General features: G+C 37.7%; 2 protein-coding genes and 2 pseudogenes across 4 annotated transcripts; 2 read left to right on the top strand and 2 right to left on the bottom strand.

Annotated features, from left to right (window-relative positions):
* Window positions 1-11,992: 11,992 nt before the first annotated feature.
* LOC107512670 lies at window positions 11,993-22,758 on the top strand (annotated as a pseudogene).
* Window positions 22,759-27,555: 4,797 nt separating this feature from the next.
* Window positions 27,556-47,325, top strand: MDM2 (MDM2 proto-oncogene). 2 transcript variants are annotated; one of them, XM_016148462.2, is made up of 11 exons: window positions 27,556-27,690; window positions 28,534-28,618; window positions 30,872-30,946; window positions 33,612-33,745; window positions 35,512-35,561; window positions 38,116-38,183; window positions 38,320-38,416; window positions 39,374-39,534; window positions 42,824-42,979; window positions 43,615-43,692; window positions 45,064-47,197. In XM_016148462.2, exons 2-11 carry the CDS (start codon window positions 28,538-28,540, stop codon window positions 45,640-45,642), a joined length of 1,479 nt encoding a protein of 492 aa, XP_016003948.1. In that variant the 5' UTR covers window positions 27,556-27,690; window positions 28,534-28,537; the 3' UTR covers window positions 45,643-47,197. The 2 variants fall into 2 exon arrangements, with proteins under 2 accessions (XP_016003948.1, XP_016003949.1); XM_016148463.2 differs by lacking the exon at window positions 27,556-27,690 and adding an exon at window positions 28,126-28,385 and having other exon boundaries at window positions 45,064-47,325.
* A 3,651-nt stretch (window positions 47,326-50,976) lies between these two features.
* Window positions 50,977-116,258, bottom strand: CPM (carboxypeptidase M). Of its 2 annotated transcripts, none has more exons than XM_016148464.2 (9): window positions 116,224-116,258; window positions 115,706-115,868; window positions 79,060-79,157; window positions 71,087-71,259; window positions 69,473-69,657; window positions 68,596-68,763; window positions 65,696-65,848; window positions 56,979-57,127; window positions 50,977-55,009 (listed from the first exon to the last, which is right to left on the bottom strand). In XM_016148464.2, exons 2-9 carry the CDS (start codon window positions 115,863-115,865, stop codon window positions 54,767-54,769), a joined length of 1,329 nt encoding a protein of 442 aa, XP_016003950.2. In that variant the 5' UTR covers window positions 115,866-115,868; window positions 116,224-116,258; the 3' UTR covers window positions 50,977-54,766. The 2 variants fall into 2 exon arrangements, with proteins under 2 accessions (XP_016003950.2, XP_036093874.1); XM_036237981.1 differs by lacking the exon at window positions 116,224-116,258 and adding an exon at window positions 116,029-116,058.
* Window positions 116,259-135,077: 18,819 nt separating this feature from the next.
* On the bottom strand, window positions 135,078-135,196 carry LOC118614678 (annotated as a pseudogene).
* Window positions 135,197-140,822: the final 5,626 nt, after the last annotated feature.

Here is a 140,822-nt window from a genome sequence, read left to right as displayed (position 1 = left end):
AAAAGAAAAAGAAACCTGTCAAGGAAAAGGCTAGAATGAGTCTGGAAGCTACTGTGGTGCAGTGGGATTGGGCTAGCCTGGATGTTAGGACGGGGGCTTCCTGTCCAGACTTTGCCATTTACTAGGATAGCTTTGGCTTTAGGCAAGGCACTTAACCCACTGTTCTCAGTTTATTTGTCTATAAAATGAGAGCTTGAATCCAGATGATTTTTGAGAGGCCGTCCAGATCTAAAAACCCCTGTTTCTACTTTCTTAGATTATAATTTCTCATTTGTCGATATTGGAAGCAGATTTCATTAAATTTACGAGAAAGTTTGACTCTTATAAGAACTGTTTTCTTGTTCATGTGTGTTTCTTTACTCACGAATTCTGTTTTTAGAAACTATGTGCTAAACATTAAATGATTTATTTTCATATTTGTTAAAAGCCATGATTTGATTCACTTGATTTTAAAAAGCTTCATATGTCATATGAAATCCTTGGGAGGTGAATTATGGTCAATACAACTAATGATTTATGTCTGTTTGGGGGATATTTTTTGCTGTGCTGTTTTTAATGTGGAAAACAGCACCTTAACCAAACCATAGTAATTCACATTTTTCTATTTAACTAAAAATATCTCATAAATACTATGTATGCCACAAGAACCAGCCAGCATATTTATTTAACTAGCCAGGGCTATGCATTTTTTAAGGACTTTAGTTTTTAAGAGCAGTTTTAGGTTCATATGCATTTCTAAAAATTTTGATTATTTTCATTACCCATAAGAGATTATTTTTTCTTTTAAAAACATATCATCTGTATCAACCAAATGTCACCATTTTCCTTTTCCTGTTTGTTCTTAACACTCGCCAAAAAGTCAGTTTCCTGTTTTCTTAATTCCTCTTTTCTCAATTTAAAATTAGAACTGGCTGTTTGGTGTAGGAGAGTGGGCCTTAACCGAGGAGGTGGGAAGTTCAAAAAAATTAGTCTGCCAAGGAGATCTGGGAGCTGTAAAACGAGGTGGCTACAAGAATGATCAGACTCTCCAGATATTTCTCTGTTTGAAGTTTAGAAGTAAGAGGAACCTCTTTGGAGTCCTTAGAGAATCATGGAGTGCCTTCCTGGCCATATTTAGTAGAATTAGAATGTGCCATATACTTTACCAAAAACTTACACAGAAAAAAAAAGGACAGCAATGCTGTGGAAGACACATCTGGTTCCCTAACCAAACACCCATTCCTGTTCTTTGTTCACATTCCCTTTAAAGGCTGAAAATGCTAAATTTTCTTTTTCACTGTATTGCTTTGTTGTTAGGAGTAGTCATGTGAGATCTCACCAATGAAAAAAATTTGAAGTCTGCTGCAGATTTCTGAGGAAGCTTTTGCTTTTCTGATAAAAGAGATGGATGTGCTTGGTACTGCCTATTCCTGCCTTCTTTCTGCTTCAGATGTAACTGGCTAATTGTTAACTAGATGTGGAGAGAACCAGATCTGGAAGTGCTGAACTGCTAAATCAATGCCATCACGTGCCTATTTCTTGTTCTAGATGAAAAGCAAACTCTGATTTGTTTAAGTAAATTTTTAATTGCTCCTTGCAGCTGAAAGCATGCCAATGAGCATTTGCGTGTAAAAAGGAACAAGAATGGAGGGCTTGCTCTGTTGAAACCCAGAAAGCAACATGTAGGTATAGCTGGTTAAAACAAAAATGGAGTAGTGGCTACCCTCACCTAGCCATCCTTACATCAAACCCCAGGGGGTGAGGTGAATAGGAGGGAGGAAGTGATTTGGTGGATATGCGAACTCACAGATGGAGTCTGAACCTTGAGCTGTTGCTGGCTTGGGGTGAGTGAACCAGTTTCAACCAGGAGCAGACTTCCCAACCTGATGGGCGGTGGCCTCCACCATCCTCTTTATGTTCCCTGATTTTGATCGATTACCCAGTACTCTCCTTGCCCCAGCCACAGCCTTACACCTGTTCAAACACCACCTCATCTCCAGTACTTCCCCCAATTCTGCTTCAAGTTGAGTCAGTAGAAGAAGAAACAGTATCACCTATGACTACAGGGTCATGCTTAGGTCTTGGAACTGGGAATCAATGTGAAGTTTCTACAGATATTCAATAAGGACTTCCATAAAACTATAGGAGACTTGAGCTTCACTGGAGGGCCTCCCAGTGTCCCCCCAACACACACACAGAGGACTATAGACACTGGTGAGAACCTTTGTGCTGGGAGAAAATGTCTGCTTATTATCGTGGAATGATTGTCATGGAGAAGTCAGCCAAATTCAGGACCATTCTTCTGAAATCAGAGAATATCCTGAGCACATCCAGTACCCGCACTCAAATAACATTTCTCAAGAGTTGTCAACCAATGAATCTCTCTGACCTCCAAAAAGCTCAATGCTGTCCTGAAACTGAGGCATTTTGCCAAGGAAACCATGAGCTACAACTTCTGTTCACTCCCCACCCTGACTGCACTGTTTAGCTCCAGAGAGGTACGACAAGGCCTGTCATCATGAGTTCTTGAATGTTGTCGTGTTTATCTCTGTTGTCTTTGGCCTCATCCTCTTTCCTGGCGTGAAGACGCACATCCAAGAGGGACAACCTGAATTTCCCCACTGCAAGAGGTCAGGGAAATCAGAGGAACCTGCCGGAAATAGAGTTTACTCAAAGAATGACCACCACAGGGTTGATGCAGTAAAGTACAGAACTTGAGATTAAGTATTGAGAAACTTTTATAACAGTTTGACATCGCTATTACAGCCAAGCACATGATTTTGTATTTTACAGAAGTATCACTGCAGTGAATTGAAAGTCAGAAACTGGTCTCCCAATAGTTGGAGGACTACCTTAAGCCATGTGGGGAGAATGAGAAAGAAATGGCCAGAGTTTTGTCCACAAAGTGAGTTGATTACAAGGAGCTTTGTAGTTGAGTCAGCCTGGCTCTCTTGGTTACTTGGATTAAGGCAGGTCATGTTAGGGGCTTCGAATTCCCAGACCTCCTCAGCCCACTAGTGTTTAGTGGAGGAGCAAGAAGAGTGTGTGGGGCAGTAAGCCTGGGGCATCTCATATACATCTCATGAATCTAGTGGCCTACTCAACATCCCCATTAGGAAGGCTTATAGACAGCTCGAACTGAACATGCCCCAAACTGAGCTGTTCTTCCCTCACCCCCAAACCCATTTGCTCAGATGAAAAATCTTGAACTTATTTTTGACATATCTCTTCTCACCTTATCCAGCCTGACAGGCTGGCTGGCTCTATCTTCCAATCGTATCCAGAATCCAACCTCTACATACCATTTCTACTACTATTGCAACAGCCTTCTAAAGGCTCTCCCCACAGTCTGATCTCAGTGTAGCAGACAGAGTGGTCCTGTCATGTCACCCCTCTGGGCAAAACCCTGCAACGCGCTGTTTTACTCAAAAGCCGAATCGTCACAGCAGCCTCTGGGCCACGTAGTATATGACTTCATCTCCTCTCACCCTTTACCTCCTCCTCAGCCCCTGCTACCTGGCCTTCATGCTGTCCCTGCACACTCCAGCACACTTCCACCTCGGGGGTGTTTGCGCAAGTTCTGCCCGGAAGGTTCTTCTGACGCTGTGTGGCAAACTCTCACTTCCCTCTAGTCTTTCCTCCAAACCTCACATCTGGTGAGGCCCATCTTGATCCTGTTACTGCAGCCTACCTCAACCTCGCTCCCAGCACTCCGGAATCTCCTTACCCCACCATGCTTTTCCTTTTATCCTTAGAACTCAAGTTTATACCGTCTCCCATACCAGAATGTCAGCTTCATGAAGCTAGGGATCTGTCTTATTTATTGATATATAGATATAGATTAGATATTGATATATATATATCAATATATATATAGATATGTATATATCTATATATATACATATCAATATATCTATCTATCTATCTATCTATCTATCTATCTATATATAAAGCCAGTCATTAAATACTTGACAAATAAATGAGTGTATCTCTCTATAGCCGTTCTTATTAGTTCCCTAATGAATCCTCCCTGAAACTTGCTGTTGCCATAGGGGAAGAAAAGCAGAGAGAGAGGAGGAATAAAAGAACTATCATTAAAAATAAGGGCTGAATTATCCACTAGAACCTGCAAGAATCTTCTGCTCTGACATCAGCCTCCCATTCTCACTCTTTTATTCCTCCTGTCTTTCATGCTTCCATTCCGGATGGGCCAGAAACACAGAGGTGACAGGTGAGGGATCAGAATTTATCTACTGACTAACTTCTGGACATCACGTAGGAAAAGTGGGGGTGCGCAGGGGAGTGCACTTAAGTGGCTAAATCTACTTCTCCACTTTTAAATGTATATTTGTGCTGGGAATTACTGTGTTGTTTTTTCCCCCCCATCAGAGTAGGAGTTTGGAACAAGGCATTGAGATCCTCCCTTGCATCTCTTCAACAGAGAGTTGTAAAGGAGGAAAAAAGAATCAAAGGAAGAGTTTAACAGAGAGAAAACAAGATGACGTAACTGCATTCAAATATATCAGTAATCATAACTATTATATTTAAATTAACCTATTTAAAGACAGACTTTAGATAAACAAAATCTAACTATATGCTTTCTGTAAGAGACTTTCCTAAAAGGAAGAAGAAAATCTAGAGTAGTAATATCAATATCAGACACTAGAATTTAAGACAAAAATATTAACAGGTTCAAAGTCCTTTTTTTTTTTTTTTGAGGAAAATCCACCAAGAATGTAAATAATCATGAATAACATAACAAACAGTAACAAAATTAGAAGAAAAATTGAAATTTTAAACACATCTCTATTGGATACAAAGAACAAATTGATAGTCACCAAATGGGAGGGGTGTTGGGGGGCTGGGTAAAAAATGTGAAAGAGATTAAGAAGTACAAATGGCCAGTTATAAAAACAGTCACTGGAATGGAAAGTATGGCATAGAGAATATAGTCAATAATATTGATACCTTAATATGGTAATAACTATGTATAAATGAGTACTAGTCATTGGAGTGAGCACTTCCTAGTCATTGGAGTGAGCACTTCGTAAGGTATATAAATGTCTAATCACTATGATGTACACCTGAAACTAATATATTATATGTCAATTATAATTGAAAAGTAAATTTTAAAAAAAGGGAATTCTGACCCATGATACAACATGAACGAACCTTGAGGATGTTATTATGCTCAGGGAAGTAAGCCAAATAGTATGTGATTCCACTTACAGGTACCACTTATAGGTACTTAGAGTAGTCAAACTTCTAGATTACAGAAATTAGAATGGTAGTCACCAGGACCTAGGGGAAGGAAGGGTACGAGGAGCCAGTTCCATGGAAAAAGAGTTTCTGTTTTGTGAAATGAAGAGTTCTAGAGATGGGTGGTGGTGGTGGTTACACAACAATGGGAATGTGCTTACTACCACTGAACTTCGTACTTTAAAAAATGTTTATGTTATGTGCATTTCAGAATAAAAAATTTAAACAAAATATTCAATATTAGAAATTGGAGCCAGAGAAGTAGCCCAAAATGTGCTTCTTGGTCACTCCCTGTACGCTTAACAGCAACCATATTTACAGTTCACCTTTGAACAAAGTAGGGGTTAGGAGTGAGCATCCTATGTCTGTTAGCCATCTGCATGTTCCTTTTGGAGAAATGTCTGTTCAGGTCCTCTGTCCATTTTTTAATTGGATTTTTTTTTAGTGTTAAGTTGTATGAGTTCCTTATATATTTTGAATGTTAACCCTTTATCAAATATGTCATTGACGAATACCTTCCATTCGGTAGGTCGTCTTTTCATTTTATTGATTTCATTCACTGTGCAAAAGTGTTTTAGCTTTATGTAGTCCTATTTATTTATATTTTCTTTGGTTTCCCTTACCCAAGGAGACATACCCTAAAAAATATTGTTAAGGGCAATGTCAAAGAGTTTACTGCCTATGTTTTCTTATTTTATGGTTTTGGGTCTTACACTGAAGTCTTTAATCCATTTTTTGAGTTTCTTCTTGTGTATGGTGAATGAAAGTGGTTCAGTTTTGGTTTTTTGCATGTACCTGTCCAGTTTTCCCAACACCATTTATTGAAGAGACTGTCGATATCCCCATTGTATATTCTTGCCTCCTTTGTCATAGATTGACTATATAGGCATGGGTTTATAAAAGTTTCTGCTGTTCTGAGAGCCTTGCTTCTTTTTCAGTTTGAAGAACTTTCTCCCTCAGACCTAAGGTTGAAGGAATGTATTTTGCTGCCTTTAGCCTATGAAAAGGAGGCCTGTCTACTCCAGCATCTGCCTCTTAGACAGAGCATTGATTTAGAGGGAACAAACCTGGACTTTGGGTTAACCCAGAATGAACATATATTTACAACACAGAAGGGAGAATTCAGGAAAGCTTGTTTAAACTGTGGTTGCAGCGAACCTCTTTGGAGAAGAAAAATTCCCGTGTGGCTTTATTAAGAGCATTATTTTTTAAAATATAAGGTTTGTCTTTGCAATATAAACTTGAGTCACTTTAGGGATGAATACAACAATATATGTGACAGATATTATTCGCATTGTAAATTTAACAAAGTATTTGTAATTGGTGATATCCGTGATGTTGCCAGTGAATTCAGAAGGTTCTAATGCTGAAAATTCTCTGCGATGCAGTCACAAGGCCTGTGTGTTTGGCACATTAAATATTTAGTATTCAATAGATGAGAGTTTGGAATAAGGAAAGGTTTTATTTATTTAAATGATACCACAAAAGAAGATGGGAGCTCTCTAGTTTTCTCAAATCCTTCTTACGAGCACCCCAAGTTCCAGAGTTTTATATATCCAGGAAAGGAGAGAGGGCAGGGCAAGAGGTGGGATCCAGGGGAAGAACAGGAAATCACATCTCTTTGTTCTCACTCACTCACTCCAGAAGTTTCACCTTTGGCAGAGCTCCTCCAGTCAATTAGCGTATCAGTAGAAGTGCAGGCTGGAATTAAGGGAGAACCTGGGAGCAAAGCATTTCACCTTGTTACGTCTGGATGAGCAAGATTCTCTTATACTAAAGGAAAAAAGCAGGGTCCTTGAGATTTTAGTATAAGTAGAATCTAATTTTACTGAATAAATCCATTGTAGTTACAGGTATAAGTGGATTGTTTCTACATTTTGGCTTATAGACCATAACTATTCTGTTTCACTAATAATAAACCATTACTGCTTTGCAGAGATGTTTCTCTAATTAATGTCTTTCCAAAGAAGTTTCCTTTTGACCTCTCTTTCTTCTCTTAGGCCCTAGCTTCGAATGTTTAGCAAACCTCCATCCTGACCTCTATTCTTTCTTTATTCTCTTAGCAACTCCTTGAGAGCAAAAACTCGTCTTACTAGTGGGTGAAGTGTTAGGCACATACTAGACTTTATGTTTTACGATCAGCTCTAAGCTGGTAATTCTCAAAACCACATTTTTAGTTCTGTGTTCCTGTCCGTAGTTCATTGTTTTTCTTTCAAGTAAATTGATGTCCCATGAAAAAAAGCAGTTCACTCTAGCTCACAATTCAATCAGGGGAGTGTTTTTCCTTGGGAAAACCACTGTATACATTTTGGTGTGTAGCAGAGTGATTTATGTGTACTTCCAATTTTATTTATACAGAATACTGAAAGGTTGTGTACTCAAAGGTTAAGACTAAATAAAATGAATAACTTGAGTAATTTTGACTGCTTCTTAAAGGACATTCTTAAGTGACTCTTAAGGGAAGGTGGATTTTTTTTTTTTGCTGTAAGTACATAATGATGTATAATGAAATGACTGCTGGTAAAGCTGGTGCCATGTCCTTGATTCATGCCAAGGTGTCAACCATTTTACTCACCTACAGTACAAATGTCAACATGGAGAAAAAATCAAATAAAGTCTTAGTATTATTATGAAAAAGAATTTTGACTTTACAAGACCCTTACAGAGAGTCCATAGACCACACTTTGAGAACCTCTGCTCTAGGCTTTCAGGATGTTGTAATAAACAAGACAACAAAGTTGCTGCCTGGTGGAATAAGTTCCAGTGTTGGAAAACAATCAACAAATAGAAAAGTAAACAAGGTGATTTCAGAGTTAGTGAATTCCATGACAAGAATAAAAGAGGGCAATGTGATAGCTAATATCTGAGGTTGGAGGAGGGGCTGCTTTTGAGAAGGACCCTCTGAAGCTGTGACATTTGAAAGGATAGCTCAGGGATGAAAGGGGCCCACCATCACAAGACTGGGGCAAGAGGTTTCTGGAAAGATGATACAGCAAGGGCCAAAGCCCCGAGGCAGGAAAATCCTGGTACTTGAGAGATACAGGAAAGAGGGCAGTCAGGTCTGGAAAATGGCAGTATTTTTTATGACCCTTAAAATTCCTTTGTTATTATCCTGAAAAATGACAACAGTATACATATTAACTCATTTGATTCTTGCAACAATCTTGTTATTACCCCTAGTTTGAGGATGAGAAAACTGAAGCATACAGAGACTAGGAAAATTGGTGTCCCAACTAAAACAACAGGGCAGTTTGGCGACAGAACAGATGTAGGACAAGGTGACCCCCCCTGAGTGGGGATTCAAGTCCTGCCTGGAGAGAGAGGGTTCTTAACTGAGCACAGGAAAGATTTCAAGTGCATGCCAGAATTGAAAGCTTATTAGGAAAAGGGTAATGCTCCATAGACAGAGCGTGGTCTCCTCTCAGAGACAAAGTGAGAGAGCCAAGAGGGACAGACAGAGAGGACTGGTAGAAAAACAGACAGAAAGAGAGACTGGCAGACCCTGAGTGTTCATGGAATTTGAATTATATGTCATTTTTAGTTTCTGTGAATTACAGTGTAAAGACTTGGTTTACCTATTTTCCTTTGATGGTGTTGGGTATACAGTGTGAAAGATAAGGGTATATAGGGAGAAAGCCTGCTGGCAATCTCCAGCCTTTGTTCCAGAGGTTCACTGTGGGTTTTGGCCGTAGGGAAAGAAAGGTTCTGTTCATTTTGTGTAGAGTATGACTTAAAGACTGTTTTCCCTTTGACGTGTGAGTAAATAGTTTGTGAGTAATCCCAGCAAGAATCTTATTTTGTCCTGTAGGTTTCCCATGGGCTGGCAGCAGCACCTTGCAGGCTGGGAACACAACTTGATTTAACATTTAGTTCTCATGCCTCCTTCCTACATTAGAACCTACACTCATGATCTTTAGAGACTGCTTTTGAAAACACAGTCACTCAGTAGATAAAAACTTCCTTGTTAGGGCATATAAAAGTGTGTGTGTGTACATGCATGTGCGTGTGTGTGTGTCTGTGTGTGTGTGTGTGTGTGTCTGTCTGTCTCTGTCTGTCTCTGTCTCTCTCTCTGTCTCTGTCTGTTTGTGTGTGCTATATCTAATTTATCCCTCTGTACTTTGGGTCTGGGGAACTGGAGGCTCTATCACTTTGAGGAAGAAGCAGTAGCCGTAATTCAGTTTCTCTGAATAATAATTCCCCTGAAAAGTGTCTCTTTCAACTTGAGCAGTCACACATGCATTGATTCTTCATGAGGCTTTTGTCTTATTCTAAATGAGATACAAACAAAGAGCAATGAGATGTGAAGCTGACAATCTGTGACAGATTCTTCTGTATAGATTTAGTGATTTATCTAACTCCACAGTGGTCAGATGAGAGGTTACAAAATTATAATGCTCCACTGCCAAGTCCATGCAGAGAAAGGCAGAAGGTTGTAATTCCCTCTCTAGGAGCAAACCTCACCTGAGAACCCAGAGGTAAGGTGACCTGTCAGGTTTGGAAGGAAAGTACAACCTTCCCCTAAATGAGGGCAATGTCATTCTTGAGTCCAGTCCACAGGCACTGGGTAAAGAATTGCAGCTAGCTCAGAAAGTTATTACTTACTTCCTGGTTGTAGGCATTTGTCATCTGGATTGGTATAGAACTGAGACTAACCTTACTGAGACTAACCTGAGTCCAGGGTTTCACCATCTATCTGTACCTTGGCCCTGATAGTAGACTCTGGCTTCTGCTCACCAAAGAACCCTGTTCAGAACTTCAGGAAATTATGTGGGGTTACACATTTAACTCACTACAGCTCAGACAAATTAAAACCACAGCACTTTAAATTTTATTTTTTTATTTTTTAATGAATGAATTAATTTTTTTATGGTGACATTGTTTAACGAATGTTCTGGTTTTAATCGCTAGCTAGATGATGATAGAGAGAGAGAGAGAGAGAGAGAGAGAGAGAGAGAGATAAATAAGGGGACGAAAGTTTTGCCACGCTTATTCTACCTTTTAGGGATATTACTTTGAAGCCATTTATTAAGAAAGAAGACTCAGGAAGAACCTTTGACCTACCCCCCTTTCCTGCCTAAGAGGAGTCAAACAGAAAAACCTGCTTCAGAAGGGGTCTTAGGATGTTTGCCTTAGCCAAATTTGAGTTAAGTATGGTACATACTGTTTTTGAGTTTCCCAGAGAGAATTTTCCTGCCCTGTATCTTCTATTTTCCCTCAACTACCTGTAAATCGCTCATTCTCACTTCTGAAATCTAATATCTCATTCTCCCCTTTCTCATTTATCCAAAATGTCATATAAACCCAATATTGTTTCACTGTCTTTGGAATTTTCATGCATATGTGTATTCCTCATGTGCATGTATTAAAATTTTAATTTTCTCCTGTTGATCTGTCTCTGTTAATTTGATTATTAGCCCAGCCAGAAGAACTTAGAAGGTGGGAGGAAAAGCATTAATTTTTTTTAGCCCCCCAAAATAGATAGATATAGATAGATAGATAGATAGATAGATAGATAGATAGATAGATGATAGATAGATAGATATAGATAGTTGATAGGTAGATAGGAAGAAACGTTCGGCCTTTCTTTTAGTTGGTATTTGAGAACTGGGCTTGGGGTTTCCTGGCATGTGCTGTTCTGTATCAGTTCTGCTCACATCCACTGATTTCCAGCCTGCCGTTCCTGTCCACCCTGTTAATGCACACTCTGTTGGCTTCTGATGCTGCAGCCTAGAGATGAAAGTCCAGTCCCTACTAATGAAGTGTAATCTAATTCCCTTGCTCTCTGAGTCCCTTGCCTTTAGTACTTACTGCTTAGATTTGGGGTCTCCCTTTTTATTTCTGGTACAAAAGGAAATGTTTGTCAAGTTATGCTGTACATGTACATGTGTGTCCATACTTAAATTTATATTTATAAGTTTATATTAAATTTATTTGATATCTTATGCAGCATCTCTATATGTTTAAAGGGAATATACATATTTCATCTACATCCGTTACTAGCCAGAAAACTGACTTAATTTTTAAAAAATAAAATTTAAATAAGTAATGTATTAATTCTTCTTGTTAAAAAAGAGGGTAACACTATAGCTTAGGACAAATTCCCTTCAAATACCACCCCTAGCCCTGTCCCTCATCATCCCAGAGGCAATCTGGGTTGTCATTTAGATTAGCTTTCTCTCAGTTCTTTCAACATTTACACACATTTACATATTTCCTTTAGGAAATATATAATTTCATTCTGTAGTGTCCTTTATTTTCTTTTCATATAAAAAGATATGATAATATATCTATAACTTGCTTTTTTACTCAGTTGGGTGCTGTGGAGAGCTGTCCAGGTTGGCACAGACCTAACCTCATTCTTTTGACTGCCCTTTACCACTGCATACATAGTCTGAAAATACACTTTATTAGCAATTCTTCTAGTCATGGTTCATTGTTTCCAGTTTTTCTCTATGATGAACTCTGCAATGGACAGGCTTGTACATGTTTTATGCTCGAGTGCCACTGTTTTTCAAAAGTAGACACTAATATCTGAAATTGTTGGCTCATAGTGAGACAGAATAGGGAACGGGCTTGGCTCCTCTCCCTTAAATGCCAGCTTCTGCACCACCCAGATTCACTTGCTTTCCAACCACAAACTTCCCCAAGGCTGTCGATCTCCACATCCACATGGGTACACAACCCTGAGCTGACCGCAAGACGACCTCCCTGGGGTGGCAGGAGTGAGCAGCACGCCATCGTGAGCCTACCGAGCATGTGCCAGGACTCGCCTGCTCAGGCACCACAACCAGGAGGAATGGAAAGGGTCACCCGGCTGAGTTCCAGTGGCTCCCTCTCTTTGCCCTATATAATGTCCCAAGCTGCTCCCTTTGGAGAGCCAGCTCGGGAATCCCTCTTCCTGTGCTGGCTCCCTGGTGCTGGAGCCTAAATCCCAATAAACCTTGATTTTGCCTCTTGTTAATTTCTATTACATAGAGAGCCTAAGAGTTCAAGGTTGAAAACAACAGCACACATGTATTTTTATTTTACTCAATATTACCAAATTCTTCTTCAGCGTGGCCGTATCAATTTTGTATTCCCCTTAGCTGTATGTGTGTTTGTGTCTGTGCGTTTTCCCATGCTCATATCAATGTTTTATTAGTGTGTTTAATTTTTGCCAGCACAGTGGTTGCAAATTATCTCAGTGTTCTAAATATAATCAGTATTCATTGATAATTGATGAAAGTCAGCTAACTATTCGTATGTTCATTGGCCACTTGTACTTACTTTTGTATGAATAACTTATCCTATTATTTTTCCATCTTTGCATTGGTTTATTTGAATTTTCCTTTTTTTCCATAGGAGTGCTTTATAGATCCAAATGCTAATCCCTTCTGTGTTATACATATGGTGTATATCATCTCCTAATCTGTCACTTGTTTTTTAGCTTTGTGTAAACATGTACGTTATTCAGACTTATCAGTCTTGTAACTTTGCTTATGATGCCTTTTGTAGTAAAGAACTTATATGCTGTTCAAATTTATCAGTCTTGATGGGCTGAAACATCAATCTATTCTTTTATATCTTTTGCATTCAGAGTTTGGTTTAGGGTGACTTCTCAAATTCATAAGCAGTCTCCTTTATTTTTTCTGATGCATTTAGGGTTTTGTATTTTGTTCAGGTCCTTAATTCCTCTAGAATTTATTTTGTGAATGGCTTAAGTAGAGAATCTAACTTTATCAAAACAAATGATCAGTTGTCTTAATGCTGAGTTAAGCGAATTAACTGAATTGTTAATACTTCCCCCACTAAGAGGGCATTCCATCTTTATTGTACATGTATGTCTCTCTAGCTTGGGTGAACTAGCCATCTACAGAAATCACCCACACTAAGAAAAGACTTAATCATTATGCTGCTGAAATTAGACAAATACCTGAGACTTAACTAAGTGAGCAGGATGTGTCCTTAAAATGAAAACTGTAATTTAGTTATTTTAGAGCCTGTTCAAAATAATGTACAGTAAGTGAGGATTGTTTATACACAGGAAGAATGTAAAAAAGGGATTAAATAGTGAGGATTTGATCATGATTATCTTTCATGGGAATAATCAAATCACTAGAGAAATCAATAAAAATTTCCAGGCCTTTCATGGCTTGAATTAAATAGTTTTTTACATTAGCCTACTCCCTTACCTCTAATTATATGCCCATTAAAAACTTTCTACTAGTCTGTCCAGTTTCACGGTTACCTTGATACAAAAGGAGAGGATGCCCATGGAGATAAAATGAACATTTCTGATGTATTTACTGTTCAACAAAAATTTTAACTTTCACAGCTGGAAGTCTTTTTAAAAGAAAGGGTTTGTTAGGCCATTGCTCCAAAAAAAAGACAGACCAGTCTTGGGGCTTGGAGTCTAAACCACCAGCACCATGGATAGGTAGAGAAGACAACATGTCTGTCATCCGGAGTTTTGCAAATGCTTTTATACATCAAGTAGGGAGGAGAAATATGTATGCCATTCTGAAAGGATTTACATTATCTGTAGACAAAGGAGATGGGGGAAGGCGAATACAGCTAGTTCTGGGATAGGTGCAGTAGAGTCAGCAAGTAAGAAGTATCCTCTTCTAGGGCGCCTGGCTATTCTAGCAGAAATAGTTACCTGGAAATTAATCCTAAATTCCAACAGATATACAAGAATGTGAGCAGTCTTGTCAGAGCTAGTCCACAGCTATTAACAGGCTGTTAGGTCTCTTCCTCTTCCTCTCCAGCTACTGTAATTTTAATTTAGAACATCTTAGAATTTTTTTTCTTGTCGCTATCTTTCTGAATTGAGAAATTGATATTCTTGTGTACAAATTAGTCCATTAAAAGCTTTTTACTTGGCTAAAGCCATACAGTTTTCTGAATATCTAATTCCGTGGTTTTATTTTCAGTGCTTGCATAGAGTCTGGTACATAGAATGTACTTAGTACATTTATTGAATGAATGGATGGCCAAACCATCATCCTCGTTAGGTTAATATTTTAAATGCTTGAATCACGGTAATATTTTCTCCCAGAGTATTACTATGTAAACAGTTTCTTTCTGCAAAGGGATCCAGGCCTATAGCTTGAAGTAGAGCTAATCACATTCAAGGTGGATTGCAAATATCTCACTCATTTATTGCATTCATTCAGTAAAAATTTGCTAAGTACCTATTAACCATGATGCTAATACAATAAAAATTTAAAAAATTTAAAAAATTTTTGGGTGGTAGAGGGGGCTGCAATTGCAAGCAGTTGAAAGTTCCAAGCAGCAGGTCTAAAACAGAGGGAAAACCAAGCTGTTTGTACTCAGCAATGAGAGAAGACTAGCAATCATTAACTGCAGAGGTCCGTGGACCTATCCAACTGGGGCTCAGGTATCAACGACAAAGTAAAAACCCCAGTCCTTTCCAGAAGACTGAGAATTCTCATAGATTAGCGAACCAAGAACCGTTGGACATTTAGGTAATTTCCAGTTTTTACTGTTATCAATAATGCTATGTTAAACCTCTCTGGACAAAAACCCTTGTGTACATCTTCCTTAGGATTGACTCCTTCCTACAAGTAAGTATATTCTCTGGGTCAAAAAAGCCTATGCCAATTTACAGTCCTATGATCAATACAAGAGGGTACTTGTTTCCCATGCTCTTGGCTATACTACATTTGGAAAGATATGGATTTATAGGTCTCCATGAAAATTAAAACAAAATGTTTGCCAATTTTATGTTTAAAATTTCCATTTTATTTTTATTTTAGAACTTTTATTCAGTTAGAAAAAACTTGAATATTATGTTTATGGAGAAAGGAATCTGCCTTACGATATATTGCAATGACCACTGGGATCTTGTTTGTATAGTTATTCTTGTCTGGAAGCAGAAAATATTCTCCAAAGCTTTAACTGATGGGCTTAGGGTAGAGATGGGATGGAAGGGAAAAAATGGTGTCAGAAAAGGTTATGAAAAAAAGGTAATATGATAGGAAATGAAGACAAAAAGAACAAGGGTGAGAAAGGAAAATGGAGAAGCAAGAGGGCCCAGACTCCTGCCACTGCATTCTCTCTGCCTGGGCTTGTCCTCTGCTTTTCTTATGCAGTTGTCTTGTCTGATGGTTCTAGTTTAAACATTTAGCAACTGCAGCTTCCTTTCTTGTCAGAGGAGGAAGTGAAAGAGCAAGGACAATTACGGGCTAAGAAGTAATTACTGGGGTCGAAATGAGAAATCAGCACAGAATACACACACACACACACACACACACACACATATACACATACATATACACACACAGGTATATATCTATTTTGGGGGGGTGGGGAAATTCATGTGTTGGAACTTGCTAATTCACCAGGATCTTAGGGCTCGACAGTCAGACCTTAGTCATTTCTTCCTTTTAATAAAAGATTCCCTCCCTAGTTTTCTACCCGGTCATTGTCTTATTACTAAACACAGCAGTTACCTTCAGACCTCTCTGAAAAGTCTGAAAACGAATTCAAATTCTAATAAGCAGCATTCCTGAATGTTAAAATGTTAGTCAATTGATCACATATTTTACTTTTCTCTACCTCTTAGTATCTTTCCTATTTAATGGAACTCACAGAGCTAAAATTTAATTTAAATACTTTCAAGAGGCTTTTCAGATAACAGAAGAGATGTTTCTCTATAAACAAGTTTAAGATTTAGAAAACCAGCAGTGGCAATGGCTCCAAGATCAGAATATGCCACAATCTAACTGTGGTTTTGTTTTCAAGCTTAGAGGCTGTCGTCCATTTTAAAACTCATTAAGACTAAATATTTCCTCTCATCACCTAACCTAAAAAGGTCCCAATCACATTTATTTAAAGACATAAATCTAAACACACTATACTACAATAAGAACAAACATTAGTAGAGTGATTTTTAAAATCATTAAAAAAAATTATTATCTATTTTGAAAAGTAGGGCTGAGGGGAATTGGAGAGTTAGTCAAAGGGTAAAAACTCGTAGTAAGAAAATGAATAAGTTCTGGAGATCTAACATGTGGCATTGTGATTATTGCTAACAATACCATATTGTAAACTTCAAAGTTGCTATGAGATTAGATCTTAACTATTCTCACCACACAAAAAAGAAATGGTAATTATTTGAGGTGGTGGATAGCTAACACTAGGGTGGTGATCTTATTGCAATATATAAATGTATTAAATTAACATGTTGTACACCTTAAATTTACACAGCGTTACATGGAGATCATGCCTTCGTAAAAGATAAAAATGAGCGAGGAAAAAAACCTAAATATAAGAAAGACCAATGGAAATTTACTTAATATATAACGATATAATTTACTTCATTCGTGAGATGTGTTCTAAATCAGTGAATGTTTAAAGACATTTTTTTCTGCATTTTCAGCAAAGCCAGTATCGCTTGGCTTGTGGAAATAAATCACTTAATACTTAAATACCAATTTTAAAAAGTAGAGTTTTATCACAATTAAAAATACATACATACATACATTCATGAATAAGTTTTTTTTTTTTAAAAGTAAACCAGAATCTAGAATCCTGCGCCCTTTCCAGGGGGTGTGGTTTGCAAGTGGAGCGTTCACGGTTCCAGGGCGCTCACTGTGAGCATCGCAGCCTTCGTGGGCATCAGTGGGGAAGATTAGGCTGCTGAACTTCGAGCTCACCTGAAACCTAAGCGAGCTAAAACTTTAGAAGAGAATTCAGAAGGTGGACTTTATGTAGGTTTAGCTCAATTTACTGAAGCCTGTAATGTATGTCTGAAGGAAGGTGATCAAGATGTTGAACTGTGATGGGCAGCGTGGTATCCCTCCTGTTGATCTTGGAACCAGATAATCAAAAAGCTCTGATTGAAAACCTGTGTGAAAAGCTGGTCAAATTTCTATAAGATGAATGCCCATCTCTGAGACTGCAGTTGCTAAGCAACCTTTTTCATGGGATGGATAAGAATACTCCCTTAAGATGAACAGTATATTTCAGCCTCACTAAAATGGCAGCATCTTGTGAGACCATCCAGTGTATTTCAGCTGAGCTGGATCAAGTTAGAAAATGGATTTCTACTGGAATCTCACCACTGAAAAAAAAATAAAACACCCCCCTGTAAGGCTATTTTATGAAGCACTTGTGGATTGTAAGAAAAGTACTGTCACTTCGAAAATCACGGTTGAATTGCTGGAAGTTACATGAAGGACAATGCTTCCCCAGCTTGGGTTGATGCCCACAGGTGTATTGTATGAGCACTGAAAATCCAAATACGTTTCTTTTTGACCATCTTCTTGCTTTAAAACCAGTCATGTTTTTGGAAGGTGAAGTTATTCATGATATTTTAATTGTTATTGTGAGTGCTAAGTTGGCATCATATGTCAAGTTTTATCAGAATAATAAAGACTCTATAGATTCACTTAGAGACTTACATGAGATGAAACATGAAAAGGCAGTTTTTATATGACAGTTTACTTCTGTTGTCATTTTTAATTTTTCCCTGGCTTTGATAGAAGATACAAAACATAGGTAAGGATACGGGATCCAAGAGCATAGACGATTATGTTGCATGTGGTCCAAGACCATTTTTGCTGGCTATTAGCAGCATCCCTGGAACCAGAGGGAACACACAGCTATTCTTAAAATTGAAGGTTTGGTTTCAGAGGATATATTTTTACCCAGGAAAGAACAAACTTGTTTTACTACTGAAATTATTACTCATTTTCTAAACACTCATCAAAAAAAAAGTTTAAAGAGAATTCTTAAGCTTCTGCAATTATGAGCATGTGATAAAGCCACCATTGTCTTGGCTAATTCCCATTCCCGACAACTACCTTTGTAATTTTGGCACCAAAACAAAACAAAACAAAACAAGACTGTACAATGTGAATTTGTAGGCTTACGTAGTAGCTTTTCAAGATTCCTGCTATATTCTAGGAATACCACAAACATTTTCTAAAAGACCTTGAGCTTACGTTGAAAGAAAAGATATTTACACATGCAGATAAAAATATGTTTTGTCTTCTACTCCCTTCCCTTCCCAAACATGTTTATGCTTTGTATCTTCTATCAAAGCCAGGGGAACATTAAAAATGACAACAGAAGTAAACTGCCATATAAAAACTACCTTCTCATGTTTCATTTCTTGCTTCAGAAAACCATGGTTGGAGAAACAGGAAAGAGCAATGCAGTATTTGGAAGTTGGCGTGTTTCTAAGACACTGCAATTGAGTCATCCTTATAATACTGTGTTAAAAAACATTTTTCACTTTTAAGTTTTTCTGATAAAAAAATATTGTTGGAAATTTAGAAAATATAGAGAAGCGTGAAGTAAATTCACTAGTAATTCACTACCCAGCGAGACCTGTCAACATTTTGGTATTATTTGCTGCCAGTCTTCTTTTTCTATTTTTAGCATATTTGATCATTCTAGAGAATTTTGTACCTTGGTTTTCCCCTTTAATCTGTTTCCTAGGTCATTAAAATTTCTCTTAAACAATTTTCAGTGGCTGCAAAATATTCCCTTTTATGGATGTGTGATCATTTAACTATCTCTTAATTGAATGTTTGTTTTGATTTATCCCTATCAAATAAATTTGAGTTGACTAGGGGGAAAAAAAACCTTAGGTGCTCTCAGATTACCAGATAAAACCTCCTGTTAAAAGTGAATATAATATTTTAGAAATATGGAATAGAATAAGGAGTACATTAAAATTATCCAAGATACCTATAAAATTGTATTAATCAGTGTCACCCCAATAAATTTAATTTAAGAAATGATATAAAATAAAATGATTGGGAAAAAGTAACCTGAGATTCCAAACACCATTTAACATTTGATGTAAATATTCTGGTCTCTTCTGCATATATACACTTTTGAAAAATTTAAATCATATTTATGTCATTTTCTAGGCTGTGTTAAAAACATTTTTAACATTTCCCTCCATTATGAAAAGTCTGTTAAGAGCATGACTTTATTATATACCATGTTCCATAATTTTAATATATTGTTGGACTTTAAAGTTGTTGGAAAACATTTATTGTTATAAATTAGGCTATGATGAATGTCATCTGTTCATAAATCTTTGAATATTGCCTTACATTAAAATCGTTTTCCAGTTTGACTGATTAAAAAAAAATTTAGAACTTTGCCAGCATCAGTAGAAAACAGTCATTTAGCTCAATGTATAAAGTTAAATTCTGTGTGACCAGTCACATTGGGAGTTTTTTGAAGTACTACTACAGTCTTCTCAGACAGGTACCAGACTATTTTAAGCAGAATTTGGCGGTGATCCTTAATTCATATCTTTAACAAATATTTATTGGCACGGTGCAAGGCATTGGAAAGATAACCTGATTAAAACAAAAGGCTCCCCTTTTTGGAATTTGCAATGCAGTGAAGGAGAAAGACTAAAAACAAGTAAATATATACTTGCGAATTGTATTTTCAGAAGGAAATATAATTTGCATTTTTTTAGAAGGAAAAGAACTGGATTCTTAAAGGAGGGACTATGATCATGTGGATGTAGATGTAGAACAGACTTCATGAGATCTGCATGAGGGGGAGTTATCCATGTGAGGGTGGGGTGAGCTTGGCAGAAAACTCTGACAGAGACATCATGAGCAATGACCACTCAGTCACTCAGAGTGCTGCAGCGTTTGGGTTCAATTAGTGTTATTTAATATTTTCTTGTTCATGAATGTATCACTGCATAAGAGTTTAATATTTTACATATGGCTGTGTTCTCTGGACTTTAGATTGAGGACTCTGTGATAAAAGGAAATGTCTTTCATTTCTCTCTACTTTTCTAGCTTTTGTAGAGTGTGCTACATGAAGACGACCCTTAGCTCATGCTACCAACTGAATAAAGGACTATTTCTTTGAGTCTACCTAGTTGGGGATGTCCCCTTGGTTAGATTATTTCACCCAGGAATTTTGTATTCCTAGCATCTAACAGAACATCTGTCATAATTAGTGCTAAGTAAATAAATATCGATGGAATAGTGAATAAAAGACCAAGTGAATGAATAAATTTTTCACTATACTCATATGTTTATTTCCATGGTCCAGTTAAACCATGCACTGAAGCATTCAGTCATTCAACAGATAATTATTAAACATACTAGGCATTGTGCTGGTGCTGGGAATATAGAGGTGAACAGCCCCTGTGGAGTCTATCAAGTATTACAAAAGTCAGAGGTAGAAAATTGATCAAGCATATATGGTATTTTCTTTATTGTCAGGAGTACAGGGGGATCTGAACTTAGCTCAACTTCTTATGCCCCAAATTCAGCACATTCTACCAATAGACATCTGATGCCAGGAACCAATAGAGCTTTTGCTGCTAGGGTTCTATTACCAGGCAGTGGCCATCTTTAGGCTACCAGCAAAACTCCTTATACCCCTGCCATCTTCTTCAGGGACCGTTGACCTGTCGGAAACTTTGGCAACGTTTCCACACCAAAAAGGGGTGGAGTCCTACCCAACCTCACTTGTCTCTTCTGCCAGTTGAGTAGCTCAGCAACTTTCAGACAAGATATGATTATTACGGAACAGAAAAAATTCCTCCACCCAGTGCTAGCAGAGCCAAACACTAAACACCAAGAACTGCAGTAGAGAAAGATTGGCTATTTTATTATGAATGACACCACCCAGGAGAGCAGGAAGCTAATGCTCAAAAGCCCAAACTGCTTGATCCAGGGGTCAGAGACAGGTTTTTAAGGGTATAGGGGGAACATGAATGCAGAAAGGCAAAACTAGCAGGGCAAGTTTTAATTGGAGGACCTTGGAGCTTGGCTATTTATGGTAAAGAGCATCATCACAGGATCTTCCTGGACAATGGACCCTCTGCTTCCGAAAGGGTTTTGGTGTTCAAGTTCAGGTTCTATCCCAGTCATTGTTTCCATGTGTGTCGTGGGGAAGCGAAACTCTGGTTTTGGATGCACCTAGAGGCCAAAGTTTTCTCCTCTGTACATGCTTTGGCCACGTGACCTACAGTTTTTGTCTGTTGTCTCTGAAAAGCAACTCAGTATCCCTTTAAAGAGGATATGACCATTTTGAGCTAGTTCTGCAGTTACAGGATCACAAGTGTCAGATTTAGCTGGGGGGGGGGGGGTATGGAAGGTTATAAACTCTCTATTCCTCCAAAAAGGTGACATACACTGCTCCCGGTCCGCCCTTAAAACTCTCAGTAGTAAAAGTCATCCAACTGGTTGAGCCTATATTACCTTTATGGGAACCAGAGTCTCAGGTGAAAAATTTTGCCTCATTTGAACTTATTCTTGGAGAATGGAGTATCTGTTTTCGACAAGCCAATATCTCCACTGAAATCCATGAAGTATTTGTTAACCTCTAAGGATAGGATAAGATACTTATTCTGCTTCATATCATCCTATTACATTATTCTGTTAACAAGTCAATTCCTCAGTGTCTTAAAAAAAAAAAAAGACCCATATAACTAAGTAGAGTTTATTGGAGTAGATACAGGGTGATTCAATATTAGAAAATCTGTCACCGTAATATTACCATATTAACAGATTAAGAAGGAAAGCCACATGATCATCTCCAGATGCATAAAGAAGCATTAGATAAAACTGAACACTTATTAATATTAAAGTTTAAAAAAAAACAGGAATAGAAGGAAACTTATATAATATAATAAAGGACATCGACCAAAAACTTACAGCAAACATCAAACTTTGGAAGCATTTTCATTAAAGTTAGAAATATGACAAAGTCATATCACTGCACTATTCCATAAAGCAACAATTGTTCTGATGGTTATAATACAAGAAAATGAAATAAGACATAAGAAAGGAAGAGACAAATAGTCTTTTTTACAGATGATATTATTATTTACAAGGAAAGTTCAAGACCATCTACCAGCAACTGATCATATTTATAAAAGAAAATGCAGCGGTATTGCTGGCTATAAGATCAAAATACAGTAATTGTCTCATATGTTAAAAGTAACTAAATAAAAATAAAATAGAAAAAAGGATGATATAACAGCAATAAAAATTGTTAATTACCTCGTAAGAAAAACTAGGCAAAAATACAAGAGCACTAGGGAGAAAATGATAATATATTGTTAAAGGATGTAAAGAGAGACCTAAAAAAAAAAAAAAAAAAGGAGCAATATGTCATGTTCTCATCTGAGAAGAATCCAGACTGAAAAGATATCAAACTAATCTGTTACTCTAATATAATTTGAACCAAAATCCCAATAGGACAAATTAGACAAACTGTTTCTAAAGGTGGCATCCATGAAAAGCCAAAACAATACTGAAAAAAGTAAGGAGAGCTTTCCTTGTTAAAATTGAAACTTACTATAAAGCTTAATACCCTATGGCCCAGCAATTCCTCTTGTATGTGTGTAGTACTTACTGTTTATAAATTCATAAATTTATAGTCAGCGTATAAAAATGTGGACTTAATGGATATACATCAAATCGATAATTATGGTTGCCACAAGAGAGGGTGGGGAATGAGATAAAAAACAAGAACAAGAGAATTTCAACTTTTTTTTTGAGGTATATTTGACATAGAGCATTATATTAGTTTCAGATGTACAACATCATGATTCAATATTTGTATATGTTGTGAAATGATCACCACAATAAGTCTAGTTAACATCTGTCACTGTACAAAATTACAGAATTTCTTTTCTTGTATTGAGAACTTTTATGATTAACTCTCATGGCAACTTTCAAATCTGCAGTAAAGTATTATTAGCTAGTGTTGCTATGTAGTAACCTCATGACTTATTTATTTTATAACTGGGAGTTTGTACATTTTGACTCCCTTTACCTATTTTCCCCACCCACCCCACCTCTCTGGCTACCACTAATTGGTTCTTTGTATCTATGAGCTTGTTTTTTTCTTTTAAGATTCCACATATAAGCGAGATGATATGGTATTTGTCTTTGTCTGATATATTTAACTTAGCATGATGCCCTCGAGGTTCATTCAGGTCTCAAATGGCAAGATTTCATTATTTTTTATGGCTGAACAATATTCCATTATATATACTGCATTTTCTTTACCATTTATCCACTGATGGACACTTAGATTGTTTCCATATCTTGGCTATCGTGAATAACGCTGCAGTGAACATGGAAGTGTATGTAGCTATTTGAGTCAGAGTTTTTGTTTTCTTCAGATAAATACCAAGAAGTGGGATTTCTGGATCATATAATAATTCTATTTTTATTTTTTTTGAGGAACTTCCATACTATTTTCCATAGTGGCTACACCAATTTACATTCCCACCAACAGTGCACAAGGATTCTCTTTTCTCTACTTCCTAGTCAACACTTTGTTATTTTTTTGTCTTTTTGATAATAGACATTCTAACAGGTGTCAGGTGATATACAATTGTGGTTTTAATTTGCATTTCCCTGATGATTAGAAATGTTGAGCATCTTTTCTTGCAGTTGTTGGTTGTCTGTATGTCTTATTTATCAACTTTTTAAAAAAGTTCCGTTTTTAAAATGAATCTGAAGCAGAAATGACAAATGTGAATTTGTCATTGAATACAAATCATTCTATGAATGTTTCTGCATATCTTAAACTTGTCAAAATAAAAAGTCAGTTGATTATCAAAAGAGAAACAAAAACCTTGAGTTTATATTCACCATTTGCTGGCATTTTGCTTTCTAAATAGCACTATCTCCAGATGTTTAGAATTTGAAATACTTCTATAAATTTAGATGGTCTCATAAATATTGTGAATCTTTCAGCATTCTAAATATGCTAAACACTGCTTCTGAAATAAATCTCATTTATTTTTTTTTACCATTCTTTAAAGATTAGTTGTCGTTAATAATAATATACAAATATGACATGGCCCTTAGACCAGGGTAAAATTCTATTGTGGATGTATTTGTAGAGTTTAGGTTCCAAAGAATATAAGGATACTCAAGGTAGCTCCTTCTCTTGGAACAAAGGAGAGTGTCAAGAATAATACTGTTAAAAATTAAGACGTTTTCCCCAGAAAATCCTTGAGTAAGCACAGCAAGGGCAGAATGACATGGGATAACTGTGGAGTGCAGGGAAACAAGAGTAGCTGAACTGCTATTAATGTGAGCAGATCCAGTGTCTCTCTCTCTCTCTCTCTCTTCCCCTCTTCTTCCTCCCCTCCCTGCACCCCTCTCTCTTTTTACTTCCAGCAGTATTCAGTATCATAACTTGATTCTTTTGGTTTCTGAGACACCATTATATGGCCCTGTGTTGGTTGGCCTTCCGGTCATTCCTCTCATTCTTTACCGTTTCTATCCCTGCAGCCTTATCTTACTTAGTCCATTCTCTTTTCTCCTTTGAGGAATTCATCAGTTCTTAAGTGTTGAGCCAATCATCATCTGAAAAGCTCTCTCCACCCTGAGCTTCAGTTCTGCATTTTCTAGCCCCGAACTTTTCCTTATGTGGTGCATCATCCAAAACTCAAGCACCGCCCAACTTTTCATGTCTTCCAGGCTTTTCGTTAGCAGTATCATCATTCTTTTTGGGTGGAAATTCGGAGTCATCCTGCTAGGTTCTATGACAGTAGAGAGTATGACTTATTCACCTCTTGGAGCGTAGGGTAGTGCTTAGTACACGTGGTGAATATTCAATAATGCTAAAAAAAATTTTTTTTTACTTCCACAACTAAAAGTCTTTTTAAAAGAAAGGGTTTATTATGTCATTGCTAGCAAGAAAGAAAGAAAGAAAGAAAGAAAGAAAGAAAGAAAGAAAGAAAGAAAGAAAGAAAGAAAGAAAGAAAGAAAGAAAGAAAGAAAGAAAGAAAAAAAGAAAGAAAGAGTCTTGGGGGGCTCGGAGTCTAAACCACCAGCAGCTCAGCAGGACAGCTAGATAGAAAAATGTGTATGTCACCCCGGTTTTGCCAGCATTTTTATACATCAAGTAGGTGGAGGAAAATGTATGCCATTCTGAAAAGATTCACATTATCTGTAGACAGAGGAGATGGGGGAAGGTGAATAGGGCTAGTTCTGAGATAGGCTCAGCAGAGTCCACATCAGGGTCTGTAAAACTCATTGTGTAAACATGAAGCAAAAGCTCCTGGGGATCTATGGCATCTGGCTGTTTTCTCTTGTTTGGATAATCTCAGAAATAGCCACCTGAAAGTTGATTTAAAAATTCCAACATACTCTAAGGAGTTTGAGCAGTCTTTTGTTGGTTTTGCATTGCAGTTGTTAACTGATTTACCCCCTTTTTTTTTTCTCTTTCTTCCTCCCTGGCCTGCTGTAATTTAATTGACATCTCAGAATTTTCTCCTTGTCACTACCAATTCCTTGAGAGTATCCTTGCCTCATCCATTTCTGTCCCCAGACACTCAAAATATTATCACTTCTTCCTTCATTTCTGCCTTTCTTTTCTGGTTCCATTAGAAAAGGACTTATCTTATTGGTCTTGTCCTTTGTGCTCTACTAATTCTGTCAACAGAATTTTCAAAACACTAGGCCAATGAGAAGGGGCAAAATTGTTCCAGAGGGGCTGGCCAGACTATTCAGAGATTGAATTTGCTCAGTAGTCCTGTGAAAAACATATTTTGGAGAAATTCACCTGTTACAGCCTCTCAATCTGTCTACTGCTTACCTTGTCCAAAGCCCCAATTCAAATCCCTTGTTTTGAATTTTAAGAAGACTTCAAGTTCTTAAAACCGTTTTCTTTGCTTTTATGCAAGTCACACTGATTTAGTTTAGTTTCCCAAGCAGTTCTTTACATTTTTACTTGTGGACTTTTTTTGATATTTTTTTCTTGTGCCTGGTATATTCTCCTCTGTTTTAAGTCTTACCATTATCCTTCAAGGCACAAAATATGTCTGATCTTCTCTAGGGCCTTTGTGAACTGCCCTGGTATTCACTGTCTTTGAATTCTTACAGCACACATCTGTTCCTTTACTTGGCATTAATAAATACCAACATGAATAATTTAAATTTTTATGTTTTTTTCTCTTGACTTTTTTTTTGAGATTTTCTTTCATCCTGTGTCAAGTACACACTCTCACAACCAGAAATTTCACTATTTGTTGTGCTAAAGATGAGAGAATTTTATTTTAATAAATCTTTTTAAGTAACTTATTTTTCAGTTACAGTTGACATACAATATTATATTAGTTTCAAGTGTACAGCATAGTGGTTAGACATTTATATAACTTGCAAAATGATCACCCCCATAAGTCCAATACAAAGTTATTACAATAGTATTGTCTATATTCCCTACACTGTACTTTACACCCAGTTCTCCCAATCTCCTCTCCCATCTGAAGACTACCAATTTGTTCTGTATGAGTTTCTGTTTTACTTGTTTATTGTTATACTTTTATTAAAGCCAACCGCATCCCTAAATGATGTTAATTAAATCAGTTGAGGGACCACTATGTTTAGGGAAGATTCCTTTCTAGCAGGCTAGGATATGGGAAAAGGGAAAAATATAACTTTATAAAAAGGTCCAGTGTTCACAAGAAACTAAGCTCTTCCAGGCAAAAGAAGCTATTCTTTGCTAATGATGATGAATTCTGGGTCGAGCTGACTCAAATTCATATGTCCTTATTCATTTTCGAGATGCCACGTCTATGTGTCACATCCATTGCCACGTCTATGTGTCACATCCATTGCCACGTCTATGTTTCAAAAAAGGGCAAATATGTGAGACTCTCAGTATTGAGGGCCTAATACATACATATTGTCAATGGCAATACATGCATATGTTATACAAAGCCAAATATTTTAAAACCGTAAAGTGAAAAGTAACCGTTCTTCAACCTGTCTTTTATTTCTCTAACTATAACATTTGTATGCATCCGTGTACAAGCCTATATTGTGCTCTCTGAAATCGTATTCTCAAAAAAGTCTTGCTATAACTCATTTGTATACAACTTCAGCGGCTGGCGGTGTAGGTTTAATATAGCGCACAGCTGTTAATTTTGGTTTCTTTTTTTGGTAGAGGCACTTAAATACGCATTTGCCTGCAGTTTCCCCCGCGGTCGGGAGGTGTAAACACAAGAAATACAAAAATAGCACAACGAAAAAAGGAGTTCCAAGCGTCCAGCGCCAAGAGAGGCTGTGGTGAGCAGGGCATCACCCACCGCCTGCCAGGAACTCGAGCCTTGAGGGCCGGTCCTGAGCGACAAGCACTCCCGACCCTCCGCCCAGGCCGCCGAGCTCCCAGACCGCCCCCCTCGTAGAACCGGCCGGCCCAGCCCCCGGACCCAATTGGCGGAGGCAGCAGGGCCTGCGCGCGCGCGCGCGCATTCGCGCGCAAGAGCCCGGATGGGCCGCGGCTTCCGGCGCGCTCCCCTCGGGCGGTAGGGGTCGCCAGTTGGGTGCACCTCGGCCCGCGCGGCTCCTGTCGGGGCATGTGCGGGCCTGTGTATGTAGAAGAAAAATGGAGCAAGAAGCCGAGCCCGAGGGGCAGCCCTAAGTCCTTGGACCGACGTCCTTCCGCCTCCGCCGCCAGAAGTCTCCTTCTCCTGACCTAGTAAGTTCGAGCGCCCTAGTGGCCTGGGCCCCGCGAGTGGAATAATCGCCGAGGCCCAGGGTGTTGGGCTTCCGCGCGCCCGTGAAGGTGCTAGGCGACACCCACCCCACGCCAGGCGCGGAAATCCCCGCTCGGTGAGGAACATCAGTCGGCTGGGCAGCGAGTGGGCAGTTCTGGGTTTGCTCTGTGACTTGCGTCTTCCAGCTCGCTGCCCTTTCCAACTTCTCCGCTCCCAGCCTTTGTGCATTTGGGAATGGGGGGTGAGGAGCACATGGATTTGTGGAGGTTCTGTTGGAAGGGGACGAGCTTACTGCCGCCTGAGGCGAGGGCGGGGTTTCGGGCCGCGCTCGGGGTGGGCTGAGGACTCCGCTGGCGTCGTGGGGTAAAGGTCACGTGGGCGGGGGTGCTGCGTAGCCCCCCAGCTGACTTCCAAGCTGGGTGTTGGAATAATGACAGGTGCCTGTTTTGTAGCCCGTCTGAACCAGGCGCCGAGTCTGGGCGAGATTGGGCTGGTTCTGTGGGCACGTTGACTCAGCTTTTCCTCCTTGGCTGGTCAAGTTCGGACACGTTCCGAGTCTGTTGTAAAAGGAGCTAAGCCCTGACTTGTCTCCAGCTGGGACTATTTAAATCAAGCCTTTTCCCAGCTGTATTCACTGTGGTCACCGGCGTAAGGCACTCATTCTGTAGTGATCCAGGTAAGGACCCACTTGCTTATGGTTTTACTTTTTAATAAAGGCATTATTTAAAAGTATTATTTATCTCCTTGCTATGTGATTTTGTCTTTTTCACAGATGTTTCATTATTTTAAGTTTTTATCGTGTTTTATTTTTTCCCTCCTTTTAGGCAAATGTGCAATACCAGCATGTCTGTGTCTACTGATGGTGCTGTAAGCACCTCACAGATTCCAGCTTCAGAACAAGAGACCCTGGTTGGTATTTTTGTCTCAAGTGTGACTTTTAAAAATAATTTATGAGATGATCAACTAAATTCCATACACTCCCAATTATAGCATGACTGTTTAAGTGAAATTGTGTGTGCATAGGTATGGAGTAAAAGTTAGCTTTAAGAAGCAGTATTTTCTTAGCTCTTTATCATACTGGATTTAAAAGTGAGTTCCATACACTCTTAAGCATGGATACCGATGTTTATTATGTGAGTTTTTTTAATGTTTTGACTTGTTAGTATTTAACTTTTAAATGGTTTCTAAATGTCACAAAAGTAATTAATGCTTGTAAAGAGTTTAGGCATTACAGAAATGTAGAAAGTAAAAACTGAAAATTTTAGTCTTTTTTGACCATGTCTTAGATCTCTTACGTACATACCCACATATATTATGCATGTGTGAATTTTAATCTTTTACCTTCCTGTTTGTCCTACTAAAACAAGCTTACACTAGAGATGTTCTGCATGTTGCATCCATGTCAGTAAATAAAATCTACAGAGTTCTTTTTTAATGGCTGCATAGTATTTCCTAACAGTATACCATTAAAAAAAATTTGTATCTTTACTGATAGTTTTAACTGCCTTTAGTTTTCGAGTATTACAAATAGTGCTGCTTTGTATATGTATCCTAACACAACTGTTATGTATTTCTGTAAGAAAGATTTTTATCGTAGGAGAACTAATGGGTCCTAAAATATACACGTTTGATTGCTGCTGACAACTTGCTAGTTTACCAAAAGATTTCAACAGTTTTCACCTCAGTCGAATATTACCAATCTTTATTATTATTTTGACTTTTTTTTTTTTTTTTTTTTTTTTTGTAAAAGGTACTATGTCATTGTCTCAATTTGTATTTCCCCAGTCTCTGGTGAGGTTGGGCATCTTGTGGATAGTTAAATCATTTTCTTCTGGGATTTACCTGGTTTTATCTGTCCAATTTCCTTTTAGGTGTATTGCCTTTTTCATAATAATTTTTGCCTTTAACTTTATGTTGTCATTTTCCAAATGAGAATTTTATGAAGTCAAATTTGTTGACTTGTTGGCATTTGAATTTCATATCATGTTTTGGAAGAACTCCTATCGCCGAGATTATGCAAATATATTCCTGTATTTTCTTCTAGTATTTTTATTTTTAATGTAGATCTTTATCTGGAATTTATCTTTTTGTTCTTAAGTATAAGATTAAGAATGGTTTTAAAATTATTAAACAATATTCTGTTAATTAGCTGGAAATAAGCACTTTTCTTAAATCTAATTTTAAGATTTAGATCTCAAACTGGAATGCTGTCAGATTTTAAAGGTAGACAGAAGACAGGAATATATTAAAGAGGTGTGGAGGAATGAGTTTGTGTGGAGGTGGCAAGCTGTAAGCATACTTGAATTTTGAAGATTTTGATATAGCAACAGATAGGGAGAAAACATAAGCATATATCTCTGCCCCCTACCAGTTATATTTTTCAATACCACTTGTAAAGCCTCTAGATCAGAGTTAAATGAGCCATATAGCCTATGGGCTAAATTTGGCCTGCTACCTATTTTTATAAATAAAACTTTATTGAAATGCACCCACACTTGATTTAGATGATATTTATACTTCTGAGTCAGGTCATCTGTCAGGGAAGGCATAAAATATTTACTGTTTGGTCTTTACAGAAAAAAATGATCCTTGGTCTAGTTGGCTGAGTCCTTGAATACAGGTCATGTGTTTTTGTCATTTTTTTTGCAAGCTTGGGTTAGTTATTTAAGTTCTCCATTCTTCAGGAACCTAATCTGTAGAAGAGAAAAATTGGTAAAAGCCCTCACACTAAAAATTTATTCTTTTTTCTTGGGTTTTGTAACTTAGTTTACAGTAAGCTCGTTGGACTATTCCATTTATGGTTGAGTTTGTCAGGTAGTAAACAAATAACTGAAATAGCTAGAGGAAAACATAACTGGCACTGGCACTGTCATGGATACTCTTGATGGCAACTGATGATGCTTGAGGAGTCTGTGGCTGTTTGCATAATAATTAGGCCCTAGCATTTTTTTCTAGACTCTCTAGACAGTCTGATACTCAATTTAAATAGTCTATTACATTTAGTGAAAACGTTATGACCGATGTTTTGAATTCTAACCTTGTGGGATTATTAAGTGTGGTGTGTGCTACCTTTATTGAACTTCTTTATAGATGTGTTTGCTGTGGGGTTTATAGTTCTGTAATAATTTTGGAAGTATAATAGCAACTCTTTGTTCTTTATAGGTTAGACCAAAGCCATTACTTTTGAAGTTGTTGAAATCTGTTGGTGCACAAAAAGACACTTACACTATGAAAGAGGTAAGCCAAACTAAGAGTTAACATGGTAACTAATGTCTTACTATAGCCATGGAGAGAAATTAGCCAGATAGAGGGATTTTCAGTAAGCACCAGTATTCAGTATTACGACAATTTGGACTAGAATTTGAGGCTGAAAATGCTAATTACACTGAGTTTCGTTTCTCAGCTAGAAACCGAGACAAAGGGAAGCTCTGTAGGCGAACCTACTAGGCAGAAAGGTGAAGTCTTCTCAGACTGCTAATTTCTCAGAATTATGTTTTTAAATACATGAAATAAATAGGATTAGAAAAGGAACATTAAAATGCAGTTACCAAAATAGTAATTCACTTTGTAGATTTAGTAGCAGATCTAATAAAATTTTGAAGTAGTGAGGAGTATGATGGATATTTTGGAATGTTTACATCAAGCATAGTATGACGAATACTATGTCACACTTGTGATTCTTGGTGAAAAAATCACAAGTATTGCTAATACTTTGTGTTTTTTGCCTATATTAGTAATTGAAGGAGAAGCTGATTTTCAGTTCAAAATTAGTAAAAAATAAAAGATTTTTCTTTTTCATCTAAATTGTAGGGGCTAAAAATTAATACTTTTCCTTCTAAATTCTTCTAGTTAGGCTAATAATCAGATTAACAGATTAACAAGAGAAAGATCAAAATACATGCACATGGAGAATTCATACAAGCATGAGAATTCCAAAGACAGTGAAGTAAAATTGGGTACATATGCCATTGTAGACAAAGGAGAAGAGGGGGTAGGAACCTGAGATTTCAAAGGAAGTAGACAGTTGACAGGTAGTTGATAAGAAGCAGAACTTACACAGCAAGTAAATTTTTGCTAGGTAACCCAGATATAATGGGACACAGGGATCTAGTAAACAGGCTCATACTTGTAGTCTTATCTAATGCTAAGGTGATCGTGCTAAGATTCCCTTCATGAAACAGGTTTTTCCCTCTGAATCTCTTAGGCAGGAAAGGGGTGCGGGTGTGTCAAAGGTTCTTTCTGAGTCTTTATGATGTTTTTTAATAATCAATTTGAAATCAATATCTCAAACGACACAGTTTTTGGGGTGGCAAAACTTTGTTTCCCTTCAAAATTAACGGGCTTGAATTCTTTCCAAAAACTTCTTGGGCATCCCTGGATCCCAGGTTAAGAACTTCTAGACTAGAGATATATGAGTACAGTATACTATTCTTTCTGGGACAGAGGTGAACTGATTTGTGAACATATGTTTTATTTAGTGGATAGATTTCAATGTATTGTTCTCTAGCTTTAAATTTGTACACAGAAGCATGATTTTCAGTGAGAAACTGAGTCATCTTAGGCAAAATTTCAATGTGAGTGAAATGTGCCTCCTCTTTCCCACTTAGTTTACAGGGCTCAGATTGCCTAAAACACTAAAGTACCTTATCTACCTGGGGTTAGTGGAGCAGGAAGAGATTCCAGAACCTTTTCTTTTTCAGCCATACTTTTGTAAACTTCTTTATGGGATGTTTGGTAAAAAGGTATCTAGGTTCTCTTTCTTCCTCTTTTCTCATTGTCAGCCATCTCTCCAATCCATAGTCACATAGGAATTATTTAAGTCTGAAGTCTGCTCAGCTTGTTAAATCTATAGACAGTGCTTGCAGGGAAATGTCAAGGTAAATGACGTTTTCAGAGTTGTTAACCTGGGTTTGACCTTACTACCATTATGTAATCAATTAAGGAAACAAAAAAGGGACTTAATATTAGTTAAAAATAAGAACATTGATCAAGGCTGTCATAAAGACTTGGAATGCTAATGCTCAGTTATATAACAGTAATGTGTATATTGTCGGATAGAGTTTACAGTTGTAGGATCTTTGGGGACATATGGGAGAGTGATGAAAGCTGGTACGGGGTAGTAGAACATTGGACCAGGAGTCAGAAGACTGAGTCAGTTTTCTTATTTCTAATATGGTGATAACATCTCTATGAACTATTAGAAGAATGAGAGTGCTTATAAAAGTACATCATAAACTGTAAAACACCATACATATTTAGATGATTGTTATTAGATTTGTATGTGGATGTCTTAAAATGTATTGCTTACTTGTTAACAGAGCATGCAGAATGTAATTTATCTGTATGTGCATGATTCAGGGTTATTATTTTGATGATTATTGTATAGATTATATTGATATCTTCAAGGGCTTATTTTATTCACTAAATTCTCCCAAACTGTAGAAGTAATTGGTTATTTTCCTGTCTTACTTATCTGTGATGACCTCAGAAGCTATTGAGGTATATGGTGTTGAGATAATTTACTACATAACTCCAGATCGCTGCTATATTTTAGTTGATGTTTTTGTTTTTGTTTATTATTGCTATCAGTTGTTTTACGTTTTACTGCCATTTCCCTTCTTCCTAATATGTAGTACCTAGATAATTTGGGCAACGTTAAGGTCTGGGAATAAAAAAGACATTGTAAAGTTTATTTAACTAAATCAGAGAAGCAGTGGCTGCTTCCATCAGATTAAAAGGAAAAGATATAAAAGTTTTTTTTTTTAATAGTACTGAAAGGTTATACTAGATGGTCGTAAATGGCTGCTGGTTGTTTAAGCTTCCTCAAATAAATGAGATATTGAAATGTATTTGAAACTAACATTTAATTTTCTTCAAGGCTCAAATCATATTTCTTTTTCAGGTTATATTTTATCTTGGCCAGTATATTATGAATAAACGATTATATGATGAGAAGCAACAGCATATTGTATATTGTTCAAATGATCTTCTAGGGGATTTGTTTGGAGTGCCAAGCTTCTCTGTGAAAGAACACAGGTAATTCTTCAATCCATTGTAAAAAGCCAGCTGGGTAAATATTGCAGTTCACTTGCATCCTCACTCCCTTTTGTCAGAGAAAAATTGTTATAACATGTATAAAAGATGCTGAAATTTAATTTCATAGCAGTGTAGTATGTTGTTTGAGAACCTGAGTTCTAGAATATTAAAAACCTGAGTTTCATGCCTAGTTTGTATACCATTATGGTACTTATCTTAAATTTAACTCAGATAACATTTCTAGAATTATTCTACTGAGAGCTGAAGACTATTTTCAGTCATTCTCGTATTTGGAATTCCTTGTCCCACTTGGTTTAGCACAATCTTTATGGAGCCTCAGCACGTGTATCTTAATAAATTAATACTTTTCACATGAAACAACCAGATTGTATTGGTATTTAATTTCAATAATATTATAGCTAAAAAAGATGGTGATTAAGCGGGCTATGTATAAATTTATTCTAAACATTAAGACAGAAAGCTAAGATGAATAGGAAAGAAAATGACTAGTTTGTCATTGAAAGGTATTTTTTTTTTGAAAGGTATTTTTACCTGTCATTTTTATATTATGTACAGATGTGTGTTTTAACCTAGTTGTGAACATAATATATTTAATTTTGTCCTTTTTCAAAAAAAGTTTATTGGGATATCATTGATTAATAAAATTATATGTCATCCTGATTTTTAACATTATATAAGCATCTTTCCATTGACAAAACCACTTCTGTTTAATATTTATGTTACCATTTTACACTGGCCTTAGGATATAGCTTTAATTTTATAAATTGAAGAACTTTATCAGTGATTTTACACCATTTGAGTATTGAATTTTCTAATAATGTTTGAAGGTAACGGTTTCTGATATCGAAAGCATACTGGTAGAATTATCTTTGACTTGAATTCTAATATGTTGAGAGATTAACCACTGGGGAAATTGCTGACTCAGAAAAAGTATATGAATAGGAATATTGATTTTTGTGAGTTTAAGGAGGTGTACAATCAGTCCCAGGGGTGAAAAGAAATAGTTGGATTTGGCACTTAAGAATTATAAATGGTATCTCGTAACCACTAAACATTCTCAAATCATTAGTTAAAAATAAAAAAAACATACTTTCACATCATCGAATACTGGAATAAGTGAATTGCCTTCCTATTTGGATGTGAGTCCATGAGAGCAGAGATTTGGTTTTATTTTATTCTTTTCTCCAGTTTCTAGAATAGTGGCTGATAGGTAGTAGGGTAGGTTCTCAGTTCATATTTATGAAATGAATGAATACTGCTTTATTTTTAATGAATTTTAAGATCATGAAAGAAAATGAGTTAGATGATTGGTCCAAGGTCGATGAAAGTCAAAATCGTAGTCAAGTTTCTATATAGTGGGGTTTCTATAACATTACTTTTTTAGGTAGTCTGCTTCTAAGCACAGAAATAGAAAATTTCTTTTCTGTTTGAAAATAAGTACGTACATTAACCTGCCTCTTGGATTCACACCCATTCTCTGTGGCCCTTTGGTAAAATCCAAACAAGGCACATTTCAGGAAACCAATATGTCAACTCATCTAGAGACCTTATTAAAAGTAGCTGTATGTAATCATTATGCAACTTTAGGTGCTTTTTAGGGCCTAGAAGCTTGATATAATTTGAATGCAGTGATTTAGAATTTGGTTTCGGTAGAGTACATACTAATAATGCATTTAAAAGTCAGGTTAATTCTAGCTTAATACATTTTTTAAAATGTGCATTTCTTATTTTTTTCTCTCTACAAGGAAAATATATACAATGATCTACAGAAACTTGGTAGTAGTCAATCAACAGGGTAAGTTAATTTTGAATATCATAAACAAAAATATTTTAAAGATGTTTTGTGTATCTACAGTAATAGAAATAGAATAGAAATATAATTTTGTTCTCTTTAAAAGTTGCTTTGTTATATGTTGAATTATAAAAGAGTGTGATTAATAGGAAGAAATACATATGAACGAAACACAATACTAGATTCTAATGCAGTCTTATATTAGTTTTAAGCCTTATGTTATTAGAATTTGTCTTGAAAGGTAGGTCATTTCAGAAGCTCCCTACTTAGTAAAGATATGATCGAACCTTGAAACATGTATTAAAAGGTTTTGGGAAGTAATTATACCTAGGTAAGACCATTTGAAACAAGGATGGGTATTTTTTGTTTCTTTGGTTTGTATAGTAGACAAAACTCTGTTTACCAATTTGTTTAGGTAAGTGGTATTTTATTACACTTAGACTTGTTCTTAACTAGTCATTTTCGGGTCACGTATCCCTTTGATAATCTCAAAGCAGTGGATTCTCATTGAAGAAGGATATTCGTATGTAGTGGTATGCTGGTAAATGTTTAACAACGCGCTCTTCAAGGGAAAAGGCCTGATTTGTAGTGGTTGGTGATTTCCATGGTATAAATGTTCCCATCATGGCCATTTTCAGGCTATAAATAGAGAGTTGGGAAGAGATGTGCGCAGTCTGCTTTCGAGTGCTTTTGGGAGCTGGCTCCAACACATCACAGGTTTCTTAAAGCCCATCCTCAAAATACAATTAAGAACTGTTCTCAGAAGATCATTTACTTCTCTGGATGAACTGACCACTCCTCTGTGCTACCACTATTCTGTATTTAGATTTTATTGTTATAAAGCTTTGTTATACTTGTTTATACTTCTCTTTCCTATGTCCTATTCAAGTTTGCATTCTACATCACACAGTACAGTGTTTTTTATTTATATAGTGTTTAGTAAGTGTTGAATTGAATACTTGTTTTTCCAAAGTTAGGATTTAAGACCCAGAAAAGGGCATCACCATCTTGTCCCAGAATAGAAGTAATTTTTAATCTAGTGACCTGACATTTTATTGTTTTACAAAGCTCTTTATGCCTTCAGATGAAGGCAAATAAAATGACTATAGTACTGTAGTATTTTCATTGTTCTGAAGTATTATCACAGATGTATTTATTTGTTCATTTAAATAAACCTTGGTAGATTACTAGGAAAATTTTATTAATGAGATGGTAATTTATAGATTATTTATGTTATTTCCATTCTGAGCTTGTTCCAGATTTCAGATTAGTAGCATTAACTTCAGAACTTATATCAGCATTCTAAACCTTGTCACACCTAGTGCTTTTTATTACATCTGTTTTGGTAATATCTATGCTACTGTACTAAAAATATAATCTCTCTGCATGTACATTTTAAAATCAGTGTAATACCTATAAAACATTATGATGTATATAATCTTAAACTGTTAATGCTCAGTCCTAACTTCACTATTCAGATGAAAATATCTACAAAAGAATGTAAAGGGCATTTGATTATGATCGTTTGTAATTGTATATATATTCCATACCTGAAACTTTGAGTTTTGAGCTCCAGGTCTACGTATCCAACTACAAACTAAACTCACCTATCTGAATGAGTTTCATCCACATTAGTTCATTATCTTTGCATCCAAATCTGTCCATTTTCTGCAGTTTCTGTCTTGGTGAATGGTACCATCTATTTGTCCACCCAAGGTAGAATCTTGGAATCCTTGACTTCTTTTTTCCTTGCCTTGTATGTCAGACACCAGGGCTTTTACGTTTTTAATTTCTCTGGAATTGTTCCTTTTTCCATGCCTTAGTTTAGGTTTTTTTAATAAACATTATTGCAGTTACTGTCTAATACTGGTTTTCCTGCCTCTGCTCCCTTTTTCTTGTATTTTGCTAGCGTGAGTCGTCATTCTTGTGTTTAAAATGACCATTTAGAGAGGAGTTCTTTATTGCTCTCTGAATAAAATATGTGCTGTGTACTGGCAAGTCAGTTTTATCTCTTGGATTAAACTTTTTTATGGAGAGTGGCTGCAGCAGTACCCTAGGGAAGATTCCAAAGTATCAACTGAGAAGAGTGCAATGATACCTGCGAGTGCTGCTTGTTGACATTCTTGAATTTAGTAAGACACACGAGATCATTTATGATTCTGCTTACATTTGGTAATATACTACCTGTAGTTTTCTGCCTCAGGCACTGGTAGTTCACTTTTGGATATATTTTTTTTAATACAGCGATCCCTCAATCTGGAATGGTCTTTTCTAGTCCTGCTTCTGCTTTGAAATGGTTCCTGATTACTCGTTCCTCAGATACTGCTCTGTTCCTACCAAATAATTGCTCTGCTTCACCACTGATTTATCTTACACTTCTTTTATTGTGTTTATTATGCTTAATAATTACATATCAAGAATCTAGCATGGGGATGGCACTTGGGAGACACATGTTTCTTTATTGAAATGTTAAATTGTATGAGGAGTTTGTCCTGGACTGAGGGTTGAGTAGCCTTTTTTTCCTAGTTAATAACTTTTTGTTTTTATTTTCTATCAGAACCATCAGATTCAGGCATACCCGTGAGTGAAAACAGTTGTCATCTTGAAGGTGGGAGTGATGAAAAGGTAATCTTGAAACTGACTTGTTCTAGTATGATGTTTCTTACAAATTTAAAAGATTATTTAAAATAGAATTTTTTGTTTCTTGGTGTTAAAAATTAAGTTTGTGATGTGTCCCCCCTCTCCCCCCCCGAATGCTTAGGACCCTGTGCAAGAGCTACAAGAAGAAAAACCTTCATCTTCAGATTCGGTTTCTAGACCATCTCCCTCATCTAGAAGGAGAACAATTAGTGAGACAGGTAAATATGAATATTTAATTATCATTTTTAAACAGCTTTTTAGCGTTTATTCTCTAATGAAATTACTACATTTAGGCTTAATGAAATTGTGCCTTTTTTTGGTTTAGATGAATGAATTTGAGTTTCATTCTCATTTTTATGTGATTTATTTGGTTTAAAACTTGCTTTCTTAGCAACATCTGGTACAGTTTATTGTGCTCCTTGGTTTTTATAGTTAGCCAGCTCTCTATTCAAGATAATAAAGGACGAGGATTTAAACTCTGTTTTACTTACCTTAACATTTAAATGATAAAACATACCAGTGAGTTTAAAAACATAGTAAATAACATCTTAGGAACGAAGATAAGGATAAGAAAGTAGCTAAGAGTATTTTTGCAGAGGAAAGGTGGTAGAGGAGAAGGCTATTGCCTGATCAAAGTATCAACTGGGAAGAGTGCAATGATACCTGCGAGTGCTGCTTGTTGATTCAGGTGAAAAAAGATAAGTGAAATAGACTAAGTAAACCCAGACTAGAATCTTGTACATGAGGGCAGAAGGAAGTTAGGGCACTTATTTGGTTGGGAGAAATCAAATTATATTTGTAACTTATGCAAAAGTGAATTGCAAATATGTCTTCTAAGTATATTAAACATTTGGTTCTTTTCAGGGAAAAAAATCTTGTTTGTTTTTGACAGAAAAATTCTAGATTGTTTGGTCAATATAAGTTGTGGAGGGATTAAATTTATTGTGATTTAATGGAGATAAAAATCTCAAGCTTTAAAGTCTTTTAAAAATTTAGTGTTCTACTCTGTTGGACAGATCCAATGAAAGAGTGTTGACTTTTGAAATAGCACTATTTTTCTGTTTAATTTCATTGAAACTAAATTTAAGTATAAATAGGTACTCTAAGACAGCTCGGTTTATAACTAAATCATGGGATAGCAGTTTAATTAACTTGTTTTTTCTTAACATATCCAGAGGACAATTCAGATGAACTACCTGGTGAACGACAAAGAAAGCGCCACAAATCTGATAGTATTTCCTTTTCCTTTGATGAAAACCTTGCTCTTTGTGTAATAAGGGAGATACGTTGTGAAAGAAACAGTAGCAGTGAATCAACAGGGACTTCATCAAATCCGGTAATCTTCTTGTTTTAAAGAAAACAAGACTTTTTATTTTTAAAATCTAATTCTAGCAGTTCTAATAAGCATTCAAATAGAATGCACATGTATAATATGCAATTTCTGCTATACACAGTGGTAAATTTTTCTTTAAAATAAACCTGTATAGGTAGATCTTCCCCAGGTTTGGGGAGAAGGGTGGAAAATAGTGGAGTTGCACTGGGTTTGTGTTGGTAAAATTAGTACTGTTATTAATATCACCTTACATATTGGAGACTCTTTGTGGAGCCACTGCACCAATAATAAATTCAAATAAATTGGAGTATAGGGTAGGTAGTCAAAAATGAAAATTTGATTAAATGTCTTAGGATTCAAAGGCAAATTTGCCTTGAATATTTAGAATAAAAATATTATTTTTACTACAGCTATCAGCAAGTAAATCTCAGCTTCACATTTGTCATATGTCATACATCTAGACATCAGGGAAGGGTCTATTTCCTAAGGTTGTGAAACATGGGTATATTATTGCATGGTTGACAGATTATCAGTACTTTTCGATTGATATAAAATTCTAAAGTATTAGCCAGGAATAAAATTCTTAAGAGATATCACTGAAAGAAATTTTGTAAAGAAGTTTTTGCTAACAAGAATGTTTGACAAATAGAATATTTTCTTTTTTGTCATTAACATTTGTCCTTAAAATATTACTAAAATTGGAACCTTTATTTGTGATACAGATGGCAGTGCCTCATGGTCATTCTGGATATGAGTAATTATTTTATAGTTCTCTAGAATATGTAAGGGACTGAACCAATTGTGATAGTAACCTTATTCTTTTTATGTTAGGTTTTTCTCTTCCAAAGCAGTAATTTTATGAATACAAATGTGCCCTTTAACGTTCGTATTTAGTAGAGCTGTTACTTGTGTAGGCCACTAGGTGGCTTGGGGAGAGCAAGTTCTTTATTCAGTACATATTCAAGTGTGTTTTCTATGCCATCCATTTGGCACTGAGATACAGTGGTAGTCAAAGTAAATATTATCCCTGCCGTCAGGAGTTAGACCATCAACAATTAAATAATTAAACATTTAATAAATGCTATGAAAAAATACAGCTTCTTGAAAACAAATATGTATGATCTGAAAATTCCAATGAAAGAAAATTCGACATGTACACAAACTTTATATTTAGGTAATTATATTCCTTACAACGTCCCTTTAAACAGTCTTTGTTAAAGTTGTTCCAAAATTCTAGCTTCATGTTATTTAAAGTCCTTGTTCTTGCTTTCCACCTGGGACACTGCCTTGTTATCAAAGAAATGTAGAAGGGTATTACCCCTGTCCCCCACTGTTTTTCCTATCCTACACGCTCTAAAAATTCCTCTCTATTAAAAATATTATGTTTTTCAGGCCAAGTTCCTAGTTATAAAAGCTTTTGGTAGAGCCAATATTTGTTTTTCAATTTAGCTTACTTTATATAAGAATGTTATAGACCTCATTTGGTGTCATCATTCACCAGTTTGTAAAGGAGTTAAAGGAAAGAATATTTGCCTTGCCTCTTTTGAGTTTTATAAATTGAGAAACTAAGGCTATATTCTAAGCTCTATATATCAGGTAGTTTACATGGTACTTCATCATCTCAGTAGCCTCTAACTCCATTTATAGATGAGAAAATTAAGACTTTAGGGTTTCAAATAACTTTTTTAAGGTCCCATAACTAATAGCTGTCACAATTGAAATTCAGACAAAACCAGGGAATTCTGACTTCAAAACTTAAGATCTTTCCAGATCAAGCCTGTTTTCTGCTTTTAAAAAATATACAATATTTAAATGAGTCATTCTTTTTTGAACATTAGCAGAATGTGTAAAAAGAACTTTTGATATTGCTTTCTTGATAGTACTCTAGAACTGGGGTGGGCAAAATGGGATGGGATAGTAGCTATAGGATCTTTGTTGCAGCTACTCAGCTCTGTTGTTATAAGGCAAAAACAGCCATAGATGACAGGTTAACATGGGTGTTGCTGTGATCCATAAAACTTTAGGGTAGAGGCCAGTTTGCTGACTCCTGCCATGGAGGCTGCTTTCTGAGACTTAATTTTTCTTGTGATTTCCCTCTTATTCTAAACTTAGTGCACTAGTTAATTGAAATATCCAGTTTGTTAGGTTACTTTATTGAAAATAGTATTGTATTCTAGCTTGACTTGTGATTTTAACCTGATAGTAGAGCTGTTATGAATTAGAACTGCAACTTGATGAATGTTGCTTTACTACTACTGTAAAAACATCACTGTAAAAAAGTATTTTGACTTTAATGGTTATAAAATAATATACTCTTTGTATTTATAAATGGAAATTTATTTGAGATCATTTAATTCAAACTTTTTCATAGATGAAGTAGCTGTTGTCTTTACAGGTTAAATATGTTCAAGGTTAAATAGCTACTTTGTGGCAAATCTAAAATAAGAATATGTATCCTGACTCCTAGATTTATGTACTTTTTCCAGTTCTACCCTTAACCACTGACAGCACATAATTATAGGATTGAAGGTCTTATTAGGTTCCTTTACTATTAATTAGAGACCTAAAATGTAAACTACCTGATACAGAATTTTAAAAAGAAATAGAAATGTTTAAAAGCTTTTCCAAAGAAACTGTTTTCAAAGTTTATTATAAAACAAATCTCATAGTTATTGTGTGTTTTAGCTTCTAGCATTCTACTGACTGAAGATGTAAAGGTAATTAAGACAAGGTCTTAATGCTTAAAGTGTGTATAATTCAGATAAGAAACGTGCAAAATTGTTTGGGCATAATTTATGTGGAACTATACAATCAGTAATAATCATAAGTAGTAATGGTAATAAAAGGTTCAGAGGGTTCTTTTAGTTGTGGTATTAACAGTGGCTTACTTCTGTCAAAAGATGAGCAGGACTTAAAACTTGTTCTAGTTAGAGTGTGGAAGATGAAGTGCCAAATGTTGTAGGAAACAATCTAGATCTGGCTTATAGCTCATATTTATTGGGCGGGCGGGAGTGTCTAGCTGGAGATAAGCTGAAAATGTTCATATAGTCATACTGTGTGTACCTCGAATGCCAAGGGGATGTGGACTTTTTCCTTAATGTGGTGTGTTTTGAACAGGGAAAATAATAATAGTGTAGTAACGACCCAGAATGTTAAACTAGTGTCAGTGTGCAGGATAGATCTGAGGAAGATCTAGAAGCACAGGAATGAGTTTGGAAGCTGTTGCAGAGGCCAAGAAATAATGTACATTGTCATGCTTTTTTTTTTTTTTTTTTTTTTTTCCTGATTTTAGGATCTTGATGCTGGTGTAAGTGAACATTCAGGTGATTGGTTGGATCAGGATTCAGTTTCAGATCGATTCAGTGTAGAATTTGAAGTTGAGTCTTTCAATTCAGAAGATTATAACCTTAGTGAAGAAGGACAAGAACTCTCAGATGAAGATGATGAGGTAGTTTTATTTTTCTAATTATATTCTAAAGTTTTAAAATATTTTCCATATCGACTGATGAGATTGAAAGACTAATGTATTCAGATTTCACTTGAAATATTTGACTCTCAATTTGTTCAAACTGTAGTATCGTTTTCTGGACTTGAGCCTTTGTAGTTTCCTATTGTTTGATTTAAATTTTTATAAATATAATCCCAAGAAGTAGGCCTTCATGAGTATTCTTTTAGTAGTTTGCTTGTTTAAAAAATGATTTAGTTCCCTTTTTATATTAATTTACTTTTTATAAAAGTAAAGAAAGCATGTATACTGTTAAAGTCACATAGTACCTCCAGCTCTGTTGCCTACATGTCTACCTGTTTCACTGTTATTTATTACCTCCATATTAATAAAATAAAAATACCTATACCAAATATTTTTGCTTTAATTATTTTAAACATTCTGTTTGTTGACTTTTTACCATAGTATGTGAGGGTTTCACTGATCTGTTTTTCACTTTTACACTCATTCCATTTGACCTTTGTCTCAGAATTGCTCATATATAGTAGTACATGCTATTTGTTTAGGACTTAATACTAAGAAGCCTTCCTGGTTGAAGAAAAAGTGATGAATTGATGCTATTGGATTTATTTCATTAGGTATATCAAGTTACTGTGTATCAGGCAGAGGAGAGTGATACAGATTCATTTGAAGACGACCCTGAAATCTCCTTAGCTGTAAGTATACATTTACCTTTTTAAGGAATTGAAAAATAATATTGAAGTCAAGATTAGAAATATATGTCTAATCTCCTTCCTGACATGAGGTAATTTTTATAAAGTTAAAATCTTTAAAATTTTAATGATTTAAAACATTTTTGTTCTTTCGTTTGTTGTGTTGGGATATGTTGCTACAGTTTTTAGTTTTTTTCTGCTGGAATTTGAACTTTTAAAGAACTTTATTATGGACAATTTCAAGTATATAGAGCATGCAGAATAATACAGTGTATCTCCAGTATACTTATCATTAAGGTCTGATAGTTACCAACATTTTGCCAATCTCATTGAATATATTTTCATATTGATTTGTATTAGACTGTAGGGTTTGACATTAAAGAAATTAGGACTTAAACATTTCCTGCTTCCCTGGGTGCCCGAGGTATTGGAAGTTTTTTTTCAAACTGAATATTGCTTTAATTTTTATTCTTAATATTGCCTCTTTAGTTTTTTCAGTTAGAAGAAACTTACTCTGAAACTTGAAAGCACCAATGTGGGAGAATGAACAGTCTCCACCCTTTTTGCTAATGTCTTATGTCATTTGTCAGGCAATTTAAAAATGGTTACATTATTCATGTCAAGATAGGAAGGATCTCTTATGGCAAGTTTTACATGTACAATGTTCTTAGGCAAGAACCATGCTTCGGTTAAGGCAGGGAGATAAAGGTATGTTCAGTAAAAAAGCCAGGGATGTGAGGGGAGTTTATTATCCAAATTGCATGGTGGAAAGATTTGGAAGATAAATTAGGGTAAGGAAGACGCAATCAACAGTTACAGAGATGAGAACATGGGGAAGGATAGATAAGTAAGGGGCATACATTTTTGGATAGTGACAAGAGTGACAGATTTTAGCTGTCAGTGATTATTGGGGAGAATGTTTAAGCATCACCTCTGTGGGTGAAGTTAGGGAACACTCAGCTGAGCATTGAATTTAGTGCACTTCTAAGGAAGTCAGTGGCAGATTGAGTGGTGGTTTCATCTAGATTGACTGGGTGGACTCTCAGCACAGTATCCAGGATTGAGCCTTTAAGGAAGTTAAATGGGTATGAGTCTCATTACAGAGCAGAAGATAATACCATATCACTTGCTTCAACTAGATGAACCATGTGTCCTTGAACAGATAACTTTATAGGTGCATGGTTTAAGTCATGGTGAATATATTTTTTGTTTTAGTGTTCTTCAGAGTTTAGCTGAGAAATACTTAAAGGAAAGACTGGTAAATGCTGAAAATTGAGCTGTGTGATATATTTTACCTTGGACGGATTAAAGGTGCTAGCATAGATATGACTAGTTATTAAAGGGTTACAGAAACTCTGTCTTATTTCATTGAAGGACTATTGGAAGTGCACTTCATGCAGTGAAATGAATCCTCCCCTTCCACCACATTGCAACAGATGCTGGGCCCTTCGTGAGAATTGGCTTCCTGAAGACAAAGGGAAAGAAAAAGGGAAAATGGCTGAGGAAACTGAACTTGAAAACTCAGTACAAGTAGAAGAGGGCTTTGATGTCCCTGATTGTAAAAAAAATACTACAGTGTATGATTCCCGAGAATCATGTGTTGAGGAAAATGATGAAAAGATCACACAAGCCTCCCAATCCCAAGAAAGTGAAGACTATTCTCAGCCATCAACTTCTAGTAGCATTATTTATAGCAGCCAAGAAGATGTCAAAGAGTTAGAGAAGGAAGAAACACAAGACAAAGAAGAAAGTGTGGAGTCTAGTTTTCCACTTAATGCTATCGAACCTTGTGTGATTTGCCAAGGTCGACCTAAAAATGGTTGCATCGTCCATGGCAAAACAGGACATCTTATGGCATGTTTTACGTGTGCAAAGAAGCTAAAGAAAAGGAATAAGCCCTGCCCAGTGTGTAGACAACCAATTCAAATGATCGTGTTAACTTATTTCTCCTAGTTGACCTTTCTATAAAAGTAGAATTATATATTTCTAACTATACAACCCTAGAAATTTAGAAAACAGGAAATTTTATTTTTTTACTTGTATCAAAGCAAGAAGGTATCTTGATGCATGTAGATTTGTTTAGTGAAATTTACCTACTTTGAGAGAGGGAATGGTGAATATTTATTTTCTTTAATGAAAATTTCACTCCTGTTTATAGTTAGATTTTAATGTAATTTGAATTGGATATCTAGAGTTCATCCTTTACCCCTGCCTCTCATATTTTAAATAATTTTCACTTTCTCAAACAAGAAATATCTGATTTTTTAAAAAAATTACTGCAAGTGGAAAATTTAAATATAACTTATTTAGTACTTTTTATGTGAGGAGAAAAAATGCGAAAGACTTAGTATTTAAATTTTAGATATTCTTAAACCTTTGACCCATACTTCATTCTTTCAGAGACTCTTAAACTACTCTTTCCAGATAAAAAAGTAATTGGTAGTTATATTTGGTGCTGTGTAAGTGAAAATGCTCTTATTATCTAGCTTCATTGATATAGTAAAGGATAGGTGATAATGATGTCAGTTTGAGACGATTTTGAGAATAGCCATCATTTACTCATAATTTTTTTAAGACTCCCTGGTACAGCGTGGAATTGTCTAGGCATCTAATTTAGGCAGATTGTTTCATTCAAGCCCTTTTCCATACCTAATTTCAAAGTTTAATACCATCTGTTGTTTGAAGTTGAAAAATTATAAGTCACTTTGAAATGCCTTCATGGGCTAGGCTACATGTTCCTGGTAGTTACCTAGGTTTCAGACGTTTGCTTAAGGCCAGTTTTGGAAACAAGTGAATTCACAAAGACTAATTGAGAAACTTAATAAATAGACTGTTTGTTTTTAAACTAGCTGGAAATGTCATAAGTTCTTTCAGTAAAACAACTGATCACTTTCCTTTAAGACCAGTAGGGTCAAACATAGGATTATAAAATATCAAACTGAATAGATTAATTTACCGATTTATATTTAAATATAAATCTTCAGCAAAATAGTGAAAATAACCGCTTTGATTTAGAGTCCCAATATTTTTCTCCCCTGTAGGACAGTTGTACATACTCAGGTGAGTACAATAAAATCAACCGAACTATTAGTTTAGAATGGACCTGAAGGATAATTTTGCACAGCAAGTTTGTGTGCCAGTTACTAACAGTATTGTATTAAACTAAAAACAAACAACAAATGCACGCACGTGACTTACTGTGTATACATATATACGTAGGAAACAAATGCTTGAAGCAATCAGTACATTAGCCAAAGAGTGATCTTCAAATACATTAAAGCTTTAATAATTTGGGATTTATAACAACTTTAAGAAGAGTTGGTAGCAAAAATGCAATTATAAACACTACTTTCAGGATATGTTATACAGTGTTATGCTATTTACAAAACATTCATATCTGTGCAAATTGTCTCATTCACCATGCCTATCATTACTATCTTGATTGTCTAAAATTTTGGCTTTTTATACATAAATTTATTGATTTATGAATAAACGATTTATTAATTGTATAAGAATTGTTTCAAGAATTGATTATTGGATCTTTTAAACACTTAAAATTTTCCTATAACAATGTTTTGTTAAAATAGAAATTATATTTGAATATCTTATTTTGGTAATTAAAGGTATAAGTCTGAACATGCTTCTGTTTTTGGAATGGCCATGCCCACTCACTTTGGAAGTAGACATATCAATGGGCAATTTGATGCAGTTGGGAGCCTCTAAGTTATTGAGTAAAGCCAACTTGAGAAAATAATGTTACATCGTTTTGTAGGACTGTGAGATGGGTTTTCTTCCTATCCTGTTGTCTTGTGTTACTACAGGGCAAACGGCTTAAGCGGTTTCTCAAGTGATTGTGAACTGTCTGAAAGGGATATAGCTGGGACAGGGAGGGGAGTTAGGGCTAGCCACCCTGCCACTAGTCGTCATAAAAAGCCCTGTGTTAACTTCTCTGTGTCATCTATTAAACTAAATTCCATGAGGCCAAGAACCTGTTCTTGATTGTGATTCATGTATATAGGTACTCAATAAGAATTTATTGAATGAATCAAAGCACTGGGACTTGAGTCTTAAAACTGGCTTTATAACAGAAGTCTGAGGGCCCCAAAGCCAAACCAGGGTTAGCTGTTGGCATCATTTAGTTTGGATTTTTATTTTTAATAGGGATTTTAAAGCTAACTGATGAGGATGAAAGTCTGTAGCCTCGTGATGATAACTATAAGTTACACAGTATATTGTGAAAAGTTTCTAGTTGTACTTTCTGGATGTTTGGATTCTGAATTGAGTTTTAGTTTAGTTTTTTAAAGTTTTTTCAGCCTAAAATACCAATTGTTTAGAAGTTAGAAATTTGTGGCCATATTGTCTATCGTAAATCCAGCTTTCAATTATATATGATAGGGAATTTTTTTTTTTTTGACATTTACAAATGATGCTTTTAAAAGAAATATCTGAAAGCACCAACACATTAGAAGGTGTTCAGAAGTGTTGAATATGTTAATTTGTAAAAGGGGCTGTTAATAGGATTTAATAAAAACCAAGAGAAAATAGAATGAGAGCAGTATGAAGTGACAAATGAGAGCTTCTTCAAATGTTCAGTAGTTAATAGGTAATACATTTGGAATGATATATAAAGATACTGCTAGAATAATATTGTTTTGGGTAAGAGAATCATACTAGGTTGTTTTTCTGTTTTCTCCATTACTGTCATGTTAGGCGAATTTATTTCTCTGCTAAATTTTAGTATTTTTTTGTGTGTGTTTTTATTCACACATTCCCAGGCCTTCCTCCAAGAACAAAGTAACGTCTGCGTAAATTGACTTCACTGCCTTTGGTCTCCCCCATTTTTGGTTCATTTATAATTTACAGGTATCTTCATGTTGCTTCCGTCATTTAAATATTGAAAAAAAGCTAATTTTACTGCTTGTTGGGTATTATCTCAAATGTTCTGCCTAATCATTTTAGACTTTTAGAGCTCTCTCTGAAACAGGTGCTTGCTTTTCATCATTCTCTTCTCTCACCTTTTGTAGTGTAACAAAGGTCACTTGTTTTCCTGACTCTCCCATTACTTTTTATTTTCATTTCAAAATGAAGTGGGAAGGGCTAAATTCGAATAGCAGATCTAGTACTTAGTACCCTTAGAATTAGACAATAAATAAATGGAGCCAAGGATGGGATCTGGCAGGTAGTAAGGACTTCTAATAAATGACAGGCGTTTAATTATATTCTTGCATCCATCCATTCATGACCATAACCACTTCTAAAACCCAGCAGAGGTAACCTCGAATTAACCCTATCTTTATATATACATATACATATATACATATATATATTATATATGTATGTGTGTATATATATGTATATGCATGTATACACACACATATATACATGTATATGTATGGTCTCTGAGGTATTTTTCATACAAGTTCACTGACAACGTTTTGTACTCTCCACAGTAGTTGATTGTAACATCCTTTCCTGTCCCTTTCCCCCAGGTGCCTACTATAGTGCATTGTGTGCACAGTAGGGATTCAGTAAAGGATTTCAATTGGCAAGGAAAGCAAATATGCAGTTTTCCCTAATTTACAAGAGAAAAAGAGGCAGTTTTAAAAGCCATTTTGAAAATAAGGGACCAATTTTCTTTAAAAGTTGATACAATGTCAGGATCATAACAGAATTGGGAAAGCTTTTTCTTAAAAAAAAAAATCCCTCTATTAAAAAATACTTTTCTCCTTTTATCACAATCATTTGTTTTTTGGTTGGTTTTTTTGTTTGTTTGTTTTGTTTTGTTTTTTTGGTTTTTGAGGCTAGCGAAGACCAAATCTTTTAGTTAAACACTTTTTTAACCACTAGGTGGAAGCACAACATTGGTTTCTCTGAAGGCATCCACTAATGGTAAGTAGACCTATAATGCAGTGGACAGAATACTCCCAGAAGAGATTGCTGGGTTAGAATGATGAGAGATCAATGCTCAGTTAAAACACAAGTTTCATGTTTCAGTTCTGAAATCCTTCATTATTTATCCTTCAGACCATCACGAGACAAACACTATACATAAAAACATCGCTTTGGTGTAGAAGTACAGATATCTTTGCTCAATCAGAAAAAAAAAATTTATTAACTTTGACCTATGTTAATCATTTTACTATAAACTCTGGAGATCTTTAGTGAGTATGTACGATGGCGTGGCAAATTATTTGTGTAAACTAGTACTTCTAAAATTCGAGGTTCCATTCTTTAAATAAGTTGCTTTTCATTATAAAACTAGTAAATAAAAATTTCAAAATAGAATAACTTGTTTATATTTTATTTTACTTTTCTTGCTATATCTAATATTTTAAAATTTTAGTTGATTTAAAAATCGTACCTTGCTTTTATGGGGGGCAGGGAAGAATGGAGAGTCACGGATGCTTTAAGGAGCTCCAGTTTATCAAAGTCTAGCTAAAATGTACCAGCAAATTTCTGCAAAGGGATTCGTATGTAATGAATTCCCTTTTGAAAGTAGAAAAACTTTACAATTTATTTTCTAAATTGAGATATTTATCACTTTTTGGAAATCGATATCTGTAAGTTAGCTATCCTATTCAGCCTTGTCTCATTTACATTATAATTTTTTAGTGTGTTTCAGAGGGCAGACCAATTCAAGCCCAACCTCTCTGTCCTATGACTAGAAATTCTATATCAGGGGTTGCATCAGTGAAACAGGGCTGTTAGGTTTTCAGTTCCTATGGGAGGCAAATTCTTTGTTTATAAGTATGCATGCTCTGTGTCAAAAGCACTTTATTATTTAGGACATTTATTTAGCAATTTATTTATTTAGGACAAAAGACTTCTCCCTAAATCAGCATTTCCCAAAATGTGTTTGAAAATCTAGGAAAGTAAGTTCATAGGGACAGTACTAGGCTAAATTATTTAAGAAAATGTTTCCATGGCTAAGTATGTTGGGGGAATCCCATTTCTTGCATGATTTCTCAGATCCTTTACTATCTTAATGTGCATTGTGAATTTTCTTTTTCTTCTTTCTTTTTAACCAGAAGGCACACTTTTTATCTGCCCCAAGGTACAAATTAATTTGGAATATAATATTAGGATGGGTGTATATCATGTATAAACTGTTCTGGGAGGACTATCAGGGCTTTGAAGGGTGGTTGCAATATTACTGCCTCATAAAATGTCATTTGATTTTTCCCAGGGTTTATTTGGTGGTAATCAGTTCTCTAGTACGTGGTCTTTGTTACACTTGCATAAGTACTTGTTTTCAAGTTAATGTAATAAAAAGAAACTGCATTTGTTGTTTACATGAATATTAATTTATTGAGAATAAACATTCTAGATTTACTCAATTCAGAGGTAGTCATGGCCAATACCCAATAAACTTTACAGTCTTAGACAATTCGTGCATTTTAAGTTCTTATAAAGTCAGAAAACTTGTAAAATCATTTGTAAAACATGTATAAATGGCTGTGGGGTAGTTTATATGCTAAAGTATGATAAAACAGCTTGTAAGCAATGCAGTACAACACCTGCTTGTTAGTGATATGAAGTCTATAACGAAGTTAGATGTTCTCCAAACTTCTGTTGGTGTTATTAACTCTTTTCTCTTTAACTATATAAACTCAAGAGGAAGATATAAGGGATGTGTCATAAAATAGAGATCAACTTTATTTTCACCAATAATCAACCTTAATAAGCAGCTTATCCTGTTGCAATGAGAAATAAACTATGCTCATTTTTCTGGACTTCCTAGAAAAATACATTTCCAATCAAGTGTCATATTTTTGCTTTTTAAAGGTAGAATAAATTTCATATTTGCTTCTGGAACCAAACGATTTCTTAAGACTTTCAGAAATGTTGAGTAGAGGCTTTTATTTTAACATTTCTGATATATCCAACAGCTCAAGTCTTTGATAAATTAAGCACCAAAATCAACACTGACACTCATCTGCAAGTACTTAGCATTTCTCTAAAATACTCCCACCAGTTAGATTCATTCAACATTTTTCATAATCTGAGTATATCAGGAAAAGCTGTTACTTCCTAAAAGTTTCCTTAAATATTATTAAATGATCATTCTAACTAAGCAATGTTTAAGTTTTCAGACCAATTCTGTTTGTATCTGAGGCAAAAGATTTGGTCCCTAATAAGTTATATTGCCTTCAAAATATTTACCACCTGAGTGTTAATTATCCTTCCTCGACCTGAGCAAGCACAAAAAATGGGACCAAAGTGTGACACATCACTGTTTCTGACAGAGAATCTGAGTCAAGCAGAGGCCTTCATTTTACAGGTAAGGAAATTGAACAGGGGGTGAGTTTGAAACTAGAGCTCCTGTCTTTTGTCATTTTACTCCCATGTGCAATCTTCTATTTTGAAAACCTTTACCATGTTGGTTTCTCAATAAAAGGAGTTATACCTGAACTTGGAACCTGAGGAGCTTATGAGGGTGGGGAACAGTAGGCAAGGTGTCATGCAGGGTGATGTGGGAATCTGGTCTGACTATAATCAGAACGTCATAGTTGTTCCTCTTGGGGACACTTCACTTGATTAGTGGAGGGTGTAGTTGAAATACTACCATACTAAAGTAAATTTTGCTGCAAAATTTACTTTTGAGCACAGAGCTATTGCTGCAATATATGTACCCCAGATTAAATTCAGGTTTGGTTTAGATTTGGTTTGGAGATTACTGTAATTGTTTTGCTTGTCTCTAAATGATAATGTTTGATTCTGATAAAATACCTGATTTTAAAAACATATCTTTAAGAAATTTATGTTAAGGCTCTTGAACCAATTCAGATTTTGGTTGGTTTCCTTTCAAAAACTACTCTTAGAAAAGGAAAAATTAGAGCTCAGAATGCCTAATTGGAAAATTGTTTAGGGCTTGATGGTAAATCAAGCTGAATTTTATATATTTTCATTCGTAATAGACCAAAACCATTTTCTGCAATATATATACTTTCAAGTATATAATAACTTATGACTTTCATTTAAATAAAAATGATCAAGATATTTAGGTTATCGCCAGATTTAAAAGAACTGATTCAAAGAAGACTACACATTTGTTCATATTAAACATTTATGATTTTGTGCATGTAGAATAAGTTTGGCGCAGGAATAGCTCCTAAATGCCCATGTATCTCCCATTCATTTGGATCGTTTCATTTCCAGACCCTTCAGAACTTTCCATTTAAAACAGCTAGAGACACACACTTTCCATGAGCAATACACAGGACTTAGATCAGCTTACCAGGGTTGCTCTTTTTTTCTGTTTGATACTTCCCTCCCCCTACTCTTACATATAATGTTTTAAGTTAGGTTAGCTCATTATAGTGGAGAACAATTGCTTCATATGAAGTACTGATGGTAAATTTGTTCTCTGATAAAAAGTAGCTATAGTGTTATTAATAGGTAACATAATACCTTTACTACAAACCTTAGGATAAATGCAAAGTCTAGTAAAAGCACCCTATTTGAATTTATTTCTTGATACATATATGAAAACACTCTTCTGTCAGTGTTACTAGTGAGTCAGAAATTGTCAAAGCATGGGACCTAGTTTTATAAAATGACTCAAAGCCCTACAGTTTCTGGGAGAGATTAGGAGTAGCAGATTGCTGGAATCCTTTGTTCATTTCTTAGTATGTTCTAGGCTCTGAGGATAAAAAAAAAAAAAATGAATTTTCCAAACGAATTTGCCCCTGGCCTAAGAGCTCCCACTCTACTAGAGAAAATTCATATATGGAAGTAGAAAATCATAACACAGTATTACAGAACCAGTAATAGAGGCAACTTGTTTGGGGGAACAAAGAGGAACAGCCCCCAGATTGACTGGGAGGGGATGAAATGCAAAGGAATGGGTCGATGGTCAGCAAAGGCTTCCTAGAGTTCATACCTGGAATGAGTTTTAAAGGAGGGGGAAAGAAAATGTAGTGGATCAGAATGGCATTTCAGACATGGACACACCAGGACATGATGTGTATAGGAACTACAAGCACTTGATTGTTGAATTTTGTTTTAAACAGACTCCTGTGCCCAGTACTGTGTGGAGGATGGATCTGAAGAGGAGAGAAGGCTTGGGAGCAAGAGACGCACTGAGGCCGTTGCAGTGGTGCAGGTGAACTATGATGGCCGAAACGTGGCAGTGTTAGTAGGCACGGGGAGAGGGTAGGGTCAACCAACATTTTTATAATTACCCTCAGTCTTTAGTGACTGAATATATGGGATGAAGAAAGAGGAGGAAGTATCCAGGATGACTCCCAGGTTTCTAGTTTGGTGGTACCAGTAATTGAGGCAGAAAATAGAGCAGCTCTGGAGAGAAAACTATGTTCAATTTTCAACATAAGTTTGAGGTACCCGTGGGTCACATCCAGGTGGATGTGTCCAGTGGGCAGTTGGGCGTAGTCTGAAGCTCAGGCAAGAGGCTAGAATTACACACTTGGGGGTTATCAGCATAAGAGAATTGTGGCATCTGGGTACAGAAAGGAAGGGACACTTAATTGACCTGTTTTGGAACTCAGGCACCACCTTGTCATCCTATTAGGCCCAAACAGGAGGCATGGTTTCCTGTTTTCTCTCATATTTCCTTAGAATATTTGCAAAACTAAGTATTTCCAGTCCTGTCATTTTCCCTTGCCCTGAGAACTAATTACGTATGGCATTATCTCTTCACATATAGCACTCACAGCAAGGTCTTGTATCTAACAGGCGATCAATAAATGTTCATCTTCATTGCTTATAGTCATCTGGCTCTCTGTATACAAAATTAGCTCCCTTTTTTTTCTTGCAGAAACTTCTTTTTTTGCTTCTCAAGTTTTAACTTCTTAAAAATTTCTAAGACTACTTTAAAATTATAAATGGGCAATACTTGAAAGGTAGGTGTCTTCCGTTCGTCATCAAGACTAAATCGTTCCTTTCGTTATCACCACACATTGCTTGTTGCAGGATTTGGAAACAACCACTTATCTTCTTGGAGAAGGACCAGTGGAGTCTGTCCAGTTGTCCCGCAGAGGAAGTCAGATTTGCAGTAACCTGGCATGAGAAATCCCTGATTCCAGGTGGTGATGGGAGTTGAGTTTCACATTTTGCTTTATTTAAATAATATATGAAAAAGAGTCACTAAAAATAAGAACAGACTAGGCTTTGTTGCAGCTGAATGGCTTGGCAAATTACTGTATAGAGGAATCAGAGGACATGGAGGATTTGATACTGGGATAGAATCCAGTTGCCCTCTGAATGGAATTAAAATATCCTTTTTAAGAGCACTGAAGTCCTGGGATTTTTTTGGAATAATCACCTTTGTGAGGTATGGATTGTGTCCAGGAACTGTAACCTGAGAAGAAACAAGAAACAATTATCTGAGTGATTTCAGATGTTTCATGGTGCCAACACTGAAAACACTGATACCCACTGCTAAAATGCAGCCTTTATGAAACACATGTAGCAATGTGCCAGGCCTCCCGGGCTAGTAACCACTTTAGTTCTACTCACTGAAAGAGTTATTCAATGTCTGTTGATATGGACCATAGTTGTTAATGCTGTTGCCAAGAATTACAAAGTGAAATAAAGATAGGCCCCGTATCTGAAGATGTAAGTCAGGAGAAGGAAGCAATAGACCGATTCTGCCCCATCATTTTCATGGAGAGCAAAGGTAAAGAGCTGACTGTTTCCCTTTGTCCTAAGCCTGTAATTAATATCCTGATTGGGTATCAAGATTATTTATAAGTGAAATTATTTTCTCAATTTATTCCATTTTTCTTTGTGGCTGATCTAAGTGTACAAGCTTATTGCTTCCTTATAAAGCTTTGATTTTACTTGGTTTAGTTCATATGAGTCTGACTCTTCAGCTAGATTTGTTTTGTTGTTGTTGTTGTTGTTGGGGGAATGATCAGGGAAATCAGGACAAATGCTAAACTAATTACAGACTATGCTGAGAAAAGCTGTTATTATATATGGTGGAGAGAGAAAAGAATGGGAAATAACATTTACATAATCATTAATTGGTAGTATTTTAACCATTCATTTCAGCTTCCAAGTCTTGCTTCCCAATCTTCTAGAAATAGTAGCTAAAGGCAACATATATTGTATTAGTCTAATTGGAAATGAACAGTTCAAAACTATTCTATAAAGGTGTGGCTTATTTATGGGATTGCATAAAAAAAATTTAGATTCACTACAATGAACTGCACCCCACCCCCTTTTCATAGAATGGAGATGTTACAATAAATAATAGGAAAATAAAAGGCTTTTTTTTTTTTTTTTTTAGGCAAAGATGTATAGTGAGTTGAAGGTTTCCAACTCTATCAATCTTCTCAGTAGGAGAAGAGATTCTCAAGAAGAGAATTAGCAATTGATGAGCCCCATTGGCAGGCTCTGTGGGGATAACCTATGGAGCAGAGAGGCTCCGAATTCTATAGAACTTTTAAAACTGAAAACCATGCCTTTATTGTGTCCTAAAGATGAAATAATGAAATATAAAGCCAATTTTTACTACAGAATAGATGACCACCTTCTCTTAGGAGTACCTCTGCTCAGAACAACTGGTGTGGCTGGCATCAGATGCACTAAGCAAAGTAGGAGAATCCTGAGTTTCTTGGAGAAAAGTCTTATCAAAGAGGAATAGGCACCATCTGGCCAACTAAATCAGGTACTTATTCATTTAGTTCATTTATTTAAACCTACTCTGGCTCAAACCAGTCCACGCTTCCTATGAGGAAGAAATGATTGAGAAACATGCATCTTAAATTGGAATTAAAACCTGGAATTTTACTTGTATTGATTGGGAAACTCACCATCATTTTTATGAAAGTGATGCAAAATATGTCATTCACTTGCTAAATATAGTAGTAAAATTTGTGGATCAAATTTTAATAACAATGAATTATAAAGAACTTGTATCCCAATCTGTTTTTTAATAGCAGAACTTATGTTTCATGGTATGGGTGTTAAAATGGTATTTCATGAAGCTTGGAAGTACTTTGGCTATATTGTCTAATTCTTCTTATTATTAAGGTTTGTTTTTTCTTTGTTTGTTTTTTTTATTATTATAAAAGGTATCACAAGAAATAGGATTTGACTTCCATTAAAAAAATTGCCAGCTGAGAAAAAACGTGATTTTTCTGGTTTGTGCCCATCATGCTCACCTCTCTCACTCCTGCCAAAAGCTAGTCTGATGCTGTCCTTTCCTTCTGTCCTGATGTACTACTTTTGGACTTTCCAGACTTATTTTAGATACCTTCTGGGTAAGTATTGTGAGTTTTATAATTCTATTTTAATAACAATAACTAGAACTGTATACATACATTTAATGTATAGGACCCAGGTAAGAGCAGGAGATAATACTCTCCAAATTTGTTGGTTTTATAGGGGCAGATATGTTTTCTATCTTGCACTTCAACAATTACATTGGGTAATGGATTTCCATTCTGATCAAACACTTGACCCTTTACACCTGCAAGATAAAAAGAGAATTAAATGTTAATACTACATTTTATGGCATAGGAAAAAAAATTCTTGTAATTATTTAAGAAAAAATATTAGCTCTTTTGTGTTAATAAAATGTTTGATAATGGAAAGTAAACATTTTTAAAAAATTGAGATATAATTGACATATAACATCATATTAGGTTCAGGTGTACAACATGATTTACATGTACATTATTACAAAATGATCACAATGTAGTTAACATAGTTAAATTTTTTTCTGATAATTAAAATTTTGCAGTTAAGTTTTTTTTTATGCAAATTTTTAAAATTTACTCTTAGCAAATTTCAAATATACAATACAGTATTATTAACTATATTCACCATGCTGTACATTACATCCCCAGGACTTACATATTTTATAACTGGAATTTTGTACCTTTTGACCACCTTTACCCATCTCGCCCATCCCCTGCATCTGGCAGCTCCCAGTCTGTTTTCTGAATCTCTGAGTTCAATTTTGTTTTGTTTTTTAGATTACATGTATAAGTGAGATCCTGTGGTATTTGTCTTTCTCTTACTTATCACTTAGCATAATGCCCTCAAGGTCCGTCCATGTTGTAGCAAATGGCAAGATTTCTCATTCTTTTTTATGGCTGAATTAATATTCCATTATAAATATATGCATTTTATTTTACAGTAAAAATTTTTTATATTTATTTTTATATTTAGAATTAGCTCACTGGACTCAGTTTAGTTGGTCCCAATTTTGTTGGTAACATCCAAAGCAGCATAGTCGGGAGACAGTTGAACATATGTCTTCTTCTCTCCATCAGCCTTGATCAGGGTGTTGACCTTGGCCATGTCAATGTCATAGAGCTTCTTCACAGCCTGTTTGATTTGGTGCTTATTGGCCTTGACATCCACAATGAACTCAAGTGTACTGTTTGTCTTCTCTTCTTCATGGCTGACTCAGTAGTCAGGGGTAACTTGATGATGGCATAGTGGTCAAGCTTGTTTCTCCTGGAGGTGCTCTTCCAAGGATATTTGGGCTGCCTTAGGAGCCAAAGTGTCTCAGGCCATGGAAGATGGGTTAATGTGCTTATCTTCTTCTTCTTCTTTTTTTTTTTTTTTTTTGTGGCTGCGGACACCTTTCAGCACTGCTTTCTTTGCCTTCAAAGCTTTAGCTTTGGCTTCAGCTGTGGGAGAGGCACAGACTTCCTTCTTTGCTTTCCATGCCATCTTTGTGCCACATTTTCTTTAATCATCCATTGATGGACACTTAGGTTGCTTCCATGTCTTGGCTATTCTAAACACTGCTTCAGTGAACATGAGGGTGCATATATCTGTTCAAATTCGTGTTTTCATTTTATTCAGATAAATACCCAGAAGTGGAATTGTTGGATAATGTGGTAGTTCTATTTTTAATTTTTTGAGAAACCTCCATACTGTTTCCTATAGTGGTTGCACCAATTTACATTTCCACCAACAATGCACAAGGGTTCCCCTCTTCATATCCTCAACAACACTTGTTATTTTTTGTTTTTGTTTTTTTTTGAAAATAGCCATTCCAACAGATGTGAGGTGATATCTCATGGTGGTTTTGATTTGCATTTCCCTGGCAGTTAGTCATGTTGAGCATCTTTTCATGTACCTGTTGGCCAACTGTATGTGGTCTTTGGAAAAATGCCTATTCAGATCCACTGCCTGTTGATAGAATTTTTTTTTTTTTTTTTTTTTTGCTATTGAGTTGTATGGCTTCTTTATGTATTTTGAATATTAACTCCTTATTAGATATATGATTTGCGAATATTTTTCTCCATTCAGTAGGTTGCCTTTTCATTTTGTTCATGGTTTCCTTTGCTATGCAGATGCTTTTTAGTTTGATATAGTCACACTTGTTTAATTTTGTCAGTGTCAGGTCCAAAAAAATATCACTAAGAGTAATGTCAAGTTGCTACCATCTATGTTTTCTTCCAGGAGTTTTATGGTTTAAGGTCTTACATTCAAGTCTTTAATTCATTTTGAGTTAATTTCTGTGTACGGTGTAAGACAGTGGTCCAGTTTCATTCTTTTAAATGTGGCTGTCTAGCTTTCCCAGCACAATTTATTGAAGAGTCTGTCCTTTCCCGTTGTATATTCTTGGCTGCTTGTCCTACATAAATGGTCATATATGACTAAGCTTGGTTTCTCTATATTCTGTTCCATTGATCTATGTGTCTGTTTTGATGCTAACATCATACTGTTTTGATTACTACAGCTTTGTAGGATGGTTTGAAATCAGGAAACATGATTCCTCCAGTATTGTTCTTTCTCAGATTACCTTGGCTATTCGAGGTCTTTTGTGGTTCCATACAAGTTTTAGGATTGTTCTATTTCTGCAAAAAAATGCCATTGGAATTTTGATAGGGATTGCATGAATCTGTAGATTGCTTTGTGTAGTATGGACATTTTAACAAAATCCTTTGAATCCATAAGCACAGACTATCTTTCCATTTATTTGTGTAATCTTCAATTTCTTTCTTCAGTGTCTTATTTTTAGAGTTTAGTTCTTCACTTACTTTGTTAAATTTATTCCTAGGTGTTTTATTCATCTGAATGTAGTTGTAAATGGGATAGTTTCCTTAATTTCTTTTTCTGATAGCTTATTATTAGTGTATAAGCATGCAACAGATTTTTGAATGTTGACTTTGTATCCTAAAACTTTAATGAATTTATTTATTCTAACAGTTTTTTGGTGGAGTCTTCAGAGTTTTCTATATATAATATGTCGTCTGCAAGTAGTGACAGTTTACTTCTTCTTTTCTGATTTGAATGCCTTTTATTTTTCTTGCCTAATTGGTCTGGTTAGGACTTCCAGTACTATATTGATTAAAAGCTAAAGTGGGCATTCTTGTGTTGTTCCTGATCTTAGAGGAAAAACTTTCATCTTTTCATCATTGAATATGATGTTAGCTGTGGGCTTGTCATATATGGCCTCATATTATATGTCAAATATGGCTTCATTATTTTGTATGTTTCCTTTATACTCCTTTGTTGAGAGTTTTTATTGTAAATAGAAGTTGAATTTTGTCAGATGCTTTTGCTGCCCCTATTGGGATGATCACATTCTGTTAATGTGATGTATTACATTAATTGATTTATGGATGTCGAACCATCCTTGCATCTCTGGAATAAATTCTACTTGATTGTGGTGTATAATCCTTTTAATTGTATTGTTGGAATCAGCTTCTAATATTTTGTTGAGGATTCTTGCATTCCTGTTTATCAGAGATATTGACTTATAATTTTCTTGTAGTGTCCTTGTCTGGTTTGGGCATCAGGGTAATGCTGGCCTTGTAAATTTAGAGAGACTTCCCTCCTCTTCTAATTTTTGGAAGAGTTGTCTGATCTTGGGTTTTTGCTTGTTGGGTGTTTTTTGTTTGTTCATTTGTTTGTTTTATTACTAATTTAATCTCTTTATTAGTAAAAGTTCTGTTCAGATTTACTGTTTCTTCATGATTCAGTCTTGGTAGGTATATGTTTCTAGGAATTTAACCATTTCTTCTAGGTGTCCAATTTTTTGGTGTTTGATTGTTAATAGTAGTCTCTTATGATCCTTTGTATTTCTATGGTATCAGTTATAATGTTTCCTCTTATATTTTAGATTTTATTTGAGTCCTCTCTCTTTTTCTTAGTGAGTCTTGCTAAAGATTTTGTTTATCTTTTCAAACAAATAGCTCTTAGTTCCATTGGTCTTTTCTATTATCTTTTTAGTCTATTTCATTTATTTCTGCTTTGATCTTTGTTATTTTCTTCTTTCTACTAACTTTGGGCTTAGTTTCTTTTTCTTTTTCTACTTCTTGAGGCGCAATGTTAGGTTGTTTATTTTAGATCTTGTTTCTTAATGTAGGCATTTATTGATATGAACTTCCTCTTAGAACTGCTTTTGTTGCATCCCATAAGTTTTGGTATCATTTATATATATCCATTTTCATTTGTTTTATTTTTTATTTCTCTTTTGATTTCTTCTTTGACCCATTGGTTGGTCAGTAGAACATGGTTTCATCTCTATCCATTTGTGTATTTTCCAATTTTTTTCACGTAATTGATTTCTAGATTTATACCACTGTGGTTAGAAAAGATGCTTGATATGATTTCATTCTTTTGCAATTTCTTAAGACTTGTTTTGCAGCCTAACATATGGTTTTGAGGAAAGGAGTGTTCAATGTGCACTTTAGAAGTTTGTGTGTTTTGTTCTTTTGGATAAAATGTTCTCTATATGTCTGTTAAGCCTATCTGGTCAAGCATGACATTTAAAGCCAGTGTTTCCATATCGAATTTTGGCCTGCGTGATCTAACCATTGATGAAAGTGGGGTATTAAAGTCCCTTACTATTATTATACTGCTGTTTATTTCTCCTTTTAGGTCTGTTATATTTGCCTTATGTATTTAGGTGCTCCCATGTTGGGTACCTATTTACAAATTTATATCTTGTTGGATCAACCCCCTTATCATCATATAATGACGTCTCTTATTACGGTTTGTCCTAAAGTCTATTTTTTTCCAATATAAATGTAGCTACCTCAGCTTTCTTTTGGTTTCAGTTTGCATGGAATATCATTTTCACCCCCTTACTTTCAGTGTCTGTGTTTTTATATCTGAAGGGAGTCTCTTGTAGGTAGCATAAAGGTAGATCTTACTTTTTAATCCATTTATCCACTCAATGTCTTTTGGAGAATTTAGTCCATTTACATTTAAAGTAATTATTGATAGATAAATAAATTGTTGTCATTTTGATAATTTCTTCTGGATGTTTTGTAATTCCTTTGTTTCTTTCTTCTCTTGCTCCCTTCCTTTGTGAACTGATGGTTCTCTGTAATGGTTTGCTTAGATTCCTTTATCTTTTGTGTATCTAGTGTAAGTTTTTGCTTTCTAGTTACCAGGAAACTTAACATAAAACTACTTATATTTACAACAGTCTATTTTAAGTGGATAATAAGTTTGAACACATTGTAAAGCTCAACATTTTTACTCCCCTACTCACATTTTATATTTTTGATGTCGCAAATTACATTTTTTTACTTTGTGTATCCATTAATAAATCACTGTAAGTTATATTTTTACTCTGTTTGCCTTTTAACCTTCATACTAGGTTTATAAGTGATTGGCCCACTACTGTTACAATACTAGTTTATTGTGAATTTTACTAAATATTTACCTTTACCAGGTAGGTTTATACTTTCATATGTTTTCCTGTTACTAATTAGTGCCATTTTTGTTTCAGCTTTAAGTTCCCTTAACATTTCTTGTAAGGCCAGTCTAGTAGTGATGAACCCCTTTAGCTTTTGCTTATCTTTAAAACTCTTTCTCTCCTTCAATTCTGAAGGACAAGTTTACCAGGTAGAATATTCTTGGTTGGCATTTCTTTTCTTTCAGCACTCTGAATATAGCACGTAACTCCCTTCTGGCTTGCAAAGTTTCTGTTAAAAAGTATGCTAATAATTTTATGGGGGTTCTCTTGTAGGTAGGTAACAAGTTGTTTTTCTCTTGCTGTTTTTAAGATTTTTCTCCTTTAACTTCTAACACTTTAATTGTAATGTGTCTTGATGTGGGCCTCTTTGGGTTCGTCTTGATTGGAACTCTCTGGGCTTTCTGGATCTGGATATCTGTATCTTTCCCCAGCTTTTGGAACTTTTAGCCATTTCTGGAAATAAGTTTTCTGCCCTTTCTCTCTCTCTTCTCTTTCTGAGACCCCTAAATATTGGTCTGCTTGATGTTGTTCTGTAAGTCCCTTCAGCTGTCTTCACTCTTTTTCATTCTTTTTCCTTTTTGCTGCTCTGCTTGGGTGAGTTCCATAGTCCTATCTTTGAGTTCATGCATCTTTTCTTCTACTTCATCTCGTCTGTTATTGAGTCCCTCTATTGTAGTTTTTAGTTCTGTTGTATTCTTCAGCTCCATGACTTCTATTTGATGCTAATATTTTCTTTCTCTCTGTTGAAATTCTCACTTTGTTCATGTATTGGTCATTGTTTTGAACTCTATCAAGTAAATCACTTACCTCCATTTCATTAAGTTATTTTTTCTGAGGTTTTATCTTTTTTTGTTTGTTTGTTTGGAATATATTCCTTTGTTTCTTCATTTTATTTTACTCAGTGTTGGTTTCTATGCATTAAACAATCACCTCTCCCAGTCTTGAGGAGTGGCCTTGTGTAGGAGATGAATCTTATAGTCCAACCCTGCCCTAGCTCTTGGTTGCCTCTCAAATCTTTGTGATTGATTGTCCAAGCAGTCTACTTTATTCTTAGTGGCTCCCAGTAGTCAAGGGTGTGCCAAGATCTGTCGGTGTCCCAAAGGGGAGGATCTCAGTCAGTACCTAGATTCAGGCTGATGAGAAGCCAGACCTCCAAGCAGCAGCTTTTAAAATATGCGAATACCTCTTTCAGGAGAACACCTACAGGTGGGCATTTCTATGTTCCCACTGCACTGAGCCTTGAGGTGATGGATTAGAGCAGGAGGCTTTTTTTTCCCAGACAAGATAGACCAGAGACTTGCAGATGGGTCAAAATTTCAGAGACTCAGAGGCGGCATCTTTAGCAAGTGGTAAAACTGGACCAGATAATGTGATGCAGCTTGACGAATAGCAATAATTTCCTTAAACCAGAATGATATCAGTATTTGCCCACATTACCCACAAACGCAGCTAGCTATTCTTTGGCTTCTTACTGGGCACTAATATAAAGAGAACCTTTCTGTCAAGTAACAATAGCCACACTCTATTAGCATTTGGAAATAAGGTTTCATGATAAAACTAGAAAAACAAATGCCTGTCTTAAACCACAAGGGGGCAGGGTTGATGTGCTAATGTATACATTTTTGAGTGACGTGCACATCTGATTATAGAGACAGGCAGATAGATATTCTTTGTAAAATCTAGTGTAAATAGACTTGTAAGCCTTTCAAATTGATAATAACAAGAGTTATGCTGTAATTAGTATGCTATTTAACAGTTTACAAAGCTCCTTCACTGTCAATATTATATCAGCATGGCACTTCAGTGCTTGGCAGAAAACCTTTAGAGGTAGACCGAAATTCTGAAAATAGTAGTGCAGTTACTTGGAGCATATTTCATGTTCAGTTGCCCTCCCATGTTGATGCTGATGGAATAGGAATTTTAGAAAATAAAGTAACATGCTAAAAGATCAACGTAGGTAGAAATACAATAGGGAGGCTAAATTACTGTGTGCCTCATGAGGAAAATCTCATGGACCAATACCAGAATACTAAACCAGAGGACTGAGAACAAAGTTTGATGACATAATTAGAAAGGAGAATGACCCAATAATAAGCTTAATAAATGTTGTTAAGATGTTGGTGAAAAAGATGGCATTTTATAACATCTGCCATCACAGGGAATCAACCTTAGTCCTGTGAATTCACTAATAATCTGTGCATGCTTATGCTGGGGTAGGAGCATGGGGCCGAGAATATAGGTATGAAAGTGGGAGGGGCATCCATTTGGGGGAAGTGTGGCCAAGGGAAGCTCTTAATTGTCCTTGTACTGAGCCCTGTACCCCTGTGCTTCTGACTTTTCCCTCCTTCGGCCATCTCCATCTCTTTTTAGCAGGTAGAAAGTGTTGGTGTGAAGCATACAGAAAATTGCAATTATGCATCAGGCCTGTGGTGCAAACCTCTTAAACACGACCCTCCACTTTGGTTTGATGTAGTACCATAACTATTATGCCAATCCCTAATGTGTTTCTTCCCCCAAGCCATTCTGAATGGATAAAAATCTGACAATGTAGAAGAGCCTGCCCAAAGAGACACAGACTGATTAAATAAACTTGAACTGTGTGTATGATTCCACCATCATTATCAGCAGGGTGTTCTTCTAGTGCAGTGGTTTTCAGAGCCCTGAAACAGGTCCCTGGAACAGCAGCATCAGCATCATCTGGAAAGATGTTAACCACGAGGACCCACTAAATCAAACTCTGGGGTGGGACTTGGCAATCTGTTTTAACAAACCCTCCCAGTGAGTCCACTGCACATGTTGGAGAACTGCCGCTCTTGCCACATTTAGCCTGTTCATCTGTGATGAAAGCCAACCAACCATCAAAAAACAGGTTGGGAAGCTTCCCAGTGCCAGGTCGTTTGGCAGGGTCGAAGGATGGGATTGGTTAAAGCTAATGGTGCTAGGTCACTACCCTAGTTCTAGAAAAAATGCAAAATGGCATGTCCAATATTCTCTGAGTTTTTGATATTTTGTGGCAAATGACAAGCAAACTTGGCTCTTTTTCTAGCTGGGTGATGGGTAATGAAGTAATAGTAACAACCTGTTTTCCTGGTCTTTTGCCAGATTTCTAGGTCATGCAACATGTAAAATTAGAAGTCCTCTGGATTTTACACGACCAAGTTAAAGTAACACCCATCATACTTTCCCTTATGTGAACTGATGGGCAATGAATATCACATGCTGCAGATATTCATTCACAGAGAATGAATATCTCTGTGAGGCCATACCTAGAAGACACAAATAGGGGCTTGCGTTTTCTTGACCCAAAGGTTCCGCCAGATGCTATATTTTGTATTAACAAATTAATAAGAAACCTTTACAAACCTAGGTGCACCTGTTTCATATATTCAATCAACGAGGCTTTGTTATGATTCCAGAAGGATGGAAGCTTCTCCTCGCGGGGATATTTACAGCACGACAGCTCCAATGTGATTTCAAAACACTGGGCCCAGACGTAGTTGTAATCTTGCATCCCACCTAAATACAAGCATATTTAACGTTTTTTAGGGTCTAAAACTGGAGTCGAGCCAAGTGTCATGGACCTTAAAGACAAATGAAGACAGTTGCAAGGAAAATATATGTAAACAGGAAAAGATGAATTTGACATATTAACATATGAAATCAGGGCTTGACATTTTATTACCCAGGCATGACCAGGCAATCCTAAACATTCCCATATGGGTAACTGGATCATGGCTGATTGAAGTTCAGTTGTGCCTTAGAATTAAGTGAGGGGTAGGGGAAGGGTCTTATTTTGTAATCATATATTACAAAAAGAATTCTTCAACTATATTTCTTCCCTAAATTACTTTTTAAACTGATGTAAACTACAGTGAGATTTCTTTAAAAATATTCCTATAAATCATTTATAAATACATTTACTATGTAAAGCTAATATATTACTTTGGAAGAATAATATTGGCCAACATTAACTGAGTGTTCGCTATTGCTAGGTACTGTTTGAAGAACTTTGTATCAACTAATTAAACCCACATAGCAATTATTATCTGTATTTTATAGTTGAGGAAACCTAGTCGCATGGTAAGTAACATGCCCAGGGATTCTAGGCAGCAGATGACAGACTAAAGCATGGGCTCCTGCCCCAGCCACTGTGCTCCTACCTGTGGCACCAAACTGCTTCTGGGGAGGAAGAAAAGGCTGCCGTGCTGCCTCTCGGAGGGTAAAAGGCCCCACTCCGGCTGCTTCTGGGGTTGCCACTGCCCAAGCTTACTCTCCAGTTCTTACCTCCAGTGACCCTGTTTTCAAAGGCTTATAATCATATTTCATATTTTATAAAATGCAAAACTTTTCACATTTTAAAATCTCTGAATTGGGATGTATCTTAAATTTGACAGCTGAAAAATGTCATGTCATTAGTTTGGCTGGAAACCTTTTTTGTTTCTTGGTATTTTGTTTCATTGTATTTTATAATCAATGCCATCTTGAGTTTGATGAAATTTAGTAACTTTGAAGGTAGTAGTTTCTGCCAGGTTTTAATTTGTTATATTTGATATCTTCCCAATAAAGTATTCTCAACTCCATTAGGGTATCTGGGAAGTACTGAAGTAGAAAAAATTTTATGTTAAGAAAATAGTTAAAATATTATATCAAAATAGTAAATAGTATCTATGTAGGTCCAGATGCCATCCAGGAAGACTTTCTGGCCTTTCTTTCACTTGTAAGAGTTTTGTTTTTCTCTCTGACCTCATTTTCACCATGAAATAGAAGGGGGAAAGAGTGGTAAGAGAAACAAAACAAAAGCCCTTGGCGGGATGACTATCTTAGGTAGAAGGAATTTAAATGGCAAAGCAGGTGTGCAAAGCATGCAGGATGGAGAATACCAAGTATGCAACTCTGTATAAGGCCAGTCTATCCCAGCTTACTAACCCTCCAGGATGAGCCAGAATGCCTTGTTTTAAGCTCCTCAAAGTAGCTGTCTCTGCTCCCCGCCCCCCGCCTCAGAAGGATACACAGCTTACAAGCAGGCACACTTGGAAACGATTCCTGACAGCAAGACTGGATTCCTAGCTAATTACCTACACATCTGGATCTGTCTTGAAAGGTACACACAGTGCACATGAAGGATAACTCGCTCTGCCACTGGGCAGAGGGGACCTTTTCCTCCTGATGAAGAATGATGAGCAGAGACTAGACTGGAGCCTTGAGGCGGATGTGGGGAGGCTGGATCTAGGATAGCAGAGAGAAGTTTGGAATATTGTGGTACCTAGCTGGCCCTGCTGCCTATCAATTGCAGTCTGTGCTTATTTATATTACCTGGAAAGCTGGCAGAAAGCCGCCCAGATACAAAAGTAACAGCTTGCACAAGACTACTTGGTAGCCTATGCATCCAACGTGACAACTGGAGAAGCGGCTTGTATGCAGAAATGCAGCCTGCAGCTTGCTGTCGTTAGGATCAGGCTAAACAGTCTCAAAGGGGACCATTCCTGGTTCCAGCCCACTGTCTTTCCTCACCTTTCCATCCTAGGTCCCTCCTGTTACCTCTCAGTTCCCATTCTAGGATGAGTTCTCTGACACCTTTGGGCTTCTGCTTATATCATTCCTTCTGATAAGAACATGGAGGCCCCCTCACACTATATCCAGCCCAAAGAGCTCTTTTGTTTAGCCAGCAATGTGGCTTTAAAGTCATAAGACTTCACTAGATAAATCCAGCTTGTCTTACAAACTGGAAGATGCACCAGTATCGTGACCTGCTCACTGCCGCGTGGCAATAATGAACCAGATCGAAGGAGCAGCTGTCCCCATTAGATGAGACATAAGCATTAAATTTTTCCCCAGTCTTCGCCACTCACCATTGTATTTAGGCTTTATACCTCTGGTACACTGTACCTTTTCTGAATTTCTATTTTTATTCTAATTATACTGCCATCAAAATGATTTATTTGCACATCGCTCTTCCCTATTAAACTTGGGGTTAAGATCTGTGTCCTGTTCATTGTTCTTGGCACAGTCCTGACTCGTAGTAGGAAAATGCTGAACAAGCATCTGAGTGAATGAAGGCAGCCTTGGCTGTGAGGCACACGTCTGAGCTTCTCTCAAACGATCAGCCGCCCCCGCTGTTCTTGTGATATTAGCTGACAGAGACACGATGGAAGGGACTGCACAGTGCCCAATACATTTTTGACAGCTGCCAGGGTCAACAAAAACCAGCTGTCACCTCTGGGTGCAGGCAATAAGAGGAATAATAGAAATGAAGAGCAACTCACCTTTGAGCGGATACCAAGAGTATCCATTTGTAACTCCATTAGGAAAGTTCATTTTACTTTTACACTGATCTCCTTTCATGTTGGGATTTCTCGAAGCGTAGGTATTTGCAAGATATTGAAAAACATCATCATCGGGGGTTAAGCTCCGGGAGTGTAATGTCCCAGTTGCTGTATGTGAAAGACAAACCAAGACCTTTCAGTTGGTGTTAGAGTAAGAGGAAGCACACGACACCATATTAGTAAATACGTCATCACCTCACGCACAAAGTTTTTAATTTCCTAGACAGGAATCCTCTACCCACTTCCACGAATGCTCCCTCTACTCTTCCTGGTTTTTAATGAACATACACAAGGTGACATCACATGAAACAGGCCATATACATATCCAGGCTCCTCCTAAATCAGCTTAACAGTTCAATATCCTCTTGGTCACTCTTGCTAATTTCTGGAGGTTGGTAAACTTTCCTTAGGTACCACAGGGGTTAAATGAAGCTACTGTAATATTTTAAGTCCTTGTACATACCTCGTCTCACAGTTTTAAGAGGAATCAGCTGGTATTTATTACTCATGTGATTAGCAAAGAAAAGTAAGGTGTTCTAGTTTTATTTTCTTTTAGCCACGTTGCCTCTTGTGAGATAATCTAAATCCCAGTTTTACTATTTCACTGATGAATGTCAAGTAATCCTGTTGTTGCTTGTCAGCTCGGTCATATTGCCCATCTACTATTTGTGAATAGTAGGAAGGATGGTTCAGGGTTGAGAAAATGAAGCCCTTTCGGATAAGTTGAGTAGGGAGAAGAAGAATTTATCCCCATTCAGAGGCAGAGTTTGCAGTTGCACTCGACTTAGAAGCCAGAGCGGGGGCTGTGTTTGCTTACCTGGAACGCCGTTATCGAATGGGTAACTGGCCACCAGGGCGCCACCGTGGAGGTTTGCAGAGAGGACAAACGTCTCCGTTTTCAGCCACTCCATGACTGCCACAGTTTCAGGCTGCCTTGTTTCATTATTAAATTCAAAAGCATCGGGAAAATTTCTGTTCAGATCATAGAAGTTATCATTTTCCCTTCAAAAGAAAGAAAGAAGATTTTAGGGTTCACTAAGGGTGTGCAAGGATGTGGATTCATGCAGTGTGAGGACCTTTGGTTTGGGCTCCAGGTATTTTTCCAAATATGAATACAGGGGTAGTGGACGTTTGCCTTGGCAGCTGCCACTGAACCACACTTGGCATTCACCCAGCGTGTAGTCCCCCACCTGTGTGACTTGCTCTCGCCAATGGGACAGTGGCTGTTGTGATGTGAACAGAGGTTTGATAAGTGTTTTGCATTTGGGGGCTTTTGCTTTTGGAACAGTCCCTTATGGAACCCCAAGATCCCAGTGCTAGCCATGTGGAGAGTCCACATGGAGAAATGAGGAACCCAGGTGACAGCCAGACTGAAACTCCAGACATATGGTTCCACGCTATTTGTCTCAGCCAGACCCCGGCTGAGGCCCCAGGTACAGCACAGAGATGAGCCATCCCTGCCCCGCCCGGCCCAAGTTCCCAACTTACAGAATTGAGGGTAAACACAGAGGTGGTCGTTTTAAGTCCCTAACTTTTGGGGTGGCTTTTTACATAGCATTTGATAACAGAAACAACAGGAGCATGCTATTTTATACAAATGTACTTCTGAAAAGTGGACCGACCATGTTTAAATATGCTAGAAACACTTGAAGGGAATCAAGTGGAACGATTTTATTTTTGGTAAAAGCAAACAAATTTTTAGTCGCACAAATATAAATGTGTATTAGACATCTGAGAAATGCCAAACTTCCTGAGGCAGCTTGAAACAAAATAACTGTTTAAAAATCAGAAATACTATGAGACTCACTCTTCTTTTGGGTTAGTTCTTGTACTGGCTTAATAAACGAAGTGGTAACTATTGAGCCTAGGTACGATGCTAGGCCCTGGGGATTTAAAAATGACGAACAAAATGACAAGGCTCCTGCCCTCTGGTAGCTTATAGTTAAGACATTAAACATGAAATCAGACATTAAACATTGTGCTATGAAGGTGAAGTGCTAGGTGATGAGAGTACAATAGGGGACCTAATATATGACAGATTAGGGAAGGAGTCTTTGGGGAAAGGCTGAGCAGCGAGAGGGGAGAGAACTGGGAAATTGGATGTGCAAAAGGCCTGAGGTGAGAAAGAACCTGTAGTTCTAGGAGATGAGGGCCAGAGAGGCTGAAGCAAGGGAGGGGAGAGATGGGAAGGGGGAGTGGCAAATGAAGCCGTAAGGTGGGCACAGGAGTAAAGCAGCCTTATTCAAGATTTTGTTTTTCATCCTAAAAGCAAGGGGCAAGCAACCCTGAAGACATTTCAGCACAGCAATGACAGGACATAGGCTATGAGGTGGTTCACTAACTCCTTGGGACAGGGCCAAGGGGTATGCTGACGGGAGCCTGTTCGTTATTTTGTTATGTTTTAAATAAAGATTGACTAGTCCATTATTACCTTCCGTTACTGTAAAAACAGTCGGGCTTTTTGACATTTTCAAATCCATCTGGGTTCATTGAAGGCATGATGTGTATCCGGGTGTTATTGATTAAATTTGTGATTTCAAGGTCTTTTCCATCGCTGGTTACGAGATAGTCAATTAAATGGAGCAAGAGTTCCCGCCCTACGGTCTATATGTGAGAAAAAGGGAAATCATTAGGTCAGAAGAGAACAAGGAAAACAGGCTCCAAAGCACAGATTCCCCAACAAGGGTCTCTACACCACGTGGTATCTGAGACCAAAACCAGTGGCGAGGCCAGTTTCTTAAGCACACTGATACTCCGGCAAGTGGGAATCAATCGCGAGTGTGCTGAAAATTATTTGTTAGTAGGTTGTTTGTTTGTTTTAAGTTAATTTAAAAAACTCATCTATAGATACTTTACTTTTAAAAAATGAGTTAGAGTGGAGTAAAAGTTATTCTTATTATGCTATTTCCAACTCGCTTTCTTTGAAAAATACTTTCTGGAGTAGCAGAGAAAGAGGTAGGGTTGGCACGGGAGCTGTGCGTCTCCACGAAAACACATGGTGCCCACGAGGGCCATCAGAGATGTCTCAGTGGGGGACGGATGAGGAGCTACATCCGTTGGACATGAAGATTTTTAATCGAGGAAAAGTCCAAGTTTGTAATAAGCATCATTTAAACAGGTTTCTGTTTCCATATTCATCTATATCCAAGTTCTCTTGTTTCCAAATTCCCCTGGTGCACATTCGTGCAACTTTTCACCGTAATTTCTGATTTCCACATTCTCGTTAACTTTAGTCATTTGCACATCATTCTCACAGTTTTTTTTTGCCATACCTGCATATTTTATATGCTGTTGTTTATATTTTCTTTAAATTGGCTCACATTGTACTTACATTAAATAAAAATAAAAAACTTTGTCATCATTTTGCTAGATGTGTTTCTAATGTACATTAAAATAAAAGCATGACTATGAAAAGAAACTGGTCACATCCACCTAAAAGTATCTTATGTACCAAAAATTAGGAAGCTGAAGGCCTGTGAGAGATCTTGCTTTACGATTCCCAAGAGAAAGATTTACTATATTTCGTATTTAAAAAAATTTTAAAAAGGAATTCACATTTCAGTCTTATTATAGAAAGATTAGGCTGTATTGACTTCTCTCTGTGATCCTGGGTTCAAGAAATCTCTTTCTGAGTAAGGGGTGTTGTCCTCTTACAGAAGGTCAGATGCTGTTGAGGGTTAGCAAATGGGAAAATGGGGCAGCAGGCGATTAAACAAGGACAGCGCTCAGAAGCATTAATGTTGGCAGTGGGCAGGGAAAGAATTTTCGATTACAGCTCCACTGCAGGAATTCATTGCTGTGACAAAGGATGAGCAGTTCCATTCTTTATGCCCCCCACTGGCAAGCGAGCAAAGAGTCCACATTTTATGAATTTGTTATCCTAGTGAACACAAAATAATTGAAACTGGGACTAAGAAAAATAATAAAATCATGATTTTTTTTCAAGAAAACAAATGCGTAACCAAGGTATTTTCTGTATGTCTCCATCTGCCAAAACAAATCACAAGTTCTTAACTGCAGAGAGTAAATAAAAATCTTGGAAATACATTAAAGAACCAACTAAGAGCCAGATAATTGAAAAAATGCTGAAGCGAACAAATGAAATTTCACAGGGAATTAGACAAAGTCCTCTTTTTGTGTTGGGCCATATTTTGCTGCTTCTTTAACAGCAGATTTATGCCAAATAATTCAAATTAATTCTTTCCAACTTTAATATAAATGTCTCAAATACTCATTCATGTTTTATGTATAAACTTCCCTACATTTAAAATTAAGTCTTTGACTATGAAACCTTGGACAGTCCAAATTTTAAGATAGTATGTGGTCAAAACAATCTCCAGTAGCTTGACTAGCCTTTCATTTAGCATGCTCACGTCTGTCTTGTGAGAGTGTAGACTTATTGAGAGAATCACTAATTAAGAAACTGAAAAGCTGGATGAACACATCAGCTTCTAGAACCTTTCACTCATAATTCATCCGGCATTTAAAATGGCAATAACCCAGAAAACAGAAAACAATTCTCTATCACTTTTAGTTCAGTTCAGTCAAACTGAAATTTGCTAGATCGATAAAATTGTTCAAGCTCTTCAAAGAATGTTTATAAACAATGTAAAAAATTTTTTGAAGAAACAATCCACAACATAATGTGTTGTATAGAGAGAGGCAGGTAGCACAAAACTTTAGCAATCCTAATGATGGAATCTGTTTTTGAAATGCTACACTGTAATGTAGCTTCTGGGGGGGGGGGGGGAAATAAGCCTGTCAGTTCTGGGGGCTCCACAATGGTGTGTTACAGATGTAATTCACTAGTCTGACTGACTAGCTCAATCCTCCTTCTTGAGGTATCAGCCTAAATATTACGTCATCTAGCACACTTTTCCCTGATCTCCCAAAGTCTGGGTTTCAAGACCTGCCTTTGTGGTCCCGCAACTCTCCTCACCTGTGCTGTCCCTTTACTGCTCACTTACATGACAGTGGCCTGACCAGCCACTCCACCATGTAAGGCCTTGAGGGCAGGGATCCTAAGGGCTTTCTCTGTAGCCTTGCTATCTTGCCCAGATCCTGGTACATTTTGCATTCAAAATTGACTGTTGTTACTGTTGACAAATCCATTACAAGGTCAAGACTATTCAGGAACTTTTTGAAAACATAAGGACTTAGGTGCTTAGTGAGAGGTGATGCACAAATGATCAAGTTATTTCATTTAAAGGATTTTCAATACTGAATGCATTTTATAGGAGTGAGATTAGCAATTCTGATCATGCCGAAGACTTGGGATTTCTGGCCATCCTGGACCAGCTCCACCAAATGGGAGATGAAGAAAAAAGAGATGGTTACATGAGGAATTTGATACATGTTTAAAAAGAGTTAGACACTTCATCCGGAATAAAGATTAGTTCTGTCTAAATCCAAAAAGAAAGAATCATCCAAAGCCACACTGTATAACTGAGGGCATTTTGTTATCATCCGGCATAGTGGTGGAAGAAAGAACTTGGAAAGTGCATTTGGAAAGATGAGCTTTAATTTTTTGTTTTATTTTGTTTTAGTAAGTTTGGAAACTCTGCTGCATGTTGACTACACACCCAAGATTTTCTAGCACAGGCAAAATTTCAGATATTATGTCCTATTATTCATGTAAGCATTAGAATACATTTCAGATACAAACATCTATACATACAAACTACATCTCATACCTGTCTCCTACACTTAGAAAGTATGTGAAAATAAATTTATCCTTTATTTTAAAGTTGAAAAATATGGTCACTATTATTTTCCCATCAACCTATATATGGAATACAATAAACTATAAACAAATGCCACCAAATGTGAAATTCTAAGCATGATGTGGACATTTCAAAAGTCTATACTCAGATAAACCATTACAGAAAAAATAATTCATGGACGTTTAAGAAACAGAAGCTTTAAAAAATCTCCGGAAAAAAATATCAGAATTGTCAATTCACTTAAGTTTAACAAACACATATTGAACATTTACCCCCATATTACACACGACCGTGGGCCCTGAGGTCAAGGGAGCCTTGTGAACCCGGCCTCTGACCTGTACTTTGCCTTTTACTATATTAGTTAAAAACAGCTGGCACCCAACTTCTTAAGCACACAGTCAGGCTTCACATCAATATCACCATTAGAGAGGAGTTAGATATGTTTTAACAATCTAGAGATTACCCAAGTATAAGAGTTTTTTCTACAAAGTTTAAAAAAATTGGGGTAGAAGACAGGCACGGAACAAGAGAGGGGAGGGCTCGAGGAAAGACAAAGAGCGATTCTCCCAGGCAATTGTCCGGAACCCACATAAGGCGGAAAGAATTAGATGTTCTCAGTTGTCAGTAAAGCTCTGATTGTAGATATTGGGTTATAAATTTACCACGAAGTTAGCCTGCCGCAGGATGCGGGAAGGAGAGCAGGAGGGGAAAAAGACCCCGCTCCCAAACACTGTGAATGTTTGTGGAGGGAGGGGATGGCTTTAGGAAGCCCCACTCAGTGTGTGCTGGTATCATCTCTTCCAACTAAAAACAATTATTAGACTTCAGACGTGTCAGCACTGCTACTTAGGAGCTTGTAAAATTAAACCCAGAAGTGGGGCTTCTGCAGTGCAGCGCACCAACGTGTGTGCAAAGGAGGAAGTGGGTGGTCCAGAAGCACACCTCCTAGCCTTAAAATGAGAAAGGCAGAAACTCAGGAATATTACTCCCACGATGTTCTGAAACAGCATGAACATTGGGTGGCAAAGGCTTATCAAACCTGTTAGCTGCCCGGTGTGATTCCACAGCAGTCAAGGAGAGGAAGTCAGGCAGTAGGAAAAAGAAAGGGACGGAAATAGGCAACTTGATATTCATTCCCGTGTTACTCTAAGAGCTTGCTACTCTTTTACATGATAAATGAGCCCAAATCTTCTCATTGAATGGCACTGGAACTATCCATCTAAATGAAATTAATTTGAAATAGATCAAGATCTACATGTAAAAGTGAAAACAATAAAATCGGAACACTCCAAAAGCAGTGAAAGAGTACAGGAGGCAGAGCTCAGTGCTCAGGCTCCGGTCTCAGACTGCTGTGACCAAACCTGGGCGCCCTTCTCGGTATGTGTATTAACAAACATGCCTCCTGCAGAAGTGGTCAAAAGAAACGATGCCCACAAAGCACTTGGTGTAGTCTGTGTTCAATAAATGCTGGGTACAGTTATTTTCTTGCAATGCACTGTGTAGAAGGTAACTTGCCAGCCTGATCAATGTGGCATAACAAGCTGGTGTCATCTAAAGAATGTGAGCCAACAGCAAGGTGACTGAAGATAATATGAAAAACATCATACGAGAGTAAATTTAACTGCACTTCTTTTGTAACAACACTTGCTTGTAAATGGGCCATTTTAAGTTGATTCTGCTGCCTGCAGTTTGCTTTTTTGCATTCCTTAGTCAGGCTAATTAGCTTGAACCTTCAGCATCAACCAAATTAACTCATCTTCACAATTCCTAAGATATACATTAGCCAAAAATATTTCACCTAAATCTAATAAACCTTTAGATCTAACTTCCTAAACAGAGGGGCTGGAGACACAAGTTCGATGAAACAATAAGGAAGGAAACGAAATATCCAGAGTATGGGACATTCTGCAAGACAGACAAACTGATTGGGTCTGTATTAAGTCTAATGTCATGAAATGAGTCTTTAAATGCTAGATTAAAAGAGATTCAAGGAATATATTAACCAAATATGATTGATTTATGGTCCTAAGCTAGGTCCTGACTTGGGCAATTTTGGAGACATTTTAAGGACAATTGGAAGAACTAGAAAGTGGAATATAATGAAAAGATAGGATAAAGATTTATTGACAGGAGAGGGGAGCTAGTATTAACTTTAAAAATAGTACGAAGAGCAAATTAGCATAGTTCATTTGGTAAAACTGCAGGCACATACATGCAAATATCTAGAAGGATAAATAATAAGGAATTAACAGTCCTAATTTTTGAAAGGCCAGTAGTTCAATGTTTCTTGTTTATCTTTTTTTCTTCTGGATGTGCATATGCTGATTTTGTAATAATAGATTATTTTTAATTTTAAAAAAAGACCTAATTTTAAAACAAGCCATAATTAGGTAAGGTAAAAATTCATGGGGGGAAAATGCAGGTATGATCAACAGAATTGAGTCGTCTTGATATCGCTGATGCTACTGTCATCTAGCCGTGGCATTAAGTGTGCAACACAACGGGTGGGGTCCAAGGAAAAGAGGAAACATTTTCTAATAATGTAGTCCATTCTGTCCCTGCTGCCATGTGCCCCCCACAAGGACTCTCCACATGAGGTCCACAACCCCTAAGAAGAGCCATAGGCCCTGAGGTCAACATTCATAGTTTGTGCCAGAATAGCAAGGGCTCCATCCAAAGGAGGTTAAGAACCATGGCCCTAAAATGTTTGCCATGCGGCTCTTTCATAGTGGGTTCTTGAAAATGCTCTTTCAATTCCAGAAGATCTGAGAGAAGAAGGATGAGTAAGATGGTTAGACCCTCTACCCGGCGTGATTTCTCTGTTGCTGGGTTAAACCATCACTTTCCTCAGCTCCTAATGGTACCAGGAGTGCGGAATTTATAAGATCTCAAATTCAGGATAATAAGTTTCTCAATGGCCCATAGCATCCCTAGACACTGCTCCCAGCTCGGACACAAAGGGGATAATAGGACTTCAGGTCCCCACCCCAAAACACATTGGGACTTAACCCCCTGCCTACTCTCAGTCTTTAGCATTCCTCAAAGGATCATAGTGAACTAGAGAGCCCTGATTCGATGGGATACATTAACTACCCAGAAAGCAAGATGATACCAGAAATTTGGGAAAGTGCATGGAAGGAAAAAACAACTTCGGAGGTAAATGAGGGAAAGGACACTTGTTTATCTTTGGAAGTTTCAGTTCTGAGAATTAATTTCTGAGTAGCAGGCCACAACTTCTGCCAGGAATTCGATAAATAAATTGCTAAAATCAATGAGTGCTGTATGTCTTTTACTAAAAATGGATTCCACAGGACCTTGGTTGATAGGCTAAATAGCAAAAGGGAAAGGAGTCTGGGCTGCTGTGTGTAATGAATAGTTGTTTTATTATAAACAACTTTGGTCAGGCTTCCTGGAATATTAAGTTTTTTAAAGCACAGCCCATTATACTCAAAAAAGTCACAGGGCAATTGAACTCCCACCCACAAATAAGGTTCAAAGATCAACCCCTTTCTTACAGGCAGGTGTTTGTATCTTAGCTCCAGCTGCAAGAAGTGTGCTCACAGGACAGGACAGGTTGGGCAGCGTGCCTGGAAAGGACAGGCTGTGTGTGTCATGAGGGGTGGATCCTATTCTATAGAGCCTACGTTTGGGGAGGGTCAGGCTATGACAGGAAGTTCAGCACTTGATTAGAGCATGACACCCACACTGCTGCAAATTCAGAAGTGTTTTAACAAGCCAGCTAGTTGTACTAACTGGAATATACATTTACTTTGACGTTCTTAGAATTGTGTGTGTTATAGGGTGTTACACATTATTTATACATAAATGATCTCTGCTGTGATGACTGGCAGCTATTTTGCCCTTACACTTGATTACCTAGTTGTGTGGAGTCCTGGTGAATAGAAAATAGTGCAGTTGTCATAGTCTTCAAATACTCTGAAGAAGTAAGGTGAGAAATAGAGGTAAGCATCTTCAAATGCCCTGCAAGAACAGCTGGGCAGGAAGAAGTGGTAAAAGGGCATTTTGCAAAGTATAAAATATGTAATATAAAACAAGACAAAAGTAGAACCCTGCTAAGTTGGAAAAGAGGCAGGACATGGAATTTAAGAATGTTTGCAGAATGATAGGTATGAAAGAACCCTAAGTTTTTTACTTCTATAAAGCTATATTTTAAATTAAATTTATTGGAGTGACATTAATTAAAAGAGAATCCTAAGACTGATTGTCTAAACTTGAGCATTGTAAACATTGAGTATTTGATTAAGAGCAAGTGACAAAAGCATTCAAAGAGCCAGATATTAGGAGTTTGGATTGCTACTTAGTCTTCTGATTGTTTTGAGTTCAAATAGGCTATAAGCTCCTTCGCTGGGTCACCTTGATGCTGACCAGGATGGGAAAAAAAATCAACCCAGAAGGAGTTCAGGGACTCGGCTGGCACTGTTGTTCTACCAGCCCCAACACAAAATGAGCTCAGGTTACCCTAGCAGGGCACTGGGTGGACAACCAAATGGCTGCAGTAGCGGCTGGGCCCTGGTTCCGCAAATTCTCTCAGAAGGCCTAACAGGATGACCTTTCCAGAGTCTTTGCTACAATTTGTGCTGCCTCCTTGGCATTAACACAGAACCTGAGAGGCCTGAGGGGAACTTTGGTGATATTTCAGATATTCAAGTCACATACATACCTCATCTCCATGCATATTTGCCACATATTTGAACTCCGGAATCCCAATTCTGTGTTCCTTTGGTGAGCGCCCCACAACAAGAACCCACAGGTTTCTGCCTTTAAAGGGAAGGAAAAGGTAGAAAAGTAAGTTGTCTTTTAAGATGACGAATGAACTCTGGGTGAATGACAAAAGGAAACAAATGACGCTGGGTCTCCCACCTGATTAATGGCTCATGATGACTAATGTTCATATGACTAACACTTCTGTGCTTAAAATGCTCCTAGTTAACTGCCAGCCAAAACCCTTTCAATTTAAGCAAATACTTAACTTACTATTTTCGAATGTGATTTTTAAGAACTGAAGACTCATCAGGCTACGTAGATCTTATTTTTCCAAAGTATTTATATACGCTGCTCTGAGTTCCTTGTGCTTTATAAAGACGATCTTGCTAATTCACACAATCACACAAACTCAAATTGGAGTTGGTTGACAGAGAGGGTGCCGAAACTCTCCGTGCAAGGAAAGTAGAAAAAAGCAACAGCAATAAAATATGTAACTCAGGAGGGAGATAGTTTTCTAAGTAAGATGTCCCGAATCTTTTATTCGAACACTGATGGAACTCGGCTCCTTCGCAGTGAGTGTCCTCGGTGCTCACCAGTCTTGTCAGGAAAACCGGGAACCACAGGCCAGCCTGATTATACCCCTAGGAAAACTTCTAAGCCCTAACTCTGCCACAGTTGGTGTGATCTGGAAAAGGAATGGCAGAGACTAGGCCTTCTGTGGAATTCATGAGCCCAGGAAAGGAATTTAACAGCCATAATGGGCTAATGTAGAACAGGCTTCTGCAGAACTTCAGATCTAGTCCCTTAAATCAGGGGTCTCACAGGCTGGGAACACTCACTTGCCATGAGAAATCCAGGGAGAAGCAGATACTGAACTTGTCTTTTTCACCATTTATTCTTATAAAAATATTTTAGGGAAATTTGTTATGACAGGGTGATGCTTCAAATTTAGCAATGCCAGGAATTCTCACAAAATACCCCCAAAATGCAGTTTCTCTGATTGATGCCATAGGTTCAGGGCAGAATCCTCATTCATTCATTCATTCATTCATACCACATACTTATTTAGTACTACTTTATCCAGGCATTTAACCAGGAGGCTAGACTGTACAGATAGGTCACTCTCTCTACACCCAGTGGGATTTTGATTTAGTGGAGAAGAGCAACATGCAAACATATAACTACACTAGGCTGTGACATATAAGATCAGGTATTATAGATATAGAATAAAAGAAGAAATGGTTAACTTTTTCCAAGGATCATGTAAAACCTTACAGATGTAGGGATTTAGGGCTGACTTCTGAATAGGGTTCTGAAGAAGGATTCTGAGTTTGCCATGTGGACAAGAACTGTCCACCCAGTCATCTCCCTCCAGAACTATTTCACTAACCAGAGCCTTCCATTCCCCAATAATATCAATTTTCAGGTCATCTGGAGTCAATTCTACAGAGATAACACTTTCATGTTAAGCAAGCAAGAGCTTTTTCTGAGGAGTGAGCTCTTAAACTTGGCTCTTTAGGTTTCCTTCTAGGGAATTATTTTAGGTAGCTGTTAATGCTTTTAAAGCTAGAATAATCATAGATTTATATGGACTATAGTCTAGTTCACTCGTGGGCAAGGGAAAAACTTAAGTATCATCTTAACATAATATTTACCAGCTCTGTATCTGTACCAGCTGGCCCGTTACATAAAGGACAGTATAAGAAGATGAAAACCTGACTTAATATGGATAGCCAATACTATTTGGTTTAAAGAAGAAGGAAAGTCGAAACAATAAAACCTAAGTGAAGAAGTACTTTGGTGGGTAACTCAATCTCAATTTTAGCACAATGACCCCTAAGTGAACTGCTAGATGAGAAACTCACCTTAAATAACCTCAATGGCACAAAGCCTGAGAATGAAACCAACCAATAAACCTGGAAGATATTCATACAATGCTTTAGGAAAGACAAGGCTCTTGAAGGATTTTAATCAGCCTCTCCAATGACCACTGGCCGTCTCTGGCTTATACCAGAGTAAATGCACAAAGGACAAACTACATACTTTTCATAGTCTGATTGCCAAGGTAAGGGTAATTTAAACAAGATTTTTTTTTTCCTTTAGGGTTGCAAAGGTTACCTTCATTCCCCAAAGTTCTCACTAATATCAGGTGTGCTAAAGAATTCTGAGATGCTTGGCCTCTTTCTTCTCACTACAAAATAAACAAAACTTGGATTCCAAATATTTCAGTATCTGTATTCAGAAACTCACTCGGGGCTCGACACAAGTCTCAGGGATGTGATATGGGTGCCCAACTGGGATCGAGAAGGATCAAGAAGTCTTACAATTTGAAAGGATTCACAAGACAAGAAAGCAGACAATAAGTGCCACGAAATACTGTAGAAGTTCAGGAAAAAGAAGGAAAAGCTTGGCAAATTAGGTATAGCTTCAACAGGCAGGAATGGGAAAAGTGTCATTCCTACATCGGAATCACCTAGATCCTTGTAAAATTGCAATCCCTCAGATCCATCTCCTAAATTGAACTCTAGGGGCAAAGCCTGAAATCTGCATTTATCAGGCTCCCTTGATAATTCTGAGGCCCACTGAGTTTGAAAGCTGCTGAGAGTGAGGCAGCGAATGCCCAGATAGATGCGGGAGGCAGTCGATCTTTAAGCACCTAAATACTTGCCACATGGTAAGTAGAGCGGGGTGATCTCAAGCAAGGTGAGCAGAGGAGGCCTTTTCAGGACGCACTGACACACGCCGAGACCAACAGCAGTCCAGTAACGTGCTGGAACGCGGGCCTGTCCGACATCAGGAACCAGAAAACGGACCTCACAGACTGGCTAAACCACTGCTATGGGGCCAAGTTAAAAGCGGCAGCCAGCGCTGCCACCTGCAACTCCAGCCTTCCCAAGATGACCAGACTCCTTCGTACATCTGGGTTTGAATTTTTAAAAAATCAGATACATCTCCATTGTGCAAGTGCCCATCTCACATAAAGGCTTAACTCTTCATTTTCTCACTTGTTCACTCAACAAACAGGCACTGAATGCCTATTCTGAGCCTGACATTTAGTCAGCTGAAACAAATGTAAATCCCTAACTGATCATATTGCCAAGAAAATCACTTTGTCTATCTGATATCACTTTCGTCATTTGAAAAAATGAAGTCCAAAAGACGCACGTTTGATAAACTTTCCATTATTGGTGGGTTAGTGGTATGTGAGTCAGATCATGTGGCTCCACTGCTTATCCTGCAATGGCTCTTCATGGCATCAAACTAGACCCCCACCCCACAGCATGGCGCACTTGACCTCTCATGGACTGTCCGCTTCCTGCCGTAAGCCTCCCATACACGTGGCTCTAGCCATTCTTATGTGTTGGCTCCAAAAGGAGCCAACCATCTGCCTTGACACCTTTAATGGAAGCTCTTTTTTCTGAGTGGATAATCAGTCCTTAGTCTACTTGATCAAAGAGGCCAACTTCTACCCGCCTTTTCAAGGCTCAACCAAAAGCCCCTTCCATCCAACTCCTTTCTTACCTTTCTTCTCCCTCAGTCCTATCCCTTCCCTTACCAGCTGGAGATACTCTCCCTTTTGAACTCCCATAGTACTTCTGCAACCCCTTCCCTAACACTTACTGAAACTGCAGGCTTTCCTGTTGGCAAGGGATTGTGTACATCTGTGCTTGCAGCACCTAGTGTAGTGCCTGGCACATACATAGCAGATGACTAATAAACATTGCTGAATGAATGAAAAATGACCGGCTAAATGAACAGCTAAGGAAGTCCAGTTGGAACCAGGATCGCTACTGCTTCGGAGATCAAATGGAGTTGTTTTCCAGTATTGATAGAAAGGTCTGCAGCTGGTCTACAAAGTGACACCTGGGGTGGAGTCTGGAAAGAATCCAATTTTCTAGATCAATTCTTGAGTAGATGGACCTTCTTGGAGCATTTCTATACAAGAAAGTGCTGAGATCAAAACCAAACACTGGCTTCGTTCTTCCGACAGCATGAGGAGAAGGGATTTTATTTGCTTATGCATTTGCCCCCATGGCACTAATGTTTTGAAATGATACCTAAGAAATGTAGATGTTAGTTTCCATTTCATTTCTTCCTGAATAGGTGAATGGAGAGGCTTGGGGAGCTCAGTTTCTAAATCAGGGTTCTTCTGTTTGCTCAGGGACTTCTTTTTTTTCAATTGAAAAAAAGGAAAGGAAACATCTGAAGATGCATTGAATTAGAATATATTTTTTCTTCTTTTTTGATTTCAAGGCAGTCAAGACTCTCAGAGAAGCAGAGCAGCTTATCTCATTAATCACTAACCATCAAACAAAACAAGATTGTAGGAAATGCCTCTGCTTTCTCCTCTGGAAGCTCTACCTTCCTCCCACTCCATTCCCAGGTCAGAGACTGATGAATCCATTCCCTTGCCTCTAAAAATTTTCATTTTTAAGCTGTAAATGGTAAAATTACAAGAAGTTAAAAAAATTGAGTTTTAAAAACTAGCCATAATTCTCTTGTCCCAACTATCATAATTTCCCTATGTTCCCCTCTAGTCTTTTTTCATGTTGAGATGGGAAACTTAAATCCCCTAAGTGACCTCTAGAGGCCTCATACTATAAAAAGCTGAGAACTTCCCTTTTTGGTCCCTTGGGAGAGAAATCAAACGTAATCAGATCATCTTTTTGAAGGAGAGTTCAGCAATCATAACAAGTGGAGTGTTAAAGTACAAAAAGTACTTAAAAAGATTTTTTAAATCTTATTTTAAAACATACAGTAATCACAACTAGCACTATACATTTATTGTCCATTAATGGTTCTCTTTTATGGTTGGTCAGACGCATTCTGGTTCAGTGTTGATATTTTGGTTCTTTCTTCTCAGTTGGTGTTTTTATTTCTTAGGAGTTCCTGCAGGTGTCACACAGCTATAATTTATGACGAGGACAATTCTGATCCCTTTGACCAAAAGAAAAGAAAAGACAGTTTGCTGGAGGCCTGCTTATCCTTATTATCTATTTAAGAACTCATCTTTCAGTGACAAGAAATAATGGCAATTAATTTACTAGTTTTCTCACAAGCTGCTCTGGAGAATAAAACTTTTTCTTTCTACCATCCTACTCCCTGAGTTTGTACCCTAAAAGGCTTTCATTTGAAAGTGAAGCAAGCCAGAGTCCAGACAGAAGGATAACGAAAGCCCCGAAGTTGTTAAAATGAGGGTCCTTTAAGAACAAAACTTGACTTGAAACTAGAACACTTGATGGAGATGTGGGATTAAGAAAAGTGGACTTTTTACTAGTATTACTCACTGTTCTGAGATTTAAATCTCACAAACAGACCAATAGTTTAGTAAGGACATCAAAACCAATATTTTAGCAGCACACCATTTGCCTCAAAACAGCATCTAAGATTTCTTAAAAAATATGCAGTAACCATTTAGTGGCATCTTATAAGACGATGAAGTGTACAGGTTCTAGAGTCAAGTTGCCAGGGTTTAAACCCTAGCTCTGCCATTTAATAGCCACGTGGCATTGGGCAAGTTGCTTAAACTGAGTGAATCGGCTTCTCCTCTGTGTTATGGGATTAATGGTGTCTGCGCATCATGGTTTTACTATCTCATTTGATCCCGACAATCTTTACAAACAGTGCCAGAAACATGGTAAGCACATGTGTGTTTGAGGGCCTTAAGTGTGCAGAATCGACTGATAACAAACTATAGGCCCTAGCAGATGACAACATCAGGGCGATTAAAGAAAAATTTCAAATATAAAGTGTCCACAACATATGGATGGAGACCTCAGGCTGACGGTCAGAAGAAACACATGATCCAGAAGGTCTGCAGATCAGTTCAGATAGACCATACCTGCGGAAGATTTTTAAAAATTAAAGTGTGGATTCAGAAAGCAGCAGCGGCTATCTTGAGAAAACATGTCCTTCGAAATCAATCGGCACAAAAACTGTCACAAACATTCAGACCAGCAGACATCAGGTAAATTTACTTTTCATGTCCAATTCAGAATTCCCAAGACAAAATGCCTGAGGATGGTGCTGAAGCGCAAACACACATTGCCACAAGGTCAGGGCAGGAAGCAGGTCACCTTGGCTGTTTGTGCTGAAACGTTAAGCATAAACACATCTTTCACAGCATTTTCCTTCATGGTCTGTTGCTGAAGTGACTGAAGCTGTCACACAGATTTTAACTATGTCCAGGCTTAACTATATTAAGATTTCCAATCTGGCTCTGACGTGGGGAGACTCCAACCCATCTCTAACAGAGGGCGACCCAGGAGCTTGTCAGTGAGGAACTGGTTCATTAGGAATCAGTCAATGACATAAAACTGGTTCCATATGAGTGGGTCAATGTCAGCAAAAGGCAGGGGAACGATCCCAGATTATGAAACTAAAGAGATAGGACACTATATGCAATGTGTTTCCAATCCTTGATTGGATTCTAAGAGGCAAAAAGTTATATAAGGCATTCTTGGAATTGCTGGAGAACTTTAAAAGTGAAATATATTGTTTATATATGGTTACTGCTTTTCTCAGTTTAATAATGGTGTGTTGTGGTTAGGTAGAAACAATCATTTTTAGATGGTGCACGCTGAAGTATTTAGTAAATAAGCATCTATTTAACATTTCTAATAGTTCAGCAAAATATACAGGTAGAGCTCTTGAGAAAAGGCAAATATTGCAAAATAGTGACAACTGGTGGATCTACATGAAGACTGTATTTATTTTACTATAATTTTTGTAATTTTTTTATAGGTTTGAAAAATTTCAAAGTAAAAAGCTGGGGGAAAAGGTTTAAAAGGAGTAAAAAATCATGGCCTAATCTCCTGGCTTCTGTAGCTTATTAAGGTGAGATGCAGGATCAAGAGAGGTAAGAGTTGGTCACCTGAAAGTGAAGCCGTGAGGGAATGGAGGCCCCAAGGTAAGAAATTCGCAGCTGCCTCTCCCTTTGAAAACACAGAACTATACTAAAAAAAAGGGATTAAGGAATTACTACTTAAGCTAAAGGGATTAAGAAATTACTACAGAAAGCCAAGGCACATTGTCTGGTTAAATACCCATATGTTGAGAAAGAAAAATCATTTCAGTGCAAATGTGAATGTTAACTAAAGGATAGTCATTTTTTTAAAAAAATTATTTTTATACAACCAGAAGAAAAAGTACAGAAATATTTTAAAATTATACGATTTAGGTGATCCTTGAGCCTTCTGGTCACCAAATCGGTAATCTTGCAAAGGCCAAGTGATTAGCACAGGCTAAGAATAAGGGATCAGCAAAACTCGGGTGTGCGCAACTGAACCACGACATCCATGTCTTCCTCAAGATTGGACTTTGGGTCAGGGAAAGAGAAACATAAATGGTTAAAATTGTTCTCCATGCCTCCATTTGATCACCGTTCCCCTTTGGGCTTTGGTTAGAACAAGGCCACAGACGATTACAGGAGAGGAAGGAGAGGTGAGGCAGGAGTAGCGGCTGCTGAGAAATAAGAGAAAGAAGGCCCGAGCGTCACTGGCCGGTGAACACGGACTCAGGAGCGGCCCTGCTTTATCCAGTGGACAGCAATGAAGGACCATCTGTTTGTGGCTTTCAAGGTTCTTTTCAATTTATTCCTGCACAAAATCATAACGTATATTTGTTGTCAACACACTTAAGAAGCTATATGAGAGTTACTTGACCTCTTTCCAAGGAGTGGGGAAAATGAGGATTACTTCATTTCTGTCTGCATTCATTTCTAATACAGCCAAGAATATAAGCATACTTTAACTTTACAGTTCTAGATCATTTAAACCATGAGCTGGGGCTAATGAATTTCTGTAACAAAGCAGCATGTTAAATTTGCAGTACCTACTGTTGCCAAATCAATATAAATATATAATCAAAAAAAAAATAAAAAAAGAAAGAAAGAAACAAGAACCCGGGCCTACGCATTCATATCATTGTGATGCCCTTCCTTCGGAAGCTATCGACACATTTCTCAAGCTTACGAAGCAACTGGCAAATGATGCTTTTGGTAGACCCACTGACAATGATCACTGACTGAGGAGTATTACAGGCTGAGCTGCGTTAGTGGAAATTTCTGTTGATTTGAGATTTTTCCAGTGTTTCATGGAGAATTTGATTATTAGGATTTTGGAGAGGGTATAATCATGGAATCTGAGGAAGAATTCAAAGATTTCAGGAAAACCATATCTGCTTAAAATACTGATATTTTATATAATTTCCGAAGTATTTTCACACACGTCATCTTAATCTTCAACAGAAACCCCAGGAGATAGGTAGGGCAGGTACTATTATTCTCATTTTACAGATGAGGAAACAGTCTCAGCTAGCCTGGGCTCTGAACTGTTTTTTGTTTGTTTGTTTGTTTTACTCTAAGATTGATGTTTGTTCCCCACTATTCCTCCAGTGGAAAACAGGACTGCCTCTGTGACTACCTTAGGTACAACAGATACTTAGCTTTCTGAGTACAAAGAACTTGATGCATCTAACTCCCAAAACAAAGCAAGAGCTTCATCTCCCATGTCTCTTTCCCTACCCACAAAAGCAACTATTATTAATGGTCACTTCTCCAACAGTAGATTAGACGCATGAGTGAGAAGGTGCTTTCTGGAATGTCATGTGTTTACTTTCTTTTGTGTCTATAAGCTCTGAGGCACTAACTGCTTACCATCCAAAGCTAATGTTATCTGCAAAGCTGGCCTGTGTATACACAGAGGAACCGGCATTTATTTTGGAAGTGGCTAAGTTTCTCAGCTGTCTCTCTGGCTGTGTATTTACAATTGACTGATCGTAAGTCTGTCTGAAGCCGAAGACCATAGCTTTAACAATGCCGTCTTGTACACGTAACTGCAGCTTTTGCTCAGTCTGTGTAAAGGAGCAATGCTGAACGTTCAGGCTCTGGGCTGTCTGCGAGAGAAGACCCAGGATTACATGGGCCACCTGCATTGCGCATTTTAAGGTCAGAATCCCAGTCCCAACTCTTCAGCCTCATTAAACTATGTAATTAGCTTGCACCTCAGATCAGTTCCTTACCGAAAATGTGGGTTGAGAAATACCTGCTTCTGAAAAAGCTTGAGGAAATGCAACTGTTAATAAGCCACCTGAGTTTACTCACCCATTAAAGCATATCTTATCTTGATCTCTGTATATATTTAATTAACAATTTATACCTTGACAGTTTCGCAAAGCATATGAGGCAGCCTGGTCACATGGCACATTGCTCACTGGCAAACTTTTCTCAAGAAAAAGTGGGCCAGAGGCCTAGAATTGATTTCACACACATAAATCTATGATGCAAGCTAGGCCTCTTGAGAGGCACCTATTTTCCATGGAAACCTTAGTGACAAATCCAAATGAATATGAGGAACCATTCCAGGGACACTTTTTGACAATATTATACACTTTCTCACAATCAGTTGAGGTAGCCCTGGTTCATCTCACAATCACAGCTCTCATCATTTGCAGCACATGGCGGCCAGCCTTTACCCTTTCTGATAGTGTGCCTCTACTAACTCAACTGAGTATAAAAATTTGTAGACAGGGATCTCATTCAAGTTATCACCTATTTCACGTCACTACACTCAATCAAATGATTGGGCTGAAAAGATGAGGCAGATTCTTTTTTTTTCCTCTCCTCTTTAATTCCCCCCTAACCCGCTTCCACCCCTGACCTACGAATGTTGCCATCTGCCCTTAAGAACTGGATCTCTGAAGGCAGGGCCTGGCACACCTGGGGTATGGTCTATGGCTCCATCTGGGGCATGAACCCAGGACCTTCTGCATGTAAAGCAGATATGCTAACCACTACACTATGGAGCCACCCCTGAGGCAGATTCTTAAGAGAGGATGGGCAACGAGATTTGCCAGGGTTTTCTCATTCCTGAACAAGTCAGCAATACTCAGCCAAAGAATTACTACTAGATCAATACCTTGAGACATGCCCAACTATCGCTCTTGAAGACCAGTGATAATACATTGATCAAGTCCCTATTTCCATTTAACACACATAAGCGGGCATGAAATGGTATGACATGGCCCAGTGGAAAAGCTGGAGAGGAGCAGTCTTAACCATTGCTTTGCATTTGGGTGGAAGGGGAAGAGGCAGGGAAGGACGTAGAAGTCATACATGGACGACTTCTATCTAATGAAGATAAACTTTGGTAGAATAGAGCCATGCCTGAAATTTATCCTCTTTCTATTAAAATGCAGGAATATTTTTAAACATCTCTCATATAGGCATGAGAGGGAATCAGAGAAAGCTCATTGCAGGCATTTTCTACAGTGTTTCTGCATTTTTGTAGTTTTTTTTTTTTATCATGTAAGACATATCCTATAGTATTGCATGAGTTTAGTAATTCTCAAAAATTGTTTTGCTCAGCATGTATAGTCCTGTTGATGGCCAGAGTTAAGCAGATCAACAGCAGACTAGCATCACTGTATTTCTTACAAGTATTATCTCTGGACTACTTGCAAAAGAATTAATCTCGGGTATTTATTATAACTGCAAACTCTTGGGCACCACCCAGAATAGGAAGCTCTAGATGTGACCTCAGGAGAATGCACTTTTTACAATAACTCAGCTGACTATAATACACACCATTAAAAAAAAAAAAACTCTTTAGCGAAATACAATATACATATAGAAAACTGTACACTGTACAGCTGTGGATTTTATTAACTCAACACACAGTTGTATAGCCAGCACCCTTTATGCCTACTTCCAGGCACCATCCCCTATTGTGGATTCACTCATACTGTTTTGTAAATGCAAATCATTCATTCTCGGGGCTGTATAGTATTCCACTGTGTGATGCAAACCAAATTGAGAACCAGTGCTTTCCAGAATGAAGTATAAATAGAGCTATCCCTGCATGGATATGCCACAGCGCTCTTCTCCACTTTTATTACAAGGCCGAACTTTGTCAGAGGGCTGGTCTGGAGTGCAGATGGCCCAGAGCGGTGGCTGTTTTTCAATTTTACAGAGGCTCCTTCCAGGGTGGGATGATAACCATGGAGACATGACAAATATCTTTTCCTGACACTGGATTTTCAGCTCTGCCTCATGAGCGCTCATTAGAGTGGACTTCTTTCCCACCTGCTGCATTTGCTAAAATAGCCAGTTTGGAGGCAGTATTAGCATAGTGGTTTTGCTTACCTGGAACCAGACTACCTAGGTCCAAATTGTGATTTTGCTACTTCCTGTGTGCCTTATTGAACTCTTTAGAGCTTCAGTTTCCGTATATGTAAAATAAGGCTTATAAATGTACCTCATGGAGTTGTTAGAGGGAGTAAATGAACATTTGAAAAGCACTTAGAACAGGCATCCGGCACATAGTAAGCAAGCATATGTATGATAGACGAATCGGTATTTCTAAACTCACTGGTGTAACACAGACACTAAAGAATCATATCAGTCTCATGCCAAAGGAAGAAAGGTACTGAGGTGATTCTGAGTGGATTAGCCTAGACTAGTTCCCACTCTACCCCCTTTAAAAAATTATATGTATGGAAGGTTTGTTCATTTGTGATCCCTATTTCTGCCACACGACATTCTCTTTCTCAAATCTAAAAAGGGTTAATTAACATGCCTACACACCTCGCAATCCATTTTTATTAACCTCTGGTAGCCAGAATTAATGGTAATCAAGTCAATCATTAATCCAGGGTTGGAGTGTTTTTAAATAAAGTATTAAACCAAACTCAATTTTGTCCAGGATGATGGGTGAATAATTCTATTACAACTAGAAATACCACAGAATCCAATCTCTGATTCATTTTAGCTTGTTTCCTGAAGCTGACATTTTGTGGATTTGAGATGTTTCATGTATTTCCTGAGTTGCTGTAGCAACCAGGATGCAAGGTCAGCCAGGGGCTCATCTTTCTGCCTCTGTCCCTATCTAGAGCCTTTATGACCCAAATCTGTTCCACAGGCCCACAGCCTTCTTTCCCCATCATTTTACCTTTTCTCCCCTGGACATTCACTCCCCAGTGTCTTTTCAAAATCTTCATGGCTCTCTGCTCACAGGAATCATACATACTTTTTAAAAATTTGAACATTCAAAAATATATGCTGTAGGATATGAAATCTATCCACACACACTACTCCACTCACAAAAATAGATTCCAGATGGATTCAGGTGCTAAATATAAAAACTAAAACTATAAAAATATTGAAAAAAGTATAGACTATATTTATGACCTTGGAGTAAAGAAGGCCTTTTTAAATGAGACCTAAAACATAAGAGCATAAGGAAAAGGATTGATGAATATGACCTCATAAAAATTAAAAACTGTAAGGCAAAAGATATTGAAAAGAAAGTTTAAAAGACAAGCCATAGAATGGGTGAAATATTTGCTCCATATATAGTAAAGGATATCTAGGTTATCTAAGAACACCTACAAATGAGCAGAAAAACAGGAAAAGGGCATGAGGAAATATAATTGGCCAATAATGTAAGAATGAAGTTGTACAGGGAGCTGTGTTTGTTCACTGCTGTCTTCAGCATCTAAAGCAGTGCCTCAATGTTTACATCAAGTAAATGTAAAAACATGAATTCTGATTTTTAATCATGAAAATACAATTTAAAATAGAGATTTCTTCTAATCTATTGGATTGTTAAAAATTTAAAGTGTTGGCTAGGATGTGAGGACATGTACATACTCATGTGGTATTGGGAGTGTAAACAACACAATTTATTGAAGAGCAATTTGTCAATATCTACCAAGAACAAAAATGCATGCCTACCTTGGGAAATTATTGAGCTCATGTGCTTGTTCAAGAGTATCAATCACAACATTTATGGAAATATCTGAAAGTTTTAAATGCCCTAAATACTCATCTATATGAAAATGAATAAACTATGATAAAATCAAACCAGGAAGCAGTTAAAAACAACCCCCAACACACAAAGAGAAACAGGCAAGTTGAATAACAATATGTATGGAGTGATCCACATAAAATAAAACTGTAAATCTATATCCTCATACATACTTTATATAAATGCATTTCTCTATAGGATAGAAAGAAATCATCTGCTAAGGGTCAGTAAGAGGAGTGATAAAGAGAAATATGGGCTGATCTTTTCCTAAGATTACTACATTATTATTAAACACATTTTAAACCTCTTAAAGAGATAGTGGATTTTCCAAAGCAAAAGTAGAAAAACAAAAAAAAACCCCTTATTTTTCTATGTTCATTCAATACAAGCCAATAAAAGCAAAGGATAATTTGTCACTCAGTATCTGAGCACACATATGCTAGACCCCAATGGAATCAGTTATCTGGTATCTGATGGCTTATCCTGAGTCTTTTTTTGCTGAACATACCATAAGCAACTGACCCTTACAGAGACAGACATAGCCTTAATATTAGATCTGGTTTCCCAGTCTGGACTGCACAGTCTCAGAGGAACGTGACCTTCAGAAATTCACTTAATCCAGCGGCCTCAGGTTCCTCTTCTGAAAAAAGGAGGGCCTAGCCTGGATGCTACAACTTGTATGGCCCAGGTCACACACGAGGTGTGCTGGCAGAAATGAGGTCAGCCTACAGGTGCGGTGGGAGCCTGCAGATGTGAGCTCTGCTCTGAATCTGCCAGCTACTTATTTTGTGGCCCTGGTCAAGTTTCTTAACCACTGGCAAATTAATCCATCAAGTTGTCTATTGGTACTTGTCTTACAGAATGTTGTGAAGATTCAACGAGATAAAGCACAAATCCTGCCTCTCTTGTGCCAGACACCAAAGATGCCCTCAGTAAACAGCAGCTTCAAGTGTTTTAAACAAAAAAGCGTGTGTCAGTATCACGCATCCAAGTTGTCAAATAATCAATAATACCACAGCTTTTATTATGTGTTAATCACATTCTGAGGACTTAACTTCTATTAACGTATTTAACCCTCTCAACAACCTATGAAATAAATACTATTGTTTCTACTTACAAAATGGGAAATAGGCACACAGGTTAGGAAACTTGTTCAGGATCACAGTTACTAAATAGCAGAACTTGGATCTGAACCTAGGTAATCTGCACCGTTCAGAGTCTATGTCCTTAACCGCTATTAAACTGTCATATTACTGTTTCAAACATACCTGTGTACTTATGAGTGTGGCTATAAATATGGTATTTTCCCCTATTCTGATAGTTCCTCAATTTCGATACCTGATACCAAGATCTCTTTCTTATCAAGATTTTAAAAATGAAGATTACCTTGCTAAACAGTCAATTAACCTATGTTTAAAATGACTGCCAGATGCTACCTTGTTTTAAAGAGAGCAATATAAAAAGAACGACTATAAGAAAAGGCATTATTAAAAAGGCATCATTACACTTCTCATTGGTCACTTATGACCTCTAAGATCACACTGTGATTTCTAAGATACTTCGGAGCCTAAGATACTTCGGAACTCAAGTGCTTACAGAGTTACTGTCCCATAATGGGCAAAAGTCTAGTCCTGTAGCTATTTCCCTAGAGTTTCTACCTTAATATTAAATGGTTTTCCATGAGACCACATGTACTATTATACCAGCACATAATATGTCCCTTAGAGGAAATATAGCTTGGACTGTTGATGGAGCATGCCTCAGTATTAGGTGGCCTGGGATTCTGTTATTTTACCCAGTGTAAAAGGTTGTTTTGCTTTCTTTCTTTAATTTACTTCTATCTCCATCTCTAGCACACCGGGAAAAGCTTTCCCCTCTAGCAAGTGGGCCCCCAATGGTGAGGAATGACCCAGTTACGAGTCTGACCCGACCGTCTCATTCACAGCATACACAGGATGGTCGGCACAGCTTAACTGTCTCTATGCTGCACCTCCACCTTCTCCTCCCAGCCATTAAGGATGCTGAGGGGACTCTGTTCTACCAGCCGGGCAGCTTGATGTCTTATGCACAATCTTCCCTCAGGGGTCCTACAGACTCAACATCTAAGGTATCTTAGTCTGTGCTCGTTGGAAAACCCAAAGTTCCTGATAGCTAGATTCTGCCCCCTACTCTCTAGTTCCATGTTGTCCATCAACAAAATCTGCATAAATCTGAGTCTTAGTTGTGAGGAGGGTGCTCCTGAGCCCAGGCAAATCAGTAGATGTAGTGAAGTGTTTCTGAGCATTTCAAAATATTTAGAGAGACTGTATCTGCCCAGAACATAGTAAAGATGTGGGTGTGGGAGGGTCAAGAGTGAGATTTTTTACCTAACCGAATACGTAGGTGATCAGCCAAGATACTCTCTTACTTATACAAGCGTCTAGCATTTGGCTTGACACATAGATTTTCAACATTTCCTAACAGAAACTTGTTTTGATCAGTGTCAGAGGGCACTGAACCTTTGTAAAGCATTACTTACACATGTCCCACTAGAATACTACCGTCCAAGGGGCAGGAACTGATACGCCTTGGCACACGCCTCAGACTCTGGCACATTGCCTTGCTTATGGCACATCCTATTCTTGCAAAGGTACCATGGTCAACAAAGTGGATTTCATGTTATGCAACCCTGCTTGTGGAACCTTTATACAATAAAGTCTTGTGTGAAAATCCAATGTAAAAATTAAAGCTGAGCTAGTCTGGTTTAAGGAAGGGGTCCCAAACTATCTTCTGTCTCCTCACTCATGAAGTATCCCCTCGACAAGAGCCTCTAGAGACCATTTGAAAACTGGAAGAACTGGGTCACTGAATCCTGACAGTCCTGGGTTTGAGTTCCCAGCTCTTGCTGCTTTCTAGTTGTCCTGGGCAAGTTGCCTTTTCCCTGAACCTCAGTTTCCCATCTGTAAAACAGGGATAATACAACCCAATTCCTTGATGCCAGGATTTAAAATAACCTGTAAAAGTAGCATGTACATAAAAACCATTCAATAAAGTGTCCATCCTTATTACTAATCGTCACATACCCCCTTTTAATTCCTTTTAAACACATTTTCCCAAGGACAGAGAACAGAATGTCCTATGGAAACATAGTTCCCTTGGGGATTCAAGTACTGCAATTTCAGTGAAGTGTTACGTGAGTCAAAATATTTTCCCTGTTTATCACTGTTCTTTGAACGCTCTGTTTAAAAAAAAAAAAAAACCACGATGACAAAATCCTTCTAAAACTTTGTATTTTCCAGCGAGCACAAACTAAGACACCCTTGATACTAGATACATTAGAAATTGCCATCTAGTGCGTACAAGGCAGTCCCCGTCTCCTCAGCATCCGGGGCTCCAGCTGCTTCCTGCAGCACCATCCCACTACGCCCTTTGGGCTCCAAGTCTCTTTTCCCATTTGGTTTGCCTGGATTTCCTACCCTCTCACCTGTCTGGTAACATTCAAAGCTTTGTTCAAGTATCGGCTCTCCTGATAAGCCTTTCTCAACTTTACCAAGCACCCTGGAGGCCAGGCCTTTGTTGCAGTGGTTTTTCCATGAAGGTGACAGTGTATAAAGCTCCCAAGCCCCAATTCCTTAAGAGAAAGGTCCAGGTTATGTTCTTCATATCCTCCCACACAGGTTCTGATAGACAGCTCAATAAATGTTTGTTGAACAAATATATAAATGACTTTAAAAGTCAAATTTGGGTTAATGACCCAAGTTTATCAGTTACCAAGATATAATTGTGGATCCTCCAGTTTTTCTATCTATAAAATCTATTTGTTCTCAGTTCTAAAATAGGAATGTAAATAACGTATCACAGAGTTTTTATACAGCTTAAATGAGGAAAAATTGTAAAGGGCCTAGCACATAATACCTACTCGACAAACAGCAGTTGCATTTCTTTCACTTTCGCATCCTTGTTGTTCCTAGTCAGTGGCTTCCCTAGAGCATGAGACCTGGATTAAGTTCCCTCTCAGTGCTGCTGTATACTACCTGAATACACAAATGGTTGTATTTCATAACGATATTCCAAAACTATTTTTAAATAGAAAGTTGCAGTTTCCCATCTTGTGCACTAATGGTGGGAATGTAAATTGGTGTAACCAGTATGGAAAACAGTATGGTGGTTTCTCAAAAAAATTAAAACTAGAACTACCATATGATCCAATAATCCTACTTCTGGCTATTTATCCAAAGGAAATGAAATCACTATCTTCAAGAGCTATCTACACTCTCATGTTCACTGCGGCATTATTCACAATAGCCAAGACATAGAAACAAACTAAGTGTCCATAGATCATGAATGGATAAAGAAAGAAAAAAATTTATATATATATATATATATGTATATACATACATATATATATATAGTCAACCACTGAAAAAGAAAGAAAAAAATTTATATATATATATATGTATATACATACATATATATATATATATATATATATATATATATATATATATATATAGTCAACCACTGAAAAAGAAGCAAATCCTGCCATTTGCGACAACATGAATGGACCTTGAGGGCATTATGCTAAGTGAAATAAGTCAGACTGAGAAAGACAAATGCTGCGTGATCTCTTATTTATATATGGAATCTAAAAAGACTGAACCCATAGAAACAGAGAGTAGACTGATGGTTGCCAGGGGCCTGGGTGTGTGTGAAATGGGGAGATGCTGATCAAAGGGTACAGATTTTCAGTTATAAGAAGAATACGTTCTGGGGATCTCATGTAGAGCATGGTGACTGTTGTTAACAACGCTGTATTATATACTTTAAAGTTGTTAAAATAGTAGATCTTAAATGTTCTCACTACCACGACAACAAAATAGTAATTATGTGAGGTGAAGTATGTGTTAACTAATCTTATCATGATCATTTTACAATATATATGTGTATCAAATCATCACATCATACACTTTAACTTACAGTGTTATATGCCAATCATATCTTGATACAGCTGGAAAAATATCTGTCCATTCCTAGATACTCTGGTATTTCTTCGAATTTTAGATTTAATTAACAGTTATCGGCTTCTGCATGTTCAGCATACACAGAATTTGTCTCTGATTTTGCTGACTAAAATATCGTTTCTTTTTGTGTGATTTGTGTTCTGAGAGGCAAAAAACAAAAACAAAATAAAACAAAAAACTATTTTATGTTATACACCACTGAAATGTTTCTAATCAGTTTTGTTGGTAAAAAATAAATTACCTTTAAGGTTTAAGTGAACAATTGGATCCAATTATGGTATTTAAAGTGGAACTCTTCACATTCATAGTTCTCAGGAACTGTTATTACTTTTGCAGACTTAATATTACATTTTATTGGTGCTCTGGTTTACTCACCCTAAAATGTTTGTATTTTCTCACTGTTTTTAATTCCAGGAATGGTTGTCGCACCTTATTTCTTAAAGGAAATCTTTATTGTAATGCAAAATGAATTTTAAAATTATCATAAATTTTATAGAAAATTTTATAGAAAACTATAGAAAACAAATCTGTTGTTTTCCAATCAGTCATGAATATCTAGGGTAATTATGACTACCCTTGGATAAAGCAAGAAGTCTTTAACAGTGGTACAAGGTCTTCCACGATCTGCTCACCTTGCCACCTCTATCCCTTTTACTCTCCCCTCTCCAGACACACTAAATTTCTTTGTTCCTCAAGGTCAGTAAGCGTCTTCACCACCTGGCGTTTGAATACACTATTTATTGCCTTGCTTGTCCCTTTCTTTCATCTGGCTACCCCGCTGATGTCTATTTATCCCTCAGGTCTCAGCCTCCATATACACTCACAGAGCTAATCACATCTGTATTTATTGGATGTCTCTTCCCTCGGGCCCACCCCTCAGATTGTCAGGGGAGGAACCATGTCTTTTACCTCTATATACGTATGCCAGCACACGCCACAACTATATTAAGCATTCAATAAATGTTCGCTAAATAAATTGAATTAATTCATCTAGATACAAATAGAATTTAACTATCCTTTGAGACGTTTCACTATACTTTCTGGCTCTGTTTTCACTCACTGCAGCATTCAGTATGGTTAATCAATACCTCAGTGAGGAAAGAGCTAACATGGCCAGTCTGTTCTACTCACTTCTTATCTCTGGGAACACCTGCAGTCACAGTAATGACCCTTGACCAACTGACCACTAAATTTCTGAAATGTTCACTAATTAGCAATGTTTTTTCGTATTCCAAAGTCAGTAGGTCAGGATGTACCAAGCCAAAAGCATTGTTTAAAGTAACAATGAAGATTCATAATGTGCACTGGTCTGTACCCTGGCTGGTCACACAGCGATGTGACCAGCTCCCCTGAGTGGAGGTACGGTTCACAGGCGGAGAGGAACACGCATCTATCTGTAGGGTCCTCACCGAGGAAGGAAAAGAAACCCTACACTGACCTCTCTTGCCTTTATTTATATATATGTGTATATATATATATATATATATATATATATATATATCATTATCTTGCTATTCCTGCACTGCATCCTTTGCTTAATAACTCTTAGCTGTGATTATGACTTTGAGTCATGAATCCTTCTAGCAATTCGCTAGTGGGTGGTCCTGGGGTCCCAAAACAGCCTCCTTCTTGAACTGCTGCCTTTCCTCAGCATCTATGACACCACTTTTTAATCTCCTTTGCTAGCTTCTATCTTTACCGGATTATAAATGGTATAGTGTCCTACAGTTTTATTCTGGCCTTTTTTTATCTCTACTCTCTTGTTAGATTATTTCATTAGTCCCATGGGTTTCAATACCATCTGTATGTTGATGACTCTCAAGTTTATTTCCATAGCCAAACCTCTCTTCTGAACTCTACACACATACCCAGCTGTCTACTGGACATACCCACTAAGGACTTTGAACTTATTTAAAAAATTATCTATATCAGAGCTCTTGATTTTACCTCACTCAGTTGACCAAGCATAAAACCTAAAGGTCATCCTGAGTTTTTTATTATTTCCTGATTTCTGCCTACCCCTCTCGCAATCTATTAGCAAGTGGTATTGATTTTACTTCCAAAACAAATCTCTAACCCTTTCACTTTTCTCCAATTCTAATCAAAATCACCATCATCAACATTTGCCTGATTGTAACTGGATATCCGCCCTGCTTCTATACTTGCCCCTTTCTAAGTAGTTCTATATTCGGCAGCCATAGTTATCTTTCTTCAAACCTACATCAGATTACACCATTCTGCTTCAAACCCTTGAATTCTATTCTCGGAACAGAATTCAAACTCTCCATGTTTGAACTGGCTTGTCAGGCTCTCTATGAACTGTCCCCTGCATGCCTCTCCAACTTTATCCAAGACTACTCTCCACTTGCTCACGGTGCTTCAGATTTGCTGGTCTCATTTCTATTCTTAGAACAAGGCAGAGCCCTTTCCATCTTCAGGCCTTTGCACTCACCACCGGCTTCTACACTTTGAATCAGTGAATGTTGTAGTCTGAAAACATGCTTTGTAGGTATATTTAGAAGTACATGTTCTTAAAACTCAAAAGATGACCAAGCCCAGGAAAATGCTAAGGTAAGAATGTTGTATTTCCCAGTTTATCTTCCCAGTTTATCTTAAATAGAGAGGAACTTACCCAACAAATGATAAACCTGCTAGGTTTATCTCTAGGTTATCTTTAGGTCAGTAAGATTATTCACCTGAGCCCCTAAAAGAGAGAACAATAAAATGTGTTCCCCAGTTGAACAAACGTTATCTGAAATTTAACTCCATGTGTACCTGGTATTAAGGGGTAAATAAATCTAACTAAAAATGAGAAAACTCCTGTGAAATTGCCACATTAAAACGTGTTCTCCGTATGTCCCAAGTGTCTACACTTTCACAAGAGTGAATACCCCCCTTAAAAACCATTTTAATGGTTGGTCTTGACTGAATTACCAACGATTGGCAAGGGAATGAATATTTAACAGGAACTAAAAATTAAAGTTAAGGTACCTTCAATAGTCTGTCTATCTGTGTATTTCCAAAAACTGTGCCTTTCTGAACCACTCACTATAAGAATAATTAAACATGTCGAATGCTTGCATCTTAAATCTGTACAACATTCCTGAGCATGGAGGGGGAAAAAACACTCAAAATTGAGGGTGCTCAAATCTGTGCTCAACTTTTTTGGGGGGGGTGAGTGTTAGCTTCATCACATGATCTGTTCTCGTTTTACGATCTCTTAATAAACACTTGGATTATTCTTGTACTGTTCAAATAAAACTAAGAATATTTACTTAAATTCTTCTTAGTGGAGATATGTGTGTATATTCTATATTAATCCTCTCTGAATACAGGTTTGGTTAGAATTTTGGGGGAGTGTGGCTAAATGAAGGGGAGAACATAGCCACTTTGGGCTTGGCAGTGAGTAGTTCCATTATGCCCTTTACTGCCTGAAAAATAACTACCCTGCTGCCTCTTCCTCCGCTTATCTGGAGTCACGGCATAATGCAGTTGTCCAACTCTACCTCTCTAGGTTATTATATTACCTACCACAAAACAGTTTTAGCAAAAAAAGGTTACAGTGCAACAACTTAATTTTCTTGAGAAACTGAAGTACTTAATACCTACAGTATGTGTAACTATATAAAATTATATAAAGTCACATATTCTATATGTAACTGTCTAAATGTATATTTAAAATCACATATCCTCTATACTTACACGATAACATACTATATACACTATACTACCTAAAAGTGTATTTACATTCATGTTTCATTTATTACGCATGGAAAAACTCTTCAGCTCTGATCCTTCGATTGCCTGTCACATAGAAGCAGCACATATTCGAGCCTGGTCCCCGTTCTCCTAGTGCACTGTAGCTAGAGCTACTGGAAGACGCTTAGGAAGAGAAGCAAAAAGAGATTCTAGCTCTGCTCGGGGGACTAGCAAAAGGCTTCCAGGACGAGGTACCATTTTGAACTATGCCTCAGTTAACTGAATGAAATGTCCAAGTGGCCTACAACATTCATAACTGCTCTAAAAATGTGACATTGCTAAATTTCACCTGCCATATTGATAACGTACCCATACGCTTAGAAAGGAGTCTTATGCATGCATCTGGGTAACCATCAGTTCGCGTGACTTCAGTCGTGCTCCCTAAGTGTGGTTCTAATTTCTTCAGAGAGAGTCCTATCAGAAAAATTTAAAAACTGGGAAAGCAACTAATTGAAAGCTCTTTAAACAAACAGAAGAGTTAGTTGGCTTCTTCTACTGAATTCTGTGATAGGGTAAACCCTCCAAATATGTAAGCACTATTGTTAATACCTTTATACCCCACCAGGAAGGCCGTTATCTTTGGCTCTGGGTAAATTTATGATAAGTCTGTGGAGCCAATTTGAGGGCAACTTGTTTGAAGTTGAGGCACTTTCCCTCGATGCAGTGAAGGCTAAGCTAAGCCCTCCCCGTTGAGCTTGACAAAGTTATGTATGTGAAAGTTCACAGAACAGATTAGTTGTACTTTAATTTAAACATCTGATATGCACAGATGAGAAACATTTTTAATGTGCAACTCATGTCTGTTTTATTTTAACACAAACTCAAATTAGGACTTCCTAACCTCTCAGCAAACAATTATATTGTATTACATTGAATTGCTAAGGAGTTAGGAAGGATATCAATGATTTTAAGTCACTACATAGGAAGATTTGATTTAATTCCCTTCCTCTAACCCAAATGCATGTTGGTATTTGATATATTTTTTAAAAATTTTACTTTAAGATTCTTTTTATACTTTGCATTCTTAGAGGAGACATTCTAACATACAAACTGAAAGAAAGAAACAGAACTAAGGGTAGATACCTCTCAACTCTATATACTGCTGTCACCACAGTGTTACCTCCAGACACACATGTTCACTGACTAAGAACAAAAACCAAACACCTTTTAAATGTTGCTGCCTAAATTTGAAGTGAGTCCTTATCAGCTCTCTGTAATTTTAGACTAACAGTGCCTAATTCTATCAGTCTATAACTCTTTTCATGTCCAATATTTTGCAACTCTGCCTTTACCATGCTGGCATTAAATTCATAGAAAATATAACATTCATATCCATAATTTCAAAAAGAGCACCTTAATATTCAAAGTGTATATAGGAGAGAAATAAAAGGAAAGCAACTTATAATAAAATACGGCATCGGTATATAAAAACTTGGGCATGATCCAAGAGGTGACATCATGAAACAGTCAGATGCTTAGATCTTTATAGCTGTCCCTCTAAATCCATGGGTAATTGGTTGCTGGACCCCTGTGGATACCAAAATTTGAGGATGCTCACGTCCTCGTCTACAACAATGTAACTTTTTAAAAAATATTTTTGATCTGTGGTTGGTTGAATGTGGAAACCACAGATAAAGAAGGCAGATTGTAGCTGAGTCATAGCAAATGTATCTATTACAAATGCAGACTAATTCAGCTGTATAGTCACTAGTGTCAGGATTTTATGAATGTGGAATATCTCTCAGTCAAGTTCAGAGAAAAACAAAATGAAATTTTCCCTCAATTTATCTACAGTTGCATTCCTAAAAAGTTCGATATATATTAAAACTGTGGGAAAAAGTATTTTTTGTTTGTATGAAAAACAGAGCTCAGCTCATTGTAAGCTGGTCTTTAACCTATGAAGGGCATTGGAAAATATGGGGGACAAGTTTCACTATGCATGAACGTTCTGTACATCACTAAGAAGATCAGGAGGATGCATCAGAAGGCCCCTCCCACCCCAAAGATGTTTAAATTATGGCCTACAGCTCCCTCATTTTCTAAAATTCCCTCTAGGGGGGGCTACTTCTCTTAATGAGAACCACTGTTCTCAACTCAGGAGATGGCAGTTTGGTGGATGGGTGTCTTATAAGTGTGCAAGCCAGGATCCCAGCCTTCTTTTGTCTCATAATCAAAGAGTTTGGGCACATAGAAAAAAATTTTTTTTAAGTCTACACCAAAAAATAGAATTCAAACTGCTTTAGATGAAACTGTGAATACAGAAATGAAGGAATTCTACAGATCACTCAGCACGTAAAAAACATTTAATATAGGCCTTTCTTGGATGATAGAGAATGCTTGTCAGCTTTTTCAGAATCACAGGGGTTAGGGGCAAGATGTGGAGGAGGAGAGGGTAGGTGACAAAAACGGAGAAAAAGGGTAACCGGAGAAACTTTTCCCTACAGCAAAGAGGTTTAAGGGTTTATTCACTATTTGGCTGCTTCAAATTACTCCTGTGTCGTTTTCAAACTATAGACAATTCATTCCATCTCAGTTCTTCACAGGTAAATTGGGGGATAATAATGGTATTTCATATCATTGTTAGAGTGATTAAATGAAACATATGTAAAGTGCCAAGCAAATAATAAAATCCACTTGATGTTGGCTGTCATTTTTTTAAAGTGTCAAATGTCACTAACCCCTAGAGTATTTGTTTAGATGTATTTGAGATTTGGAATAAAATTTAGTACTAGATTTAAGAAGCAGAGTACAAATCTGTGTTACTTTTAGGATATTCTGTTTCAGTTTTCTCTTTTAAAATACGCTACAAGCATAGGGGAAACTAAATCATTTTCTTATTAGAAAAAAAGGCAGTGTCTTTAGAAAAACTCTGAATGATTATAAAACAAGGCTGATATCCAGAAGATGTTTCAGAAGAAAACTTTGCATTTCAAGTTAAAGGGGAAAGAATTGCTAAACCAATATAACTTTAAATCACAAACAAGTATTATTCCTATATTCCGAGATTTTAGTGATTTTCTTGATAGTTAGTCCTCAATAAGTCCCCTTCTTTTACATCACAAAGAGCATTTTATACAGGATCTCAAGCAAACTGGCTTTATGACCACACTTGAGAAATGAACAGTGTGACAGAAAACTAAATGTGTGGCAAAATTTAACACACAATGTTCCCCCTCGCCCCAAGGGCAGATCGCCAGCCAAAAAGCCAAAATCTACCCAAGGACAGTAGACAATAAGAGAGCTATGTATGTGGACACAGTACATGCATCTTTGGGGCAGGAATCTAAGCCAATTCTAGGGAGATTCCTGATTAGAAATTGTATAAAGATTCCTGGCAAAGGAATTAAATAAATGTCTGCTGAATGAATACATGAAGGTGAGAGTCCTTGGGGAAAAAGCATGAGAAATAAATTCTCTCTTATACTTTAAAAACAATGATGAAAAATTGATAATACAATAATCCTTTATCATCATTATCTCAACATAAGATCTATCCTTTTAGCAAAATTTTAAGTATATAATACAGTATTATTATCTATGATTTACAGTGATCTCTAGTGTAAAAGTGGAAAATTCTCCAGTAAGCTACTCACAAAGACAAGACAGAGAGTGATATCTTCAAGCATCAGCTCGCCCCGCCCCCCTCCCACAAAAAAGCAAACAACATCACTGCCAGGATGCAGATAGCAGAACTGTCAACCAGGCTCTGTTTGCTATAAGATTTAAGAGTCCCCCAGAAACAACATTTTGCACCAGACAATAACAGCCAACTTCTGCTTCTATTATCTGCTTAATGTATAACTAGGGTGTAGTTCTAGGAGATGTCCTGTGCAAAGATATACTAATGGCTAACTTCTGCTTCTGTGAACCTGCTTGCTTGTTTGATGTGGTTTTAGGCTTTATAAGCTACCTCTTCCGGAAGCTCGGGGCTGATCTCCTCTAACCCTGCGTGGTAGAGAGTCAGTCGCCAGCCGGCTAATAAAGGCTCACAATTCATCTCAATTGGCTCCATGGGTCTTAGACTTAAACGCGCCACAACATTTGGAGATCTCAGCGAGATTTCCCCAGTGCAGGGAGATCTCCTAAGACTTCTAAGACTCGCGACCCTGGCCACCTTGGGCGAGGACCTGTCCTGTCCAGGGGACAGCTGCTGAGAGATGTTCCTCAGCCCCGGATGCTAGGCGGACTCTCCCAGGAAGGCAGGTGGACAAAAGGTTCAATTCTGTAACAATTGGGCATGAGCCATCTGGAGCAGCTTCACCGGTGAGTCAGACTGCACTACAGGTATCCAGGTTTCTGGGTATCTGTTTGGTTGGTTGGTTGGTTGGGCCCTGGGAACTAGTGGAAGGCTGGACATGGCATAACTTCCCTAGACTGGTCAGGACTGAGATGTCAGATCCTGACGCTGGTTAGTTGGTTTTGTCCTGTTTGCGTTGGCGCTTGTCTCGTGTTGGTCTGTCATCTCTGTGTCTTTGGTGTCTGTTTTTTGAATTTGTAGTCTCTCTATGAATGTTATATGTCTTTATGTCTTTATCCTTCTTCTTATCCTCATAGGCCTATTAATCCTTCTTTTCTCCTTCGACTTAGCTGCCGCTGCCCCACTGGGTTGGTCCCCAGGACAGCGCATGGCTCTTGCTCTAACTTTTTAAATTTTTACAGGTATCATATTTTCTTTCTCTGCCGTTCTGACTGCCATGGGTCAAACTTCTTCCAGACCCACTCCTCTGCAGGGTCTCCTCAATAATTTCAAAGACTTCAGGCGGCGGGCCCATGGTTATGGGTCCCGCGTCACCCCCTTCAATCTCCAGAGGTTCTGTCAGTTAGATTGGCCCACATTTGGAACAGGATGGCTATCAGGGGTCACTCGACCTGCAAATAGCCTTTCAGGAGAGGAATATTATCTACAGAAATCACAGGCTTCTTTTAAAACAGTACGGAAAGGTTTAAATGGGAATTTGTGGGCAGTGGGGATGCACTGAAGATTTTGATGGCAGTGACTTCCATTTGATGTGTTCTTTCGGTGTCCCTAACAGTGCACTAGGTGCTTTGCGTTGCTGCGGTATTTAACTTTTGACAATGTTCTTTCATTCAGTGGTTCAGCACCTGTCATGTGCCTGATGCATAGTGGTAGGGTGCTGGCTGTTTTTCTATTCTTGTTTTGCAGATGAAGAAACTGAGGTACAGGAAGTTTAAATAATTTACCCAGTGATGGAAGTGAGTTTGTTTTTGATATTAAAAATACAAGAGTTGAAGAAGCTAATAGGGGCCTGTTAGGCTAATCCTTCTTTATATTTTGGATTAGAGCAGGGAAGAGCAGTAGGGTAACGGTTGTGTAGGTGGGGGTTGGAAGTGGGGATGTCGTTGAGGGATGGTGGAGAGATGGATGTGCATTTGTGTTGGAGGTTTGAGTCTGGAGAGTGACCGAACATGAATTTTATTAGAAGGTTCTGTCTGTGGGGCAGAATTCTAGATGGTAGAGTCTCCAAACTGGTTCTTCGGTTTGGGTTGGAGTTCATTTTTATGGAAAGGTGGATATGTAGAAGAGCTCTGCTTTGGTTGGTTTGGAGAGAGATAAGCACTTATAGATAAATGAAGTCTTCCTAAAATTGTCAGAAAAATAGAAACTAATCCAAATGTTTTGTTTTATTTTATCAAGTCTACATGATCTAGATAATCTTTGGGAATAAGGATAGTTTAATATTGTGAGTTAGGTAAAAAAGGTATGTCTTTAAGTTGTCAGACACACAATTTTATTCTACCTGTGTTTATTAGTCAAATAAGTTTATGCTATTCCTACTAGTTGTTTAAGATTATGAAATTATAAATTCAACCTAAAAGCTTATAAATGAGTCTCGATGTTAAAAAATAGTTTCCAAAATCTTTTTAGCAAAATACATAGTTAAGTTTATGACAGATATTCGTTGACTCTCTGGAGCATTTCCAAATAAGAAAAATATACTGAAACATAAATTTATCTACTTTTGGACTCATTACAGAATGTGTTAGTAAACATATTCTTTTACCAGATTTTTATAATTTTTGAAAAATTGTACTATGAAAAGAATATATGCCTTTAAAAATTATAAAATTGATATATTCATAAATTTGCTAACCTATTGAATGCTGATATATAAAACATAGTTTACGATTGCCTACTTCATTGTTTTCTCTAATTAAGGCTACTAAGAATTATGAATTTTAGCATAAGTAAATGAATTACTAAGAATAATACAAGTGAAGGAAAAATTCTGTATGCAAAGTATGCAAGGAAAAAAATGTGTTTTGAGATATGAAGGATGTGTTTATTTAAGAATAATGAGAGTAATTTTATCCTAGAATAGTTTCAGGATATTTAAAGTTCATTTAAGGCACAAAAGAAAAAAATAAAGGACAGAAACATAGGTGAATATATGAAGTTGTAAGGAAAAGAGAAAGAGAAAATCTTGTTTTATATAGTCAAGTTGGCTAAAGTTAAATATATTTATCATAAGGTTTTAAAATGAACTTTAATATCAATAGTGTATTGACACAAAAACTAGAGTTTGGATTATTGATCTGTTCCTAATAAGAGATTGTAAAAGATTTGTCTTTACCTGTCAGCAATACACATAAGAAACAAAGATTCTATATCCTATCAAAATACTTTATTGTGCTTTATAGTCTTTATTATGTCTTTATTATGTGCTTTATAGTCTGTATTATGTCTTTGATTATTTAAAAAACTAAGTCTTCTTAACATTAAGAGTGATAAGGTTTTTATATAGTCATATTTACCTTTGAAATTTTTATTATCACTTTGGTTAAATAGATAACTAAATATTGTTTCATAGTGACCTATGATCCTATTTAATCAGGTGATCAAACCTTGTGACATTATGACAAATTTCCCAACATAAAATTTAAGTGGGATCTTTTGTTTTATTTCAAAATAACTTTGAGACTTCCCAGAGGGCACCTGGAAAATTTCGAAGGTTTTGTTTTGTCACTTTATAAAAGAGAAAAGTTAAGCTAATTCGGTCTATTTAATATATTAAATTATATAAGAAGCATTGTCAAATAATAAATGATGCTTAACCTTAAGTTACACTTTTATAAATGCATGTTACTAATAAAAGTGTTTCAGAAATTGTATAAAGTGCCTAGAAATTTGTCAATATCTTTGCTATACATATGTCCTTATATAATAGTATCAGTCGTAATTTCAGTTATTATAAATTGTTGTCATGAATATCAAGAATAGACCTGACTATTTAGAAACAAAGGGCTTATAGAGAAGCAAAGGGCATGACAATAAAACTATTACAATAATTAGATAGCTATGATTTGAGTGAATACGTGGTCTTGATATTAAAATTAAAATTTCTGTATAACTAGAAACATCAAAACTCTTCTTTCTCAGAGAAACCACAGGGACTAATCTCTCCTTTAGAGACGATTTTCTTTACCTATCGGCCCACCTGGGATGACTGTCAACAGCTTCTCCAGGTCCTTTTTGCCTCAAAGAAATGAGAATGGATTGTCCAAGAGGCTGCCAAGACTGTGCATGACCCAAATGGGCAGCCCACTACAGACCCAGGTCATATTCAACATGTCCTCCCAAATATCCATCCGCCTTAGGACCCCAACACCGAACAAAGTAAAGAGGCTCTTGATCGGTATCGCCAGCTTCTGCTCCAGGGCTTCCAGTCTGCTGCCAGAAAGCCTACTAACCTTTCTAAGGTAAGCGAATTCATCCACGCCAAGGATGAATTGCTGGCAGCATTTCTAGAACAACTCTTAGAGTCTTACCAGTTATATACCCCTATTGACCTGGAGGACCCAAATAATAAAACCTTGCTTTTTTTGTCAGTCAGTCGGTCCCAGATATTAAGAAAAAAATAACAAAGGATAGGAAGGTTTAAAGACAAGAATTTGACTGAGCTAGTTGAGGTAGCCCTGTGCATTTTCAACAACCAGGATAAAGTTAATATCACCCAGACTCTAGGACCATGGTAGAGACCTGTTGCATACCTCTCCAAAAGACTAGACTATGTTGCAGCAGGGTGGTTTGGCTTCTTGCAGGCCATTGTGGCCGCAGCCATCCTCACCAAAAAAAAAAAAAAAAAAAAAAAGCACTATAAGTGACTTTAGGACAGACTGTCCAGATTATAGACCCCCGTGTGGTGGAAACCATGCTCCACAGCCCCCCTGATCGTTGGATTTCCAATGCACGAATCACTCAGTACCAGGTGCTTCTCCTTAACCCCCACAAGTACAATTCTTGAAAACTTTTGCTCTTAACCCAGCCACCCTTTTGCCTAATGATGACCCTCAACAACCATTACATGATTGTCTCGAGCTCTGGGAAAGCATCACCAGCCTTAGACCAGACCTGACTGACGTCCCGTGGCCACGACCGGATGCCACACTATACACCAATGGGAACAGCCCCGTCTCAAAGAGAGTCAGGTATGCTGGGTTGGCAGTAGTTACCGGAGGAACTGTCATCTGGGCTCAGGCCCTGAGCCAGAGAACATCAGCTCAGCGAGCCAAACTCATCGCTGTGACCCAAACGCTCCGATGGGGTAAGGAGAAGACAGCCAACATCTACACAGATAGCAGGTATGCCTTTGCTACTGCACATATTCATGGGACCCTATGTAAAGGGAAAAGATTACTCACCTCAAGGGGGAAAGAAATTAAGAACAGAGAGGAGATCCTATCTCTCCTTGAGGCCATCTGGCTGCCTAAGAAATCAGCTATCATACACTGCCCAGGTCACCAGAAAACTGAGTCTGAGATAGCCTGGGGTAACTCCTTTGCCGACCCGACCGCGAAGGAAGCTGCCCGAAAACCAGTGGGGCCAATTGACATTCTGCCAACCCTACCGCCCAGGGTGCTAGCAGACACCCCCACCTACACTCCAGGAGAAGTTAAACTAAGCAACAAGCTGAGAGGAAAAGAGGAATCTGCTGGAAAAGAGGAATCTCCCAGATGGCGGCATCGTAGCACCTGAGGCCTTGAACCGTGCGAGACCTCATAACCCAGGTTCACCAGAGCACTCACTTAAGAGAGACCAAGTTGATTGAACTGTTGAAAACAGACTATTACATTCCAGGGCTGCAACGAATGGCCAAGCAGTTATCGACCCAGTGCCACATCTGCACATAAGTGAATCCAGGGCCCTCCAAGGGAGTACAGCAAGGGACAAGACTTCGTGGACAGGCACCGGGGGAACATTAGAAGTTAGATTTCACTGGGGTCAGCCAGGTACCTTCGGATTCAAGTACTTGCTTGTGTTCATTGACACCTCTTCAGTATGGACTGAAGCCTTCCCCACCAAGCAGGAGACAACTCAGGTAGTAGCAGAGGAATTAGTCTCAGAAATAGTGCCTCTATTTGGCCTGCCCATAACACTGGGGTCCAACAATGACCCGGTGGTCATCGCCCAGACCAGTCCATCTTTAGCCAGGGTTCTAGAAATTAATTAAAAGTTACATTTCATTTACAGGCCTCAGAGCTCAAAACAGGTAGAGAGGATAAATAAGACCCTGAAAGAAACTTTAACCAAGTTCAAATTAGAAACTGGCGAAAACTGGGTAAGCCTCCTTCCGTCTCCTCTGTTAAGGGCACAATGTACCCCCTACTGTAAAGAGATCACACCTTATGAAATCGTGTTTAGAAAACCTCCTCCACTTCCCCCCAAACTAGGAAAAATGAATTCATAGAAATCCTAACTTCTCCCTTTGTAAGTCCTTACAGGCTTTCCACCTAGTGCGGTGAAAACCTCACCAGTTAGTTAGTCTCGGCAACCAGAGTCCCAACTCAGTCTCTCACCCAGCCACAACCTGCCTCGCCTGAGCCTCACCGAGAAAGACCCTTCTCGGTTTTAAATGTCTTTTTAAATGTAAATATTTAGATAAAGTTTTTGTTTGTTTTGATAGTCATTTACTGCATCAACCGTAATTTCAGAATTTACCTTTTCAGCAGCTTAGTTTCAAAATCTATAAAATGAACTAAGAATCTTGTGTATTAATTCATACATGTAAGACTAATGTGTTCATAAAGCATAGATCTTGCTTTAAGTGTATAGCTTTAGGTAAAACTTGCTGTTCTTATGCTAACCATTCAGGCATTATTAGAGGCTTTAGTCAGACAATGGCTCAGCAACAGAGAAGAACAACGCCAGAGAACAGGATCTTAGTATAAGTGTGTTTAACTGGTCCCCGTGATCGACTATTCTGCTTTCCTCCATTGCAGGAACCCTAATATTAGCATTTCTAGGGTCATTATTTGGACCTTGTATAATTAATTGGTTAACTACATATGTAAAAAAAAAAAAAGAAAGAAAGGGGTGCAGGCAGTGAAACTCATGGTTCTCAAAGCCCACTGCCCACTGCTCCAGGTTGACGATTCAATGATTTGAATTCCCTTTGAAAACCAGTACAGAATATAAAAGTGGAAAATTCTCCACTAAGCTAGTCACAAAGACAAGACAGAGAGTGATATCTTCAAGCGCCAGCTCCCAAGGAAAAAAAAAGCAAACAACATCACTGCCAGGATGCAGATAACAGAACTGTCTACCAGGCCCTGTTTGCTATAAGATTTAAGAGTCCCCCAGAAACAACATTTTTGCACCAGACAATAACAGCCAACTTCTGCTTCTATTATCTGTTTAATGCATAACTAGGGTGTAGTTCTAGGAGATGTCCTGTGCAAAGATATACTAATGGCTAACTTCTGCTTCTGTAAATCTGCTTGCTTGTTTGATGTGGTTTTAGGCTTTATAAGCTACCTCCTCTGAAAGCTTGGGGCTGACTCTCTAGTGGGGAGTCAGTCGCTGGCCGGCTAATAAAGGCTCATAATTAATCTCAATTGGCTCCGTGGGTCTTAGATTTAAATGCGCCACAACACTAGAACGTATCCATCTTGTATAATCGGAACTTTGTACCCTTTGACAAATCCTATAGTAATCTTTCAAACCACTAATTCCAGTACTGATTCGCAACTAGTATAAGATTTAGAAGAGCTATTTTTTTCTTAGCATGCATATCTCGTGAAATTATAAATCAATACAGTCTTTTTGGAAGGCAATTTGGTTACATGTATCAAATATTTAAAACTGCCTAAGACCTAGTAATTTGCTTTTTGGAAACGTATCCCTAATAGCAGCTCTTATGTAGCACTCGCTATGTGCCAGGAATTATTGTAACAACCTAGGGTCACAGCGGGACAAAGTAGAGAATCTAGAATTTGAACTTGGGCACTGTAATTCCAGAGTATGTGCTCTGACAACTTTTCTTGTCTCAGTTATGAAGATGTTCACTATGGCATTGTTTATAACAGGAAAATTTTAGACACAAACTAAATGTCCATCAGTGGAGTGTGAGTTAAGTAAATAATAGTACATCCATTGATAGGGCATAAAAAATCAAGTTTTAGAACTAACATGTTTGCATGGACAAACAAGATATTTGGCTTAGTGGAGAGGTGGTGGAGGCACAAAATAGTGCACATAGTGATTCCAATCTACTAAATGTTTCCTTTGGATGGTGAGGTTTTAATTTTCTTCTTGGTGCTTTGCTCTATCTTCTAAATTTTCTGAATGAACTTAAATTCCTTTTGTACTCAGGAAAAAAAAATACTAATAACAAATTCCTCTCTAGATTAGCATAGCCCTCAAAATATACTACAAGTCATACATACCAATTTAAGCTGCTGCTTTATAGAAAAAAAGATGTGCTTGAGAAATAGTGAATCTAAGTTTGAATCCTTTTAACACTTATCAGTGTGTGATCTTCAGCAAGTTAATTAACTTCCCTGTGCCTCATTTCACCTGTTCTATAAATGATGATAATGCCCACTTTGAGATGAGACTGAAATAATGTGTTAAAACACCTAATACATGGAAAATATTTGATAAGAGATGTTTATTATCTGCCCCTTGCCATTTGCAACCTTCTTCATTCAGATAAAAATTAGACTTAGCAGAAGGCAAGACAAGATTCTTAAAACACAGATGGTAGGATATCTCATTTTAAGTGGTCCTAGAACTAATTTTTTGGGATGTGAAGAGCTAAGCTAGGGAAATCCACAACAAATACATTTATATTTTCAGGCTACCTGATAGCAGGGAACATCTTTGCTTGTTTCCCATAGCTTTTGCTCAGCAAATATTCAAGCCATTAAACAAACATATAAATCACTTAATATGTACCAACCACCTTGCTATACAAAGAGCTAAGAGTAAAAAAAAAGAAGAAAGAAAAAAGAAAAAGGGGTGCTTCTTTAATTGAATGGAGAAATGAATGAATGAATGAATGAATGAATGAACACATGAACACTGCACTTTTACTGATTTTTCTCATTTGTCAGGTTTTTTTTTTTGAGTTGCTTTTCATTTCACATAGATTTTCTTTACTATGTCATCACATAGTGGGGTTCCCTTGAAAAGACTCAACTGAAGTAAGGTCAGTCTACTATGTCTGAGTACACATTTGCTCAATTTTTGTGCAGGTTTCTAACACTTCAAAATAAAAAACTGAAAATCACCAAATATAATAGAAGGTGATTATCATAACATGTATTGATGGTTTTATAGCATCACTGTTTACAACAAAGATCAGTAACTATAGATTTGCCCTAGAGTGGTAAAAGACTAAGAAAATTCAGATAATCAAGAGGATAAAATACTACATAGCAGCCAATTCATATCTGTAGACTTTGTCAACATATGGAAATATGTAGTGAAATAATGTGAGTTGGGGAAAAAAGCAGAATAGAATCCATGATTACAACAATGAAAATGTGATGTGCATTTACAAAAATTAAAAATGCATTTGGCAAGATAGGAATATTACTTTCTTCCTTAGTGGATAGGTTGCCCATGTTCTTAACAAAAAAAGAAAGAAAGAAAGAGAGAGAGAGAGAGAGAGAGAGAGAGAGAGAGAGAGAGAGAGAGAGAGAGAGAGAGAGAGAGAGAAAGAAAGAAAGAAAGAAAGAAAGAAAGAAAGAAAGAAAGAAAGAAAGAAAGAAAGAAAGAAAGAAAGAAAGAAAGAAAAGAACATGTATGATAAGTCCAGTTTGCTAAGCAAAGTTATCTTCCACTAGAGTGCAGGTTGACTGGGGAAAATTGCCTACTTAGTGAAAAGAGTGCCAACAAAGGGGCACTATCTTTTGATGCTCATGCTAATATGCAGATAGATACTCCAGCAAGTGACTCCCAGCTACCAGTGTGCAGTTTAACCTACCACTTGGAACTGAATAGCAGATTTGGGATTTTTCTTAATATGAATAATTATTCAGAACAACTTAATGCAAACATTTGACTATTAATGTCAGATTTTATTTTTACACAATAATTCCTCAGTCCTGTATCACAGAAGTAATACAAGGGGGGGAGGGGGGAAGCCTGCTGACCTTCACTATTTCTGCAGTCTGATATTATGCAGGATAGATCATAAGAGCTGGTTCACATTAAGAGTCCTCAGCTTTCTTTCACAAGTACTATGTGATTAAAAAAATAAAAACTTACCAAATCGTTTAAGTACTTAAAATTAACAACATCCTCATCATCTTGTGGTTTAAATGATGACTGAACAATAACTCAAGCTAGTTGTGTTCTACATTTCCTTTATTAACATAATTAGCATTCTTGGATCTTTTAAAATTGCTCTTATCTAGCCTTAGGGGGAAATGATTTCAAAAGGTTGGATACATATGCTGATTCAAGATATAATTTCTCACACATCCAACCTCTTTAAGTTTGGATTATAGAGCAACATAGAGTAAAACTGGCACCAGTTCTTTGGCAATGTTGTTTAAAAACAAAGGTACCATTATATACATATACACTTATGCATTGCACATAAGTAAATTTATGTAATACTTCTTAATATAAAAACCCTGACCTTAATTTTTTGGGAAAGAATACAAATATGGTAATTAAGAGACTCCCTACTGGCTGAAAAGCTCAGAGCTAAAATCCAGGTAGGGTTTGAACTCACCTTATAAACAGTTGAGATCCAAACTGTATGAGCTTGACAAAACTAGATTTAAGCAGTAAGTTTTCTGGTAACTTCTTTGTGGGTACCAATAAAAGAAGATTAAGAAATACTATATGATAAAATTATTTGCTTTGCCTCCAAATGTCTGAGCCTTGAGGTAGTGATCTGAGTGCCAATCTGATTTAAAAACTCACCATCTGGGTTATCGTAGGCAAAATAATTTCTCTATGATTCAAATTCTCCATCTATAAAAGTGAGATCTACTTAATATAACATAGTTATATGTTTAGACTTAATATAGTTTCTAAATTACAATAAAACAATTAAATAATAAATGTGAAAATGCCAAAAGTATTATCAATCACTGTTAACATACATTATCCAGTAATTGTCTTATTCAAATAAATAATTTTAAAAACATCCTTTAACATTATCTGAGCCACTTTTTTTGCATAATTTTAAACATTTGGGCTAATTATACACAACTCAAATCTTACCAACAGAACTGTACTATTTAAAAGAAACTAGAAAAGTGATGGTTTTGCCCTAACTTTAAACCATAGGTCTAATTATACATGACATAGCAATTTCACCAACAAACTGCACTATTTTAATTTTTAAAAGACCTGAAGAAATGATACTAACAGTCTGAATCATATTTAAAGAGGTCAACAAAAAGGGAAACCTGAGATGGATAAACGAACTTCCTTGGCAAAAGTTTATTTAGAAAAGGAACTAAAATACACATCCCGGGCAACCAATGTCTGCAAGATCCAAACACACAAACACACACACACACGCACACACACACACCCGCCATTATTAACTCATAGGACTTCAATGACAGCGGAGACGCTTAGTAAAACATCAGGTCTTCCTGCTCCTACTCCCCTAACAAAACAACACAACACACATGAGCAGAAAACAACCAACAAGCAAGACACTGGTGGGTCCTTTTGGAGCCCCTCTGAGTAGCTTCCCGAAGCTAAGGCATATTCAATGAATGAAAGCGAGGACTAGGAGTTTTGAAAAGTGCAGGAGACGGACCCTACCTTTTACAGATTTCCCAATACTGTGTAAGTGAGTGATAGAAGTGTAGTTTTGGGCAACACTCTTCAAAAACGCTTCCATGTCTTCCTGGTGGTGGTAGCTGAAATCCAGCGCAGCTACCAAAGGCAGCAGCAGCCCTAGCCAGAGGCAGGCGAAGTCCATGTTCTAAAGATGAATAAAAATGATAATAAAGCTGAGAACAGAGAAGGGCGGGGGGCAGGAGGGGGGCTGGTGTGGACCGTATTGGCTCCGGCACAACACTCAGGTGTCAAGTCTCTTGACACTACCGCTCTCTACTTAAGGAGGTAAAAGTTGGAATCAGCACCTTCGGGAGTTAGTCAAACCGGAACACGGGAAACCTCGGGTGCCCTCCATCCCGCCGCCCGCCCCTCTCTCCCGCCGCTAGTCTCCACCACCCGCCGCCGCCGATCGGCGGCAGCTGCCCGCCTGCCTCGCTGCCCTGCTGTCCCGCTGTCCCGCTGCCCCACTGCCCCGGCCGCGCGCGCGCCCGCAACCTCACCCCGGCACAGGCGCGCACCTCCAGCCGCCCGCGGCCGCCGGGCGGGCCAGTCATTATAGGCCGGCCAGGGGGCGGGCGCACACAGGCCTTGCCCCATAGCCTGACTGACGTCCCGCCAGCCCACTCAGACGCCGCACGGTCCCTGTTAGGCGGGGCCGAGACGCGCGGCCCCACCACCTCTGCGGCCGGCGCACCTGGACGACCCGGCGCTCGCGCCGCACGGGGTTCCAGAGGCACATCTGGCTGTATGGCCCGTCTCAGCCACTGCTGGCTTGGAAGTGCGTCCTCATCTCTGCTATGGCTCCGGCTGCTGATGAGGTCCGGGCCGCTCCGCCGAGGGGCATGCGGGCGTTTAGGTGTCTCCAGATGCTGCAAGTTTGGAAATGTTAAAAACTCCGCGGGCTTTTCGTACCGGGCGGGCGGGCGGGCGCGCCCACCGCTCACCTGGAGCTCAGAGGTGCGCCGCGAGCTCTGGACGCTCGTAGACTCTCACGAGTTCTTACAGGTCTCTTGCGGCGGGAGTCGCCCGTGTTGCGCTCGCAGCCGCGCCAGACTCCCCATCCCTGCTCTGCAGTCGCGTGGGATTTAAGAAAGAAGAACGCACGTGTGTAAAAGTTTTAAATGCCATCAAGTGTGGAGTCCAGAAAAATTTCCGAGAAATACATATGGTGTATGAGATTTAACTTTAAATTTAAAACTGGAAATCCCATGGAAGAAAGCAGAATCACTATTTGCAAATCTAATACCTCCCCCCTCCACCATTATTCCTTAGGTCAATTTCGGTTCTCTCTTCCTAAAGTGCTGCTTTCTGGAAGGATGGAGTGGTCTGTCTTTACACCAGGGAGAACAAGGACTTCACCAAAACTTGAGAGTTTGTGGTGCTGGCAGAGACTGCACACATTTGTCACACATTACCTGTCAAGGTAAATGACTCGTTTGAAAACCATGGATTTGCAATAACATTCCTTTTCATTGGATAAAAACAGTGGTGTCAGAGACCCACTCCAGACAAATTGAACAGAATTTTTCTCAATGAGGCTCAGGAAAGATATTTTTTAAAAGAACCTTAAGTGAGTCCAATGTACTTTTAAGAATTTGCCTGCCCTTTTTGTGTCACAGAGTTCATTCTTCTATACAGACTCACCTACCTGTGAAGGTAACTGTCTGGATCTGAGCCCCACAACAAAACACTGTAACTGGGGAGCTTAAACAATGGACATTTGTTTCTCACAGTTCTGAAGCCTGGAAGTCCACGATCCATAGTACTCATCAATGAGTTGTATGAATTAATAAATATTTAATATCAATTAATTTTTAAAAGGTATGCAACAGTTACTATGCTAAAGGGTGCTAACTGGGCTGGAGTGGGTATGAATGGAGGTCAGAGAAGGCTTTTTGAAGATGAGTCTGTTTAAACTGAAACTGGAAGGATGGAAAATGGAAGGGCCAGGCAGAGAGAATCGTATGTTTTATTTTATATTCTCATGTAGTTTTTATCACATTTTTTTACACAGTAGAAATAATATTGAGATAGTGAGTAATTCTGTTTTTTTTATAGATTCATACTGTCATATTTTCTACCCATTTCCAGCATCCCCACATTCCAAACGCTAACAGCTGTTTCTCATCTAAAAGGTGCTAAACACCCAATCTCAATATGGGGTGGGGGGAAGGTTCCCCCACCACCAACAAGCAATTCTCCAGATATCAGCTGGGTGAGCCAAAATTCAACTCAATTTTGACACTGTCTCCCTGAAGGTGCCTTCCGATTCTGCAGGTTAGGGTCAGTCCTTTAGGTTATCAACTGTGCATCTGATCCACTGGCTGTATCTCGGAGGTTCCCATGACCTCCTTATGTTTGATTAATTTACTGGAGCTACTCTCAGAGCTCAGAGAAACATTTTACTTACTTGATTACCAGTTTATTATAAAAGGATATAACTCAGGAACAGCCTGATGGAAGAGATGCATAGGACCAAGTATTGGGAAAGGGCAGGGAGCTTCCACGTCCTTTTCAAGTGCGCCGTCCTCCCCAAATCTCCACAGGTTCACCAACCCAAAAGCCACATCTTTTTGTTTTACAGGGGCTTCATTACATAGACATGATTGGTTAAATCATTGGCCATTGGTGACGGATTCAACTTCCAGCTCATCTCCACTTGAGGTGGGCAAGGGGCTGGGATGGGACTAAAAGTTCCAATTGTTTAATCACATGATTGGTTCTTCTGGCAAACAGCTCCCAATCTTGAGTGGGTCCAAAAGTCACTTCATTAACATAAGAAGAGACACCTTTAAGCTCTCATCACTTAAGGAATTTTAAGGGTTTTAGGAGCTCTGTGCCTGAAATGGGGATGAAGACCAAATACTTATTTCTTACTATAAATCACAATATCACAACCACTCAAAGCAAAACTCAAGGTCCAAATAGAATCTAGCCAATGAACAAATAGGACCCAAACATTTAAGGGCTCTGAGCTTTTGCTGAGGTAGGCCTTTATTTAATCACTACTGGGGATAATCCTCAGACTACAAATGAGGTATTTCAATTTCACCTTACAGAATCAACAGAAATATTGAAACTTAAGTTTTCTAATTGTCCCCTGATCTCTACCACCAAATACCCCAGATTTTATTATCTGCCTATAATAGCTGGAATATAGGCATCAGATAAATGTTGATAACAAATTATTTTCTGATGTTTTCATTGAAAATACAAAACTGCTTGTTTTATGATCATAAATGATCATTCTCTGGGGAAGATGGAGAGGGATGACGAGTGACCTTGTTCATATGGTCATTCCATCTGCTCTTCCAGGTCCTGCCAGGTCTCCTTCAGTTTCTCTGACCCTTGGACCAGGTGTGTGTTTACCCCTGACAAAGGCTCCTACTGCTCCTGCATCTGTACCTAAAAGTTGGAGGTTTGGAGGCAAGGAGATGCTAATGTGGGTCCAAGTCCATCCCAGAGGGTTCCAGTTGGCCCCTGCAGGCTCCAGTTATCCTTGCTCTCTCTCACTTCATATCCATCTTTTCTTCCCAACTACGTGCCCTATGGACTGTAAGCCCAGTACTGAATGAAGAACCAATAGCTTTCCAAAGACCATTTAATGAGCTCAAATAATTGCTCATCAAAGGCTCGATTCTTAAAACAAATCCCTCACTCTGTATCACTCCTGGTAGTTCTGCTTCTCTGATTAAATGCCAGTGGCACAGGAAATTAAATGTATAGAGTCTGACAACCTGATGGTACCACTTCCAACTGTGTGACCTTTGGGCAACTTACTCAGTGTGTATAAGCCTTTCTTTCCCCATTTGTTAAATGGGTATACTAATTCTCTCCTTCTAGGATCATAGTGAGATAATAAATGAAAATCACTTAACAGTGTCTGGCCTTCAACAGCATTCAACAATTTTTTTGGCGGGGGGTCCAGGGTTGGGAGGAGCTGCCAGGTTTGGGGAATACAGTGAAGAACAAGGCAGGCATGTGCCTGTTTTGATTGTGCTTGGGGTTTTGCGGGGCAGGTTAGTAAGAATTAGTAAGTATATTGGGTGGTAAACACACAATACAATATACATATGATGTATTATTGAATTGTACACTTGAAACCTATGTAATTTTTTTTAACTACTATCACCTCAATAATTTAAAAAAAAAGAATTAGTAAGTACCGTGTTGTAAGTATTTCTATAAGGGAAGGAAAGAATAGGATGGGAGGACAAGCTTAGTCTTGGTGGTAAGCGGGGGTGGGATATGTCAGGAAGGATTCCCAGAGGAAGTGGCATCAAAACTGAGACACAAGGACAGGTAGGAATCTTTGAGCATTCTGAGAAGGAACTGCATAGCCAAACCTGAGAGTTAAGAAAGAGCCTGATGATCGTCATCATTGTTAGCGTTCACACTGCATATGCTGAATACAGGCCCTGATGGCTCCCACTGACAATGGACCTTGTGACCAGAGCAGGGAAGAGGGATGGAGACTGGGAGGCGGCCTAATGAGAAACCAATTAGCCTATAGATTGAAAGAGGAAATAATATAAAGCAATTTTAGGACTGTGTTATAGTGAGCGAATGTAACTTTCTTTATAAGAAGAAGAAAAGGAAGAAGGGTAGAACAAAAGGAGCCAGACACCCCGAGTTTACGTAATTTGCCAGTGATGGGCACGGGGAGACCATGCGAGCAGAGAGAGGAAGCTGGAGTCCTGTGAGTGGGTGGTTGCTGAATTGGAGCTTTGCTTTGCCTCTCCTGGCCTTGTGTGCCGCCCATTGCTACAGCATGGGAAGTTATTTGGGAAGCCAGATGGCCTTCATATGCAAGTAATGAAGAAGATGTATCTTCTTGAATTGTCAGTCTTACTTAAAGAGTTTTTTTGAGGGGAAGGGGGGGAGGGGAAGCCTATCTTATTTTTAAAATGTATCCAACAGATAGATATATTATGAAACAACATGTGAGTGTCACTTCTCTTTTCAATAAAATGTGAGCTTTCAAAGAAGCGTTCCAGTCCAGGAGCGCTGTTTCCTGCTCTTCCCTCACCCAAAGATTTGTAAGTCCGAGGTCATTCTGCTCTGACTTGGGAGGAGAAGGTACTTGACCAAACGCTGGTCAAGAAGCACCAGTTGAAGGCCCAGGTAGGTGAGAGTCAGACAGGAACTTGCTTTTTCCTGAAGGCTGGTTCTTGCCAGGTCCCACCTCCAGGGCTTTCTAAGCAATCTGTGGGCCTAGTGTGAAAGGAAGATGTGAGGTCCCATGTTCAAAACTTATTGAGAAGTTCAAGACAGGGAAACTATGGCATTAAACCAAGGGTCCTGAGTGACTGTGCAGGTCCCACACCTGTGAAGCGGCTCTGCCCACTTCTCTCCCCTCTTCCAGACACACATCTGGTATATTTCTGAGGCAGAGCACCAGCTGAAGAGAGGGGGAGAGAGAGACTTTCCCTCAGTCTGTCCTATTTATAATCTTTTCACATCTTCCAGAGTCTTTGCCTTTTCCAAATTGTTTGGATGAGGACAAACAGGACAAGATTCCACAGAGGTTTCTTATCCTGTCAACTAGCCCTACAGGTGTCCTTGATGCCTGCTTATTTCTCATGAAAGTAAGGGAGGAAAACTATTTGTGGCTAGTCATATATACCTCCTCTGTGCATACAGGTGGGTCTGAAGCACATGAAGTTTAAGCTCTTCTACCTGTGTTTTACCCTGGTCTATTTGCATAATTTTGGCTAAGGTTGAATGGCTGATTATCTTCATCCAATATTTACAAGTGGCCTAACCAAAACTGCTATTTCTCAAGAAGATAAAGTCAAGCTGGAGTAGTAGGTACAAGTTATAGAAAGCAGCTTTCTCTGTAACTTATCACTGTGGGACCCAGCCCAGGACCTTGATACACATTGGTCCTACAGAATATTTGGCTCAATATTAGGTAACGAACTCAGAGCAGTAAACTTCACATGACTGGGTAATGGAGAGCCTCTTTCAGCATGCATATACTTTTCTCTTTAAAGGATCTCTTTTTGTGGTAAAAATCTTACAGAAACAGTTCTTTCTGGTTTCCATGCCTGCAATATCTTTCCTTCTAACTCCACCTGTTAGAATGCTATCTAGCCCTCAAGACCTATTTCAGAAGCCACAATCTTTTCAAGAATCTTTTCTGACTGTCCTAGTCCTATATCCCTTTGTTTATGTTTTTCTTATTTATCTTGTAATATATCCTAACATTTTTGTTCAGTAAATATTTATTGAGCATTTACTATGTGCCAGATATACTTCTCTCTCTCTATTTTGAATTCATTCATTTATTCATAAATATTGACCTGGGTGCTGCTCTGGTCTGAATGTTTGTGTCTCCCAAAAACTTCACATGTGGAAAGTCTAATGCCGAAGGTGATGGAATGAAGAGGTGGGGCCTTTGGGAGGTATTTAAATCGTGAGGATGAAGCCCTCAAGCCTGCGGTTAATGGTCTTACATAAGAGACCCACAGAGCTCCCTCACCCCTTCCTTCCCGTGAGGACAGAGCAAGAAGATGGCTGTCTTCGAACCAGGAAGCCTTTGCCAAATACCAATCACAAATAGAAATACCATCTGCTGGCACCATGATCCTGGACTTCCCAGCCTCCATAGTCACAAGAAAGAAACTTCTGTTGTTTATAAGCCACCCAGTCTATGGTATTTTGTTATAGCTGCCCAAACAGACAAGGGCAAGTGCCTTCCTTCCACGTCTAGGTGTTGGTTACAGAGGTAACCCAGAGAGACTCAATCCCTGCCCCTGCTGGGGTAGTGGCCTAGCAGTGGAGTGCTCAGTAGCTTTTTGAAGGCAAGGACTTCCTCTGAGTCATCTTTGTGTCCCCTCCAGAAGCAAGCACAATGCTTTTCCTTTACTATCTGCTCAATAAAAATATTTCTTAAATTAAATAGAATATGAAACAATTTCAGTAGCACTTTGGGACAAGCGAAAGAAGTCTGTTTCAATTCTAGACAAAATTTTGCTAGTTGTGGGGTTTGGTATGATATGAATGCCTTAAGCACAGATGTTAATACCATGTATTTATGGTAGCTTTGTTAGCATTGCAAAATAAAAATTCATCAGGCATGAGTTATTCCCAGTCAGGTTCTTTATTTTTGTTAGACTTTTTACAGTTGCTTTTACTAGTTATTTCTTCATGATGTCTTGGAGAGCTACCTCATAAAATTATTACTGCTGGTTATTTGGGTGCTCTTTCATGGCATTTCAAGATTTATGAGCTATGTAGGTGGCAACAAAAGCTTCACAGCGTGTGTGTGTGTGTGTGTGTGTGTGCGCACACATGTATTTTCTGTGTGCCACATAGTTTAGAAAGAAATATTTGAAAAACTTTGTAGAACATCGTGTGTTCTGAGACCAGCACAGCTTTGGGCGTATTGCCCAACCTGGAAGAGTATGACATGCATTTCTTCAATCCCCTCACTCTGTTCCCATCACTCTGAAACTACCCTGTCAAGGTTGCCAAGGCCTCCAATGAACACACGTCTGCCTGCACGTCACGCAGCCACTCAGCATCGCACACAGTTTGCTGCCTCTCCTTGAGTCACTACTCTCTTTTGACTTCCGAGACACACACAGTCCAGATTTTAATCTTTTCCAGTGGCTCCTTTGCTGACTTCTCTGCTCATCCTTTGAGGGGTGGCGCTCTTGACTCCTCCTCTTCTCCATTTACTGTCCCTCTTTAGATGACCTCACCCGGCCAGGCCCATGGCTCTAACTTCCATCTATATGCCAGTGACTCCCAAATTTAAATATTTTTCCTTGACTTCTCCTATGTGCTCCAGATGTATACACATAAATGCTCATTTGGCAATTCTACTTGGATGTCTAATAGACCTCAAAATGAACATTTAAAAAAATGTGACTCTTGATTTCTCTCTGAAAACCTGTTTCACCGACTCCCTGCCCCGCCCAGCCCCAGCTTTTCCGTCTCGGGAAATGACGCCACCGTTCATTCAGTTACTCAAACCAAAATCCCAGGACTCATCTTCGACTCATTTCTTTCCTTTCCTTCTCATCACATGTATCATATCAGTAAATTCTGTGACCCTACCTCCAGGACATATCCTGACTCTGTCTGCTGCCCCAGGATATATTCTGATCCTGTCTGTTGCCAAAACCATCACTGCCATCTTGGCCTAAGCCACCATCATCTCTGTCCTAATTACCCTCCCTGCTTCCCCTCTGGCATCTATAATCATAACTCAGATGCCAGAGGATTGTTTAAAGACATAAGCAGAACATGTCATTCTCATACTTAAAACACCCTAGTATCTTCTAGTTACACTCAGAATCAAACCCAAAGCCTCTTCCTGGTCTCTAAGACCCCACATGAGCGGGCCTCTGCCTGCCTCTCTCCCCTCATCTCCCTTGGCCATGCTACATTCTAGCCACAATACCCTTGAACAAACAGAGCTGCCTCTCAACTTAGGGCCTGTGCACTAGCTCTTCCCATATGTCAGACATGTTCTTTTTCTAGAACATTGCATGTCTGATTCCTTCATATCATTCAGGTCTCAATATCGATATCATTTGCTCAGAGACATCTCTTTGACTACTCAGCTGTAGCCCGCAGCCCATGCCCTTGTAGTCATTTTTCACACTACCATGTCTTATTTTCATCATAGCACTTACTATTACTAAATATTTTCTTATTATTTGTTTGTTGATCCTCTCCCCACATGCCCAGAATATAAGCTTCATGAGAATAGGACCTGGTCTTGCTGTTCAATGTTCCTAGCAGAAGCTAACTCCTTAATACATGTTTGATGATTGAATAAAGAAATGTATAAATATCTTTTTGAAAGAGCCATTCCTGCCCATAAGCTTCTATCTAAATTATGAGACACAGAGATGTTGCAAAGTCCCAACTGCCTAGCCAGAAACTGTGACGTTTAGAGTCACTCCATTGGCCACTATCTCAATATACCACTGTCACTGTAAAAACTATTACCTAAAGGAGAATAGAAGTCTCGTGCTACCTTGTTAATACACTAATTCATCAAAACATGAACCAGAGTTGGTCATCGGATTATTTTCATTTTGGGAATCAGAGGGAGTGAGACCAAGGACAAATAAATTATAACGAAAATGCAAAAGTGAGAACAAGAATAGTTGGCTACCTGGGAGCATAGACCAATTTGAACGGATATAAATGAAAAATTAGCAGGAGAAAGGAGGTTGTTTTCTGAGAGGCCAAAATTGGAGAGAGTGTGAAGAGATGATTTATTGAGTACTTTCCCTGTGCTAATAATGTATTAGGTGCTTAGGGATAAGGAAGCAAAAAACCCCAAACTTTGGACCTCAGCGCCTTCTAAGAAAGCCAGTTCTATGGTGATTTCTGGTGAGAAAGGATGATCGTGTTTAATAAACAAGGCACGAACATTTCAGTTCGGATCTATCACCAGTCTTCTCTCCAAAGATCAGTTTATACCTCTACTTTACAAGCAAAAGTCAGTTAGCACCAGGGTTTATAAAATCCACTAAAACATACAAATGTAAAGTAAATGTTACTTTGCTAATTTGGAATGGATTCTGGCAAGAATTCTCAGATAAAGATACAAAAGCATTCTTTGTTAATTTCCATAAACAGCCTTTTTATGGCTTTTGAGACCTAGTCTAAATCAGTAAATGTAAGAATTAATGTTTCTGATAGGTGTTGGCCTTGTAAAACTGGAAAAAAAGGATCACATTTTCTATAACACATGAATGCACAAATGATTAATTCTTTGGCTCAAGATGGAAACATTTATTTTTGGCATTCTTGATTCCTCTTTCTGCATTAGCTTTACAGATTTTTCTCAATAAGATGTAGACACTGGATGGACTTCATTCACAAGGAAATATCAAGACAAATGGAGTGACTAATGTCTAAGAATTTGAAACTTGTAAATATTTATGAGAAAATTATATTCATCTTTGTGAGGATTTCTCTCTGAAACTTGGTTTTAACTATTGTGTGCTCTGAATTCTCTTTAAATTGTGGATACTAGTGTTAGTATTGCAGTGCCACATGGCAAAACCAGTATCAAAATTGTGTATAAAATAGCTCGTTGAATCTTGAATAAAAGGGACAATGCTGCTTCTTTAATCATATGACCTTTCCTCCAGCTGAGCCTAGAGCATCTCATTTTGGAATCAGTGACCTAAGTCCTGGAGCAGCTAAATGATTTGTAAGGCCTAGTGCAAAATGAGAATGTGGGACCCCTTGTTAAAAAAAAAAAAATTACTAAGAATTTCAGGATGGCAACAGCAGAGCATTAACCCCACCACACAGCCCTTCTAACCATGGCCCTATGTGACTGCATAGGTCTTGAGCCCAAGAAGCTGGCTCTGCTTATGTCTTTATTTTAGATCTTCTTAGTATGACTTGCTCGGATGAACTAACCACACGGAACCTACCTTTCCCTATCTGCAGAACAGGTATAAAGAGTTAAGAATGCTGAATCTATAACGACTGAGGGCGGAAATCAAGGTATTTATGTAATTGTGATCTTCAACTAAGAGAAAAATAGAATTTTAAAGCAATTTTCTGGTGTAAGGGTTCCTGCTGACAAGTGTCTTCTATTTTAAACTTGGAATTCTTTTAGTAAGAGCTTCAGAATCACTTTAGAATATTAGTCCCAAATATTTACTAGCCCATGCAAATATTTTAATGCTTTCTCTCTAGTCCGGTGGTTTCCAGGCCTGGCTGATCATCATAAATACTTGGGGATCATTTTAAAAATATAGATTACTGAGTTCACTGCAGACCTATGCATTTAGAATTTCCTGGGCCTATATTCCCAGTGAGAAAGCATACAGAATGAATGAATAAATGAATGAATGAATTAGTTAATGAATAAATATCTTTTTTGGTCTACTTATCTTGATTTTTTACCATGTTGTATCAGGCAAGTAAAATCATACCATATTTATCTTTTGTGATTAGCTTACCTAACTTAGCGTAATGTCCTCAAAGTTCATCCATGTAGTAGCATGTTTCAGAATTGTCTTCTTTTTTAAGGCTAATAATAGTCCATTGTACTAATATACTACATTTTATTTATCAGTTCATTTGTCCACGGACACTTGCGTTGCTGGTCTTCTGTTCTATACTTCCAAAGACCTTATCAAGATATTCCTTTGAAACAAGTGTAATGTTCTACTCAAAAGTAATTTCCCCATTGTTACAAATTTCTGTTTTGGCTGCCAGGTTAAGAAAAGTAAATAAAGCCATCATTAGGTAAGTGATATGCTATTGTTTGAGAAAGGCATCATCATCTATCTGAGAGTTCTGAGGTCCCCATGTATAAATTCCGGCTTACTACTGATCTTCACTAGTCTTTGTAGCTCATTTGCACGTTGCAGCTTGAAAACAGAAGAATTAATGGAAGAAGTTTCAGCAAAGAAGAACTTGATCCTCAAGACCATTTTTCTTGCCAATATGACTTCATGGAGAAATGAAGCTCATCAAGTTCATGTAAACCCAGCTGGAACCTCTATATACTTGTGGTAGAGTTAAGGAAAGCCATGAACTTCCCATAAACATCCTGACGATGCCGTATCATGGAGCTCTAGGCCTTCTAGGCAGTTCACTTTCTTTTCCCTCTACCTCATCTTCTTTGGTCAGAAGTACATGTGAATTCATTGTATGAGGCTTCTGCTTGTTTCGTGTAAAGGAAATAAGTAAGACCTGTCCTATATAGGATGGGTCCTGTCAAAAATAAGGCTCATTGTGGGTATAAGGACACGGAAGAACGAAAGGGGATTTCTCAGATTAGAGTTGTACAAGGAGCATATTAAAGACTTAAGTGAATATATGTGTGTGTGTGGGGGGGGTATGTATATGTGTGCATGTATGTATGTGTGTACATATGTGTATATATGTGTGTATATGTGTGTATATACATATATATGTATATGTGTGTGTATACATATACATATACATATACATATACATATACATATACATATACATATACATATATATATATCATAATGTTTTAGTTAATAAATGGGACCAAAAAGAGACTGCTGAAGGGAACTGGCAGAAGTTGTAAGCATAGAGTGAGAAGTCAGGATGGATAATCGGCCATCTGCTTCTATTTCTTGAGCTGAGCTAACCTGGACATGGATTTGGACATGTGGAAACGTCGATAAAAAATATACTGAAAGCAGAAACTTCCAGACCTTCTCCCCATTTAGTTTCCAGAATCTGACAGTTTGCCAGACCTTGCCCTCCAGGTAGGAGATGGCAAGACTCTTCTCTGGGAAATTTCTGACCAGCCTAAGGAGAAATACTTTAAAATACTAATATGGGGGTAAAGGGTTGGAAAGAAGGGTCAGCAAATAATCTGCCCACATCACCCTGGGCCTAGAGTGAAGATCAAACTTCATAAGCCCCATTCTTGAACCTCCAGTCAGTTTGTAAGTCTCCGTCCTTAATTGGGGGTATCAGTAAGCAAAATAGACAAACCTTCTGTTCTCTATGAGCTTACATTCTAATAGGCTAAGGGGAGGGAGGGAAAGGCAAAAATAGTAATAATAATAAAGGGTAAAGTATACAGTATTTTTGAGAGCAACAATTACTTTGGGTAAAGGTTGGGAGGCAGTGGTTATGAAGTGCCATTCTGGGAGGGTATCGCAACAGATTAAATTCTGATTGGGGAGGGAAATCACACACATCTGTCTAAACCGCCATCTCCACCTGAAAGCTTTGCATCTGAACAACTTTCAGTCCCTGAAAAGAACTTGCTTGTGCTGGTCTGCAGGACCTTCCCAGCGTTCAGTTCCCATGATCCAGAACTCTGAACTAGAGGCCTCCGCTCCCCCTCACATGCTCACTGCTGTGGGGGAATGAAATTTGGGCTTGTGCTTCAAATTACTGTAATTGGTTTAGCCTCACCTATTTATTTTTATTTGCATAGTTTGTGAAAAGAGGAAAAGGCTATTATCCTTACACCGAGAAAACCCACAGCCTTTTGTACTAGTTAAATTTATTGTAACAGCGTCAGAGAGGTCTTCCTGGTTAATTATCACAAGGTTGGTGAGCTAGTCTAACCTCCTATGACAAACAGTTTACACCTCAGGTGAAGAAACATGATTCTCTGCAAGGATTCTAACTTGCACACGTAGTTCTGCAGCACGAATATTAAGATTCTTGGGTTGTAGATCAACAGCCCCTCCAACTATAAAAACATACCTCTGAATGCTATAGGAACACTCTTTACCCTTCTGAGCAAAACATACATAAACCTAACTTAATGATTACAAGATAAAAAAGCATTATAGACTTAAATTTAATGGAAACAGGTATGTAAACAATCTCTAACCTCTTTGTGTGTGTGTGTGTGTGTGTGTGTGTTTTTTTAAACAGAGTAATAACTAACCCACTGCTATGTGAAGTAAAAGCACTTGTGTCACACTCAAAGTTTTTCATCAAATACCACTGCAATGCCTATGGCCTCAACTATGGTTTTAAATGAGAGTGAGTCAAAAACTTTGGAGCGTGAAGTAATTTTATTTTACCCTCTGTATCTCAGCTTAGTCATCATTCCTCCAGGAAGCTTTCCCTTATGCCCCAAGAAGGGAATTGCAACCTGTACTCTCATTATTCATTTATCACACCGTAATTGCCTTTGCTTATGTCCTTTTTTTGAATACCCCAGTAGACTGGACACTTCTGAGAGCAAGAACCAAATTTATCTTTTTCTCAGTTCAATCCCCAGGGCCTTTGGTAGGCATGAAATAAATATTTTTTGAGCAAATAACAAAATCCGTAAATGAACAAAAAGTTATTAAACATCATAATAGGGAATTAAAAGAGTTTTCATATTTTAATGTCAGCAGCTATTCACTATTATTAAGATGTTTTCTTTTTAACTCAAAATAACATTTTAAAATGCTAGATTGAAAATCAAATGCTGTACTCTGCTCAAATGTTGCCTTCTCTGACCATCCTACCTAAAACTGCACTGAGTCACTGATCCTCCCTTTACCTCCTTCCTTCTGCCTGATGCTGTGCATCACTGTCTCCCCGCTCTAAGGGAGCTCTGTGAGAGTAGGGATCTCAGTTTATTACCACTGTTTCCTTGGTGCCTAGAACAATGCCTAGCATAGGATAGCAGCAAATAAATAATCCTCTTTAAAACAAATTTAAGTTATCAAAGGCTAATGTTAATGGAGAGTACAGGCATATCTCATTTTATTATGCTTTATTGTCCTTCACAGGTGTTGTGTGTGTTTTTTACAAACCAAAGGCAAAATCTTCCACCAGCGAAAAGATCACAACTCACTTCATTGTGATACTTGTTTTATTGGTGAGATCTGAAAATGAATTCACAGTATCTCCCAGGTATGACTGTAATTGTTGGGGTGAAGATAGTTAATTAAAAAAAGTTATTTTATTTTATTTTTTTTGATAAGAAGGATACTGGCTATTATGTAAAGTCCTGTGCATTTAAACCTATCAGACCACAGCCCATAGTAAGGATTCATTTGACATAGTGACCTGGCACATCATACAAAGTAATACCTTTATTACATGCACTGCTCTTTTCATGTTTTTTCTTTCTTTTCCCTTTCATTCTATTTTAGTTATATATATATAAAAAAAAATCCAGTCTGACCCACTTAACTGATTTCATGAGCCACCCACAGTTTGGAAAACACTGATCTACAGTGTTTTTACTTAATAAAATATCCAACTCATGTAAATAAAATAATAACTGCCTTCACTATGGCACTACAAGTATGTCCTAAAAGTTCCATGATAGCTCTGTTGATTGCCAAATATAGGTCAAGAATTAGTTCCAGCTCAGTAGCTTATTTATTTTTTTAGGTCTGTTGGACACATTTTTTTCTAAATAATTTTATTTATTCACTTTTGTTCATAAGGAAATTTTATGCTGTGTAAATAAAATTTATTAAATAAATAGCCCAACATATTAGTTAAATTTACTGTTGGGGTACATTGGGTGGGGGAGGGGAATTTAAGATATTATATTTGAAGTATCAAGGATAGATGAAAAATGTCTTTGACAATGAATGATTATAATAAATTATAGTAAACAAAGGACATATTATTTCTTAGATATCTCAAAACTTCCCTTCGTTTTATGATGAGGTAGGACTTTAGATAGGAGAAGATTTTAAAGCCTGAGTTTTGATGTGAGTGAAATAAGTTGTGTTATAGTAATCATCATGATGTTAATGTTTGTTATTATTCAAAAGGAAATGGTCCAGGCAGAAGGCATTTGCAACAATACACAAAAGAAATGACTAACAGAAATGACTAAGAGGTAGAAATGTGTTTAGCCACAATGGTTATAAAAGAAATACAAATGAAAACAACAGTGAAAAAAGTTTTAGCCTATCAAAATAGCAAATGAAAAAATTTGTATCTATTTTTTAAAACGAGATGCCTAATATAGTAAGGGTACAAGAAAGTGGTCATTCATGCATTGCTGGTAGGAATGAAAACTGCTACCACCTGTCCAGAAAATAATTTTGTGATATAGCCTTAAAAATGCCTATTAAGGTAATTCTACTTCTAGGAATCTATCCTAAGGGCATCATCAGAAATTTGGAAAATATTTTTTTCATAAAGTTAGTTATCATAACATTTATAATAGCAAGAAAATTGGAAATAAAGTTTAAGCTAAAGACCAATGGGTTATAACTTATTAATATATTTGCATTTATCTGTCCATAAGTTCTTTCTCTGCATATATATGCATACATATTTTTTGTTCTTTCAAAATGGGATAAATCTAGTAAATTTTTTAGTTACCAATATGTTGTCAACACCTGTCCATGCTAACATTATTTTTAATAACTGCATATATTTTGCATTGACTATACTGAAATATATTTAACCAAATTGTCCATTTTTGTTATCTATAAATCAAAGTTTTTTAAACTGTAGTTCATGATCCTTAGTAGGCCATGAAATAAATTTACGGGATCATGACTAGCAGACTTATTTATTATTCTTTGTGCTATGCTTCTATAATATGTTTTGTTGAATAATTGATAGGACAAGTCCTTTCTTAACCATATTCTTCTGTTCTTCTGAATTATATTATTATGTTTTGTCTAAAGTTGATGGTTAAAATTATTTTGAATAGTCCGAGAAAAATACTGTAGAAAAATTTACTTTAAATTTATAACTTAATTTGAGAATATTTATAATAATGAATCATCTCATCCAGAAATAAAATGTCTTTATTTAATTATTTTCTTTTATGTTTCTAAGTAATGTTATAGAGGATTTTTTTTCACATAGGTCTTCACATTTTTTGTTCTGTTTACTCGTTAGCGTTAATATTTGGTTTTGCTTTTGCAAAAATATTTCCCCTTTTTCCAACTGAACATAGTCATCTGTAGGAAAGGCACCAATGTTTATATACTTATTTTGTAACCGAGCATACTGAATTCTAAAAATATTTTCCCACCCAAGTTGTGTAAGTCAAATGAGAACGAGAGCTGCGAAATATAACTGAAAAGTTTTGCTTCTATCCCTCTTCCTTCCTTGATCACACTTTATCTGAGTCACTTTCATTCATTAAATATAAGTGTCTGGCTCGTGAAAACAAAAATAAGACCATAAGAACACCTGTATGATCAAATCTCCTTCTTGAAAGAGCAGAGTGAATTTCCAAGTAAACACGATTAGACAGCGCATAACAGGACCCACCTGCAGTTGCTTCCCCATCCCCTTTTTGTCAGCAGCTGCACATCCTGAAACCACATTCTCCCTGCACAGGAAGAACATGAAGGACTCCTTGGATAGATAAATGCTGGTCTTGCATTTGGACACTGGTTGCTATCTGTATATATGTCTGTCACGTTGAGTGCTATTATTATTCTCATTTTATAAATGAGAAAACTAGGCCCAGAGAGATTAAATACTTCATTTGTTCATTCAATTGGTAAGCACTGAACACCTACCATGCACTTGGCCCTCTTTTATGATGGTAAACTAAAGAAAGTGCCTACCTTGTGCAGGTTATATTTAAATGGGAAAGATGTGCATAAACAAAAAATATACCTTGTCTAAGGTCATACAGCTGAAACACGAGTCTGGTTGCAGGGCCCGTGGGCTTGACCACCACAGTATGTCACATGGAGAGAGACAAGGACATGGTCCTTGGAGAAGGTTATCTACCATCCCAGAAAAGCCTTTGAAAAACGATATGACTTGGGTAAGTTGATCACTGTCCAGGGTGTGATCTCATTCTACAGGTTCCGCCCAGGGAGAAGAAATTCGTCTTCCAGAGACAGTTGCTTTTTGACTGTTTTATGTGTTAACCTTTTCTGACCCCTGCAGCCCTCCTACCTAATCAGAATTCTTGTCTTTACGTCCTTGCTAGCTCAAACTGCAAGCCAATTTAAGCTAAGGTATTAATGATTGACAAACACTAACTCACTTTAACAGAGCCCAGGAATGAGGCTGATGCTGGATTTTCACATACATTGTAGACCAGTGAACAGAGAAATATTTGAATGGAGTTAGGCAAGAACTTTCAATATTACTCAAAGTTACCCTTAGAAATAGGGCAGCTGGTTAGGAGGCTATCACCTAAAGCTCCATGGATTAACTTATTTGTTTTTAACATAGATTAACTTTTACGTAATAAAATTCCACTTACTGGCCTCTGTTATTCCTTCACTAATGAAACCGAGGCTCTTCTTGCCTTATAGACATAGATATTTGATAGACATGGATCTCTCTCAAATATCCAGAGTTGATTTTTATTTACTAGTTTCAGAATTCATCTAGATTTTAAATTTTTATAAAAATATTTATATTATTTAACTCCTTTGAAATCTTTGGAATTAAGCAGGCTTTTTATCTTAAGCCAGGGTTTAAGAACTCTAGAAAGTTTATGAAGGATTTAAGTTGCTTTTATTAAACACTCTTAGTAGTTTAAACACATGAAAAAATTTTCTCTGCTATTAATTTAGCTTGATGGTAGTCCCTTGGAAATAAGCTTCAAATTTTCAACTCTAATTAAAAAATAATTTGTGGGATTTTTGTTGTTGTTGCTTTTGTTGTTTTTGGATCTGTGAAAGCTAGAAGAAAGAGAAAAACCAAAGGAAAAAAAAATACCCTTACATCCTGTGGCCTTTCCGTTAGCACTGCACAGAAGCGAGGTTTACCCCTCTGAATTTTCTGTAATTAAGTGGTTCACAAAAATTTGGTAAGCACACTTGCTATGGAAAGCTTTACACGTCTTTTTTTTTTCTTTTTTTTAGTACATCATGTGAAATCCTTGCAAACACAAGGACCTTTTTATTTATTGACAAAGGGAACAGTGATTCTAGACAAGCAGCTCTCTTGTCCTTCTCAAAAATAAGAAAGAGAATCTGTGCCGTATTTTGGTGCAGAGTAACCAGAATGAAAATGCAAACTATGTTATTTCTCCTTTATTTTGTGAATGCTTCTTATCCAACAGTGAAAATTATTTATGTGAACTAGCTCATGCTTTCTGCAAATGACCTAAAAAACAAATATTCTTAAGTCATTCAGGGTCAAAAATTATATTATTGACCAAAGTGAACAAAGTATTAACTTACCTCTCCTTGGGAATCTGAGATTAAATAAAGAAACGAGTGGAATGATTTTCTTTCTTACAGACATTCCTGGATGGGTAATTAGGTATTCATCTCACAACATGGATCGAGTGCCTTCTGTGTGTTGGGCTGTGTGCTAGGCACATAAATGAGAGAGGGCCCATGCCCCTGGCACAGCTCAGCTTTGTATAGGAGACAGGCAGGTAAACAAATACACGGCTGAGAGGCTCTTGCTGTAATCAAGAACACCTGGCAGGAACAAGGGACTTCCTCACCCAGGAACCCAGCAAAGGAAGAGAAGATGCAAAGCGCAGCCAAACACTACTCTGATTTTAAAGCTTTACTGACCCTAACCAACACTGCATAGACACTTAGTTACCATTTGTCGCCTTGTACACATGGGGGACCAAAGACCATAAAAGGTGTACTTTCAGGAGGGTCTCTGATGTGGGCAACTTCTATTTTAAAAGCAGCCTTTCAGATGAAGTACTATATTCCTGTCCTTTCATCATTTGGTCTGAGTCTCGGGATAGAGCCAAGGATCTCTGCCTTCAAAGACCACGATGGATTTACCACGAGTCTCCAATTAATAATAATTAATTGAGTGTCAGCTAAGTGTTGTCACGTCCTCAGATAGTCTCTGACAGAGATGGATTTAAGGAGAAGCTAAAAAAGCTTACGTTGCCGAGCTCCTCACTTGCATGGGCGCTTTTTAAATCCTGGGAGGGAAACTAGTGATCTATTACATGTTTGTGTGTTTTTATAAATGTTGCAAAAGTTTGCACCTACAGCACCTGGTCTTCTTAGGTGGTCCCCCATCCAAGTACTAATCAGGCCCAACCCTGCTTAGCTTCTGAGATCAGATGGGACAGGGCTTGTTCGGGGCGGCATGGCCATAGACCATGGACCATGGCTCCACTGGGGCACAAAGCCAGGACCTTCTGCATGTAAAGCAGACATGCTAACTGCTATACTATGGAACCACATCTGCAAAAGTAGAATATTTAACCACAATTCATTAAAACAAAAGGCTACGCCAATTGTCTCTTTTTACCCCAATTTTCTCTCCCTCATGCTTCCCCTTGTCAGATGGCATTGGAGTGGCTATGGGCATTTTGGGGACCTGGCTGAGGGTATTTTGATTTAGGGATTTGTTTCATATGAATTTAGGGTAAATATTTAAGTAATCTGCAGTTATTTCCTTGTGTAAGTATGTTATTGCTGGATGTTACGGCACAGGACTGATTTCCTGGAATACTCTTATCACTCACATGCTGCCGATTGCCTATTGTCACTATGAATGTGTCCCACAACACCCAGCAACCCAAAAATTAGTCGAGCCTGGGAGGAGAGTAAATTTGAAATGTGTGGAGTCAGGAGCTAGACTGTGGTACATCTTTCCAAAGCTTTCAGCTGAAATATGGAAGAAACTTAAAGGCTTTTCTGAACTTGAAAATAATCCTAAAAAGTCCCATGATTTTACCAGATAACAAGTTCTGAAGCAGAAAAAAAATTTATAACAGTACCAGTAAAAAAAAAAAAATTTTTTTCATCTACCATTTTAGGGCAAAGATCAAAATGTCTTTATTCTCTTAATAAAGAGTGTATTACCAAACATAATCACATGAGGAGGTAATCAAAAAATATATAGCCACAGTGTACAGGAAAAGGTATGGTAGAGGTATGTCAGAAATTTCATTAAGGTAAATATTGTTATTTTGGGGGGGTTTTGTGATATTCGAGGTACTTATTAGCTTTCATTATTTGTAATTTGTTGGATTTCTCATTTTGAATAAATTTTCATGTGTGTACTATTAATGTATTTCCGATTTTATATTTTTTTACTTCAGAAGGGCCCTCCACATTGCAAGCTTCGGGTTCTACAAGATCTGAGTCTACCAATCCTGTTTCAGGGCCATCCAATCTAAAGTAACCAATAGTCACTTTCACATCACTGAATGTTCATTCACTCTCTCCTTGCACTTATCACTGTGTCTTTCTTCCCTTGTGAATATATGTAGAAGGCGTTGGTGCTTCACCAGCTGGTGAGTCCAGAGCCCACTTGCTGCAAATGCCACGGCTAACAACTTACAGCAGTGACCTTCTCTGCATACACGCCCATGACTAAGGAGCCACTTCCCCTGGGTAGCCAAGGACCAAAAGAGACAGGGGTACAAAAGCATCATCCTCTTGCCTCAAAACAACTCTGCAAGTGCAGTTTGCTTGCCAGGGCCCCCAGTGATCAGGCCAAGCACATGCTTGTTCAGCTTCTTGCCCTTCCCCATCCGGGTCCCCTCCCCCTTTGTAGGGTTTTCCTGCGGTGAACCCAAATCCCGGTCTCAGGCTGACAGTGTATTTATCTGCTGATGGTCTGTCTCCCCTTCTTGCAGGAATGAAATGTCAAGAGTGCAGGAACTTCATCTGTCTTGCTCATTGTCATATTCCTATTGCCTAACGGCACATAGTAATTACAATTACATGGGTGAGATAATCAAATGGTGAATGAATATATAAATTCCAGTCACTCTGCACATATTATCTCTAATTCTTATGGCAATCATGAGAGGTAGGTACTGTTTCTTTTTGTCTTACAAATAGGAAATTGAGACAGTGCTTTGGTTAAGTGACTTCATCAAAGTAACACCCCCAAGAAGTGCCTTGGTGTATGGTGAGCCCTGTTGCCCTCTGCTGGCATCATCCTCCTCTGACTTTGGGGGAGAGGATTCAGCATTTCCATACATCGCTCTGGCCCAAGTGTGGGTGTGGACCCCTCCCTGAGTCAGTGCAAGACAAGCTGTATGATTCAGAGTCAGGACCTAACTTGAGTCCCTTTCCTGGAACATTCACTGCCTCCCTCCCAGGTTCTCTCCCTGTAAAAAGGAACATCCGTCCTCTGTCAATAGAAATGCTCTTGGCAATTCTAGAACCTGAGACTAGCCAACTGTCAGCCAGGCACAGAGCCAAGACAATATCCCTCCTAACCCCGCCATGATAATCCTCCCCCAGAGTCTGTTCCTTACTCTCAAACTGACCTCTTCCCTGGGTAGATGGGGCAAGGGGTGCGGGGACGGGCTTGTCATTCACTTCAGGGCACACCCTCATCCTCACTTTCATGGGACCAACAAGATAAGCTCATATTGACAGTGTATTTCCAAAATCTATATTATTTACTCAAAAAAATTTTTTTATCGATACATAATCAACATATAACATTGTATAAGTTTAAGGTGCACAATGTGTTGGTTTGATACATTTATGTATTGTAATATGATTGTCACCACAGCATGAGCCGACTCATCCACCACGTCACATAATTATCTTTTCTTCTCTGTGGTGAGAACAATTTAGATCTAGTCTCTTACCAACTTGGAAGTTTATAATACTTCACTGTTGATTATAATCACTATTCTGTGCTTTAGATCTCCAGAACTTATCTGCTAGTTGTGTTAAGGGTGGAAAATTTTCAAAGGGCCAACTTCTGCTTCTGTAATCCGCCTGCTTGTTTGATGATAACCAGGGTGTGGTAATCTGCTCAAAGATATGCTAAGGGCCAACTTCTGCTTCTGTAATCTGCTTGCTTTATGTTAACCAGAGTGGTTCAAGGATTTATAAACTGCCTCTTTGGGGAGCTCGGGACTGATCTCCTCTAACCCTGTGTGGTAGAGAGTCAGTTGCCGGCCAGCTAATAAAGGTTCACAGTTCAATCATCTCAATTGGCTCCATGGGTCTTAGATTTGATCTCACCACAACAGTTGCAAGTGTGCACCCTTAAAACAACATCTCCTCAGTTCCCCCACCTCTTTGCCCCTAGAAACCACAACTCTCTACTCTCTGTTTCTGAGTTTGGCTTTTTTTAGATTGCACATAATGGGATCATACAGTATTTTTCTTTCTCTGTCTGACTTATTTCATTGAGCATAATGCCCTCAGGGTCCACCCAGGTCTTTACAAATTGCATGATATCCTTTTTTCTCATGCCCGAATAATATTCCATTATATATATATATATATCTCACATCTTCTTTATCTGTTCATCCATTGACAGACATACTTAGGTTGTTTCCATGTCTTGGCTATTGTGAATAACGTTGCAATGAACATAGGTATGCAGATATCTCTTTGAGATACTGATTGCAATTCCTTTGGATAAATGCTCAGCAGTGGGATTGCTGAATACATGGCAGTTCAATTTTTAATATTTTGAGGAACCACCATACTGTTTTCCATAATGGCTGTATCATTTTACATTCCCACCTACAGTGTAGAAGGGTTTCCTTTCCTCCATGTCCTTGTCAACTGTTATTATCTCTTGCCTTTTTGATAATAGTGAAGTGGAACATAATAAGCCACCCCCCAAACTGCCACATTGGCATGTGGATTATTTTAAACTAAAGGTAATCAAAACCCAGTAGACTCAAGAAAAACTTTTACATCTTTCTTAGGTATCTAAAAAGATTTAGACAGAGTCCTGTTACAGAAAAAGAGCTATTATCAGAGATTCTCCATCCCCCATCCCCCTCCCTCTTGTGAAGACCTATCTGCATGGCAGGATGAACTCGTAATCACCAAATATCTGTTCTTCTTATCATCCTGTGAATCACCCTCCTCCCCCTTTGAAGACTCAGGGCCCTATCCTTTTCCTAAACTCGGGATGGCAAATAAATCTCAATTGTTCAACTTGCCCTTAAGTTTTATATCTTTGGGGTTCTTATATGTACATAATTAAAATTTTTTCTCTGTTAATCTGTCTTAGGTCAATTTAATTATTAGGCCAGTCAAAGAATCTAGAAGGGCAGGAGAGAAATTTTTCCTGCCCCTACAATAGCCATCCTAACAGGTTTGAGGTGCTATCTCTTTATGGTTTTGATTTGCATTTCCCTGATCATTAGTGATGTTGAGCATCTTTTCATATACCTGTTGGCCAATTTTATGTCTCCTTTGGAAAAATGCCTATTTACATTCTTTGCCCATTTTCAAATTGGATTATTTGCTTTTCTGTTATTGAGTTGTATAAGTTCTTAATATATTTTGGATATTAATCCCTTATTAGATATAAGGTTTGTGAATATTTTCTCCCACTTTGTAAGTTACTTTCTCAGCTTATTGATTGTTTCCTTTGATGTGAAGAAGCTCTTAAGTCTCGTCCCACTTATTTATTTTAATTTTTGTTGTCTAGGCTTTTGACATCTTATCCAAGAAATCATTGCCAAGACCAACGTCAAGGATCTTTTTTCTATGTTTCCTTCTAGGAGTTTTATAGTTTTGGGTCTTTAACTAATAAAATCAGGTAGAATAAAAGTATTATTTAATGCTTATTATTCTAAAGATATGCCTATTTAACCAAACCCAACTCAAGCCAGTTTTAACATCAAATCATTTTCCCAGATCATGTGATTCTGAAAATCGTTTGAATTAATTTCTGTTATATTTTTGAGAATTCTCATATGAGCATTTGTTTAAGTCAATTTAATAGAGCTCTTTTTAAAAAATAGATCAACAATACCATCTAGAGCTAAATACACACACGCGCGCGCGCGCGCGCGTGTGTGTGTGTGTGTGTTTGTGGAGGAAGCACTTAAGATTTGTATTTGTATTTGTCCTCGGCGAGGGGGTCTTGGAACCAAAGAAGCAGTTTGTGCTTTCAAGAACTCTGCAGTCTCCCGTTTTTTTCCTTCAGTTTTAGGAATTAGAGAAGATAAAGATGAGTGGATTTTAATGACTTCTAGAGCTCCATTTCTGGTTTCACAAACATTTGTAAGGCAACTGCTCTCAAGATTTGGGTTGAAACTTAAGTGACATCATAGGTTGCTCACTACATAATCCCTGATTTGGTTCTTTCCCTCTGGGTATACAGTTTTATTTTAGTTTAGGGAGGGGACTCAAGGTTAAAAAAATTCCTATCATGCTCTGATATTAGTTTCCAATTTAGCCAAATTTCTTATCAAAAAGTTATTAAATCCTTTCAAATACCTTTGTCAGGTTTCAGCTGGGACAAACAGTAAATTCTTCTGGCATTATTATACAATTCCATGGACCCAAGAGGGTGCAAAAAGCTTACTACTTTCTAGCATCTTTCTCTCCGATACCCAAAAGAAAGAACTGATAGCCTTCATGTCCCAGGTCCCCAATGAGACACAAGGTCCACTTCCACAATACAATCAGGTAAAAGAGATACAATCAATTAAAGTTGACATAAACATTCCAACTTTCATAATCTTAACTCTTACTTTTTCCATACTCTTAATCTAATTGCATTCTGGGTCAGGGCTTCACCAATGTGCTTTGGTACCACAGTTCATGAATTCCCATATCAAGGAGTTCTGGAAAATTCTCTTTTCCATCTCCTGATCATTTTATCCACTCATGAATAGAAAGTTTTTGGATATCCAGCAAAGGGGCAAACCAAGGGACCTTGGCCCTATGATTTATCTTTAACTTAACCAGCCTTACTATTGCCCCAAGTGATTGCTGGTTAGGTTTCTTATTGTTATCTCTTCCTTCTAGTCTTTTAAATTTCTCCACACTGG

This window comes from Rousettus aegyptiacus, unplaced genomic scaffold, assembly GCF_014176215.1.
Source record: "Rousettus aegyptiacus isolate mRouAeg1 unplaced genomic scaffold, mRouAeg1.p scaffold_m13_p_2, whole genome shotgun sequence".
NCBI lineage: Eukaryota > Metazoa > Chordata > Mammalia > Chiroptera > Pteropodidae > Rousettus > Rousettus aegyptiacus.
The sequence above is the reverse complement of the archived record's forward strand: the minus strand, read 5'-3'. Positions and strand labels throughout refer to the sequence as shown.

Bases quoted from the DNA above. Each gene is read 5' to 3' on its own strand.
- MDM2 (XM_016148463.2), top strand. From the start codon at position 28,538: ATGTGCAATACCAGCATGTCTGTGTCTACTGATGGTGCTGTAAGCACC. The intron at 39,535-42,823 runs GTAATCTTCTTG...TCCTGATTTTAG, and splicing joins CAGGGACTTCATCAAATCCG to GATCTTGATGCTGGTGTAAG. The intron at 43,693-45,063 runs GTAAGTATACAT...ATTTCATTGAAG, and splicing joins ACCCTGAAATCTCCTTAGCT to GACTATTGGAAGTGCACTTC.
- CPM (XM_016148464.2), bottom strand. From the start codon at position 115,865: ATGGACTTCGCCTGCCTCTGGCTAGGGCTGCTGCTGCCTTTGGTAGCT. The intron at 79,158-115,705 runs GTAGGGTCCGTC...TTCCCTTTAAAG, and splicing joins TATTGGGAAATCTGTAAAAG to GCAGAAACCTGTGGGTTCTT. The intron at 68,764-69,472 runs GTAAGCAAACAC...TTTCACATACAG, and splicing joins ATTCGATAACGGCGTTCCAG to CAACTGGGACATTACACTCC.